Source organism: Passer domesticus, chromosome 4, assembly GCF_036417665.1.
Source record: "Passer domesticus isolate bPasDom1 chromosome 4, bPasDom1.hap1, whole genome shotgun sequence".
NCBI lineage: Eukaryota > Metazoa > Chordata > Aves > Passeriformes > Passeridae > Passer > Passer domesticus.
Genome location: NC_087477.1, coordinates 52,310,633 through 52,451,554, shown reverse-complemented (window position 1 = coordinate 52,451,554; position 140,922 = coordinate 52,310,633). Strand labels below are relative to the sequence as shown.

General features: G+C 41.2%; 6 protein-coding genes and 2 long non-coding RNA genes across 22 annotated transcripts; 4 read left to right on the top strand and 4 right to left on the bottom strand.

Moving 5' to 3' along the window:
* Nucleotides 1-3,781: 3,781 nt before the first annotated feature.
* HELT (helt bHLH transcription factor) lies at nucleotides 3,782-5,663 on the bottom strand. Of its 2 annotated transcripts, none has more exons than XM_064417890.1 (4): nucleotides 5,345-5,663; nucleotides 4,878-4,982; nucleotides 4,645-4,741; nucleotides 3,782-4,521 (listed from the first exon to the last, which is right to left on the bottom strand). In XM_064417890.1, the coding sequence occupies exons 1-4, from the start codon at nucleotides 5,369-5,371 to the stop codon at nucleotides 4,025-4,027; spliced, it is 726 nt and encodes a 241-aa protein (XP_064273960.1). In that variant the 5' UTR covers nucleotides 5,372-5,663; the 3' UTR covers nucleotides 3,782-4,024. The 2 variants fall into 2 exon arrangements, with proteins under 2 accessions (XP_064273960.1, XP_064273961.1); XM_064417891.1 differs by having other exon boundaries at nucleotides 3,782-4,518.
* A 2,139-nt stretch (nucleotides 5,664-7,802) lies between these two features.
* On the top strand, nucleotides 7,803-38,915 carry LOC135299219 (uncharacterized). The gene is made up of 4 exons (XR_010361251.1): nucleotides 7,803-7,994; nucleotides 9,530-9,634; nucleotides 35,942-37,497; nucleotides 37,746-38,915. It is a non-coding gene; the product is annotated as an uncharacterized LOC135299219 (long non-coding RNA).
* Nucleotides 38,916-38,991: 76 nt separating this feature from the next.
* On the bottom strand, nucleotides 38,992-40,890 carry LOC135299217 (uncharacterized). Its single transcript, XR_010361250.1, has 4 exons — nucleotides 40,841-40,890; nucleotides 39,983-40,080; nucleotides 39,489-39,830; nucleotides 38,992-39,359 (listed from the first exon to the last, which is right to left on the bottom strand). It is a non-coding gene; the product is annotated as an uncharacterized LOC135299217 (long non-coding RNA).
* Nucleotides 40,891-46,809: 5,919 nt separating this feature from the next.
* On the bottom strand, nucleotides 46,810-66,551 carry LOC135299840 (uncharacterized). Its single transcript, XM_064419268.1, has 6 exons — nucleotides 66,364-66,551; nucleotides 62,251-62,351; nucleotides 58,303-58,649; nucleotides 55,088-55,114; nucleotides 48,085-48,181; nucleotides 46,810-47,305 (listed from the first exon to the last, which is right to left on the bottom strand). The coding sequence occupies exons 1-5, from the start codon at nucleotides 66,549-66,551 to the stop codon at nucleotides 48,176-48,178; spliced, it is 669 nt and encodes a 222-aa protein (XP_064275338.1). The 3' UTR covers nucleotides 46,810-47,305; nucleotides 48,085-48,175.
* Nucleotides 58,011-96,454, top strand: ACSL1 (acyl-CoA synthetase long chain family member 1). 4 transcript variants are annotated; one of them, XM_064417887.1, is made up of 21 exons: nucleotides 58,011-58,035; nucleotides 67,448-67,675; nucleotides 73,598-73,712; nucleotides 74,072-74,136; nucleotides 75,356-75,457; nucleotides 79,022-79,121; nucleotides 79,285-79,463; nucleotides 82,141-82,173; nucleotides 82,350-82,401; nucleotides 83,171-83,244; nucleotides 84,001-84,078; nucleotides 86,378-86,512; nucleotides 88,098-88,232; nucleotides 88,964-89,059; nucleotides 90,081-90,153; nucleotides 90,806-90,894; nucleotides 93,225-93,341; nucleotides 93,700-93,843; nucleotides 94,362-94,463; nucleotides 94,565-94,636; nucleotides 94,838-96,454. In XM_064417887.1, exons 2-21 carry the CDS (start codon nucleotides 67,481-67,483, stop codon nucleotides 94,976-94,978), a joined length of 2,097 nt encoding a protein of 698 aa, XP_064273957.1. In that variant the 5' UTR covers nucleotides 58,011-58,035; nucleotides 67,448-67,480; the 3' UTR covers nucleotides 94,979-96,454. The 4 variants fall into 4 exon arrangements, with proteins under 4 accessions (XP_064273957.1, XP_064273958.1, XP_064273955.1 ...); XM_064417888.1 differs by lacking the exon at nucleotides 58,011-58,035 and adding an exon at nucleotides 58,382-58,406; XM_064417885.1 differs by lacking the exon at nucleotides 58,011-58,035 and adding an exon at nucleotides 58,492-58,629.
* A 1,306-nt stretch (nucleotides 96,455-97,760) lies between these two features.
* On the top strand, nucleotides 97,761-109,161 carry CENPU (centromere protein U). 3 transcript variants are annotated; one of them, XM_064417879.1, is made up of 12 exons: nucleotides 97,765-97,847; nucleotides 97,989-98,060; nucleotides 99,435-99,552; nucleotides 100,923-101,052; nucleotides 101,357-101,447; nucleotides 102,530-102,575; nucleotides 103,569-103,686; nucleotides 104,069-104,147; nucleotides 105,194-105,241; nucleotides 106,595-106,656; nucleotides 107,865-108,021; nucleotides 108,670-109,161. In XM_064417879.1, the coding sequence occupies exons 2-12, from the start codon at nucleotides 98,010-98,012 to the stop codon at nucleotides 108,805-108,807; spliced, it is 1,038 nt and encodes a 345-aa protein (XP_064273949.1). In that variant the 5' UTR covers nucleotides 97,765-97,847; nucleotides 97,989-98,009; the 3' UTR covers nucleotides 108,808-109,161. The 3 variants fall into 3 exon arrangements, with proteins under 3 accessions (XP_064273948.1, XP_064273949.1, XP_064273950.1); XM_064417880.1 differs by having other exon boundaries at nucleotides 97,769-97,887; XM_064417878.1 differs by having other exon boundaries at nucleotides 97,761-98,060.
* PRIMPOL (primase and DNA directed polymerase) lies at nucleotides 109,096-125,140 on the bottom strand. Of its 7 annotated transcripts, XM_064417871.1 has the most exons (15): nucleotides 125,090-125,132; nucleotides 123,019-123,110; nucleotides 122,660-122,730; nucleotides 121,275-121,459; nucleotides 120,158-120,249; nucleotides 119,079-119,220; nucleotides 117,482-117,629; nucleotides 115,898-116,182; nucleotides 114,079-114,241; nucleotides 112,799-112,896; nucleotides 112,310-112,396; nucleotides 112,117-112,225; nucleotides 110,868-110,950; nucleotides 110,743-110,789; nucleotides 109,096-109,775 (listed from the first exon to the last, which is right to left on the bottom strand). In XM_064417871.1, exons 3-15 carry the CDS (start codon nucleotides 122,676-122,678, stop codon nucleotides 109,470-109,472), a joined length of 1,764 nt encoding a protein of 587 aa, XP_064273941.1. In that variant the 5' UTR covers nucleotides 122,679-122,730; nucleotides 123,019-123,110; nucleotides 125,090-125,132; the 3' UTR covers nucleotides 109,096-109,469. The 7 variants fall into 7 exon arrangements, with proteins under 7 accessions (XP_064273941.1, XP_064273940.1, XP_064273944.1 ...); XM_064417870.1 differs by lacking the exon at nucleotides 123,019-123,110 and having other exon boundaries at nucleotides 125,090-125,140; XM_064417874.1 differs by lacking the exons at nucleotides 123,019-123,110; nucleotides 125,090-125,132 and adding an exon at nucleotides 124,841-124,920.
* Nucleotides 125,135-136,819, top strand: CASP3 (caspase 3). Of its 3 annotated transcripts, none has more exons than XM_064417881.1 (8): nucleotides 125,135-125,240; nucleotides 129,190-129,326; nucleotides 130,067-130,159; nucleotides 131,000-131,124; nucleotides 131,629-131,757; nucleotides 133,596-133,771; nucleotides 134,255-134,372; nucleotides 135,442-136,819. In XM_064417881.1, the coding sequence occupies exons 3-8, from the start codon at nucleotides 130,086-130,088 to the stop codon at nucleotides 135,666-135,668; spliced, it is 849 nt and encodes a 282-aa protein (XP_064273951.1). In that variant the 5' UTR covers nucleotides 125,135-125,240; nucleotides 129,190-129,326; nucleotides 130,067-130,085; the 3' UTR covers nucleotides 135,669-136,819. The 3 variants fall into 3 exon arrangements, with proteins under 3 accessions (XP_064273951.1, XP_064273952.1, XP_064273954.1); XM_064417882.1 differs by having other exon boundaries at nucleotides 125,140-125,231; XM_064417884.1 differs by lacking the exon at nucleotides 125,135-125,240 and adding an exon at nucleotides 126,078-126,263.
* The last annotated feature ends 4,103 nt before the right edge of the window (nucleotides 136,820-140,922 follow it).

Genomic DNA, 140,922 nt, shown 5'->3' with positions numbered 1-140,922 from the left:
TCAGTGTTGCTTTTTCTCATCTTTTAAAATTAGTTTTTTTTTGTTTTAATATGCCACTCTATATGCAGTGTGTTACATGGGTAGGCATCCAAGTTTTAACATTACATACATATTAAAATTACTTTTCTTGTACTTCTTTCTATAATCACTTTTCAAGAAAATTCAGTGTTCTTTTCCTAAAACAGCCTTTATACACTACACAGGAAAGTTTGCTAGAAATAGATATGATGATGTGAGACTCACCCAAGGCAGGAGGCAAATCTGTGGGAGATGCTACATCTCAGCAATTATGAACTTGTTGGCTGGAGGGTTTCCTTCCAAAAGTCTGCCTTTGCAAAAGGGTTGCTGGACAAGCCTGCAGCTGCTTCAGTAGCATGTGTCTAATACACAGGCTGTTCCACAGACAAACAGAAAGTTTCCTCCTCCTTATAATAGATTCAATTTATAATGGAAAAATAATCCCCCTGGACTTCTAGGCACTATTTAATTCTCTCTGAGAATTAAATGGCAGAAGGGCAAGAAGCTGATCTGATTGGGGTGATCATTGTACCCTGGCACCTAAGATCCTCTACTCTAATAGCATTTCTGGCATGATCCTGGTCAAATCATGCAGGCAACCCTGGGGTACCTTTGAGCCTGAGGAATAGCAGCAGCATTCCATGGAACAGTGGGACCACTGGCAGGATCTTCACCACAGGAAAGGGATCATATCCATACCACTAGGAAGCCAATTATTGTGTGCATCTCTATTGGAACAGACCTGTAATTAAAAGCCTTCATTGGTGCAGTTCCTCCTCTTTCCCTCAGCTGCTTCTTTCAAACTCATGGCTCAGTCCCTATAGGTGTGCTGATGCAGCTCTTTGTGGTCCAGTGCTGCAAGCAGGGTTACAGACCCAAAGTGCAATAGAAATACTCTTTTCTAGTTAGCTACTGACCTGGTTGATGAGGTGCCCCAAGAATGACTGTGTTGTCCTGAATTTGGGGACTTTTTTTCAGTGGCATTGGCTCTGTTTCCAAGGCTGGAAACTGCACAGTGTGGCACCACCAGCAAAGCCCCTAGGTCTTTGAATAATGCATTCAGACTGATGTAAAACCATGGGAAGAAAGAAGAGTTCTGATCTGTGTTATATATGCTCACAGTCCATAAACATTTTTTTACTTATTTAAATAGTAAAAGTGAGACAGTAGAATTTCCTCCAGGCTTTGCCTGTTACCAATTGAAAATATAAAGCTTTTAGATGGAGAGTTTACGCACAGGCTATTTATGTCCCTTTGATCTAACTGGTGATGTTTTATTTAAATAATAATGCAAATAAATCCTTGGGATAAATTAGGGAGATGGAGATGTTTTCAGTAATGCAATATTACAAAGATCAACAGAAACTCTTCTACTGTCTGAGTAAATAGCAAGAGAGAGCCAGTATCAGATACAGAACTGTAAACTCATATTTTGCTGTCCTTTGATCCCAACATGATTTATTTTCCCTCAACATAAAGAAATTACTGAGGTGTGACCATGCTGTACAACTATTTTCTGGGGTGAGAAGAATTGCAGTACATGTAGGACATGAAATGTGTGAGGAAAAGAGAGGAATTCCGATAGCAGGGAGAAGAGGTGGAAAAGAGGGCATTAAAGGCATGGGAAAGGAAGGCAAAAGAGATGTGAAAGCCTAGGAATGAGAAATATGCTAGCCGAAGGAAAGGAATAGGACATGATAGAGCAAATCATTCACCATTAAGATTTTTAGCCAAGTAGGTACATAACACAGAATCTAATATTTTGGGAGTTTGGGAATTAAAGTAGTTTATTTTCAGGAACAGCCCTTCTCTATTCATTCCCTGTGCTAGCTGCTCCTGGACCCCAGTAAATGGCACTCCTGTCCAGATGATGAGCATTGCCAGCCCAGACAGGCACCCCACCTGGGACCAGGTACAGCCTTTAGCAGGCCCAGCACAGGTGTCATCCAGCTCCCACCTGCTCCCAGCAAGGTGGGAAGATGATGCTCATGGCAGAGCTAAAATAAATCCAAGGGGGGGAAAAGGCTAAAAGTCTCTGTCCTATTGGCACAGAAATGTAAAATGAAATCAAGAAAAATGAGCTAAACCTCTGTCAAAAGACAGGGGATGCCTGGGAGCTCTGTACCCCACTGCCTATGCTGACCCACCTGTGTGCACAGAGCATGGTGCACTGGGAAGGCAGCTCAGTTCCCATGCCTGGTACAGATGACTTTAGCAAATTCCGAAATAGTTTCAGGGCCAAAAGCAGGAGCGTGAGCTCAGAGCCCTGAAAGAGTGGAGGGAGGGGAGACTTTTATCCTAAAGTCATTGTAAAGCCAAAGAGGGGTTTATCCTCCACAGCTAAATGAAAATGAAAAGGGAAAAAAAAAAAAAAGAGAGAGAAGAAGAAGAAATGCAGGACAGCAACATTGGAGAGACAAAGACTGTCATGGACCAGTGCGAGTTTGCAAAATTATATGCAAATGACCCCAGTTTTGACCATGGTGGCCCTCTGCTAATCCCACAGAGAAAATCTACTTAGCAAAGGAAAGTTTTGTTTAATTTGGTTAACAGGGATCAAAATGCTGAATATATTTATATTTTCAGGAAAATGCCATATCTTTAATGCTTCAGTGACAAAGAGGGATCACAAGAGCTTAAAGCACACAGAATAAAAGTCATGTAGCATTTTGACCATATTCTGCAGTGCTGATAAAAATGAGTATTGGACATGTGTCTTCATAATAGGCACCAGCCATCCTGCTGATGAATGTTTGGCTGAGTCCATATTGTTCTGTGTACACTGACCAAAAGAGAAGTTCCCTCTGGATTTACCACCCTAAAGGTGTCCCGAGGAAATGGGGGTGGTTTCTCCCCTCCCTAGCTGACTCCTTACCATCATCCCGCCGTGTGACCTTTTCCCCACTAATCTGGGATAGGAACTTTTCTTGTATTTACAGGTTAAATGGAAGATACACATTCCACTTTTTACTCATTGTAATGAAGATCTTTTTGTCTGTCTCCGAATAAAGGGTCGGGTTGGTTTACAAATTGCGGGTCAGCCCATTCCGCGACCTGGGCAAACAGCCCAGGTCAAATCTCCTCAAAGCCTCCCCACCCAACTGGAATAAGTTAATTTACCCCTCGACGGCTCCGGCCCCGCCGGGCATGGCCGGGCTTCCCTGCTTCCAGGGGCTATGGAGACACCCGGGACGCTTGGTTCAGGCGGGGCTGGAGTTCCCCGTCGGGAGGAGCCGTGCCGGCGGCGAGGCTGGAAGGACTCGTTCCCGGAGCTTCCACTGGTTTTATTCTCAGCGCCCCGCACCTCCGCGGCGGCCGCCTGCCCTCCCCGCCCCGTCCTGCGCCTTCACCATTACTCTTCCTCCTCTGAACAAGCTGCGCCGCAGAGAAATTCGCTGGCAAAGCACACGGGAGATGCCGTTCGGACACGTGCCTCTGGAGCACCCTCCACGGGCGCGTGGGAGGGCAGCACCCGCAGGGTTTGCGGGGGAATGGGACATCCGCCACCTCCGGAGTACCCCGGCACTCCCTCCCAGCCTCCGGTGACAGCCTGGGAGCAGAAGCCGGCGGCACCGACCCCCGGCCCGTCGCGTCCTGCCCCGCCTGCCCGAAGCGCCGGCCACGGCCGGTGCGTGCAGCAAGCTCCCCGGCCCTCGCTGACCACGGCTCGCTCGTGGGTTTTTTTTGCCCTGGGTGGCTGCGTGGGGAGACTCCCACCGCCACCCGAGGAAGCTCCCTCACGGAAACAAAAAGCAGCGGCGGGTATAAACTTTTATTCCAAGGCATAACTTGTACAGGCACTGAACCCGGAGGTGGGAAGACGAGCGGGTGGGGACAGCTTCAGGCCCTTGGAGAGGGCGGGCGGGGGCAGAGCTGGGTCCCCGGGGGCTCCTCGCCAGCCGGGACCCCTGCGCATCTCCCTGCCCCCAGCAGCCTCCCCGTGCGCCCGGGTGTAACCCGCAGTGTCCGCGGTCATAAATAGATGTTTTTTAGGCGGGACGAGTCTCTATAGCATGGAGGGGTGCTGGCCCGGGGGCAGCCCGAACGCGTTGGGGTGGGAATGGCCGAGGAGGTTGAGGTAGTGGCGGTCCAGCCCCTGCACGGATGAGAGGAAAGTGCTGCGCTGCTGGCCGGGGCTGGCGAGGGGTACGGCGGCGCTGGGCAAGTGGTAGGGCAGGGAGGGGTTGCGGGCGGCGCCGTGCCAGGGGAATGGCCCCCCCGAGGGCGGCTGGAGCACGCCCTCGGCGGGACTGTGGACGTGCCCGGGGCACTCGGGCCCAGGATGCAGCGGGTAGGAAAAGTCCGGCTCCGGGAGGGAGCCCAGGGACGTGAAGAGAGGCTCAGTAACGAAGCGTGCTTTGGACTGGAGAAAGGCCAGGATGCGGGCGTACTTGGTGTCTTTGGTCTCCATCCTCTCTACCGTCGTCAGGTAGTGGACCAGGTTCTTCATGCACTCGTGGTAGCCGTAGTGGAAGTAATTGGCGAACTCGGAGAGCAGCTCTGCTGGAAAGGAAAGGGAAGGGAATCGAGCTCCTCAGGGTGTGGTCGGGAGAGGAGCGGGGAAGGCCGCCTCCACGCCGCGAGTGACCTGGCGGGGGCCGCGGGAGGTCGCTCCCGCCCACCTACCCTTCTCCCGGCCGCGGGGAAAGTCCGCCGAGTGCAGGGCTCGCAGGTACTGCACCGTCATCTCCAGGATCTCCGCTTTCTCCAGCTTCCCCGAGCTCTGCAACAGGCAGGGCAGGTGGGCATCACATCTCCCCTGAGACTGCTCTGCGTTCCACTGGGCCGCCCCCTAGCCCCGCCGTATCGGGGGGTATGTCGGGGAGAAAAGGGCGTAGGGGCTGCTCCCCCCCGCCTACCTGCTTGGCCAGAGCCATGGGCACCGTCTTCCCCAGCTCGGTGAGGCAGCGGTTGATGCGGTCCCTCCTCCGCTTCTCAATCACTTTGTGGGAAACCGGCGTCCTCTGCAAAACATATGGGGCGCGTTAGTGGGGAAGAGAAAACAGACGGATCCAGTCTCGCTGTGACAGCCGGCCCCGGTCTCGACCCCTCCAGGGAAGCCAGTCCCCAGCCCCGCTCCGAGCAGTGGTGCCGGGCGCGACGCGGCTTCGGGAAGGATGGTGCTCCGGTGGCCGGTCCTCGCCGCGCGGCCCTGGAGGCTCCCCGGCTGCGCGAACGGCCCCGGCAGGGCAGCCTTGTTTTTGTGAGGGACGTGTGGTTGTTTTTTGTGGGGAGGCTTTTCAAAGGGAAAGGCGGCGAAGGGCTCGGGGCCAGGCCGGCTTGGCGGCCCCGCAGACCCGTGCGCGCAAGGCGGGCGACGACTCACCCTCCGCTCCTTGAGCTTGGAGGCCATGGTGGGCTCTGCATCCCCTCTCTCTTCGGCCCCCTTATAAAGCCATCACTTCTTGGGGGGGACCCCGGGGGGCCTCCACGGGCCCGCTGATCCCATAGGATTACGGGAGAGCGGCGCCGAGGGAGTGTATGCATTAAAGATCAGGGTGGAAGGGGGCGAGGGGATGAGGGGTTTTTTTTCTTCTCTCTTCTTCCTTTCTCCCCCTCCTCGCCCCCGTCCACGCAGCCGGGGGCGGCCCAGCTGTGTCGCCCCACGTGGACCTCGGGGACACACGTGACTGTCCCACAATAGCGGCGGGGACGGGGCCGGGGATGCGGCGAGCGGGGCGCAGGACGCGGTATCGCGCCCTGCGCCCCGCTCGCCGCATCCCCGGCCCCGTCTCCGCCGCCAGCCTTCAAATCCCCGGCACCCCCTACCCCTCCCCTTAGCCCCGGAGCTGACTGCATTTTAAAGCCTGTCCAGAGTCATTAAAGTAATTAAGTAAGCCCTTAATAGGCTGTTCCGCCCAGTTCAAGGGAGAACCCTTGGAGACGGAGTGGCCCCGTTTGTTCTCAGGCTTTTCTCACACGACTTGGTGACACGTCCATCTTTATAAGAGATGGCAGCGAGGATTTTTTTGTTTACACCGCTTTATGCGCCGGGGACACCCCGGCAGGTGTGGGACCGGGGGGCTGGCACACGATATCCCCCCCATCACCCCCCCTTTTTTTTTTTCCGTCGGCCCAGGGAGGCTCTCGCCAGCCTTTGGCACACGACGCTCCTTTTTTGTGTGGTGTGCGCGTCTGTGCGTTGTTGTTTTACCCCCCCTGCTCTCCCCCTCTCCTTTGGAGAGGCTCAATTTGTAGCCTATTATCCTATAGGAAAATGTCCCATTGAAAACTATGAATAGTTTCATTGGGCCTAAATTTTAATAATGCGGGTCAAAGAAAAGAGGGGCAAATAAAGAGGGGATCGCAGCTGGTCCGAGAGTGCATTATTCGGTGTCACCTGCGAGCGGGATCGCCGACAGACCCCCTATTCATTTGCCTAATTTTGGTCAATTTAACAAACTTCAGGAGAAATTATTGTGGCATTGTTAAGGAGGGTAAAGCTTTCTGATCGAATTAACAGCATGTTTTGATCCGGTAAATGTCATTAAAAAGAAAGAAACAATCGCGTTTAAAGGGGGGCTCCGAGTTAAACGCGCCAAGTGGAGACGCCGGAGCGCAAAGCTCACAAAGGGAGCAAGTAACTGCCACAGGGGAACTTTTGTACGCTCACATTGCTGAGGTTTTTTACACAAAAAGGCATTATTTCATACTTGAATACGTTTAATCCAACAATTGTCTATTTTCTGCAAACATATTTTCACAGCATTGTTAGCTTTCCTCTCCGCGGCCCTCCGCCCGGGCAGCCGCGCTCCTCGCCTGGCGAGCGCACCGAGCCCCCGACCCGCCCCGCACAGCCCCGCACCGCCCCGCACCGCCCCCGCCGGGGCCGCCCCGCCGCGCCGGGGGGGCCGCCCGCCCCCGCCGCCCGCCGCCCCCCCGACAGCGCGGCGGCGGGCGCGGGCCCCCCCGGGCCTCTCCACGGCCGGCGGTGCGCCTCCGGCCCCGGCACGGACCGCGGGGCCGCCCTCCCGTCCTCCCCCCGCGGCTCCGCCACCGCCCCCGGCCCCGGCTCTGCCGCGGGGCTCCACCACCCCCGAGGGGGAGGGAAAAGCCGGGAGCGACCGGGCCGGCGGCGGGGCAGCCCGGCGCCTGGCTCTGCCCTCCCGGGCGACGCCACCGATTTTACCACCACTGCGGTAAACGGCGATATCCCCGCCATGTGAGCTCGGGCAGTTGTTCTCTCGGAAACTCCCACGTCCTCTCCCGTATTCCACGTTTTCCCACCCTTTTCCCTTTGCGGTTTAAAAAGGGTGAAACCATCCCCACCATATGTCCCCGGGTGAGCACGGCGGGTGGCACCGCCGCTCTCGCCCGTTCGTTTCCCCAGAGGCGGCCGGAGGATAGGCGAGGTGCCGGCCCTCACCCCACTGCCCCGGGCTGGTTCCCACCTCTCCGGGCCGGTCGGGAGCGCCGAACGACTCCGCGGGAGGAGGCCGTGGTGGCCCCGGGGCGCGTCTGCCCCGGTCGGCGGGACGGAGTGGGCAAGGCTGGCTGCCCGCCTGGGCACCCCTGCGTGCCGTGCCGCCGGCCGTATTATTCTTCCAGGAGCCTTGTAGGTTTCGGTATATTCATTCTCGTACAATGGGATTAAACACTAACCGTTATCATCCAAATTAACTAAATTCTGAATAGCAAATGAGGGGGCTTTTATTTTTTTCCTCTTCTTTTTGCTGCACTGGCGGAGATGGAGTTGATCCTCTTACTGTCTGTGTTAACCGCCAGCTGCAGGCACCTGCGAGGCAACTTCTTACGCCAGGGAAGTTGTTTATTTGCTCTCTGGCTGTTCCCTCGTTGGTTCCCCCGCGGGCCGGGCTGCCCGGGTCAGCGGCGGGGGGCGCGGCGTGGCCGTGGCATCCCCGCGTGTACCGCAGCCTCGTCCTCGGAGGGCTTTGGCTGGGCTGATGCCAGAGGGAGATCACCCGACACTGCCGCGGTCGGACTGTCACCCTTGTAGGGAAGCCAGGAGAAGGCAGGTTTGAGTATTTTTTAGTTTCCCTCGAGCGATTGTTGGCTCTCCTTGCGGGACACCCGTGTACGGCTCTTTGGCAACCCACGGTGCACACGCGCGTCCCCATCACCCTCCACCGCTTTTCGCCTCTCGCCCAGGAGCCCCGCGGGCCGCAGCGTTCTCCCCAGGCAAGGGGCGAGTCGGCGGCCGGGGCGCAAAGCCCTGTCCGGTACGCGCGGAGCGGGATGAGCCCGCCCTCGCCCCGGAGGCTGCAGGGCGAGGGCTGCAGGGCGAGGGCAGGCGGTACCGCCACGGGCGCCCGTCGCCCTCTCCCCGCGGCCGGCCCGGGCTCCCCGCCTGGTGGGGCTCGGCCTCCGCGTTGCGCTGCCGGGATGCGCACGGGTGCCGCGCCTCAGTGGCGTGTGGCTGCCGTCCCGTGGGAACTGGCGCTGCCGATATCTGCCAGACATGGGCTGTGACAGGGAGGTGGAGATCCTCTGGGAGTCGTCAAGCTGAATTGACATCTAGGTTTGCCTTTTTGAGAAAACAGATCATCTTCCCTCTGTTTCTTCACCCCCTCTTTTCTTTTATGATTCATATATAACATTGAGGTTACATGCAATTACTTCACCAAGTAATTGAAACTGTGGATATTAGGCTTGAAAATAATTGTCACTGTGTGACATCAGATAACCAGTCTCCCATGGAAAGAGTTGTCCATGCAACTGGTGAATCAAGTGCAAAGTTGTGCCCTAGTGTGGCTAGGGCTGGGGATGACCCTGCCATCATGGTAGCCCCATACTGGAGGTCCTGCTGGGTAAGGTGGACAGGAATTCACGCTTCTGGATGATCTCATGACTGTTAGGGAGTGGGAGAACTCACAAGGTGCAAAAGGTCCTACTTGTAGAGGTGATAGCTTTATTACTTGGCAATCCTGGATCTGGAAAGAAGACGTGAACCCCACTCAAGAGAAAGCATTTAGTTTAGGAGCTTAACCCTCAGCTGTATATAGATCATCACGTGTTGCCAGCTTTTGCTGTGAGTTAGTTTACTCTTGCACTCTCAGTGAAGGAAGCTAGGTTAGGTTAGTGAGTTTCCAGTCTTTTCATAGCTCCTAATGCACTCTGCCTCTGTGTATGCTTGGTCCACATCTCACATCTCCACCTTGTTCCTCAGGTGCAGAGGTATTCCTTACCTCAATGATACTGTTTGTTCCAGTTGAAGTCCACTTCCATGTCTTCCTTCCTAATGGAAGGACCATGCTCCTCTGTTTGCTCACCTGCCAAGAATAGTAGCATCAGCAGGGGGGAGGTGATAACATGATAGGTCTTGGGACACCATGCCAATATGGTCCTTTGCAGAAGAAGCCATGCTCGTAGCTATGAGTCTCTTGTATTGTTGGGTAGATTCAGAGTGCTCTCCTCAAAATCCTAGAGTGCTCAAAGAAGTGCTATTTGTGCTTCAGAACATTATGTTCTCATTCTGTGAGATATGGTAGTAAGCCCATAAGCCAAACTTTGATCCTAAAAACTCTAAAACTTTGATCTTTATCATAGGCAGTTGTCAAGTATCTCTGTGGTGGAAGACAGGACTTCCAGGTCAGTAGTGCTCCTGAGTGCTGCTATGTGCTTCTCAAATTCCATGTTTGAGGAGGCACAGTTTACTGTAAGTATGTTTTGTGGTGTAATTTCTATATAACATACTCTGTTCTTCATGATTAAAAGCTTTTCAGGAATGTGAACTCCGATATGGATTACTTTTATATTATTCTTTATATGAACTTTTTTGATTGTGGATTGCTTGAAAGTCATTCTCATATGTTCCTGTAATTTGTAATAACTCCTTTGTTGACTTTTTCCCCAGATACAAGATCTTAAGTTTATGTTTAGATTTATATGTAGTATAGCTAATGTATTCAGAATTACATTGGGTAAAATGTTTCACTGATTAAAATCAAGCATAGTTATATGTGTTATAGCCATTTATAGGGGCTGATTTATATCGACAGAAGACCTGATACAGCTTTTGTCCATCAAATGTGTATACATCGCAAAACTTAAGACTGCCCACTTCATGTTTGTACAAGGTGAGTCCTCCCAAGACAGTGGATAGATGTTTGCAGTTTTCCCAATGACAGCTATCTTCTCAGCCATGTCATTATTGCAACAGAATATGTTGTTCTTTAAATGACAGCCTGGCAGAATGAGAACAGAGTGCTAAAATTTATTTCAGTGGGATTTAGGTAATCATGAATCAGTGGGGAGGTGTACATTAAATTGCATGTGACAGAGGTGTTCTAAATAGCTAGATTAGAGACTGTCACAAATAAAGGCAGAAAATACAAGGACTTTTTCTGCAATGACATGTCTAATGCTGAAAAAGTCTAGCCTCTCCTCTCCAGTCTTAGTAAAAACTAAAAACAAACAAAAGTAAAAACTTTTGCTCAGCATGGCTTTACAGAGGTGAAGTTATACTTAATCCACCCAATAATATTCTATGATGATGTGAGTGGCTTGGTGGATAAAGAAAGAGCAGTGGATGCTCTGAAGAAGAGAAGGCTTCTCTTAGTGAAGACCTTGTTACAGCTTATTAGTGGTGACCTTATGACAGCTTTTCAGTACCTGAAAAGAACCTACCAGGAAAATGGAGAGGGACTTTTCACAAGGGCACATAGTGACAGTACGAGGGGTAGTGGCTTTAAACTGAAATAAAGTAGATTTTGATTAGTTATTTGAAAGAAATTCTTAACTGTGATGGTGGCAGTAGAACAGTTTGCTTAGAGAATTTGTGGATGCCTCATCCTTGGAAGTGTTGAAGGCTGGGTTGGATGAGGATCTGAGGTCTAGTGGAAGGTGTCTCTGCCCACAGCAGGAGGGTTGGAATGAGATTATCTTTAAAATCCCCTCCAACCCAAGCTATTTTATGATTCTGTGATCTTGTTGGCTTTTGATATTGTCTCCTGTAACATCCTTGTAGAGAAGCCGATGACGTGCAGGCTGGATGAGCGGAACTCAAAACTGGCTGAATTGCCCAGTTCACAGAGGGATGATCTGTGGCACAAAATCTAGTAACTCCTGGTGTACCTTGGGGTTTAGAATTTGGTCTAGTCATGTTTAACATCCTCATTATTGAGCTGGAACATACCCTGAGCAAGTTCTCGCCAGAGAATCATTCTGCCATCCAGAAGGCTCTCGACAGGCTAAAGGGTGGTCAGGAATGACATGAAATTCAGCAAAGGGAAACGCAAAGTCCTGCACCTGGGAAGACAGCCCCCTGCACCAGTACATGCTGGAGGGCTGACTGACTGGAAAGCTGCTTTTGGAGAGAGGCCTGAGGATCCTAGTGGACATCAAGATGAACATGAGCCAGCAGTGTGCCCCAAGAATATCAATGGTATCCTGGGGTGCATTAGGAAGATTATTGCCAGCAAGTTGTGGGAGGTGACCCTGCCCCTCTACTCAGCACTGGGGGAGTCCACATCTGGAATTCTGGATCCAGTTCTGGGCTCTTTAGTACAAGAGAGAGATGGCCACACTGAAGGGACTCCAGCAAAGGGCCACGAGGGTGGTTAGGGGATTGGAGCGCCTCATGTAGGAGGAGAGGCTGAAGGAGCTGACACTGCTCAGCAAAAAGAAGAAAAGGCTCAGGAAAAGCTTACCACTGTGTTCAAATACATGAAGGAAGGATGTAAAGAAGTTGAAGCAAGACTGTTTTCAGTGGTTCTCAGTCATGGGAGCAGAGGCAATGTGCACAAACAGAAACACCTGTCTGTAATAGGAAACAGCTCTTCTGCTGTGAGGATGGTTAATCACTGACACAAGTTGCCCACAGAATTTGTGGGGTCTGGAGGTGGTCCTGGGCAATGGCCTCGAGGTGGCCATGCTTGAGCAGGGAGGTTGGACTAGATGACCTCCAGAGATGTCTGCCAACCTCAACCAAGTTCTGTGCGCTTCCTGTGTGAACATTTAATTTTGGTGTAATTCAGCCACACTTTGGTTTGGCATAGAAGAAATGTATTTTTTCTTACTCTACACAGCAGATTGAGCTCTTTTACTCTGTTCTCAACAGGACAGTTCATTTAGATTCAGGGTTTCTACACCTGTGTCAAGCAGAATAAATGGGAGGTAAGCACAGTCTTTCTGTTAATTGTACTTCACCACGTGTTGTACTGCAACTCGGCCCATTAAAGACTCATTAACATCCATTATACTTATGACTGCTTTGTAAACAATGCTAATTCAATAGGACTTCAGAGTTTAATTCCCTCTAGAGTCCTTTGTAACTCCTAGCCATGACTTTCTTTCTAGCTGAAGTGGAAAAGGGGACCCCTGTGAGAGATCTATGGACCCTGCAAAGCCTATTAATTTAGTAATACCGTAGTTCAAACATCTTATTATTATGAACCCTCAGTGTTGAGCGTATTGAGTGGACTGAGGACTTATAGGACTTTTCAGCAAAGCAATATTCTTTGGCTCAGTCCAGCTTTGCTCTGATTTCAGAGAGACTGAGTGGACCAAACACTAGTCCCTGCTACACTGGCTTCTAAAGAATTATTTCTGAAATGTGCCCTCGTTGCTAACTTACAGGGTTAGGATGCTGCATTATGCATAGGCTGTGCCAAGGTTCCCCTGTATAACAGGGAGGTGATATCAATGGTCCTGCATGCTACACTGGTGGCTGGCTTTTGTGAGGTTAATCCAGCGTTAGCATATGGAAAGCAGCACAAGTCTAAAATCTCAAAGACCCTGTGAAGGCAGATAGTATAAAGTTTATACTGTTAAATTAAAAAGAGAGAAGGACTGATGCTTCAGGGCACCTGCAGAGTCTGCCTGTCTTCGAGGCAAGGACTGCAGCCCCAACCAGTTGCCTTTTGCAGCTTCATTATTGCTGTGCAGGTGGGGTGGCCAGCCCTCCTGCTGACTCTCTGTTGTGGATACCGAGTGGTCTCTGCTGCTGAAGGTTGAGTCAGCACTTGTTTCTCTGTATCCCATAGCAGCTTTGAGTTATCTAGCAGTTTGTTTGTCTCCCTTATTCAAAGAGAGAGGAGATGGATATAGCCAGGAAGGGAGGAACATGCAGCTTGAAGGCACTGTTCTGTCTGCTACTGGGAAAAGGTATGTCTCAAGAGTTAAAGGCTTTCCATTGCTATCTGACTATTTGTTTTGTGAAAGTCTTGTCCTTCTGACTGAGCACTGAAAAGAGTTCTGTTTCTGGAAAGTTTAGGTAGCTCTTCTTCAAGTCAAGTTCTTTGTCTTGCACATGCCAATAGCACTTGCCTGTTTCTGAACTCATAGCACAAAGGCAATCCAAAAGATTATGATAACATGTGAAGATCCCACAAATTCCTCAAAAATAAGTATGAAATTTGCTTGCATGTCCTGGCTCTAAAATGATCATTTTTTGCATAAGTATACCTTTGATGATAGCAGGGTGAGATCTCTTCTGCTAGACAAACAAAACATGACTGTTAAATGCAAACACTTTCTTTAAAAGCTGTCAAAGTATTCTTGGTAAGCATCATCTCCTGCTCACCCTGTTCTTTGACTCTTTCTTAGTGCATGCCTATCTAATGTCAGAGAGAGAATAACAGAGCCCTGATCATACCTTGTGGGGACATTCTTCTGCCAAAACTGTGTCTATCTGACACAGGGATAGCAGATGGTGACCAGATATTTCTGCTACAACTCTCCCTTTCTGGGTAAAATTAAGAGCATATTAAAATCTCAGTATTCATAAGTCATGAGCCCCCAAACTCTTAAGATAAGTGAAAAGTCAGGAACTTAAAATTGTCAGCAATAATAACAAGCCATCAGAACCTTGGTTATTTCAGTGGTTTTCCATTTATTTTTCCTTCCTCAACATTTATGACTCAGGTCCTCAAGCATTCTGCATAACCATTGGAATAGAAAAGTAATTTTTATTAAATCCTTAGATCCTGAAGCAGAAGTGTAAAGCACCAAATACAATTAGATTTTCTAAATGAAAACACAACTGTTTTAGGAACACTAGAAAATGTATCAGTGCTAGATATTGTGCCACCCATTTTTCATTTAATCTGACTAATTTTTTTAATTAATTGTAGCAGGCAGGGAAGAAGTACCCATGTCCCCTCTGGCTGAAATGCCATGTCCATTTTGATGGAAAGCTACTTTACATGTCATGAGCATGTATAACCATCTTGTGCGTGGTCTGAGGTCTCATTGTTTCTTCACATTCATATGCCACCCTCTTGATGGCACAGATAGGAGTGTGTCTGGGCACCCAGCCTGTTGTGGTGCTTTGAACATTAGTTACTGCTTTTTCTAATACATTTGGTTTGGTTATGGGATAGGGGAAAATAGAACATGAAAGTGTTAGTGCTAGAAAGGAGAGCTGGGAAGTTTCTCAGTGACAAGCACTGGAATCACTTACTCCATTCTATTGATCTGGCATTGTTTCGCCCAATATATGTACGTACATGAAAATAATATGTAAATGGCAGAGGTATGAAAAGCACAAACTTCTGCACTGTTATCCTATATGAATATGTGAAGATCCATATAAAATGCTGATTGGAATGTCACTGTGCCCCATGGCACTTGCGGCTGACAAGCTAGGATGGAGTGAAAAATAAGTCCCACTGTTTGGTCCTGGCATTTGCAAGGTGGGAACATCCTAATTCTTCTTCCACAGCCCATCTGTGGTGCTGAAGACAGGCACCATTAGATAAAGGAAAGAAACGACATTGCCTGTATTACTTGTCACCACGAACTTTTTAAAAATAGCTTAATGTCGAACAGTGTTAACACTCGTGGCAAACAGGCAGGCTTTTCTTCCATCACATGAGCATCGTCACCGGGGAGGCTGCTCAGCTCTCTCCGCGAGTGGAAGCCTACAAAGCTTTGTGTAAAACTGCGGGAACATTAGGGGTTGGCTACTGCCCTCTGGTGATCGTCACCAGCGCCTGAGGTTTTAACTCGCCTTTTATTTTCTAATCAAATTGCTAAAAATAAACTTTGTGTGTGATCAGATGCATGAAATTCAGTATTATGAAACAGTGCCTGATTCATCAGATCTCAGAATTTACACCAGATGATGAAATGTTCCTAGCATGGACACCAGCTGATACAGCTCTAAAAATACAGCTAATGCAATCCAAGCATTCTGTTAGGCATTTATATTGTCACCTAAGTTAATATTTCCCAGTTCTTAAGAAACTGATATACCTTGGTTTGACTAAGCTTATTAAGAGAATTTTTGCCTAAATAAAAACATTGCTGCATTTTAAATACAGCCTTTCAATAATAATCAAGTCACCCTTATTAAAAAAAAAAAACAACCCTCAACATAACAAAACAATTACTATGGGAAACTTTATAGAATATAAATTATTGAGAAACAGAGTTTATGGTTCAAGTCATGGTTTAGCTGAATTTGTGAGTAACATTAGACACCTCTCTCCCCTTTTCTTTTTTTTTCCCCCTTCTGTGCTAAAATGATCAAATATCTGCTAGTTAAGAAGTAGGATATGTGGTTTTTTGCTCTAGTTATTGATGCAAAATGCTCAGCTCCCCGATTAAGTTCTCATCAAATGTTACCTGATGGAAGGGCTGCTTGACCAGAATTCTGATGCTGGCATTAGAGGGCAGCCTTGAGAGTTTCTTTGATTTTTTTTTTAAATATATCACTCTGCCTAGGATCTAATTTAAAGCAGCTTGGGGCTATTTTTGCTCTAAATGCAGTACAGTCATTTAAAACCCCCTGTCTCATTCAGTCCAGCCCCCAGCTGTGCCGCTCACCGCTGAACATCAACACGCGCGGGTTAGGAGCAGCCCGATTGCTCTGCAGGTGGAGCAGCTATAATTATGAGATCCTCAGAGCGACAAGTGTGCTGATCTAATTGGCCTGAGTATGAAACACACCAGGCAAGGGAGTCAGTCACCTTTACTTTTATCCTGCAAGACTAATTGAGTGGTTCGCAGCTCTGCTTTGCTTTCAGCAACGCAACTTAGTGCAATGAATGTGCTGAAGTTCTCTCCAGCATCACACAGACTGCTCCAGACATATGTGCAGTGCAGCTTATTTGTTCTGCCATGCCTTTTGGCCTCTTGCTTCTAGGCCCATGAACACCACTTACCATCATCTGAGAATGTCTTCTTATTTCATCGTTTATCCTTCAGACTTATGTAGGGCAAAGGTTGCAAAAGTTCTTGGCATCTGCCATATCATGTAGGAGGAAAGCTGCATCAGCAGAAAGTCTCTTGTGTAATCTACTGATATTTTTGGAGATATGTTTGGGTAATAAAATGTCCGCTTTGTCTGCTGATCAGACTGCCTCATATACAGTAAAAATTGAGTGTTGTAGAAAAATGTCCTTAAGGAAGCTTTATAAAATGAAACCTTATAAAGGCATGAGAATAATTTACAAATCCCAGATTTATATTACTTATAAGGAAAGGTTCTGGAGCAAATAGAAAGCAAATTATCTTTAATTAACATCGGATTGTCAGAGGATAATGATTCATCCATCAGCTGAGGGCAGGGGAAGGTTAAAAGAAATGTGTGGAAAAAATTATGAGCTAGAGGAGAACGTATTTCAGATCCTGAATCACCTCTGCATAAACCATGTTGATAGCTGCTCTGTTTCCTGATGATTGTTCCAAATTCTGCAATCACTTGTCTTGAAATGATCTTGAATGGTCCTAAAAATAGCTTGATACTGGAGATGCCCATTTTTCCAGTAATTTCCCTAAAATGTGAGCAGAATTATTGGCTATGCAAAACAATGCTCTATCTTCATCTCTATGGGAAGATGATGTTTGTCTGCTGCAATACAGTACTTTCCAAAACAGCATCCTCTCAATTCCTATGGTTTTCAATGTGCCCTAGATACCTTTGAAGATAACCCCGTTTATGGCTGACAACTGCAGAGGTAGGAAAGTCTTGTGTCCCCTGAGCTGGTAGTTGGCCATTCAAAAAGGTGAACAGGGAGCTCGCCAAGTGCTTTGTTAATAGACCAGATTATTCCAGGTAGTGAGGTAAACCAGAAACTTTTTAGGGTAGCTTCAGGTCCTCTAAAAACTGGCTGAGCCTGAGTCAGGCTGGCTTTTGCCCCTTGGTTGCCTGAAAACCTCTTTCCCCTGCTGCTGCATACATCTGTGCAGAAGAAACCCTCTAGGAGGTTTGCCCACTCTTATCAGAGTCATGCTCATTCCAGCAAAAGCCAGGAATCTGGAAAGACTTGATTTCCACTAAAATCAGCCCACAGCAATGCCTTTTGATACTAGATACAAAGGAATCTCTTAAGTATCATTAGGAGTTCAGCATCTGAAATGTGAAAATCCTGACCATCTCGTATTGTTTATTGCTCCAGGTACATCAGTCAGCCTGCAGTAGGCATGCTCTGAAAACAGCCAGAAAGTCCATAGGAGGATGGTTCCAAATCTTTGAAAACATAATAAACAGCAGCTCAGTGAAGCAACAGACTCTGCTGCTGCTTGAGCACACCCCACACTGCTGTTTCTGTGGAGGCACTTGCAGATGTTTGGCATACAAGCCAAACTTACATGACTAACATATTACAGCATAGAAGCACAGAATATCCTGAGATGGAAGGAATCCACAAATATCATCAAGTCCAGCTCCTGATATTGCACAGGACACTGCAAGAGTCAAATCAGGTGGCTCTTGAGAGGCACTGAGAGTGCTGGTCCAAACACTTCTTGAACTCTGACAGGTTTGGTGCTGTGACCACATCAATGGGAAGCCTGTTCCAGTGCCAAACTACCCTTTGGGTGATGACTGTTCCTCATATCCAACATAAACCTCCCCTGACACAGCTTCAGGCCATTCCCTCAGGTCCTGTCACTGTCACCACAGAGAAGGGATCAGTGCCTGCCCCTCCTCTTCCCCTCATGACGAAGCTGAGAACACAATGAGGTCTCCCCTCAGTCTCCTCTTCTCCAGGATGAACAGACCAAGTGACCTCAGCCACTTCTTATCTGGCTTCCCCTCAAGGTCCTTCACCATCTTCCTTGCCCTCCCTTGGATGCTCTCTAATAGCTTTATATCATTCTTACATTGTGGTGCCCAAAACTGCCCCCAGCCCATGAGGTGAGGCTGCCCCAGAGCAGAGGGGCAATCCCCTCCCTTGCCCGGCTGGCCGTGCTGGGCCTGATGCACTCCAGGACACAGGGGCCCAGGCTGGCCCTCCTGGCTGCCAGGGCACTGCTGGTCCATGTTCAACTTGCCATGAACCAGCACCCCCAGGTCCCTTTCCATGGCACTGTTTTCCCGCATTCTTATTCCCCAGTCTGTATTTTCAGGGTTTCACTGTCCCAGGTGCAGAATCCAACACTTTTCCTTGTTGAACTTCATGCACTTGGTGATTTCCCAGCTCTCTAATTGGTTGAGGTCTCTCTGCAGGGCCTCTCTGCTTTTGAGGGAGTCAACAGCTCCCCAGCTTAGTATTATCAGCAAATTTATACTACTTGTCAATCTTGTATTCAAGTTGTTTATGAGATAGTGAGGAGAACTCGCCCTAAAATGGAGCCCTGTGGAAGCCCACTAGTTACTGGTCACCAGCCAGAATATGTGCTGTCACCTAAAACCACACAGTGGAAGCAGAAAAATAATTCATCCCAGGAAACGGCATCTCAGTAGCTTTCTCCAGTGTTATAACTGGACTCCTTCCTTTGGAGATGGTGGTCTGCAGAGCCCTATCTTTCTTCAGACTGTCCTCAGATGGTCTTCCCTCTGACCTGCTCCTGGTTGCCAACATGCAGCTCCTGGGAAGAGAGAACCCTATTAGCAAGTGATAATAATTGACTTTAATCCCTGCACCTGAATTGTCACAAGTTATTCTATCTGTCTAGTTTGATAATTGGCAATCCCATGTGAAAAAAATTGTGTGGGGACAGAGTCCTGTCACAGCAGATCTGACTTACGGGGCTGGGCTGGGTTGCACAAGGGAGGCCCAGGAAGCTGCCAGCCTACCCCACTGCTCTGCTCAGCTAACCGAATAACAAGGGAGGAGGATGATGAAAGATAAAAATTAAAGCTGGGGGAGTAACTGGTGTTTAAACATTGGAAGTTTTCCTCTGGTGTCTGTTGCTCAGGCCTGCACAAAGCTGTTTGTATGCAAATGGTGGACTTGCCCATGCTAACTGCTGCTCACGTTCTCTTAGCACAAAGCCCCAGTCTGAGGAAACTGCCAAAACACTGCAGACAGCAGGAAGGAAATACAGCCTGTTACTAATGAGGCATCCAGAAGAATTTTGACAACCATTTTGTTGGAATGAATAATGCTTAACACTACTGGCATATACATAGGATAATCAGTGGCAGTTGGATAAGGATAAGAGGTAGACTGGGAAGAGAGATAATCAAGTTTCTCATAAAGATTATTTTCCCTTTTTTTTTGGTCATCTTTCATTACTTTTTTCCCCCTATCTTTTGTGCTGTGGAATCCCTTCTTCCACTATCCATATGTTTACGTGTGGCCAGGATATACAGAGTCAGTCTTCTGCATATTGCTATTTCCTCTTACTAGTGTTTTTGTGGAGGTGAAAGCCACAGCCTCCCCCATTTGTGTTGGACCTGTGATCAAAAACCTATAGGAAACATGTATTTGCTGGACAATTTGAGATGAAGATTGTCTAAAGATAATCTCATAGAAACAAGTTATTAATTGAGCACCTGTGCATGTTGTTTTTAGGTAGAGTATGTTATGCTGTATCTATCGGAGAGAATTTGGTTTGAAATAATTACAGGGAAAAAAGTGGCTGTCTTGCTATGATGGTACCCAAGAGCAAATGTGCAGTGAAGAACACTGGCAAGCAGCACACACAGCATTGCAAGAAATGCATTTCAGTGCATTTGTTGTATAAATGTTGTATAAACCACAAGCACCACTTGTGGCTTTAATCCTGTTCTTCATACTGCTAAACTAAACAGATTTACCTAAAATCAGAAGGGGCATGTTAAGTGATGTTGATCTACCTTTTTGAGATATATCTGTGGCATGCATCAGTGAATTGCTTTCATAAGCCTTCAAAGTGGCTTGAAACCTAAAAACACTAATGAATCTGGAAGTGGAGTTAGGAGAGTATGGCGGGGGGGAGGGGGGGTTGTAACTCCATATTTTTTAAAAGTATCTTTATTTGAAATGCCATGTTAGCCAGATGAGATTGCTCTGCAGGATGGGAAGGAGACTGTCAAGAAATATGTTGATGAACTAATAGACTGATGCACACTGAGGGGCTATTTGAACACTAAGGGACTGGTTTATATTAATTTTAGATTCCCACCAAGGTAAGAAGTCTGAGCTGTCCTCTTGACCATCATGACAGGAGAAATTGGTCAAGAATGTATATGAGAGGCTGGATCACAACTGTGCTTGATGGCATCTGGAACAGGATTGTTTTGTTCTACTGTACAAGTATGCTATTTTTACTAAGCAATGATTTTTATCCACAGTTTTGTAAGTCCCTGCATTGCAAGATCTTTCACTTGGATCCTCACCTAACCTTGGCCTATAGATATTTTCCTTTTTATATGGTAAACACAAAGGATACCATATGTGTAGATTACTTACACTGACCAAGTCAATCTTCTACTGATGTCAGCAGTGGAGCCTTTGGGCACAGTTTCTGGTCTTTATTTACTTATTTCTTCCTCTTTCCATGTGAGCTGTCCTTGCTACTGCTTGTATCTGAAGCCATTCCTATTCTGTTGCAGAGGAGGTCTTGGAAATCACCCTAGTCATGGCAGTGTAAGTGTTTGGGGTATTGTTATATTATTATTTTAGACCTTCTCCATTTGGCAGTGTTGCCTGGGTGCCTCTCAGCTCTCTGCAGAGGAGTGCTGAGGCTCAGCAGCTGGTACTGCAGGCACTGACTGCACAGTGCAGGGCAGTGAGCAGGAGGAGGAAAGGGGCTATGGCTACTGCCACTCTTGATCTTGGGTGTTCTCTTTCAGACCAAAAATAATTTTATTTCACTGCTACTGGGCCTTTAAACTCCAAAACAGTCCATGTGAAAGTATTGGAGTAATTCCATTAATACCAGAGGGCATTAAATTATGTCTCTGATGGTATTGGAAACTTCTATTTTCACTTGTTAACAGTTTCAGCCTACTTAATATTTTTCTTTAAACTTGGTAATTTTCTAAACATGGAGTTAAAACATTGAAGTGTCACTGCATACTTTCTGTGGTAATAATACTACGGATTTTTGCACTGGATATTTATTTTTTATGAAAAATACAACTTTATTTTTTAAGGTAGGTAGTGTCTGAAGAAGTATGTGGTTTTTCAGATACGTGTGGGTCAAAAGATTTAATTCACCTCTGCTGTATTGCTTCTGAACTCAGTGAATTTACATTAGTGTTAAATTTGAGCAAACCTTCCCTAGCAGCTGTCAATCTGCTCTAGTCTTTAACCTCGCTGTTAAAAACAACCTCTTAAATAGGTTTTGGAGTTGTGTTTGGTTAAGAGAGGGAGATATTTCTTCTTTATTCCAAAACACAGAATACATAAAGGAGCACTTGAGCTGCAAAAATGTCTTGTAATGCTGATGTTCAAGCACAAGAATTACCAGATGGGTGTCAGAAGAAAGATCTGTAAGGAAATGAAAAGCCCTAGAATTGTATCCCATGCATCAGGACATGGTGCAGGGAGCCCATAGCTAGCCCTAGCAAAACCTATGGGAGTCCAGAAAAAAAAGAAAAAGAAAAAAGAAAAAAACCCCAGCTTTCATTTATAGTTTTTGTACAGACTCTCCTTACTGGAAGTTGGGGCACACCTTCTTTTTCATTCAAAGCACTTTTTTATGTGCCACTGTTGTGTTATCAAAGTGATAAATTGTGGTCTCAGGCAAAACAGTTAAAGCAAGAAGGAGGATGACATTAAAAGAAAATTTAGGAGGAAAACCAGACTAATTTTCTTGATTTGATCTATTATACTAAGGCATAATCTTTCAAAGTTGCATTAGCAGTAATCTTTAAACGTCCTGTGCAGAAAGCTCAGGGGAGCACTGTAGGGAATTTTCCAACCCTGGTAAAAGGGAGAAATAAATTGCTTAATAAGCTATTCTCCATTTGTAATCCTTATTACATTTCACCCTAATCACTGAGCATTAACAACAGCAGCTGTGATAGCAGAAGTCGTACATTTCAGATCAGACAGTTTTCCCTCTTTTTCTGCGAACTTCATTTTCCAGTACTATTTTAGGCTTTTGGGGACTTTATTTAGCCGTGTAAATTTTAGTTTCCAGAAGCACAGAAGCAGATTTTCTAATCAACTTGCTGAAGGCAAATTGCTGTATTCAATATCAATGAGATACATTGTCAAGAAGTTTCAGATTTTTAGAAATTTAAAGGGCCAGATAAGCTCAGGTACTGCAAGTGTTTTGCTAAATAAGATTGTATTTAAGACTTCTTCTTTTCCAGTGGAATTTGTACTCTTCAATCAGTGTGAAAGGTCTGTCAATGGAGGGCTTAACCCGATAAGCAAACAGTCAAATACCTAAATAAGCTCTTGCCAAGTGGGTGTTGTTTTCCTGTGGTTCTCGGAAAACAACATACGTGAAAGGTGATACAATTTGACCTCTAAACATGCTGTGAAGATTGGTAAACAATCCAGGGCATCTCCTACAGACTGAGGAAAGCTCTTCCAACAGATAAAGATTTGTTGCAGCAATACTAGGTTTACATTAAACAGTGGATTTGATATTTTCTACTATTTGACCTAATTTTTGTCGTTTTGGTAGAAAGTAGTGTTTTCTCTATCTGATCTTTCTGTCATTTGTGAGCTACATTTGGAAATGAGCCTTGAGCCTCAGCCCAGGTATCCCACTGGAGAAATGGAGACCTGACCCTTCAGTTAATCACTGGGATGTCCTGTGCAATGCTTGAGATATCATACATCCCTCAAACCAGCACCCAGAGTTAAGGTACTTCTGCACCATAGCCTGGTGGTTACTCTTGCAAGGCACATGGCAGACAGTGGGTACCTTCCTTCAGCCACCAATGCACCCGTGCCTGCTTTCTCTTGGGAAGTTTTTCCCATATTTTTCTTTAGTTTTCTCTGTTGGGTATGTTTGCTTCCACAGCACCATTAATGTCATTTTCCAGATGAGACATTTAGTTGAGGTTTTGTAAATTCTTCACGGTTGACATTCATCTTTTTCTAATGCATGGAATTATCTTCCTGATTCCTTCAAATGGAACCTGGGTTAAATCTGAGGGTTCTTCTTCAGATCTGTAATAAGGTCACAAAAATACTGGTCTGGCTAGCCCATGCTAGGACATTTGACAGTTTTCTTCAGGATTTGGTCCATGACACAGCTGCAGTTCACAGTCCATGAGAGACCAAACAGCATGTATTTGACTTGGACTGACATGTCAGCTCAGCTTGGGATTTTGCCCTTCACCAGTCTTTCATTCTGCATGCTTTACAATTTTGCAGTCTAAATAACAAATCATCCATTTGGGGATTTAAAAACTCAACGTTTTTCAAAGGAGCAGGGGAAGAGGGAGACCCTTTCAGCAACAGCTTGGCATGATAAGAGCAGAGCAATGCTGACATATATCTCCTCTAGACATATTTAAAGTCCACATGGAAGTGATCCTGTGCAGCCTACTCTGAGTGAACCTGCTTTGGCAAAGGGGTTGAGAGAGCCAGAGAGCCCTCCTAACCGCAAGCATTGTGCGATTCTATGATGAAGTATAGAAAAAACTTCAGCACTGAACGTCTTCCCAGAGTATTCTCTGATTTCATGTAGACTTTGGCACTGCTGTCCTTCATGGCTCTGATTCACATGTGCTTTCATCTGCTGCTTTAGATTCTCATCTGTGCTCACAGTATCAGAGCACTGCCATAGGTCAGTGTGACGGCTGTGCCTTCCTTTGGCCAGCAAATTCTCTTTGCTTTGTCCCAAGTTAATTCTGAATTTCCCTGTACTATTTTGCTAAACACTTCTTGTCCCAAGTATGAATTATGTCTTTTGTTAGAAGTTCACCAAACTTAGTCACAGATCTGCTTGCTGTTTCCCCTTTCTTTTTGTACTTTAAACTATACTACTTTCATGTCTGAACTTTATAAGGCACCTTACTCTTCATTCTTTTTACAATGTTTCACAGTTGACACAATTTTCTTTGGTCAGCTGGAAGCTCCTACAAAGTAGTTTTGAGCTGCCTGTTCCTAGAAATTAGACTTATTTCTGATTGTTTTCCTTTCTGCTGAGACTCAGGGCTTATGGGTAAACCATAGGTTGTCTTCTCCAAGGTGATTCTCCTGGTTCCTTTTCCAGGGTTCATTATACCCTAAAAGTTGTGACTCTGGTGGGGATCTGTCTTTTGGTGTCTGAGCTCTACCTGTGCAGCACTAGGACTAATTTCACAGCAGTTTTGTAAAGCTCTGTTTCCCTGCAAGCACGGCTTGCTGTTACCCTCCCACTCTGTACATGGATATGATGGACAGCTCAGTGAGGACTGGAGAAAAGACAAGAGGTGTGATGGCTTAAGATGAATTGAGCTATGGAGGAAGTATGGCTGGACTGATGTATTTTGTTTGGTGAACAGGTGAGCTGACCAGCCCCTGGAAGAAGTTGATGGAACTGGTAGTTTTTATTGGGACAGCATATTTTCTTTAGGAGGACCCCAAGGAGTAAAGCTGGATTGTTTTGACAAGTCAGCATTGAAAAATAATATTGATCCACCTAGTAATCATACCTCCTTATTCTGTTTCTCTTATGCTTCAGATAGTTTTTTTTTTCCTTTTGTGAGTGCGATAAGAAAGAGTACTAACCTAAAATATATTGTAAATGTAACATCTTAGGAACTACTTGAGGTGGGATGCCTAGAAATATTGCCACTGAATTTTCTCACAGGTGTTTCTTTTGCATTAAGTCTTTCAGCTAGAGACTCCTTGGTAAGAAAGGTGTGGTGAACCTCAGATCAGTGTGTTTACTTGAGTTGAAAGTAGCTTTTAAGCTAGGTACTTAATCCTCTTCTGTTACTCAAGAAACTGTCACTGAGACCAGGAGTTTCAGCTGAATCATTGCCATGATTGAGTCTGTCTGCACTTTGTATTATAGATAAAATAGAAGCATCTTAAGATGAAATTTTTACTAATAAGTCTTTAAATGTAATAAAGTATTTTTAAAACAAATGGCTATTTGTAAGCTTTAAATGTGTATAAGGAAAAAGTTGTTTTAAAACGCCATTATGATATGGTGCTAAAACAGCTTTGGGACACCTCTGCCTGCATACTCTCCTGCAAAAGTGTGAATCTCTATTTTATATGGAATGGCAAGAGTTTTTACAAATAATAGAAGACAAATAATCTTTACAAGCAGTAGACATGTGTGATGTATTTCAAAAGGATAATTGATTTAAAATTGTATGAAGTGACACAATATGCACAACTTCCATCAGCAATACCTTGAGAACATTTTGTGACTTGGGAAAAAGGCTCTTAGAAGTATTTGAGTGGGACCAAAAAGTCTCTTTGGCTGCCAAACAGTTGTGCAGGGGCTCTTTCAGTCTTTGGCCACACTGTGCAAATCCAGTCTAATCTGGTTAGTCTTAAAATATATGGGCCCACCTATAAAGCACAGCATATATAATCATGTTTATGTGGCCTCTGGGCCAACATCAAGAAGCATGGGTGAAAATTAGCATGTTGAAATATACAGATGTGAATATCAATATGCAAGATCATTAATATTTTTGTTTAAATTTATCTCATTAAAAACTGTGCTCGCTGTATTTTGGGAGACTGAAGGGTTTTTGTTTGTTGTTTGTTTTTTTTTTATGTAGAATCACTTGATGGGCATACTGCACAGGTTGTACAATCATTGTGAAAATGAGAGTCGGCCTTTTGTAACCTCCTCCCTTCTTTATTAGGTTATCTCTTGCCTCAGTGATCCTCTGCCTAATGAATTCTAATTCTCTGTACCAATGGGAGCAGTTTGATCCTATTTTGCCCCCTCAGGGCACCTCAGCATATGTGAATGGTTAACTCTGATCTCAGATAACTGGTTGCATTCTTTTGGGAAGCCCAAGCCAGTGACATTATTTTAACCTTTTACCTACTTAACTTCTCCCTAACAACTGTAGTTGCCTCTGCTCTACCTACCTTGCAGCCCAGCAAAAGGCTCAGGTATTCACAGCAAATACATAACACATAATACATGATACATGCAAACACATATGCTTGTAACTTGCAAAATACTAACATTCTCCTCCATGTTATTGTCCAGTCTTTGCTGCTGAAGGAACTGCAGGGATGACCATTTTAAATAGCTTTGCAGTTGGAATTGTGCATGTTTCTCCAGCATGCAGTGTCACAACAGGGTTGGCAAAGGCAGCTTGAAAGCGAGCACGGGCCCAAATTACTACAACAGGCTGATGAAATGCTGTGGAAAAAGCAGTGTTGCAAGTCAGGCAGAGGTAAGCAACAGGCATGGGGGCTGGGAGTGTGGAGAGTCCAGACTCCAGGAAACCCAGTCTGCTGAAGTCTCAGAAGGTGCAGAGGTCATGCAGTCAGCCTCTGGTGTAGGAAGCTGCCTCTTGCCCAAGGGTCACCATGGTGCTGATGGCCCTGGGGAAGGAACCCAGCTCAGCCTAGCTGTGCAGATGGAATGTGATCTACAAGGCAGGATGCACCTTAGACGTCTTTTGCTCTTTGGTGTGTTTAAAATACAGCTTGCATCCATGCCAAGGTTCATGGACCTGACCTTGTTGGCTCACAGAAGCTCTGCAGAGGTTGATGGATGGTCATGGGAAGGGCACCTGGAATATCTTGGCTGCAGCACACACAGATCACAGGGATGTGGCCATAGGGTTTGCAGGGACGTTCCCCAAGAAATCTGCCTGCACAGCTCTGTGCAGAAACAGTTCTTGGCCAAAAAGCCCAAGGCTGTGCTTTGATGGAGCACTTTGGCACCAAGGTGTGCTGAAGAGGTAGAGGATCATTCAGTTATTTGCAGTGGCATTCTTGTGGCAATGATATTAGGAATGTTCGTGGAAAATAACATTAAAATCTGAACTTTTTTTTCAACACTGGAAACCAGGAGAAGATAATGTACTGTCCAGACTAAGGCAGTTGCTTGCAAATTACAGTTTTACTAATAACAATATTTGGTTGGTAAAAATGGGGGAAAAAAAAGCGGAGACACAGAAGTAATTTTTTTCCTCCCTCTTCTTTCCTTTTTTTTTTCCCCTGAAACATCCCACAAATCTCCACTGGTTCAGAAAAAAAACCAAACAAATGTTCCTTTTTGTTTTCTATTTATTTTAAAATTAAATTTGGGTTGAAAGAGTAATTTGAAATGACAGGCTGAACTTTTGTACTGAAAATGTCAAAAGGAGGAAAAAATAAAATATAGTGGTGACTAAATGGCGAGGTGGAAGCCTGAAACTATTGATATTGGTATGAATCTATGATTAGTTTTGAGCTGCAGAGAAAAACACAATGACTTACAGATCATGGGTTTGAAATCTCTGTGTACTGTGCCAGGGGTTAAAACAATAATTGTTCAGACAGAATTATTTTCAGCATGAAGGCAGTTGTCTTCAAGGAACACTGCCATTCTGTTTATTCATCTTGAGATTTCTGTGCAGTGTCCTCCTTTTCCCCCACTTTGCCTGTGGACCAGTAAGACAGTTGAATAAAACAGATACTTGAAAACAAAATAAGAGGGAAATATTCCTTAAATAAAGTTGTCAAGCATGGAAATATTCTGCCATAGGTGTCTGAATTGTTGTTATTAATTGCCAGAGCATAGAAGATTGCTTTTGGACTGGGTGCTAATATATTCTGAGCAAACAAATATTCCCACCCTGAGGAGCTCAGTCTGTGTTAAAGTCCACCCTGAGGAGCTTTGTTTGGGTCAAAGGCTAAAGGCATTTTGGCAGGATAGGATGAAACTGAGAAGCTGCAGTACAGCCTGGTAGACAATAATGCCAGCAGATCTCTTCTAATGGTTTTCCTGAAGGCCTTCTTAGTGAAGCAGTGTTTAAAAAAGCATTAAGATGGAAGGAAAACATGGAAGCACCCCAGGAAGGCAGTGACTAAGGGTGGATGTCAATAGGTGGGAGAGGCTTTTAGCTTTGCACTGGAGGGAAGAATGGCAGGTTAGGTCCTGGGACAGGGGAGGGGATGGGCACAGGTGTGAGCTACATCCATCTCTCAGATGGGATCACCAGTGCACTGAGAAGTTAAAGAGCAGTGTATTAGGGGGGAAATGTAGGGGAGCAGCTGGCCCTGTGCCAAACAGATGTTGGAAGTAAGCCCAGGAATATGATCCCCAGTTGATATACTGGGCCCCAGTACAAGAGGAGCAGGTAGGGTTTGAGGCTGTTCTTAGACTGCTTGCTTGTCCAAGGAAGAACTCTGGAGAAGAATTGCATTTGTAGCTAATGTTTCACCTCACCACTGATGCTTGGTTGGAAAAGATGCTGAGGTATTTTGTTCAGATACTGAATGCTCTTTATGCTCTCTTAATTATGAAATAAGCTCTGGCTGACAGATTTTGTCTGCTTGGTTCTTTGATTTTAGTTTTGGGGGTTTTTTTGGTGGGGTGTTGGTGGCTGTGGTTGGAGTTGTTTTTGTTTGTTCTGTTGTAGTAGCAGTAGCATTTGTTGTCCCAGGCTGGAAGCAAGATCAGCCCCTGTGAACTTGAAAAATTCTAATCTGGTGATATAGGATAAAAGATGAATATGGTCCATTTTTCCATAGATTAAATCAGCAACAACTTGTGCCAAGAGAACTGGTGGAAGGGTGTAATGTTAGAGGCAGAAGTCAAACTGTAACGAGGGGATGGTGTTTCTGGAAGAGGACAGAACACTGTTGTGATAAGAAGACCATCCTTCCTACATGATTTCTCTCAGAGATGAGCTAGAGTATCAATCCAGGTGACAGGTGTTGATAAACTCGTAGAAGTGTTAATGGATGAAAATGGGAATAAAACATAGAAGAGGATATGGAATGGTGAGAAATAATACTGTGCTAATAGATAAGAGAAGGTGAAACCAAGAAGGAAGGGCCAAAGTATAACAATTCCTTGCAAACCACATCTCACAGGATGGAGTGTCTTGGGGGAAAGCTTAGGGAGCTGGTGACCAAAGAACAGCTATACATTAAATGAGGAAATGGAGGTGAGCTGTTTGCAAAAAACATCTTAATTCAAGACCCTTGTTTTAAATGGAAGTAAAAAGGGCCGTGAATTGCATGAAGTTGTGATGATGATAAAACATACAACTGAGGGATGGAATGGTTCCTTGAGAAGAAAATGGAATTACTGTGGATGAATGTGACAAATTGAGAAAACAGAGGACGAAAAGTCTTGAATCAGAAAGATGATGGAAAATAGATGAAATTCAGACATGACAGAGAAGATACTGTACAGTGCTGCATGAGAATGTTAGAGATAGTGGAAATTGCAAGCAGCAGCAATACACCAGGGACTACACATCTCCTTAAGTCTGTTCTCCTCCCTTTCTTGGGTTTGATCAAAGATGAGAAGAATTAGATACTGAACTGGATTGTCAGGTCAGGGTATATTTGCCTTTGTAAGTCTGTCTGTGGTGCTTGAAAGCAGAAGCCTTGAATTTGATTAAGCATCCTTTTCTTGACTTATTTTCAAATACAGTGATTGTCTTTCAGCCAGAATGGGTGGGGTTTTGGCATAATTTGGGATCACTTTGAACTTTAACTGCAAACAAAACAATGGCTGGCTTCCACTGACCTCACAATTCATATTATAGTTTTACTTACTCTTAAGTTTTTTCCTGTGCACTTTTGAATCATAAACAGAATAGATATTTTATCTTTGTCTCTCTGAAACCATTCTCTTGTGATTGTTTGGGGAATAAAATAAGAATCTAGATGCTAGCTGTGAGATAAAGCATTTCTATGGTGACATGTAAGAGAGCCCTAGTGTTGAGAACACTTACACTGGTATGTTACACTCAGCTTCCTTTGGAACCAAACTAAACAAATGAGATCATGCAGTGAATTAGAATTAGTTTTGCAGAATACCCATATAACCATTCTATAAAGCAACTTAACAATGCAAGAAAGATGCAGAGACTGATAATAGCCAGTGCTCCCTTGCCCTTCTCTTACTCAATTTCTCTTGAGATGAAATCTGATTTAATAAAATAGTATCTGCAAATACATAAGAGCTCAACAAAAGCTCTTCCTCTGAGCAAATACTCTGCTGTTAGTGCATGTGATGCCAGCATAAGTGTTCTTAAACTTTTAGTAATATCGTCACAGGAGGGTCGTACAGATTTGTCAAATGAAACCAATTTGAAAACTATTGTAGTGTAATTAATTTGAATTCTCAGTGCAGACAAGCTCTCAGTTTTCATGCAGCGACGTGTCTGCACCATACTCTGTCAAAATGCTCTGAGAGTGGTGAGTACAAATACATATAAGCATAACGGTAATGTCACATCCAATCAACTACAAAGCCAATCAATGAATGTGACCCCTTTTTGAAGGTCAGACAAAATACAGGGTACTTCTGTGGACTATGACACCAGTTTAAGGGTGTCATCACTGTTTCCTCATCACTGTTAGGTAGTATGAGGACAGTAGCCTGCAAAGGAGAACATGCTTGTTACTTGAATTTAGAGTAGGGGAAACCTGACTGTCTCAGTTAGGAGTTCTGAGATAACCCTGGATCTCAAGGTCATATCTGAATTTCTCTGTCTTCATATGTTAAACTACTTGGTAGCATCTAAATTTGGCTTTAGATGCAGGCAAAGTTGACAGTTGCCCAACAGTAGACAGATATGAGTGGAAAAATGATGTCCTGACAAAGGAGTTGGGGTAGAAGTAATGCACCAAGTAGTTTTCCACTTCCCTCTTCTCCCTAGGTCAGCACTACCATATATACACATTTTGAAGGTGATGGGGACCGGAACAAAAAAAAGCTGAATACTGCAGGCATTAATGTCTGCAAAGAGCTGAACTAGACTGTGGCCTCCTGCTCTGTGATCAGGGAGCTCACTTAGCCCTAGTACCATGAACTTCTCTGAGGCAGTCATGTCTGTCAGAGCCCTTTTGCCACCACTGCTCAGTTGAATTTTGACATCTCCAAAGGCAAGAGCAAAGTGTGCCATTCTGTTAATCCTCAGAGCAAGCATGGTTCAACTTTGCCTAGACTGCTGAGAAGTGCTGAGCATGCAGATCTGACCCTGTGAAACTGGGACAACGGGGCTGCCAGAGCAAAGTCAAACCTCTGGCTACAAAGAAGAAGGAAACAGAAACCTTTGGACTTGCAGCAGTGGACTTCAGCACCATTACTTTGGTGTAATAGACACAGACCTAAGCTGGCAGAAAATCCATTACAAGCTTAGTTAGCAGAGGTTGGAGGAAATAAACCACGCTTTGAGAGGCATTGCATTTGAGAATGTTTGCAATGCCTTAATCCTGCATGTTTCAAAGGACAGTCAAAGCATTTAAATGAAATATTTGTTTTCTGAAGATATTCAGGATCAAAAAGAAATAGTGGAGCAGTAAAGTATCTTCATAAAGAATGTATTCCTAGGAGGTATGCAACATAATATAAAAACATACCACCGTGTGTAACATACCACCCTGTGTAAGATACAGGTTTTCAATGACTGATCATCTTCAGGTGTTTAGCATTCTTTTTGCCACAAAAATTATCCCTCTCAACGCAAACAGATTGCAGGACAATGTAAACAAATTTCATGACAGCAATAGATCAGGAATAGAGGCAATTTCATCTACTCCTCTGAGAATCTTATAACAGTGTGCCCAGGATGAGAAAGTTAATCTCTTTGGAAGTGGCCCATGCTTCATTTTATCTACCATTAGTTGATCCCTGCCATCCATTGATAAACCTGTGCCACCCTAATGCAGAGTGGATCAGGACAGTCTGGTGTCCCATGGTAGCTGAGCTCTGCTAGACTGCAGAGTCGTGTGGCCACCCACCCATTTCACTCCTTACCTGGAGCTGAAGGCAGAAGAATTTGAAAAATCTACACAATGGATTTCATTACCTTGATGGAGTGTAGGACATCTATGCATAAGATCCATGGATTCTGATCATTCTGTAACAAAAGAAAATGGCTTATAGATAAAACATATAGCCAAATAAGAAGTGTGCTGGAGGGGTTCCATCAAGAAGGCTCCTCAAAGCCTGTAAGATGATTCTCTGAGACCAGGGCTAACTGTAGGTAAGAGTACTCTGCCTGGGTAGCAGGAGAAGGATCACTGAGGGGCTTCAGGTCTTGGAGACATAACTGGTTCTCATCCAGCTCTTTTAGAGCTGTCTTTTCCTTCCTGCAGTCTCCTCTACCTGATGGCTGAGGAAAAAGTTGAGATCCAAGAGCTGACAGCTGTAAACAGCTTCTGAGAGCCGAGGTTGTCAGAATTTGACTGCCATGGTTTGACAAGCAGATGCTCAGTTGCTGTGAAGTAGCTACATTTGGGGTTGTAATGGACTGTCTTCAGTATTCAAAAGCCATGAGGGCCTGTGTGATCACTTCAGTATTTCTGTAGTAGCTGCAAGAGCCTCCAAGCTTGGAACAAGAGGAACTTGAAGGCAAACGGTCTCTTCATGTTAATTTGAAATTATTTGCTTTACATCTGTCGGTCTGAAAGCTGTATTTTGGTCATAAGAAATCTTTCAATTAAGTAAATTTTCTAGAACAAATGGGTAGTAAAATACTTGTGAGGAGTTGAGGAAAGAGTGGCTTACTTGAAATCTGGACTTTAGATTCAGCTCACATTGTTGGTGGTTCTGTGAGAGGGATAAAGGGAAAGGGTGTGTGTGAGACAGGCGTGATCAGATTTGTATTCAAATCAGATAACAGCCCTGGTGGCAGCGCCCTGTGGCAGCCACCATGGCTTTCCACGGGCTATGGGGAAGGCATGCACACCAGTTCAGTGTGGTTCAGGCAGACTAAAGCTGCTGTTCCAGGACCAGCAGAGCACAGATCAGCTGAGGATAGACAGCTGCATTTTCATCCAGTGCTCTGGAACAGATGACATGGAGTCCATGACATCCATGCTCTGATGCCAGTGTGACAGAGGTGATCTGAGCTAGCCCTAAACCTGCCAGCTCAGTGTTAACTTCTCACAATTTCTCAGAGAAATTTGAGTTAGCAAACTTGAGGCTTCTGCCATCTGATAGGAGATAATTTTTAATTGAATAGTACGAGTTGTGAAACTCAGTTTATTGTTGTGAAACCACTACAATATCTATACAGTCTAATATCTAGGGTGGTGACAAGCTGGTCTTACGAAAACCTTTTGAATACTCTGTATGGAAACAAATATGGGATCAGTACAGGGCAAGTGTTCTTGCAACTGCTGGGGCTGCTTCTCCAGTCTTGCTGGGCACAAAGGGCAGGTGCCCAGCTATGTGCAGGCCTGGGTAGGAGTTGAGTGGTCTCCCTGTGTGTCCCAGGAACCAAAATGGCTAAATATTTTTCAGGGAATGTTTTACAGCTGTACAGGCTCTGCTTTTTAATTGTCTGTGATTTCCAGGATCAGACCCTGGACTGTGTTCTTGCTGACTTCAGTGAGAGCATGACCACAATAATTCACCAAGAGCAGGAGCCCTGGAGAGCTCCCTGTGCTACAGCCACAAGAGTAGTAGATTCAACATGTCATCTGGATTTTAAATAAGTATCTGTTCTGCACTGACTGTATAGAAACCTATGTTCCAGGTAAGAATATGTGATGATTGAAAGGCTGCAGTGCAGGCAGGCAGAGGAAAAAGCAGGTAGAGCCTCTTTGTTACACCCGAACTTATTCTGTCTTTAGGAGCCAGGAGGTTTAAATTACATCTAATACTGGCAAATAACTTATTTTAAATGGTAGTCATCTCTGTGACCTGTAGTATGTGAAAGAAGCATAGCTCACTCAAATGGCAAAGTATAATTTTGAATTCAATATTGAGCAATTTTATAAAAAACAAAGTCCAAGAGCATGTAAGAGGTGTGGAGTGTATGTGGTGTGTGGAGTGCACTTGTATGCATGGACATTCCTGTGCTGCGGATGGAGAGGACAGCAAGGAGCAGGGAGGGGTAGGCTTGATTGGATGTGAATAATGGGCTTGATTTCCAGGCTTTTCATCATGAAGCCTCTTCCAGACTGAAAACTTTCCTGTTCTTCCTGCCTTAAAGCAGATTTCATGGCAAAACAATTCCAAGACTTTGGCGGTCATCCAAACATACTTGGAGCTGTAGTATTTTAACTGATCAGCAGGCTCCTTTAATTTTTTCTGTCATGCTGCCAAGATCTTGCTGTATAAAGATAATCCCCAGTTCAGCTTCACCATCTGAAGTTACTTACTACTTAGGAAGCAGTGTTGTAGGAAAAGTAGTGTTTGGCCTAAGTTAGTCTGGGATATTACAGAAACACAATTCTGATTTTTTTTAAAATACATTTCAAGTATATCATGTATAACTCTTAGTAGGAGTTTAACAAATTTATAGTAAGTTCTGCCTAAAAATAGTGGATGACTGATATTTACATAAATTTCTGTAGGCAGTGGGTAGGGAGACTCTTCGTTGTATTTTTTAAAAGTCTTGTTTATTAAATCATAGATTATTATACACCTTCATTGTAGTCAATGCTAATGTGGATTTGTGGAAAGAAAAGTCATCTGATGACAAATTATGTGAAATGAAGTTGCAAATTGCACTGCCACAACTTTTTATTTCAGACTGCAGGAGTCTTGAATTCATTCTGTTTAAGGGCAAGATCCTGAAGCCTTTATTCATAAAAAGTACCTGACTGCAGGCAACAGGATTGCTCCTCACAAGCTGTATTACCTGCAAGGGCATGATGCACATATACTGAAATTACAGCAGATTAGTTGGATGGTAATATATTGGAGAGCAAATTTTGTAGTTATGCAGGTCTTCTTAATTTGTTTTTCAATTCATTAAAGCTTAGTTCCCTTGTTCTTCATAATTAAAAGCCAGGGGGAAGACAGGATGGTGAGCACAGCCTGGCAGGGCAGGGTGCTGGGGGCTGTACCTATGGACTGTATGAGCTTGGACCACCCTAACGGTGCTGGACAAATGTTAGATGCTTTCAGAGAAAAGAGAAAATTTCCAATATTTTTCTTTTCTTTTCTTTTCTTTTCTTTTCTTTTCTTTTCTTTTCTTTTCTTTTCTTTTCTTTTCTTTTCTTTTCTTTTCTTTTCTTTTCTTTTCTTTTCTTTTCTTTTCTTTTCTTTTCTTTTCTTTTCTTTTCTTTTCTTTTCTTTTTCTTTCTTTCTTTTTTTTTTTTTTGGGTGGGTGATTGCGAGAGGGGAGCTCATGTCACTAAAACAAACAATAGCATAAAAGGATTTGAAATCACTTGATGCATGCCTTATTGCAGGTGTGGATTTTTACCCCTACTCTAACCACACTGTTCAGTCCTAGGATAATTGTGTACTTGCACTAATGTTTCCTGATGGATTGTACCAAAATGGCCTTATAAATGGCATTTGGACATTTGGAAGGTATAGTTTTTGGGGTTTGTTTTCCCTTTTATTTTTTTCCTCATCTGGCTATAACTGAGTCACATTCAAAAGAGGGCTGCTGACTTTCCAAGAACAGCAAGGTTCCCACTATGCACACTTAACAGGGTGACATTTCAGTGCTTACTTTTTAGCAGTGTTGTTACTTTGCAGATTTTTGTAAACAGTGAATATCAAGTATGCGAGGAAATTATGACCGTGGCATTGTAGTAACTTGGGAGAATTTTTACCACTTCTGAAGAATAGAGACTTTCCATTCATAATCTTTTTATTATTTAGAAGGTTACTATGTTCTTAGAAAAGTAATACTTCTGTTCAAAGTGAACATGACTCCTATTCTGCTAGTGAGAAAACTGGCTCAGTAATCCTCACTGTGTGTATAAACTAAGTTTATTTTTATTTCACATCCTATGGGCTGTGTTTGGCTTTCTTCCCATTTTTTTGCCCATTGTCCCCTTGTGTTTTTCAGGTAAATCTCAAACATGACACATTTTTCCGAGGATCTTGTTGTTCTACTGATCATCTCTGCTGTTCCTACAATGTGCAGCCCAGTAAAGTCTGTTCCTGCTGTTAAGGAATCCTCAACAAAGTAGTTGAACAAATGTTCAGAGAATGCCATGTAAAATCTGGAGAACATCTTGTCATTCCAGTTATATCTGAGTTTTTACCCAAATCTTGCATCTGTGAGTCATTTTACTACTGTTTTCATCTTGGCTTTATATGGTATCCACTACATCTTCTTGCAGCGCTCTGTTGCCATTAGTGGATCACTAAAGGAAAATCACGCTCTTATTTAAGTCTGACTCCTATAATTTACTCTCTCCCAAACTGTAGAAAGGAGTTTGTCCATTGTGGATTGGGGTAGGATGGAGGCTTTACCCTGAAAAGACGCTAATTTGAACAAGTTTCCAATATATCTCAAGGTATTCAAATGACCTTAAATTCCTTAAAAAACAAATCAGCACAAGTGACATCCCTGCATTTACCATAAAAGTAGTTTATGAAAGGACAAAAGTACATGCTAATTCTGAAAGTCCAGATTTCTGTTCATCAGTTTGAAAAAAATAGTATTTATTGGAGTTTAGTGCTATTACACAGGATGTTTATAGTCACAAAGTGTAATCTGAGAATGAACTTCAAAATGTGCATCTCATCACTCAATTTTCATTACTTCTGGAGAGTTTTTCTGTATATATGCCAGTGCATCTGACAGATCCTAACACTAGCTCTTATTATTACCACATCCCCAGCAGTGTGCATTCAGAAAGCAGAAAAGAGAGTTTCTCCCCTCCTCAGATAAACTCTGACCCAATTTGGGCTAATCTTGGGAAGGGCAAGTATTGCTGAAAGCTACTGGGGAGCTTCAAGAGGAAGAGGACACAGAAGAGCTTTGCATGACAGTCCAATATAAGTCAAAGCTTAGTCACTTATTAGCTCAGCATTGATGACATTAGCCACTCTACATTCAGCCTCAGCCTCATTTCTTCAGATGTTTTATTGTTATGGAAAGTTTTTTAATAGAAAAAGATATGATAAAACATCAGCTTCTACACATAATTATCCTTAAAGCAATGAAAAATACGCAGAGCATAAATTTCTGTCCTACCATAGCTTCTGTCTGAGCAGGGATATTGTAGAACATTTTCTTGAAAGTTCAAAGAATAAATCTCATTTTGTTTCCTTTTGTTATGATCATCAGACAGAGGTGAATGAGCATGATTTGTTTTCTGACTCCAGATATCCTGTGGGAATCCTGGAAGGTTACAGAGGGCACAAAGCACTTTGAAAAACAAGATAGAAATAATTTGGTCTCAATGCTGATTTATTTTCCTACTTACTAAAGTAGGGAAAACCTAAGGGTTAAATTTATGACATTGTTGTGCTCTTGAATGTGAGATCTGCTAGCTTTGATGCTGTCAACAGTGTGATTCAAGTTGTGGTGTTCCTGCATAATTTCTGAGGATGTCTGCAAGAGGAGAAATTCAGGAATTTGCCAAGGTGTGAGCAAGAAGAGCCTAAAAAAAAGTGAGTGCTATGGTTGGAACAGGAAGAACTAGTTTTTATTGACTCCTTGCAATCATCTTAGATACCAAATACATCCTGTACAATTTAAAAGCTCAAAACCGACAATTACAAAGTAAACTAGAGTACTGACATTCTGCTTTGAAAAATGTTTTATCACTTTTTATGTTCTTTAAGAAAATACTTGATATTGAGAAATGTGTAAAGAGAACATACATAGAATGGGTGGGGTTTTCTCTGCTTTTTTTCAGCTACCACTCAAGAAGTGACTTTAGCACTAAAAGGAGTTATGAAAACTTCAGCTACAGCAGGTATATCCTGAGTGGAGCAGCACAGCCAAATCTGTGAAGGAGTGTGTTGTCAGGGCACTGAATAACCAGAGCAGACATTGCAAGATTCCCTATTTTTCTGGATGAAATAAACCATGCCAGTAAATTCAAGTCATTCTGTTGTCACCAGGGGCCCTTACCAAACTGTTGATATGGGATTTTATCTTTTGCCACTTTTCCCTGAATTACATCAGAGATGTTTTGCAATTTATATATGACCTGTCTAATGCAAAATAGAAGTAAAGATCTTTGTTTTTTCAGTTTTATTCTCCAATGAGTACCAGTAGAGTAATAGTGAACAAATACATACTTTTATCTTGCCACTTTTCATTAAGTCTTAGTAGTAGGCATAGAGGGAGAAACATTAGGAGGTTAAGAATATCTTATTCTTGATATTCATTTTGCTGTGTGGGCAAATCAGTGCGCTTCTCTTTGCCCTTCTTTCTCAATCTGTGAAACAGAGATACTTCTGCTCTGAGATTTGAGATGGCTGGGCAGTGCTATTGTGGTCTAAATCCCAGGGCTGTTTCAGAAACCTGAAGGAATCAGCATCACTGTGACTTAGTTGGGAACAGTCCTGGTTTGGTCTAGGTATGTGTCAGCAGAAAAATTGACCTCAGGAGGGTAAGACTGAAACTGTGACTTATCTACTAGTGATGATAGTGCTGTAAAATGCAAGGAAAGATCTGCACTGTTGAAGGAGATGTGCTTTTGGTACATTCAAAGATGTGTCTTGTGGTTGCTTCTGTGGTAGCTGTAGGTCTGGAAGGAAATTAGGAAATATGGTTGTGAAAGAAAAAGATATGTTGACCAGAGCACTAGGAGACAATTACCCTCTCTCCTATAGCATAACAGGAATTGACTGTTTTCTTTTATGATTGAAAATAAGATATATTCTATTCCAAAAAGACTTCTTGAAAGGCTGGCTCCGTTAGTTATAGCAACCTCTCCTCAGTCACACTCCAGCTTGCCCTCTGGGCAGCCCTGTAAAGGGTCCATGGTTTGTTTATAGTCTCATCACCTCCTATTTAAGGCTTGGAGGGTATGCTCAGAGGAAAAATGTCAGGCAGTACCTGTGCTGTAGGAAATTGTCTTTCTGCCACAGTGGAGGCTCTTAAGTCCTTGTACTATTGCTCTTGTTCCTTCCTCTCTGCTTTGAAGGGAACAAACTGACTCCATTTCAGGTTATAATGCCAATTGTATTTTGGTTTTTGGTTGGTTTTTTTTCAAAACTACACTAGCAGCAAAAAGAGATCACCCAAAATCTCTGCAGAGGAGGTTTAATGTACTGTAGGGCTCTTGTCTAATTTGACATGTTACCTGAAAAGTAAAATCCCAGAGAACACTGATTGGAGTGACAGGAGACTGGTGTCTTCATAAGTCCTTGTTTCTGGCTCTCCATTCCCCATGCAGGCCCTCTCCATTTCCATTCCCCTCTGTGCCAGAGCTTTTGCTGCATTGCTGCTAGCTGATGTAGCTGCTATGCTCTTGTTTCTCTCTGAGAGGAGTTTGGGGTAGGTAGGAGTCATCGGAGAACTGACGCATACAAAGAGTAAAATCATAGTGGAAAAAGATCACCTTCCAACTTTACGCCATTAGGAATTGCAGGATCCCATTAATCACAGTTGTCTGGCTGCTCAGCCCCCAGGAAGTTTCTTAACATACCAGAAACTCGTGCTGACACCAAATGGGTCAGGACTTCCTCTTCTCTCTGACTGCATCACACGCGTACGAGCCTGATGAGCCATTGCAGCATGCAGTGGAAGCAGGTGGCTTTCCTGGAAGCGACTGTTGCAGACGTGTCTCTGGAAGTTAGTCCCACAGATACTCCTGTGTCACACCTCTGTGCTGATCTGGAGTGGGAAGGGAACTAGGGGTCTTTTTTTTGGGTGTTACTACTCGCCTCTCTATGTTTGGACTTCTGCTTAGAGCAGCAGAAAAATTGTGATGCCAATTTTGTGGATTGTCTTGTTGAAGCTGGGGGTGTTGACCATGCTGATGCTGTGCCTGTAAGAAGAGTTGGGTGTGGGAAGGAAGGCTGGGTATACATGCTGGTGTGAGCTGACTGCCATTTCTGAGGGACAGCAAGCAAAAATACTACTGCCAGGAGAGAGGAAGTGTATGCCTTAGGATAAATGACAGGAAGAGGGACTACTTACCAAGAGGGGAGACTGGAGCAGGGAGCCCTTGGTGTAGAAACAATATTTGTGATCACTGGTCAATCATAGCACCTTGGAGTAAGGGAGCAAAAAGCTCTCTGTTGACAAAGAACCAGATTGGAAAAACGTGTGCAGGCTCCACAGTCAGGTGGTTTGTGCTCACAGGCATGGTGGGGCCTAGGGGAAGGCCAGACTATTTCTCTACTGCTGTCTGACCATTGGCCAAACTACATATTTGGAACAAATAATATTTAAGTAATAAATAAATAATATTTAAATAATATTTATAGCCTAGATTTATGCAAGTGTCAAGTACTACCCTATCTCCCAGATTCCTGATTTCTGCATCAGGTGTTATTTCTGTTCCCATTTCAAAACTATGATCAATACTTTAAGAAAGAGAGTGTCTGCAATTGTTTTTCAGACACATCTGAACTTTTCTGACCTTACTGTAGCACATAGGTGCCTTTTGCTTCTTACTCTGTTTGTCCTTCTCTGATGATATTGGAAGCTTTCTCCCTTCCTCCCCCACTCATGTAAATTAGCCGTGCTTATCAGAGTGCTTGAAGCACAGGCAGGGTGGTTTGGGCTCAGGATTGCAGTAGCACTGCTTAATCCAGTCAGGCCTCTGATTCTCCCCACCTTGCACCACAAGAGCTCTCTGAAGCAAAAGGAATTTGTCCTTAAAGGCAGCTGCAGTATTAGGATATCTTTGTGTCACAGAAGACAGCTCAGGACTTTTTGTTTCTTTAACACATCCTTGAACAAATATGCCAGTGCATGTATAAACCTGAATAAATACTATTTTTCTTGGACTTTCATAGGGAGCATGGATAAATGTGTGGCTCAAGCACTCACTGTATCAGACTGTTCTGGCTTAAAGTGCTTCCCAGCACCGTAGCCTAAAGCAGCAAAGCCATAAAACATCACTGCAGAGAGAGGTGGTGAGGTCATAACTCAGCTGCTCCATCCTTTCTGAAAAGGTGTCAGCTCTATAAGTGAACCTTCAAGTGCTAAATTCCTCTCTCCAGACAGGAGAAGCAGGGAATAGCCCACCTGGAAACAAATTAACCCTAGGAACATTTCCCTTCCCAATTTATTAACATATATAATCCTTGAACTGACCCTAGGGTAGATTTTAACCTAGAAGTGAGGGTAGCTACTAAGGGATTAGTGGACTTTTACCACTATTGTTGGATTAATGTGGAAAACGATCTGGTTTTGATGGCAGTGATCTGTAGTACAGAAATGGGAGAGAGCTGTTTTTGCATATAATGGTGTGGAGTCGTGGGTTGGTGGAATTCCAGCTACTACATGCACCTGTGTTAAGGAGAAAGGAAGCAAGAAGTATGTACTTATCAGAGAGTTTGCAGTTAGAAAATATTTTCCTGCCCATTCATCATCTTTAAATTACTTTGTAAGCTTTGCAAGTTCCCAACTCTGCTGTCTGTAGACACCACACCTGTGCAGTGTGGATGTGAGTGGGTAACCGCACTAATGAAGAATTAGCAATCCACATTGAATAAGAGGATGAAGTTAATCCAGGGGAGCAGCAGCTATTTGAATACCTCCTTTCAAGATATTACTGTAGCTAACCTTTTGTTTGGGTAGTCAGGGAGTTTTTGCTCCTAGCTGAGCTAGTCAGAAGGAAAGAGACAGTCGACTGTGTAATATGTGAGAAGGTAAGTCAGAGTTGTGTTTACTACCTATGGAGACCAATGGCTTGCTTAGAGATTTAGTTACGACTGTCTTCACTGTTTTGCTCCTCTCCTGTTGTGACCAGTTGTGTGTAGTGGGCTATGTCACAGATCTTAAAACAGTTATTTCTATCTCTTTGTGGGTATTCTCTCTGTTTTATGTGTTTGCAGTGCTGTGTGCCTCAAGGGGTAATGATCAAGCACTCTGCCACTGTTGTGCCACAACTGGCTGAAAAATCAGTCTTGCTTTTAATTTTATCCATCTCAGCCAAGCCTCAAGTGCCCTTCTTCCTGTGCACGGGAGATTTGAGGCTTGTTTTATTTAAAGTGACAATGCCTTCATAACAAAATCCAAGCTTGCATTTTTACCTACCATGGAAACAAGGTCCTAAATAACTGTTAAGATTGTTAATGGTTTGCTTAAATATAACACTTATAGATCAGCCCTTCTTATCAGTCAGAAGTTTCTGGGACCATCTGTGTTCAGGTCCAGCCTAGCACTGTATTACCCACTCCTATCTCGTTGTGGGTTTATTACTGATGCTTGTAAATAGCTCTGATGGTAAAAGACTGCAGGTGGTTGAGATATGGATATCAATATTGTACACAGAATTTATCAATCAGCCTATCTGTAGATGCTTTGTACTAGTTATCTCCTAAAGAAAATGGTAGTGCATCTCCTGGAAAATGGTAGGGGACTTGAAAAGAAATAAAGAAGCTTGCCAGCAATCCTTGTGAACCTAGGGTTGTTGAGTCTTACAGTGTGTAATAGAAATTGATGCTGGTTTTGGATGTGCAAGTGAACATGACATTTCACTGGAAACGTGAGGTACACGAGATAGCAAAATAAAAATATTCAGGTAAGCTACTATTACAGCACTTCCACCAAAATAACACCCAGATGCTTGGTCTTTCAACAGGTGATGGCTGCAAACAACACAGTGCACTTGTGCATGTCTGAGGTTTCAAAATTAAGTTGCTGTGTAAGCAAAGCTGGGTAGGGGGCTGGAGAAGAGCAGCCTGCTACAGCAAAGGTTCAGTGTGATTTCAGATGTCTTTGGAAGCCTGGAGGTGATTAAGCTTTGCTTTGGGCTCAGGTCATTACACAGAAGCCAGGATTGCTAGAAAGAATAATCATTGATCTTAATTTCTTCTAAAACTTAAAGGCTAAAGCAGAAGTTTAGTCTGTCTTCACATAAATGAAGCTTGTAAGCTTTTTAAGGGGAAAATGGTATGCATTCCTGAAGGAACTGTAGAGGAATCAAATGCATTGACACACAGTATTTGGCATTTGCCTACTCCAGAAGTCACTGCAAGGTGTGGGATGCTGCAGAGGGCAGACAGAGTTGGAAGAATTCCCTTGAATTAGAAACACTTCTGCTTATCCCTTCCTGCAGGACAGTAGGGTAACCTACTGTCGTGGTTTGGCCCGGAAATGTGTTTTTGGAAAGGTCTAAGTCGGGCCAATCAGGGGCCAAATTCAAAATTGGCATTTAAGGTAGCCACTAAGGGTTTGGATACGCCTCTGAGAACACACGGGGGTTAAAAGCAGGAGATTCCCAGAGAACTTCCTCTTTGGGAATCCGGCGTTGGTGAGTAGAGTCTGGCCTCTCCCCTGCCCAGCTGCGTCTGGGTGGGGGAGGCCATGACAGGGAGGAGGCCGGGAGCCCCAAAAGGTGCAGAGGTGGAGGAGAACATGCAGGGATTGATGAGACTTGAGATGTCTGGGCAGCCCCCCCCGGAGAGAGGGACAGAGATTGTGCTGGCAACTCAGCCGGCCAGAAGCGGGGGATGCGTCGAGAGAAGGTGCCCGGCAGATGTGGGAGTCCTTGGGCAGGCAGAGTTGAAGATTTTAACCCCTTTGTAGACTAATAGAAACCTTACAAATACTGAATCCTCCTGAATCAGGATGAGGTGAGAGAGAGATGAGAGATGGGCAAGCGTGAGGAAAGCTGGAAGAGAGAAGAATCCTGAGTGGAAGAGATGATGGAGTGGCCTTGGGCTGGACTCTTTCTTGTATAGCCATGGACAGACCCGTGTTTTTTTTTTTTTCCCTGTGACCCAGAGACTGTATTTAGGGGGAGGCAACACCCGGGAGTCAAGAGTGAAGCAGCGGCGTGAACAGAGACGGCTGAAGGGGGTGTGGGATGCCCTCTGTCTCCACGGAGAGGAAGATCTCTGTTCATGAGGCCCCTCGGCCCCAGGGGGTGAAATTTGGGGGGGACTGGTGTCCCAAGAGTTGAGAGACTGCTGTTTCTGGAAGTGGGTGGAGCATCTTTAAACGGGGAGCCCTAAAGGCAGTCCTGGCCCGTGTCCAGTGGTGAGAGCACTGGACATGGGGGGGAGAAGTCACGAGGGCCGATGTTCTTTGGGTGGGGCCATGGATGACGCGGAAGCACAGGAGGTTTCAATTGTGCTTCCGGGGGAGGCCCATGAGGCAAGGGGGGACTCCTCTCTCCCTGATGGATTTGAGGGTTGATAATTTGAGGGGTGGTGAATCTGTGGAGAAAAGGGAGGGGGAGGAGGAAGGTATTTGGAAGGTTTTCATTCTTAGTTTAGTATGTGTTCCTTTCTAGATTTGTAATAAATAAAGTGTTATGTTTTTTTTTCCCTCCATCCCCGAATGAGAGCCTGCTTTGTTCTGTTCCCGGGTCACATCTCACAGCCACCATTTTGAAAATATACCCTTCATGGGGGCCCTGGCATTGTGCCAGGGTCAAACCATGACACCTACTTCTCATCTTCTAATGGCCACAAAAGATAATGAACAGCCCTTTATGGCTGTGCAGTGGTACTGGCTTGGAACTCAAAGTGTTCTTTTTGTTGCTGTTGTTGTTCCCTTGAAAATGATCCATGCTGAGTTTTGTGAAGCCTGCTATGAGGAGTTTTGGATCTTCTGTAATGGAGGGGAGTAAAGCTAAAGCACAGACTGGGGCACAGTATGAAAGCTGCACTGTGCTGTTTTCTGCTGTAACGATGAGATGAATGTCCAGTGATGGCTGAGCCTCTCTAAATCCTAGTGACTGCAGAGAGGGAGCTGCATTTGTTGCTCTTCTCAGGTTCTGCTTGCTCTATGCAACCATGATGGATAATGAGCTATTCAAAGCAATTTGGACTCATTTGTCTAAGCAGAGTGTCAGCTCCAGGCTAATCTTGTGAATTATTTAATAATCTTCTACCCCTGAGAGCACAAGTATGGAGATATCTCTGGAGCACTTAATCATTTGCGTGGTGTTTACTCAGTTTATACCTACGCTTCCATTTTTTTGCCGTACTGTGTGAAGACACATATGAGCTGCCTGCAGGGCCTGGGTGAACTGGAGGGAAAGGTTCTGGAAGCCTCCACTGCACTGGGGTTTTGCACCCAAGGTGTGGGGTGGAGGCTTCATCCTGAGAATGATGATTTTCCCCTAGCTTGAGAAAAGCTTCTGGATTTTCTTTCCTTGTAACCATGCTTAACCCATCAGCTGCTTGTGAATGTTTTAATTCCTGATTTATCTGTCTCACAGTCAGATAAAGCCAAAATGAGGCTGAAAGCCAAATTAAGGCTGATTCCCAACCTAGATGTGAGAATAGCTTTCTGCAGAGAGAGAAGCAGAGTGTATAGATGCTTCTAAGTAACCCAGTGATGCTGGTTTCAGAAGTCCTTGCTGGCTTGTTCTGTTTATGCAACCTGGGATTTGGATTACCTAACAGTGTATGTGTCAGCTCAACCCTGTGACTGGTTACATACCAGGGTCCCCAAGAGGAACCCCAGACAAATGTTGTTTTAAACACTGCATCTTACAACTTGGTCCACAATCTGCCAATATGATACACAGCCTGTGTAAAACTGTTCATTTCTAATCATTTAATTTTTGATGCCTAGAGTGACCTGTTGTCCTGGTGTGGGACTTGCGGAATAACTGTTCTGGGGTAGCAGTGTAGTGGAGGAAAGGAAAAATGAGATCACGGTGTGACAACAGCATGCAGACTGTCAATCCAGAGATTCGCAACTGAACAAAAAAGTTTGAAAGTAATGATTAGGGTATGGAAACAAATTTTCATCAAGTAACATGCTTACCCTGACAATTTCTTCTTCCTAACCACAATTGAAAGATTTTGCTGTTGCTATTGATTTTATCTGGAAAGCACTGTCAGTATTATGAGAACAATTAGCCTGCTGAAATTTAAGATGGATATACCATTCTATGCCTGGTGCTTTAGTTAGTGAATACTTACTACATACTGTATTTATTTGGAAGCCCATTCACTCAAGGCAAGATGCCATGCTTCTTTGTTGGGCAGAGATTTTTGATTAGTTATCTCTCCATAATCTTTTTGAATTTCACTCACATTAGGTATTTTCAGATGCTGTACATATAAATGGGAATATTTTCCACTTTGTTGGTCCCTTGACAAATGTAGATACTGGCTGAACAATTCTTTTGCTTTCCACTTATCCCAAGTATTATTGTGAAATTTGTAGCAAGTCTAATATCACTATATACATGTAGTTTTCTAAGTCTACTTCAACTGTATGCACACCATATGTGTATGAATAAAGCAAATAAGGAACCTGAAATTCTACAAGATCACATCATGTTGAAAATTAATGTTTCATAACCATCCTGAAACAAAGTGTGTGAGTTCTGGACATTGCAAACAGGAAAGAGAAGAATAAATCCTGAATAATGTCCCCAGGCAAGTGATTTTCTATGACCTGAAGGACTGAAATAATTTTTTTTTTTTTGCTTGCTTTGGAAAAGAATCAGTTTTTCTACATGGACAGAAATGTGGCTCCTGGGGAAAAAAGGGGAATTTATCAGAGGTGAAATCCCTTTGGTTCTTCCAACTGATCATATATCCTCACTCTTGATCCTCTTCCTGCTTAGCAAGCAAAAAAGCCCCAGGTCCTAATACAAGTTTTTTAAAAGAACCCTCACACTTTCCCTAACTGAGAAGCTGAAACACTTTTATGCTAGAAGGTTACTGAATAAGCAAGTGTACACTGAGCTGAGCAAGAATGTCTGAGGAAGAACAAACTCTTTTTACATTTCTTTTATTAGGGATTTAGGTCTGAATTTGGAGTTGCTGATTTAAAGAGGAAACATTAGGCACATTGGTGATGACCTGCTTTTTACCAGACCATACCATGTGAAAAGCCAGGGGAATCTTATTCTAGATTTCAGTGGAAGTAGGGCTGAGAGAGTCCCTCAGCATCAATGGTGACTTGTTTCTGTTGGACTGGGAGTTATTTGCAAGAGTTTTGATGCACAAAAATGATCACATAAATCTTTAAACTGGAGTATTATCTGAAAGACACTAGTAGTTTCTTATTAATGAAAACAGCCCTTTTGACCTTCCACTTTGAATTTGTTTCTTGCTTTTATTTCCTTAAGGGTAATGAACAAATTACTTTTACAGTTGTTTTCTCAAAAGACTAAAAAGAAAAGATTGCCTCCAGAAAAAGATACTTTGAGTTCTGCTTCTGCAAATTTAGACTGCTCTTTTTCAAACCAGGATCTGTGGTTGTACATCTGCACAACTGTGGTTTGGTGAGAAGACCCATCCATATTTTCATGTCCTGCAGAAAAGATCCTGCTTGGTGGGAGGGTGCTGCTGCTCTGTCAACATGCCACATGCCCTATCAGTGGAAAAGTTCAGTAAAGGTTCTTTTTTCAGAAATACTTTTGATGCCATGGAGAATTTAGATACTTAAAGTTCTAAAATTTTCGGAGACACTTTGGTCAAAGACATTTGCATTGGGACTGTAATACTCTTTGGGAATCCTTTGTGTATGCTCAAGTGAATTTTCTACTTGCTGGAGAGCTTGCACTGTAAGACATGCAAATTCTCTAAATTATATGTGCATTTAAAATTTTAATGTATCAAGGGTAAATACAACTGGAAAACCAGTGCCATTTTACTGTACATAAAAGCTCGCTAAGCAGCAATAGATCTTCTAGGCAGTACTCTGTGCATAATTAATATCCTAATCTAGATTCTGCTGAAGCTAGGGGAAAGATTTTCATCAGCTCCAGAAAAAGTTAAATAAGGTTATTAGCTGACCACAGTGTTCATGTGCACATGTAATCATGCTAAAGGACTTCAAAAATTCAGTGCTGCCTTATTAGTTACTATAATGATAAGGACGAGACCATTACTGAACATGGACTGTTTGGAGTAGTTGAAAAATGGTAAAATGGTTGAAGATGATCTCTGCATTCCTCCTGCTCCCTTTGTATTTCCATTTCACAATTCTTATTGAATTAACCTGTCAGAAATGTCCCTGTGGTTCGCCACCCTATGCTGCATGAGGTGATAACGTATGTCAGGAACCATCTGTTGATGTGGCTTTTCCTGAAGTTTAGACTTCACTCTGTGTTCTGAAGGATTGCATCACCCAGGTGGACACCAACATACCATCATGGCATTCCAGGCAAGCTCAAACCGCCTTCTGCATGGGGCAAAGCCATGCCCTCCACTACTTTCTGGGAATATGGTGCAGGTCCTTTCATCCCTGTGAAAGGAAGATCTCTGATAACTCACCATAGTTTGGGACTGTAGCTACTCTAGAGTTTATAGTGTGAGCTTTGAAAGTTCTTTTTCTGTGCTTAGTGGGGTAGATAACAGTTGAGTGGAAGTTGCATTTGACAAGTGTTTGAAGGTAAAAAGAGAATATTGAGTGTATTGAGGGAAACTGAATGAACCTGTATTTTTACAGAGCTAAAAGCTACTTTCAGCTTCATCACTGATCATCAATGACCCAAGATTAGTCTGTGCTTACTAAGAAGGACATGCTACTGGACACACCTGCTGTTGTTGTTTTCTTTGCTTTCTATCTGAAAGGGGTACAGGATACGGGGATCATGCAGCCAACAGTCTTACCTGAGGAGGCCACAGGCCAGCTGCAGGCAGAGCAGTGCCATTATGGACAATAAAACACTTGTCATGGAGGTGAAAATATTATTCCACTTTCTGGAAAGTTTATTAGCTGTTGGAAATATTTTTTTGGTTTGGTTTGGTTTTGTTAACAGTTAATTTTAGATTTCTAATTTCTCTAATTTGTTACCAGCTAATCTCTAAATTGTTATTGAAAAGTTACCTCTGCTTTATGTTGCCAGTTAGGTGTGTTAGCCAAAGAGTGAAGAGGGAAGTTTGCATTTGCCCTCTTGGAATGGGAAAGAGCCTATGCAAGCTGCACATTTGCAATTCATTTAATGTCAAAACCCGAAGGGGAATAATAGGGTAAGGAATTCTGGAGTTTGTGGTAGCACTCTAGGACACCCTGGGCTGTATTTAACCTTGTTAAAGGCATCCAGTTAACAACCTAAGAACAAAAACAAGAAGCAAAAGCTTCCTTCTATGGGCTTATGAAATAATTTTCAGCTTGTCATTAACTCTGTCAAGCCGAACTGATATCTGTTCCAGTCTTCAATAATTTGTGCCAAATCATATGTTTCAACCCTTAGTAATTTTATCTAGGAATGTGTTTCAATCTTACTTTGGGTTTTGTTGGGTTTTTTTTTAATATACTCGGTGCTCAAAGCTAATATCCCTGGGTCATTATTCTCCACAGTCACATCAGGAAATTGAAATATTTTAAAAATGCCCTAAATGTGTGTGGGTTTTAAAGTTTTGTCAGCAAAAGCTTATGTAATGGAAACTTTATGTGTAACTACAGCAGTACCTGCTGCCATGCAGGTGAACTGGGAATGTGAAGGCAGTTTTCCTTCCTGGGCAGCTGGAAGGCACAGGCTTCTCCATGACCTTGGGCTGAGCCTTGCCACCTGTTGCCCTTTTTATACAAAAGTAGCCTGTGCCAGCCAGCAAGAGCAAGCGCTGACCTCCCTGGGGAGAAGCAAGAAGGGCTCAGGAGGGCAGTGAAGCAGCTTGGCAGAACAGTCTGGTTTGGAGCACGTGAAATGCTTGTGAGTGGGACAAGAGCCCCAGGCCTCACACGCTGCCAGCAGTGCTCCTGCCTGCTGGCACTGCCAGCACCTGCACCTGGTACTGCCACTACCATGGCCAGACACACCAGGCACTGCTGGCTGCTGCTGCAGGGAACCCGCGTTAAAACTGCTCTTTCAAAATGATTGAGTGTATGATTTCTCTTTAAGCATCTTTGTAATATTAATAACTTCAGAAAACAAATAATTAATGGAGGATCAAACAGGAAAAGAAACAATAAAATGTTTATATAACTTGAGGTAAAATAATTGCCTTTAGTTTAGCTAATCTAAAGTTTGTCTAGATCAACTTAAATAATTTTTATTTAAAATTAAACTTTAAGTCTGAACTTAAAATCTTTGCTCTCTTCATCCATCATATTCACCTATCAATTTCTCAGCTTCTAACTGTTTACAGCTGTCCTGCATAAATATATATATATATTTGCTGCCTTTGCCTTCTAGAGAAAAAGAGTCATTATCTAAATAGTGACCCAGCTGCTGGGTTTTCTGCCTATATATCAGCATTCAGGCTGGTAGTGATCCAAGGCTCAGAAATACATGCAGACCTGGTCAGACAAAATTTGTTTTATCGCACAGAGGTTAAACAACCTTGCAGTAGGATGTGTCACTGCTTCATAGAAGAAAATATAAGGAAGAAACTTGATGTATTAATTTTTGAGACAGATAAAGTTTGGGGATTTTCTGTCTAGTAAGTGTTTGTTGCTGCTAGATATTTCTAGACAGAGATTTTGAAAAATCAGTTTTCTAAAATACCGATATGTAGGTGTCCATGAATGTTTACATAAAAATAAAGCAAAGCACTTCAAATAATAGTTTTTAGTACCATTAGGTGGTTTGTTACAAGAAGTAGTAATCAAATATTCCTACAGACGCATCTCTGTGTAAAGAAATGGGAATTTCATTACCAAGATGCATAATAAATGATATATTTCCAAAGATAAAGAAATGCCTTCTCATCAATCTAGGAGTTCTGCATCTTAAAATATAAGAAAACAAAATAGAGAACAAACTCTGCTCCAGCTGGGCTGTGGTGTTATCTGGGGCAATGGAGGGCAGCATGGATGGCAGGCCATGGCTGGAACAAGGAAAGATCAGGCATATGATAAAGTGAGATCTCTCCAACAGGTAATTGGAGTGGTAGGTGTTGTAAGTGGGATGTGCTGGGGAAGCAGAAGTGATGGCCTGAACAGCTCATGCTGTTCAAGAATGGAATGGAGAACCTTCATTTCCAAGAACTACTTGGTGTCCCAGCTCTAAAAGTTTCTTGGGGCTATGCATGATGGCAGAGTTGATGCTAGCCAGCACTCACCTGCAGGGAAACAGTGCCAGTACCCCGTACCTGTTTTGTGTAGACAACTGGATACATGCGCTACAGATAACTTGATTTATGGTGGTTCCTTATACCATAGACATGGCCAAAAAATGCTTGTTTTCCTCTTACAATCTATGTTTAACCAAGGCTAGACATATTTAACCTGGTTTTTGTGTTTATTTCCCACAAACGCAAGTTTGTGTGGGCAAGTTTTCTATTCACAAGCCAGACCTATTTTTTTTCCCTGCAGCAACTCTGTGAATCACCCCATTGCAGTGGAGGAAGGAGGGTGGAATTGTTTCCACACATTTTCAGAGACAATGCAGGTGACTGATGATGAAGGGCCTTGACAGGTTGTTCAGTTAATCCCTGGATTGGCTTTTATCCCAAATGAAGATGTAGTTTACTGACATATCTTGCTGTGGAATATTTTCATGGGCTGTATGATGATCTTATCTTTACCCTTCAAGCCTTTTATTGAAAGTATTCCCAGGACTTTTCTTCACCACAACATTAATTTGTGAGTTGGCTCTATCTCTCTCCATGTCTAAACATTGCTTTGCACTGAGGCAGGAAGGAGTGTGCAACCTAAGCTTTGTAGGTACGAAGGAACATTAACTAATACCTGAGCTACTCCAGCTGCCAGCCTGAGCTCCCTACACTCAGTCCTTTGTTCCCACAGAAGCTGAGCACTGGAATGGGGCTTGCCACACACGGGCACTGTAAGCTTTTTCCAGAAGCCTCTGCTTTGGCATCTGTTTGTGTTTACAGGGGTGGCTCCTGTGCATCCTCTCCGTTCATTTAAGGCAGGCAGCTGATAACTTCCAGTGCCTGCTTGTCCATTGTTTTGGTCTGGCATCTACAAGCTTGATTTGTTTGGCATTTGATGGCCTGGGGCATATGAGATGTGGGGCCAACCTTTCAAAAGCAGAGCTCTGTTTACACACGATTCAAGTATTGTGACATAAGTGTTACATGAAAATGCAAGTGACAGGATTAATGTACATGTTTCAGTCTGCAGATGTGTTTTGTAAGAAATAAGAGGCTTTTTTGAATGCCAGGCATTAATTTAACATCAGAGCCTCAAAATCACTATGTACAGCTCTTTGGCTTTAGGAGAAAGCTTGGTGCTCATTAATTCTTTCTGTTTTCCCTTTCTGACTCCTGTAGGCACTAGCATTGAATTGGAGGAGCCTAAATGAATCCTTGCAAAGGTGGAGCATGCTTTTTAGGTGACAGCTTTGGGGAGGTGAGCACACTCAGACTGAGACATGTCTTTGAAAAGGAGATGTTCCTTACCATGACATCTGGCCTGCTCCTGGGGCTGAACTTGGCTTGTGCATCAATTCTCATTAGAGATATTTGCAAGGAGGTGTGGGTATGTGAAGAATGTGAGAACATGTTGTGCATTTAGAGGTCATTGCTGGTGAGGGATATTCAATATACTGTAGTCTGGCACAATCTGGGGTTCTCCTGTTTGGTTTTGTGTTAAACATGTGCCAGTGAACTGCAAATTCTACTGAATAGAACAACTTACTCCTTTTGTCAGCTAGAAAAGACTGTGATCAGGATATGTTTCTGCATAGATAGTGGGGTTTTTTTTCATACACTTTGTTTCTTAGTTGGAGTCTAAACATAATAAATATTTAACTTCTGAGCTTTCTTGCTCTGATTATTTCTGTGTAATATTTTACTTGATATTCAGTTAAGCAGATGAAGCATTATTGTTGGTTCATCTATTTTAGCAATATAGCTTTATACATTTCAGTATCTGTTCTCAAGTAGTTGTTAGAAGTAAAGAACATAAACTTTATGTCTTTTGTGTGATGCATTTAACCCTCAAAAAGATTGGTATAGAGAGGAATAGTGATTGGGGAAAATTTTTACAACAGAAAAAGTGAGCAAATTGGCTCATTCATATTGCATTGGCATAAACAACCAGCAGAACGTTCTTGTTATGTTTGTTGTTTCACTTAAATAACTTTCAAATTTGAAAAGCTTTCTGTTGATCATTTTGATGAAGTAAGTAGCAAACTTGCTAGTAAACTTGCACCCATGTACAACTTAGAGGAGGAAGGAGTGTAAATGTAGCCTGTGGACCAAAGTTCAGAGATAGAAGAAGCACTGTCGGTAAATGAACTGGCACAATTTAGTCGGTTGCTGTTTTAGGCTGACTTTTCCAGTCCTGTGTCATTACATAGACACCTTGTCATTTGAGGAAATAACATTTTTGTTAGACTGACATAAGCAAGCTGAATCAGTTATGACCAGATTGTCTTGTTTTTACTGGACAGAATACTGTTTCCATAGGACTCCTCTGTCTCCTTCATATCTTCTGGGATTCAAACTGGCACCTTAGTGCTGTGTGAAGGGCAGTTCCTGTGTGCTGAGTGTGAACTAAACAGAGAAGATGTATCCCAGTTCATTCAGAAGTTCCTCAATCCCAAACCATAAGATACACTTATATCTTATAGAGGGTAGGGAGCAATAGATGGAGAAATATTTGATAAACAGAGACAGTAATAGAAAGTGGAAGGAGTAGTAAACACAGCTGAAAAATCCTTCCTGTATTTTAAAAAACCTGCAAAATCCTCAAAACCCAACAAAGTCATTACATGCTTAAAAACATGGAATTGCTATTTGATTTGCTTTCTAATGTCTTTATTTTTTTCTTTTTTTTTATGAACAATCTCTCTAGATATCTTTTTGTATGTATGTATCTGTGTGTATATATATATATCGGGTCTCCTTTCTGATGTGCCATAGAAATGTCACAATTTTTTAATCTGTGCCTTTATACAAAGGTTTTTTAAACATTTTTTTTTATTTTCTTGGTTAGATATCTCATTGTTCAGAAGACAAAATACTCAATACACTCATGACTTCCTTACTTCTGTCTTTCTAAGTTGAAGATGTATTTAAGGGAACATACTGAGGGTAACTGAAGCACGCTTTAGGCTGGCTCTGCACAGACCTTTAATAGGGCCCTGCCAGTACAGCTCATTCATTAACTCAGTTTGTCTGAGTTTGTTTTCATCCATGTGAAAAGAAGGCAGATGACTGTAGTCTGCGGGAATTCCCTTACATATATTTTTCATCTCTGACCTAGAACAGAGTTTCTTACTTCTTACCTTGGCATGTTTGCTGCAGTGCCCAAAATGATATGTTGTTTCTTAGATGAAAATGTGCTTGTATGATGATGACATAGATCGGGGTGAAAGAGGGCATAGAGTTAACCAAATTTAGTTGTCCTCAACAAACCAGTTCATCTGCTGCAAGCCTACAGTATCTTTTTGTAGTATCTTCTTCACACACTACCTTTTTATTCCAGCTCTAGTTGTCATAGAATCATGGAATCATTTAGTTTGGAAAAGACCTCTAAGGTTAAATCCAACCTCTATGTAATGGTATATGTCATATAACCTCAAACTTAGGTCCCCATGTCACCATTGTATTTTGAAATGTGGCAGGAATACGTGCACTTGCAGCCCAGAAAGCTGACCACATCCTGGGCTGCATCAAAAGAAGAGTGCCCAGCAGGTCAAGGGAGGTGACATATGTCCTAGCCTTGTCCTCGGTCCTAGTGCTGGCTCCTGCTGTTCCCCACTGGGCCTCCACATAGACCCCAGTCATGACTTGTCACCTCAAATTGCCCAAGACTGTTGGTTAAACTGTGTGGTATCACCTCTCTGTGTGCCCTGGGGGACAGCAGAACTCTCTGGGAAGAGCATTGCTTCTTCTGGAGTTGTGCTCAGGTCCTGCTGGTTCCTGACTCTGGAGGGACCCCACCCCCCTTTCCTGCACCCTGGCGTTTCCTGTCAGTACTGACATTCCATTTCTCAAGTGTATGAAATTTACAAATGCAAAATGAGCATTATTCCATTTCTCACTAGGAAGAGGGCTGTCACAACATAAGTAACTATTCCTGCTCCATGGACCCAGTAGCTCATGGGTTTTAATTACTATATATATGTTAGACATTTTGAAGTACTTATTTACATAACATTTCTTTGGTTTTCTTCTCTTGAGATGGCACACAGTGTTAGCAGATGCAGATACAGTATGGTAGAAGGCTAAACAGTCTGTTTTGTATAAAACTGATACACTTGGGGTGGTTCTGAGATGATACACTTAGGATTACCTGATTTAGTAGAGTGATGTGAATACCCTGTAAAGAAAAATAAAAAGAAAACAGCAATGACAACCAGTACATATATATAAGAATAGTAGTACTCTGATATCAATATTACAGGGAAAAGAAAATACCAAGCTGAAGATTCTATAATGTTCACATACTGAAATGGAAATCCTTTGTTTTGGGTACTCTCTTTATGGGATAATTATTAACATCTGTTAACATTGTGTTAACATCAAGGTCCTGGAGAGAGAAGAGGTCCAAGAAAATGGATTGATTTTCTAAGGATTACTTTCTCCAAGCTCAAGAGTGGTCCACCCTCACATGCAGTGAAGCAGAGATGATCACTCCTCTCTACTCAGCACTGGGGAGGCTACAGATGGAGCACTGTGTCCACTCTGGTTTCCTCCATACAAAAGAAACATGGACATACTGGAAAGAGTCCAGTGAAGGGCCATGAATATGGTAAAGGGACTGGAGGTTTTGTCATACAAGGTGAGGCTAAACCTCAAGAAGGAAAAACTTGGGGCTAGGGGAGGATCTTGCTGGTGTGTAAATACCTATTTTGCAGAGAAAGATGGAGGCAGACCCTTCTTAATGAAAGAACAAAAGGACAAGAAAGGGCAGACTGGAATACAGGGAACTCCCTTTAAACAAGAAAGCCAGAATCTCCTTTTGGATGTCATTATTTACTTATTTGGTATATCTGATGTACTTAAAGAGCTGATTTCCTTAATGAAATGGGTTTAGAGCCTTTTATACACCAATAAAAAGAGTTGGTGAAACCTCAAATATAGTTAAAATGCGTATGTAGTTGGTAAAGGGTCCTAGACCTGTCCTGATCCAAAGGAATACCAGGTTCCTTTGTTCCTCTGTGTAAGACACTCCAATATTTTCACTGTAACTTTTGTTTATGCTCCTACTTCCATGTTACCTGTGTATTTTTCCCTACACAGTTTGGTTGAGACTGGGTCCCTATCTTTTCTGATCAGCTGGCAATAAGATGATTTCAGACACTAATGTAGTCCCTGAATGTATAATGTGAGCATCAAGGGGCATCAGAGGAGTGATACCTGGCACTACTGAGATACCTATTTAAATATTGTGTTGCTGAGACTTCTGCAATTTCATGTTGCTGACAGAATTCTTGAAGAGGTATGAGACATAGAGAGAGAGAGATTTTTAGAGACTCTCCAGTGAAAGACAAGAGAAAACCAGTTCACTAAAGTTTCTTGGAGAAAGCACTAAAATGTGGTTTATGGCCTTTAGAAACCCAGATGTGGAGAAACGTGCTAATAAAGGATTAACTAGCATAGTAGATAAAATAATAGTAAACTTTGGTGTTTGGCAGATGGAACATAAACACATTCAGGACACAGCATGAAATCACCGGTGCCTGAGATGGTGTATGCAATTCTACCTCACTTGTTTCTTTCATCCAAAATCCTGGACAAAATGCAAAAATCATTTGGCAGAGTCTGGCTGTGTCTACATGAGCACAAGGTGTGGTGCACTAAGAGGGAAGCAGGACAGCCTACCCATGGCACAGCAGCTGATGTCCATGCTGCTTGTGCTCTGGGGCTTTACTCAGGCAGCTTTAGTGTGGTGCTAGAGACTCCGTGCCCGTTAGCAGCAGCAGTCAGTGAGATGCACTCCTAGATTAAATGCTTTCACTTCCTTTCCTAAGAAAGGAATTTATTTTGAATTTCTGAGTCACTCCATAGTGTGAACCAAGTGCAGTTACGTGGGGACTATCAGCAGCTTCACAATTGCCCTCCTCCTTTGTGCTAAAAATGAATATAGGCTCCTTCCTTTCTTAAAACACTGTCCTGTAGGAAGTCCTTTGCCTGGTTTATACTGAAATATAAACTGAAGCATTAGGACACAGTAGTTGCCTTTATGTAAAATAAAAGTACCCCCAGTAATTCATAGAATACTATAGATATATATATATATATATGTGTGTGTGTGTGTGTGTATATATGAAAGTGTACAGTCTTAACACCCCTACACACACTTAAAATAAAAAATACCTAGGAAACATAGGGAAATTGTGGCAATGCAGAATGTGCAACATAGTGGGACTTTGACATGTGAGTTGATGATTTACACGTCCAATGGACTAATGCAGCACATAGCCAAACCAAAACCAGTTGAGGCAACTTAACTGCCATCCAGAGGAGCCTGGACATACTTGGGAGGTGGAGCCATGAACTTCATAGAGCTCAACAAGGCGAAGTGCAAGGTCCTACATCTGGGTTGGAGCGATCCCAAGCATTAATACAGGCTGAGCAGAGAACAGATTGAGGTGTAGCACTGGGGAGAAGGACATGGGGGTGTTGGTGGATGAGAGGCTGGATGTGAGCCAGCAAATGTGCACTTGCAGCCTAGAAAGCCAAGTGTGTCCTGGGCTGCATCAAAAGGAGAGTGGCCAGCAGGGCATGGGACAGGATTCTGCTCCTGCACTGTTCTCATGAGACACCATCAGAATACTACATCCAGCTTTGGGTCCCAAGCACACGATGGACATGGATGTCCTCAAGCAGGTCCAGAGGAGGGCCATGAAGATGATCAGGAGCACTTCTCCTGTGAAGACAGGCTGAAGGAGCTGGGGTTATTTAGCCTAGAGAAGGCTCTGGAGAAAAAATACAGCAGCCTTCCAGTATCTGAAGGGAGGGTGTGGAGTCTGCAGGACAGCTGGAGAGGGACTTTTTACATGGACATTTAGTGATAGGAAAAGAGATTATGACTTTTAAAACGAAAGAGGGTGGGTTTAGATTAGATCTGAACAAGAAGTTCTTTGCTATGACACCAGAACAGGTTGCCTGGCGAAGCTGTGGATTCCATGTCCCCGGAAATGTTCAAGGCCACGTTGGATGAGGCTTTGATCAGCCTGGTGTAGTGAAAGGTGTCCCTGCCCATGGCAGAAGCATTGGAACTAGATCATCGCTAAGGTTCCTTCCAACCCAAACCATTCTATGATTCTGTGATAACTCTCAGGGTCCTGATAAAGCCCCAGCCACCTCAATATGCCCCTCAAATTCACAGCACCTCACAGAAAAAAAGTTTGGCAGAGGCAAGCAACAAATTGCAACAAGGTCGTTGTCCTCTTACAACACCTTCATACTTGAACATATGTCCTTTTAGCATATTTATACCGGATGCAATGTCCTTTCGGAAGCCGTAAGAAAGCCCTTGCTTTGCAAGCTGTCACTTCAGACCTGTAAGGTGTTAAGCGGCAGTAGCGCCAGCGCTCCGCTCAGCTCCCTGTGCATCTCTGTCATTTGTGCCCGCCCGGTACAACGTTTCCTCCCCGCGGGTTTGTGTGAGTTACTGTGGGCAGGGGCGAGGGAGGGGGAGGGACGAGCCCCAGCCACGGAGAAGGCCGAGTCGCAGCGCCCGCCGGGGGCGCGGACGGGCGGAGGAGGCGGAGGAGGAGGAGGCGGAGGCGGGCTCGGCACACGCACACGCCGCTCCCGCCGTGCTCGCCTTAAATAGGGCGGCGCCGAGGAGGCGCGCACAGCCGTGGTCGCTGCTGCTGCCGGGAGGTGAGCGGGGCTCGGGGGCTCTGCCGCCGTCGGGGCCGGGGGCCGTCAGGGACGCGCCGCCGAGGAGGCGCTGGGCCTGCCGGAGCGGCCGCCGCGGCTGGGGCGGTGTGCGCGGCCGCTGTCACCGCGGGGCCGCGCGGTCCCGTCCTGTCCCCCCGCCGGTCCCTGTGGGCTGGCTGTGCGGGGCCGAGGGGCTTTCCTTCCCGGCCCGCAGTGGGACCAGCGTCCCCGGAGCCGGCTTGGCTTCCCCTCGCGCAAAAGCCTTCAGGAAAGAGTAGCTGCCTGCCTCCGGCCTCCCCCCGGCGCTGCGGCAGCTCGGGCTGGCCGGGCATTGTTCGGGGCCGGCGCTGCCCTCCAGCCCGGCTCGGCTCGGCCTGGCGCGGGGTGAGCGGCTCGGCCGGGCCGAGCAGCAGGTAGCGGGCTGGGCAGCGCCGTGCTGCCTGCCGACCCCGGGGCTTCGCGTTCGTTTAGCCGCCGGACTTTGCCTTCAAGTAGGTCGTTCTTTCGGGCATGAAGGCAGCATGTTTTGATACAGCTTTTTTTCCTTCTTTCTTTAAAGCAGTTTAGAGTGCGTATGGAAATGCAGCGTGAGCTAAACTGGCCTAAAATGGAAGGTTGAGTGGCTTTGACTTTGCAGGCCTCCTCTGCTGCTAGGTAGGACTTGCAGTGCTACAGCACAGAGATTTAGCCTGGTTACCCGACGCTTTTGTTCTAGGATGCATATATTTCTTGTTCCTGTTGAACAGGAATTGCAACACTTGAAGCCTTCTAAATTTCTAAACGGCATGTCTGTGAGTTGTCTGGAGTATTACGGACACCCTCTTGGACTGTGTAATCTAAACATGCCTGACTTGGGCTAGCCTCTGAGATATGATGGTCAGGTTCTGTGATAGGAAAGAACAGACCTCATCCATGTGGTGTTAATAGATTTCCTTTTTCATCTGCATTGCTTTACAGGGAATCCTGCGCTCTCCTGAGCCTGGTCAGGAAAGTTTATTATTGCCTTGTTGCTTTGGAACGTGCTTTCAAACTCACAAGCTGAGGTTTCTCAGCCCCAGGATTTGGATCCGGTTTCTTGGATCAAGAAATTGAATATGAGAGGGTATTGAGTTTACTGAAAAATACCTGTCTCTTCCTCTTGCAACAATAGCAGTATTAATAATGCAAAAACTGATACATGGAGTTCCTCATGGACTCTTGCTGTTACTGCCTTTTTAAAGCTTAAGGATGTGTATTGGGATGGGGAAATGTTTGAAAGATGGCTGATGGGAAAAATCTAAAGCTTGTCATTACAAATAGCTGTTGTGTGTAATGTTATCAATTCAAGGTCTTAAGAAACAGCCTTTGCCTAGTCTGTGGACTGCATGATTATGATGAATTTACAAAGGTAGCTTCTAAATTTGGTAGGTGGTGTTTTACAACTACAACTTGGGCAACATGAGGTTGGAAGTAAGTCTTCAGTTTTTGAGAAGGAAACCCCCAAATAGCCTTCTGCTTCAAGGGCAACTACAAGGTTGATATTGGTAGAAAAAACAAACCCAGCAATTTGTAGTGGATGGTAAGACAGCTTTGACATATTTTTGTGGGTAAGTGACTTGCCTCTTTTTTGAGCAAGTCTCTGTAGCTGGCTCTCCTATCTCCTTGCTTCACTAGAAAGGAATACTTTGTGGGATTTTTGGGAGGAGGCAAAGGTGGGTTGTACCTTCCCTGTTTTGTGTGTGTTGCTCTCCAGTGGAGCAGAATAGTTTCTTTTCTCTTTCTCATCCTTCCAAGAAAACAACACTTTTACTAAAGTGAACAACAGAAGGTAATAATAGAATTTTGTGGTTTGTTTTTCTTGATAATATGGTTGATGGAATTGGGTAAACTGCAGAAAACTAATGGTGTTATATTTTTTGAATGTGCAGCGGAGACAAGAGAGATGTTGTGGCCCAAGGGATACATTGCTTGATAAATTGGGCTTCTGGTGGTCTTATGAACAGATTGCCTGCCATATCCTGCTTCTCTGCTATGCTGAATTAAAAGTTCAGATACGTTAAATATTTCACTATGGTAAATATAACCAGTAGTAACTCCCTAGCAATCCTCACTAGTAAGAGGGATGGTGGTTTATTCATTGGTGAATGGTTGTTTGTGGGGGAGTTGACAATGCTGTGTGGCTCAGGGAAGCTCTGCTGTACAGCGTTGACCTTTACAGGCTGTAGGCTGAACCCTGTCTGCGGATGTGGGGCTTGCGTTTCCGCAGATCCCACCTGACTCCTGAAACAAGGACACTTGATAGCATAAGGCTTCTGCTGCCTTGCTGCCTTTCATATTGAGAGTTACTCATCTACACACGGTAAAATATGATTCCCTACCCCTGGCAGGGAGTTTGGAGCTAGATAATGTTTTAGGTCTTTTTCAAACCAAACCATTGTATGATAGTAATTTTTTTGTTGTTGTTGTTAGTATTTGAATCTTAGTAGTACTGGTAGTTTGCTCAAAACTGATTGAAAACAGCTTGCATAATTTTATAGAGATGTAGAGGAAAAATGGATTTGGTTTTGTAGTTGAACTGTTTAAGTGTTATAGCAGAAGTGCATGATGTCCTATTTCCAGAGGAGAATTTCTCCCTTTTTTTATGAATTACTGTTTTTGAACCCAGAACTCTTAAGCTTTTTAGTTTGATACCACATGTGCTGTGTTTTGGAAATTTGGCTTCTGCAGTCAGACTGCAAGAATAGTCTGGTAAGGTTGAATTAGTTTCCTAGGAAAGCAAGAAGAAAATGCTTACTATTGCTGACTTGGTGTAGATGCAGGCGTACTTTAATACCTGAGGTCAAAAGATTGTTCTGTTTGTCATACTATTTTTTGGGCTGCTGGTGATGGGAGGTCACTTAGTGAACCAATTGCTTCTCATAAGTACTTAAGATCTTCCAGTCTCAGAGTGTTAAGGGTTATGTTTTTTGTAACAACCTGGATGTAAACCCTATCCAATGCAGTGCAGTGGGACTTAGTGTGCTTCACCCTGGTTGCCTTTGGTGAGAGTCCAGGTATCAGAAGTATGAGTGACACACTCCTCCTCACAGAGTCTCAAGTGAGCACTTAAACCATGTGTTAGCTTGTTATTGCATACTGGGCTTTGTGAATAGTAGCCTTTTCCTGGGAGGAGTAGAATGAATAAGTTGGTATGATCTACTCAGCTTTAGTAGATCATAACAGAAAAAAGCTGTTTGGTTCTGTATGGTGGTTTTCATCTAAATGGTGTTTGGAATGACACTAGATTGACAGAGTAGTGCCATGATGTACTTGCAAATCAGAGTTGCAGGGATGCAATTCTAATGAATAGCAGTGTAGGCTGAAAAATAAATATTTGCAGGCATCTTACCTGGTTTTTGGTGATGAAAAACTAGTAAGACTGCTTAGTGCCATGTTGTGTATGTGTAGGCATGGATTAAAGGTAACTTAAAGTGATCATTCCCTGAAAGGTTTTAGTAATAAGTGTTGGTTTTCCTTTATACCAAATGTTGTTGGAGGACTGTAATTGCACAAAAGGCATTGAGCAGATTCTTGTCACGTGTTTCAACTCCTGAACTGAAATAAACTCCAGTGACCTCACCAGTGTGCACTCAAATTACTTACTGGACATCACTGAGAGGCAAGAATCCAGGTGGAGTTCCACTTGATTGCAAGGGGACTGAGGCCAAATGTCTGAGGACAGGCCTGTGACTTTCCTGTCTGTTCTGTGAACAGAACCTTGACACACCAGTTTCAGATTCAGTGCTCCTTAAAGGTTGCAGCAGAAGCCTTAACTTTGATTGCACTTTATGAAGTAAGTCACTGTGTCCTAACTTATGGGTCTGAATCCAGTTTGTAGGTTGTTTCCCTCCAGTTCTGCCTTGTCCCAAATGGAGGAACAGAATCTGAACCAGTAGAGGCAACCTACACCCCAGTGCATGATGTCCCATGGTTGCTGAAAGCCTGACTTAGGGAGCTGAAGAGGAGTTGGATGTGAGGTGTGAGTATTAAGGACCTGGTGGTTCCTCCTACCTGGGATGTGTTCCTTGTTAACAGTTCTCTAGGTCTTTCCTCTTCACTCTTGCAGGAAGGTAGATAAGTCAGTTACTGCTTTAAAAGAAGGGTTTATAGCTGTCATGCTTGGCTGGGTGAACTAGGTGATTTCTGGGTAAGATTTTTTTTTAAGTTGGGGGTGGGTTATGGAGGTGAGGCAGAGGTGGTGGAGGAGGAGCTCATAGTAGTAGATTAGACAGTTTAATGTATTTGGTTTGTTCAGACAAATTTTCTGTCTGAGGAGTCCTATGTGACTCCTTATATATGACATGACAGGCTGCACCACAGTAGGTGTCTTGTTGTCCTGTTTGTTATACAGGGCTTAAACTGGGGTTTTTCCTTCAGGTCTCAAATACCAAAGCTCCTTTGCTGTATCTTGAAGGTGGTTGTGGTTTGCTTGCTGGTCAATTTGGCTATGTTACAGGTGTTTGCAAGACCTCAGTCAGATTCCTCTCTGACTGCAGGACAGGCAGAAAATCCTAGAAGGATTTGTAAGCAGTGTTTACAGTTTTGTTTTTGTGTTGTATTACAGTAGTCCACCCTCTTCCCCAGCTGTGCTGTTGTGTTTCCTTCTGGGAGCTAATGGCTGTCTGGTGATTGAAATGAGAGTTGATCTAGCTGAGAACTAGCATCACAAATAATACAGAAAGATTGTTTGCCAGATCACCTCCCTTGTGACTGCCTGCCTAGTGTGGAAAGGGTTGTGGCAGCATGTTACCTAGGACAAGTTGGACTGACTCAAATTTAAGGTGATTGTAAATGCACTCTGAGATTAGGATTATGTATTCTACTCAGACAAAAGGATTTCTCAGGTTAATAGCCAAAGCTATTTGTTCTACCTGTTTTTTAACATCATAAAGGGGCTAGAACATGATTCTTTGACTTGTTCTTTTAAAGGCTGAGTGGAGAAAGGCTTAAGAAAAAGAGATCCATGGGAGCTGTGCAGTGTAACCTGTAAGAGTAAGTAAAACAAAAAAACAGACTGAAGTGGCAGGTAGCTGTCAGGACAACTTAAAGGTATGTGGGTGGCTGGTTCCCTGTTTCAGCATACAATGAAAACATCTTAGTGCTATATTGCTCATAATAAGAGATAGGTGACTTGTCTTGTAGATTTCTCCTCCCTGCAAGAGGCTGTAGAAATAACACAGCCTGTTCTTTTACAACATGTGATGGACTTGCCTTTATGGCAGTGCTAGTGTGTTGTTTATCTAAATATTAGAATAGAGAGAAAGAAAGGCCATTGGTTCTTGGGGTTGTTTTCTTTGCAATACAGAAGCTGATGGCTGGTCTCCTGTTCTCTTCCGTTGCACTCGAACGATGTCTGGCTATGGATAGACAATGGGCAGGCTGCTGCCCACTGTAAATAGACCATTGTACGCCGAGAGTAGGAGCAGCAAAGAGCGGCAGAGCCCTGCCAACTTGGGTCGTTGCCTTGAGATACTGGCTGTGCTGTAAAGAATGAGCCTTGGGTGCTGCAGGGTGGGTGGGTGTGAGCAGAGAGGGCTGGTTTTGTCTGAAACTTGCAGAACTCCTTAGCCAGATTGATATGGTGAGGTCAGAGGGGTGCCTTTTTGGGCTCTACTGGGGGAATTGTTTCCCTGGAGTTGGTCAAGACAGATGTCTTGTTACCCAAACTGCTTTCCTTCTGGTCTTTTAGAAAAAAAAAAAAAAAGACCAAGGTCCACTGATTGCATTAAGAGAGAAGTGCTTTTGACCTCAAATGTCAATTCTGCTCTTTCCCCCCAATACGTGTAGCAATCTGAGCATTACAGACTGGTACTTTTCTTTGGCATCTCCTTCCTTTTGGTCTTCAGCTGTCTCTCACACTGGGGCTTAGTTTGAGTCTCCAGATCCTGCTTAGTAAGAAGGAATTGCAGGACTAGAACTTGTGAAGAGAGCATGGCTTTTTTTACTTGTCTTGAGTGGGCAAACTTAGCTGGGACATTCCTTGAGGAAAATAACTGAAAGCTAGATGCAAGCTCCTCTGTGAAGATCTTTGTGTCTCAGTGTGAAGGCTCTAAACCATTCTTGGTCATGATAAAAACCCAGGATGTCTGATGCTGGAGCATGAGCCAAGTAAATGCTGAGATGACTTGAAGGCTGGAAGGCATTGAAGCTTCTTTTCTTCATGGGGTATATTTGGATGCATATGTTAAGAATACGAATTTATTGTCTTGGTTACACCTGGCTTTGCCTTAAATGCAGAAGACAAGCTCATCTGACTTAACAGATAGTGTTAAAGTTTGGAATGGCTTAGTCTTGCAGAAAACTGTGTCCTCACCTTGTCTTTTGTGTGGATGAGGCAGAAGGTATAATAAGATATTATCTCACATTTTGCTGCTTATGTTTATATTATCATTGTATACCTGATAACTTGTGGTATAACTGCTCAAGAAAAGTTTTATATTGTAGGTTTCCCTAGAAACAACTGGTCAAGGAAATGAAAAGTAGAGGTGTGTATCTTTTGACCCAGGCTGAAATCATAGCCAATCTGTGACTATAATGGGACTGTTGTGTGACTTAAATTATGTTTACTTCAGTTCTTGTTACCTGTAAAGGCATCACAGCCTTTTGAGTAATTGAAATTACATTGCATTCCTGAATCATAGTGTGTGTGCAGGACACTTCATGACTAATGCAGACAGGAAAGTAGTTTTAAAAGTCAAAGGTGCTCATTGTGGAGCTTGAGGAAAGAGTTAAGCTTGCTCTTAGCCATTACCCACATCATAGACCCCCTTGTCTAGTTTCATAACGTGGTGTTTATAACTGTGAAATTAACTTTTAAAGTCCAGACTTCCTTGTTTCTGTGTGAGGGTTTTTATTCTTACTGTTCAACTGTGTATAGTAAAACTTAAGAAGTAATTTTCACACCTGCAATCCTAATGAACGCAATTAAGTGCATAAAAAGCAGCTGCATGGTGATCATAACTGTTAAGTTAATAACTGATCCTTTTTTAAAAAAGGAAGATGAAGAGCTTGTTTATATATTCAGTTCACCTCTACCTTCTATTGCCACATCCCGATGTGTTGTGGATTTTGGTTATAGTCTGCTGTATATCACTGTGCAAATAACAAAAAGGCATTTCTGTAGTGGCCCTGCACTGCCTGTCAGGGTGATGCAGCCCTGTGCCCTAAGGCTGTGCCAGAAGAGAAAACTGGGGGGGAGAAAGCAGTGCCTGCTGGCTGGGGATTACTCTGTGGGTCTAGGACTGTTCCAGAGATGGAACTTGATTCCATCCTGACTGCCTCCCTCCATGACCTTCAGCCTGTCCTGTTAACATTGTGAAAGCATGGGCCCTTTGAGCTAATTGTATTACTATTTTGCTGTCTCTAGCAAATCTTGTCCAAATACTGGTTAGACTTTTTGTGAACTAGACCACATTTCTGTTGTCTGGCTGAATAACTGATTGCACCAGTAAGGATTTCAAGGTCAGGCTGTAAACTAGAGATTTTCCTGTAGAAATATGAAATGTTAACCGGGGATAGTTGATCTTAAAACTTATAAATGTAATTCTGCACGTTTGGGTTTCAGAGTCTCGTATGTCACCATTCTGTGGCGGTGGCTCCTTACACCTTACAGTATGATTGTAGCTGTTAGCTACCTCTTTTGACATCCTCTAGGACCTTTGTTTAATTCTCTTGTCCGTAGGAAATGGCTAGGACCTACATTACCCAAGTGAATACCTCTCTTTGTTCTCCGGCGAGCGGGGCAGCGTTGCCGGCCGTGGCTGGGTGTCGGGGCCGAGCCGGTGCCCGGGCCCGCGGTGCCCTTGAGCGCGGTGGGGTGAGCGCTGCCCGCTGCCATTGGCCCCGCGCGGGCCGGCTGCTCCGCTCACCTCTCCCCTAGTGGGCATCGGCCGGGGCTGCGGCATGTGACACGCGTCCCGGGAGACCTTGGCTGTAGAGGAGAGCACCGGCTGAGCGGACTGCAATCCCTTTTTTTTTTTTTTTTTTTCTGCAGCTGGTTCTTGCTGTGGAATATCCGTGTCAGGGAGTGCTGGCAGGGAGCAGCCTCTTCCAGCTCTTCTTCTGTGCGAACGTGACAAATCAAATGTGCTTCCTGTGCATGATTATATTGCTGCGTGCTGCTGCCGTGGGCCTCATTTGCCACGGCTGTAGTCTGCCTCATGACCAGAGATAAATTGCTGGCATGGTGCTGGGAGAAATAGGAAACTTGCTAAGTACTATAGAGGAGCTATAGGAGGATATTGGCTTTGAAAGCAGCTTGCTGTTCTGACCTTTCTGTGCATGTCTGAAGGGAGAGTAGAAAGGAGTTTGATTTTTCCTTTCCTAAGTCCAGTAAAATAAACTCCTATAGGATTGGGATACTCTGTTACATGCAGGCAAGATAGCATAACTCCCTGCCCTTCATTGCCCAGACTTCCCCGCTTGATGACTAATTGTTTAAACAATCTTACAGTACATCTACTCTACAAAAAACTATTTTACATTTGTAAAATTCTTTCCTTTAACAAAAGGTCTTAATTTTTTTTTAAATTTGAGTGCAGTCTCTGCTGAAAGCAATACTAAAACCCTGAAGAAACTCCCTCTTCTCCGCCCCACCTGTTTTTCTAGAGTATGAGCTAATAATTGCTTGCTTACTTATTGCAGCACAAGTATCTAAAGATTTGGCCTGCCTAGTGGCAGATCAAGTTATTTTGACAGTGGGAAGCTAGTAGGACAAAGCATACATTGCTGCCCTACAGCAACAGTGAATCAAAAGTGGATTTCAGATTTTTTTTGTGCAACTTTTTTTTCATACCAACAGATTCCAGCATTGGAACAACTGCACTGAACTGCAATGCAAGCACATGAGTTGTTCAGATACCTGCGAATGCCAGAACTTGGGGATGTCAGACAGTATGTGCGCACCCTTCCGACAAACACCCTGATGGGCTTCGGTGCTTTTGCAGCTCTCACGACCTACTGGTATGCAACAAGACCAAAAGCAATAAAACCACCATGTGATCTAGCAATGCAGTCTGTGGAAGTGGAGGTAAGTGCCACTTGATGGATGCTGTAGTTCACTGAAGTTTGAGCCCTAAATGCAGCATTGAGAGAGACCAAACACTTGATTTACATTAGGGTGTTTCTAAACCTGTAGTGTGGGGAGAGCACATTTCTGAAATGTGGCTTGAACTCATTTTGGCTTTCTGAATTTGAAAATCAGCTTGAGGCCTGACAAAATAACTTTTCACAGGAGAAGACTCTGCTGAGACAACCGAGCTTTTGATCTCACTAGTGACAGAACTTGTTCATATTAGAATTGGCACAGTGTAGTTTTCAATTCCTGGCCACATGCTGACCTATAAAATTAGGTCTTGGGGTCAGAGTATGTACACTGGTATATACTGATTAGGCTAATAACTCTTCTGTTGTTTTTAGTGTATAATAGCTGACACATGAGACTTTATATTGTGTTACAAGCATCAGGAGGGCACTAATTGTCCTCAGCTGATCTGTGGAAAGAAATGCTAGTCTGCCAAGAGATCCCAGCCATAGAGTAGATTGAAATTAAACTGGCCACCTGCTAAACTCTGGATGTTAGCTTAGCTTTTGTCTTATACTTTTTGGAAGCAGAGTTACTTTTAGGTGGTGGCTTTTAAAAAGTGAAGTCAAATAGAAGAAGAGTCTGAGTGGGAGAAACTGTTGCTTTGTGAGCAAATATAGACAACAGGTTGCAAGGCTGGTGTTTTTGGGTGTTGTTTTATTGATTCTCTTGCTCACTACAGAGTCAAATACTAACTCTTTCAAGAGTGTTCTCTTTCTTCAGGATAGACAAGGTGTTTTCTCCTTTTGAAGGAAGGGGAGTTTTGGATGGTTGTGATCTTTAAGGGAGATAATTAGAAAATGTAGAATTTACAAGGTGACAGCTTCTTACCTTACTGCTGATAGAGACTACTACTGTAGGTTTTTATATATATGTATACTTGGAACTGAAGTCTCCCTTTATGCTATATTCTTCTGCATGGGTAGACTGCATCTAGTTCTGTATCAAAGGAATTAACATAACTCTTGTGCTTAAGACCAGATGTGACTACACACTGATGTAAACAAACCTGGCAGAGTCTGAAATTTACGGTAGATCAGCTTCATGAACTCTAGCAAACTCCTGTCATTACTTCAAATTGGGTACTTTTTTCAATGTTTTATACTGTTGAGATTGAAGAATGACACATTAGTTGGCCCTTCCATTCACAGTTTACTTCCTAATCTCAGTGGAGCATACAGCAAGTGTAGGGACACATCACGTTACTGTAGCAAGTAGTGTGCTGCTATGAGAAGTACACAAAAGGGAAATAAAAAGAATGCAGTTGCAATGTGATAATTGCGAAAAAACCCCCCTATGTTCAAGCAACATGTAGAGTAAGGATCTAGAAGTTAGATTTCATTTCTTGGTGAGCTTTTCCAAGTCCATCAGCAGATGTGTAGACAGCAGGTAGAATAGTCTTGTAAGCCAGCACATCTTGGTTGCTGGAATGAGTGAGCAGTGCAAGTTTTCTACCTGTGGAGTGCCTCATTAAGCAGTGTGGACTTCAGTAGATTTTGGGGGGGCATTGCATTTTAAGATGGTAAGACAGTAGCTTTTAGCTGTCCATAAATCCCATGACAAATGCTTATTTGCTTGAGACTCTTGACAGCAGTCTCAGTTCACTGCCTTTACTTCTTCAAGTTAAATTACCTGTCACTGTTGGATTCTGAGATTGAAACCATTGTTTGGCGATATGAGACTTCTCTAAGCTACTTAATGCATCATTGATCCAATTACACTAATTGGCTCTCTGATCAGAGCAAGATAGGTGTAATAGTGTTATTTTTCACTGCTTCTTTAGAAAATGTTTTAATGGGCTAAATACTAGTAAGACTTGAATGAAAAACACTTGAATGTGTTAGCATGTTGCAGTGATAAAAGCTGAAACTTGGAGAATATCTTAACATGAGTAAAATCTGTCCAATTTTGTTTTCATTAAGGGTTGTATCTGAGCTATTAATAATGTTTAAAATGGTGATCAAATGAGAATGTATGCTTTGAATCAAGTTTCAAGTGTATGTTGGAATTGCTACCCTTATAACAGTGACAAGACTTTATTACAGTGCTCAGGATTCAGCTTCTCACTACATTTAACTTCATATACTGCATTTTCTTATGTATGTATTAAGGTGGGTGGTCACTTCTACAGGGGAAAAAAATCAAATACTGCTCTGAAATTCTCTTAAGTATTTTTTTCTGCCTGAACAACACAATTTTAATAGTCCTGAGCAGTTGCTCCAAAAAAAGACATGTCAGAAGGCAATGCCTCTTTGCTACTGTTTTACTATTTAGTCTACCTGTTCATTTACAGAAAGACATTTGAACTAGAAATAAGCTTTTACATAATTCTTACTTGTGACTTACTTCCTTGGCATCTAACAAAGTTAGGAGAGGTCATTGACTGGAGTAGGGTTTCTAGATGTTCTGATATTATATCTTCATAACTTCATATGGGAGAAATTTATTTATTGTTGTTTCAGCTCACTTCCCATCTCTCCAAAGTTTTTATTCAGTAGGTCAGCACCCCATGATCCATTTTAACAATCTCTGGATGAGCAAAAAGGTTGTACATGTAGTTGAAAATGAGTGCAAAGAGTTACTGAAGTGGCAGGGGTACATTGCACTGGACCAGATTGCCCAGAGCCACTGTAAGCCTGGCCTTGAACACTTCCAGGGATGTCATCCACATCTGGATCTGCCTGTAGATTGCTTTCTTTCCACTGGTGACTAGCAGCTGAATAACTTTGGCTGTTAATTTTGTGCAGGTGTATGGCTGTCAAATATATTAAATCTTGCTTTAAGAAATTTTGTTTGTCTCAGCTTATGCTATGTAGAAGAATAGGATAGAAATAAATGTTAGGATGTCAGTATTTTCTAGAAGTAAGACTGGATTTGACTGGCTTTTTTGTTCCCTTAAGAAAAGATATTCAAATGTAGAGAGAAGTATTCAACTCATGAACGCTTTAAGTCTTCTTATGTTCTTCTGATCTATTACTAGAATTCTAGCATGCCTTGTCTTTCAAGACTCACTTGTTTACACATGTGCTTATCTCCCTATGAATGATCAATTTTACATGCTGTATGCTTTCTTAGGGAGTAGCATGCTTAAAATTAACATGGCTGGTTTGAAAACTCTGGTTTATACTGCTTGCTGCTCAGAATAAGTATGTTGGTGACCTAAGCACTGCTTGCACTTTCCCTCTCAGATAAAGGGAAATTTCTCTCTGAGACATGGTGGAGTCTACAGTGTGTTTTGACATTGCTGCTAATCCTAAGAAGCCTGTGTCAACAAGAAACAAACCCATGGCTTGAACAAAAGCAGTTACTTTATATGACCCAAATAGGCCTTGATAGAGTAATATACACTCTGTTGTAGAATAAATCTGTTTCCTTCAGATGCTGCTATTTTTAGCCAGTGCCAAGTTTTTACTTAATGACTAGCACTTGATGTGCAGTAGGTTAATTTCCTGCAAGTCCCTGAGCTGCTGCAAGGACTGCTTTACACAACTAGAATCTGTTCTCAAATTAGTCAGATTTTATTGCCTGGCTACTTTAAGAACACTTATTAAAACTGACAACCCTTTTGAGTGCTTATCTTTTTACTGGACAGATCTATTAGATACCATTCAAACTAACCTGTGTGAAGTCAGCCAAACATTCCAGTCCTGGGATTCAGATACTTGGTGGTAATGACCAGTGATTTTTAAAAAAGTTTGCTGCAAACAGAACTTTCCCTCATATTGCACAAACATTCTGGATAAAGGCCTGTTTGGACTAGGTCTTAAAACAGTAGTTCTTGCTGCTTTCAAGCAGACTGTAGATGAGTTCTGTTGCTTAGTAGATGAGTAAGTTTAGACCTTGCATTATGCACCTTCAGCATATCTAGTAGGAGTATTTCACTGCATCAATAATGTTCGACTCCTTATGGCCATCACACAAAGAGCTGGGTGTTTTTCTGAAAAACTTTTTATTCTAAGACTGTTGAAAATCCAGTTAATTCTACTTTACTATAGGAAAAAGAACAAAGTAAGCAAAGCTGAAAGTTGTTTGTTTCCCCTTACCGAAAACTTATAAGAACCAATGGGAACTTTACAACAGCAGACTGTTAGAGTTTCTCTTTTCTCAGGAGGACGGTGCCATCAGTCTTGTATCTAAGCAGTGTACTGTCTGATAAGTTATCTTTAAATTTGGTTAGTGCCTCAGGCCCTGAAAAAATTGCTTTTGTGGTGCTGTAGAATAGGGCATGTAAACAAAACAGTAGTAGCCCACATGAGGAGAAACAAATACTTCTTGACTCTTGCTGAGGAATGGCTTAAGCTATTGTATTTCACCTGATGTAGGAAATATAGCACGTCAGATGTGGTACATGTGATACACTGCACTTGTTGATGTTACCCGTGGCCATGGTAACAAACTGCATTGTGTGATCTTTCTTAGATTGGCTCCAGAGTGGCAACACTGGGAAAAGCTATACGATGACCTTGATTATCCAAGATCTGAGAACCCAGTGAAATAAAGCAAGCAGTCTTGCTTTTCTTTCCAGGCAGAGACATGTACTAGTGATCTGTTAATTTCCTGTAGAGTAGATGTTGGTCTGAGAGCAAGTATACTCTTGAATTTCTAATGTTACGAATTTTTAGAGGTAAGCCACTCATTAATTTGTTCTGGGTCATGTTCACAGTGTACGTTTCTGCTTACTGTCAAAGGAGTGGCAAGCACTGCATTACTCATACTGTTTTGCTAAAACAAGTTAGGCTTGTTTTAGTGTGAAAATATTTTTTTCCTCTCTGTGCCTTTTATGTGCTAGCTGATTTCTATAGACATGGGTAATATGTCATCTTCTGTACACAAACCTGTATTTATGTAGCTTATACATGAACAGGGGATGTCTGGTCTTCCAGGATACTTTGAAAACAGGGGAAGAACCCGTGACTACATATGAACAGATTTTAGTTGTTGAGGATAGACTAAATATGTTCCTGAATTGTCTAGGATTTGACTTTCTGAAAGAGCCAGAAATTGATTATGCTGATAGAGAATCTTATGCAGTGTTTACTCAAGACCCTCTGTTTAACCAGCTGGGTTGTTCCTGATGAAAACTTGCTTGTAGGTGTCTGTCATCATAACAGGACTAATTAACGACTGTGGCCTAATAGTAATTGCATAATTGTAGTTTATGAAACTTGACTGCTCTCTATAAAATGAGATTATTTAATCAGTCACTCTAAAAAAGGCAGTGTTATAGCTGAATTATTAGATTCTTGTATTCATTTCCAATTTTAACTTCTAAGTGCTCAACAGCTAAAAAAATGGTGATTTCAATTCTCAAGTTAATATTGTCTTGACTGCATTTAAATAAATCAGGAGGAAAACCTTTTTTTAAGATGCAACTTTTAACTGGATTAAAGGGCTCTATCTGGAATAGAATATTTTGCTTATGAGAACACTTGTTCAGGGTATTGGTGACCGTGCTTAAAATCATTTAGGGTTTGAAATGATACATTGAAGGGTGATGATGTTCTGTCATCTTAATTAGAAAAATATATTGGGATTGCACCATTAATATTCTGTTTAGACTGCTCTGAGGCTGGATTTAGGAAGCTAGATGAAATTAATTATGGTCTATACTGCACTAATAGAGTAAAATATTTCTTAAGAAAGTGTTTTTGACAAAATGCCCCTTGTTAGACTTTACTATTCTCATTTGTTCTGTGATATCATAGGTAGCTGAGGAATAAGACTTTGCCTGGCAGGTTTTTGGTAATGTAGGGAGCAGTTTGGCTCTTGAAACAATGTCCTGGAAAACCTTGTGTAGTTCTCAAGTTTTCTCAAGAATATTCCTTCAAGCCAACAAGGGTGTCTGACCTTTCAAATTGCTTTTCTTAGGGCGGTGAGCATGCTCGAAGGTCCTCGCTTCTCAGCAGCGACGAACTGTTGTCATACTACTATGATGATGTGAGAACAGTTTATGATATTTTCCAAAGGGGTTTACAAGTATCAAGTAAGTCTAAAATTAAAGATAATATTTTAAATATGTCAGGGACTATGTATTTGAACTCTTTTGAAATGCAGCTGGGCATAGGGGTCTCTGTATAGCAATATGATGAGTTTACTGGATGTGAGTTTTCTTGAGGACAAATTAAACTGCTGTTTTGTGAATAGAGTCAGTGCTGTATTCCTTCGTCTAAACCAACTTTGTGGCCTCTGTCCTTTCTCAGCTTCCTTTCCCGAACCCTTAAATAAACCCCCATTTGTCATCTGAAAGTGTCTGCTGAGAATCTAGGGGCTTTAACACCAAGAGTGATGTCAGGACAGAGGAGTTTGGGTTGAATTTTGAGTAAATTTTTTTTTTTTTTGTAGATAATGGTCCATGTCTTGGTTTTAGAAAACCAAACCAGCCATATGAATGGATCTCCTATAAAGAAGTAAGTGGTCTCTTACTGCTAGACTTGCTTTTTGCTTGCTGAGGCCATTGATATAGCATCCAATAATGTGATATAACAAATTGGAATTATTTATATATTTAAAGTAGTAGCAGAATATTGCAGAAAGGTTCTAGTTCCTATTACAGTGTCTTAAAGGAACAGCCTTAAATATGTGCAAAGGAGAGAAAGAAGAGCACCTCCTGCACTTGTTTTGTGAACTCCAAAAAATTCTGAAATAAAACTGTTATCTTGGCATCTCAATGCTGAATTGTTTAGAACTTGGATGAAGCAGCAGCTTTGAAGTAATATTCAGGGGCTCAGACTGTGCTTGCTTCCAAGAGGCTCACTGCACTAGGGGAAGTTCTGTCTACAGGTGTTGTTTGGGCTTCCTGGCACCTATGGACACACCAAAGTCTGAATGAGGTTGTATAGGATGCTAGCAGATATGCTTTGAACTAGCAGCATGCTGCTTCTTCATCCCTGAAAATATCTGTATGCAAATTTCTGTTAATAACTGTGTGCACTTAGGTTGTTCCTGATTTAATCAGTTGGTCTTCAAATTTGCATAAACCTTGCCTATTGCATACTGTTAAGGTCATTAAACACCTTGTGTGTAACAGAGCTCACTTTTTTCCCAAGGTGACTCTGCTGTGAATTTGTTAGGTGCAACCTGTTTTATTAAAGCTTTGCTTTTGGAGTCATGCCACTAACATGGTTTCAAGTCAAGTGCTATAGAAAAAGAATTTAGAAAATTGCCTTCTCAAACTTTGTTAATAGAACTAAGTGGGTTTTGCCTCCTTGTTCTATTGTTTTTTTGAGGGAGAAATGCTATTCCCATAGACACTGAATGAAGTAAAAGGAGGATGTATGTTATGCTTGTGATTAAACAGAAATATTATGTTGAATTGTTCCAGGGTCACTTCTTGGGTTTAACACAGATGCAGCAAAACAGTCTTTTCTGTGCTTGTGTGCTTGAACTTCTAAACTTATACTTAAAAATTTCAAGTCTGACTGGATCAAGTGTTTCTTCTGCTGCATATTGTGTAATAATTACAATCAGTGTCATGTAATGGCACTGCCATGTTATCAGTCACAGAGGACATCCAAAATACCCTAAAAAACTTCTCTCTCATTCATACCAATTAATAATTGTTGAATAGAGTTAGCAGTTATGAGCTTGCCCTTATTTTTTTTATTCTTCCTCTTTTTTTGCCTCCAGGTTTCAGACAGGGCTGAGTATGTGGGCTCTGCATTACTCCACCGAGGCTTCAAACCATCTCATGTTCAGTACATAGGAATCTTTTCACAAAACAGACCTGAGGTAATTAAACTAACATTTTGTGTCTCTGTGGTCTGGCTGTTACTAAAATGGCCTCCTCCTTTGTCTCTTGGCAGTGTTTCCTTACTGAGAGCCCATTTGGTGTCAGGAAAAGCCTAAAGACTGGTATTGCAGACCCATGAGACATAGACATGGCACCTTTTAGCTGAGAACCAAAACTGGTAGTTGATACAAAGGTTAATTCATATATTGTTGGTTTGGTTGGGTTTTTTTGTTTTTTGCCTGTAGAATGCAGAAGGCTGCAGAGCAGAAAAAAAATCAGGGAATTCAGAACTTAACTAATTATATTGTTTCCATGTTATAGAGGTGGCTTGTTTAATAGGAAGTGGATGTACTTCTTAGTAAATTTAAACACTACTTGGTTTCTCTTAAAAAGTAACATTGGAGAACCTAGATAGTTGAAAGTGATAGGAAGTCACAAGGAGGTGTTTAAACTTTTAAAACATCAAGGAGCACTTAGTGATTAAATATTTGGACAAAAATGTGTTAAGGTGGTAATTCTTTTTCTTCCAGAGGCCCTGGGCACAAAGATTCTGGGTGGGGAAAGCTACTGCTGAAGGCAAAAATGGGAAATTTATTTAATAAAAATGGGTAGAAAGACTGAAAGTAGCACAATTAAAAATCACCTGAGACAGCCATAGGAATATTTAGGTTGATAGTGCCTATCCATTTTAACCCAGAAGTGGTTCCAGATTGCTCTTTCTAAAAACATTAACTATTCATTAAGTATATATTCTCTAGATTTGTTTATTAAATCTGTTTTATAGGACTGAATTTCTCTAACCTAGGTTTGTGTTTAGTAGTTTGAGCTAGTACTTGCTGCACGGAGCTAGTTCAGTGTAAACCTATATTAAGACAGGGGGACTGGTTCTTACCCTTTATCAAAAGGATGCTGTCCCTCTTAAGTAAACACTCCTGTTTGTGTTTGCCATTATCAAAGGACATCCACAATTCTGACAGGGTTGGAAGTTCTATCAGTCTTGGTCTCTTGTTGTCACTAAAAGACAAGCTGTATGACAAGGGACTGTGGATTGATTGCTTCTTTTTCTCTCAGGCTACAACCTAAGAAACCCCTGAGCTCTTGGGTTTTCCTGATGGAATTCTATTTCTAACAGCTGTAGATATTTCTGTAATAAAGAAGGCTGGAATATATTCAGTTAACAAGCTGTTAAATGGCATGGAGCTACAGACTCTACCATTCAGCTTCCTGTGCATACAACATGGCGAACTGGAAGTAAAAAAGGGAGACATGTTTTTGTTGTGCCAATTTGAATTGTTTCTCTATAGATCTAAGTGTGCATGGTCTCTGCTGGGTTAGAGAATTTCTGAAGGAGAGCATGGATTTTTGCTCTTGAATCACAGAAATAAAATGCTTAAGTTGTATTGCTTTGAGTTGGTTCAGGAATGAGATGAAAAGATTTTTTTAACCAGCAATTTTAAATCTGGGATTTTCCCTGCTCAAAACTACTGGATGGGTGTTGTGACATCCCAGTCATAATCACTAATTCAGACAGGACAATATGTGAAGATATTTTTTGTGTGAGATTATTCACATTTGTTATTTCAGGGAACAGCTGCTGGGGAAATCCCCTAATGGGGAAAATCCTAGCAAAACCAAAACTTGGATTTGTAAATAAAAGTATTACTTTCTTTGAGTTCCGGGAAGAGTCATCTCTTCTGGAAATGGGAGGTTTGTTTTGGATTGAGAGAAAACAAAACAATGAAGTATGGTTTTCCCTAACAGAAGATCAGAACCATGTGAGAAAAGAAACTAAAAGTCTGTCTGTATTTAGTAGTAGTTGCTTGCTTGGGCTTTGAGAGAACTCAAGTGTCATGTTTTGATATTTACGTTTACTCATAAGTTTAGATCCAAAATGCAAAAAAGTGGCTTGGTAGCCCAGAAAATAAAGATGCTGGCTGTACTGTTGAGAACAATGTGCAAGAGTTGTTGGAGGCTGCAACAGGAAGCTTTTATGGCTGTGTGCAGCTTCTGAAGTCTTTTTGTAGTAGACCCCCACCCTATTAAAGTAACTTCTAAACTTCTGGCTGCTGAACAGTAGCACAACTGCTCCCTTGTTGCATATCCTGGAGGATGTTGTTTAGCAAGAGCTATTCAGTGGAATCTTTCATGGCTATTATAAATGTGCCTGCTTAGACTTACCAGTATGTGTAATGTCTTCATGAAAGTCTAGTTACCTGTTAGCTGGCCATGCACTAGTTTTATAAGAGGTCTTTTTGGACAAGAGGTGTTCAACTTGCCCATTGCATGAATGCTGTCAGAAAAATTTCCTGTGTTTAAGGCTATCTGAATCAATAATAGAGTACTTTGGGAAACTGGCCCCTAATAAAGTTTGTAAAACTGAGACTTGGCAACTTTAACATAGTCTCTATTAGATATTTTATGGAATAATCAGTTGAATCATGTTTAAACTTATCATGTGGGGGTGAGGTAGCTGCTTGTCCTGAAAAGTTCTGCAAAGTGTAATAGTTTGAGAGAGGGGAAAGGAAACACCCTTGTTAGTGCAAGTCTTGTTGAATTGTAAGTTCTGCTAAGTCTTTAAAGATGCATGCTGTTTTGTTCCTGTCATTTGGACTGACTAAAGATACTGAGAATTTTTGTCAGTCTTTGGTGGGAAGATCAGAAATGTTCCAGTTCCATTTGTCTCTTCATATGTCTGGAGGTTCCTATTTGAGAAGTTGCATGCTATTCTGTATTTTGGTGTAGCTAGTTGGTTACAAGCTACACCTAAGAGTTACTCTCAGAAAAAAAGAATTGCATTACTGTCTTGATGATACTTTGGTTTAAAATAGGCTGGCTGTAAAGCATAACTCACATAACACATTATAAGGCTGCAATATTCATTATGTTTATTGAGTACTATACTTGTTAGCATGTAAATCCTTCTTACTGCAGCTTGCAGGGATGTAATTGCATTTTTTTAATAGAAGTCTTCCTGTAAAGAAGAATGGTTGGTCTTGAGAAATGCTGAGAAACTTTCTGGGGCTGACTCTCCAAAGGACTTTAATTGTGTGTGTCATATGTGTGACCATCAAATGAGATGTATATAATGTAGGGATAGCAATACTGTGTGTATATAAATTTAACGTGTGGTCAAGACATAAATGAGTCCTTCAGTGATTCATGGTAATAAGAAAAATGGAAAGCCTTGCCTACCTCAATAACAAACCAATAAAAAGTACTGTACTCTTGCTCAAAGCCTTTGTTAGTAGGTAAACTAATGAGACAGTTAACATTAACTGCTTTTTTCAAAAGTACTTAATATTACTTTCAGGGATAGGGTTGAATTTTATTGGATTCTTCCCTATAGCTCTTTATTATTTGTGGATTTTTTTTTTCCTTCCATAGATAAAAATTGAGTAGGTCTTCAAATTGAAAAAACAATACAAACTGCTACTTTCTAAAAAGACTTGTCCATGTGAGCTGTGTCCTATTAGCTTCCTTGTTAGATTTTAAAAATGAATCTTTCTTGGAGGTCTGTTACAATAAGCAAAACGTAGTGACTTTCATCTCTTCTCTTTGTGCAGTGGGTCATCATTGAACAGGCGTGCTATGCATTCTCCATGGTGGTGGTGCCACTCTATGATACACTGGGAGCTGAAGCTATTACATACATTGTGAACAAAGGTAGGATACTTGCAGTAGCTCAGCAACTGAATATATGGTGGCAGAGCTGAGAGAGGGCAGAACTGCAGCCTTCTTCAGAAAAGCCTTCCATTGCAACATACTGAAGTATGGATCTAGTCTAAACTGAACTTGTCACATTGATAATATAGTTCTTTTTCTTCAGCTGACTTGTCATTGGTTTTCTGTGACAAACCTGACAAGGCCAGACTTCTGCTAGCCAGTGTGGAAAAGGGAGAAACTCCAATACTCAACACCATTGTTATCATGGATTCTTTTGGTGTGGATCTTGTGGAACGTGGTAAAAAATGTGGTGTGGAAGTCTTCAGCATGAGAGAAATAGAGGTAAGAATGCTTAACCTGCTTAACTGCTTTAATCCTGATTACTTGCCATGGATTAGTTTCAAAATCCTTAACTATCTCTTGGATTGAAGTTTACACAAAAATATAAAAAGTAATAGGAGGAAAACAACTTGCTAATGGTATTCCACAATGCTCAAAGTAAAGAAGTGGATATACCAAGATGACAGCATGAAAGCTTATTAATATAGTCCAAGACTGAACACTAGATTTGAGTGTTAAGGCTTGCCCATGTGAAGCATAATGTGATAATTATATACTGTGACTAATATTTCAGAAATTCTTACTTCAAGAAGAACCTGTGTAGGTTTTGTCTTGTGAAAAATGACATTTTTCCCTGTACACTGAATCTACAAGATGTTTTCTGGGGGAGAAGGAACATGTCAGTCAACCTCTTTCAGGATAAGGTTATGGTGATATAGGGGAATGAGCTTTCATGCTTTGGAAGTAACAATCATTTTAATTAACCACCTGATGTCAAGTCTTGGTTTTGCTTGTAGTTTTTGTCGGTGTAGATCTCTTATGCAAGTTTGTTTCATAACTTCACTCACTTGGAGAACCTTCTTCCAGGATCAAATTGCATGAAGTACATCTTTGCTCTGAGATTATGAAATTGGGTTTAGCCTGCTTTTAGCTGTAATACTGATGAAGGCTTGGCTTGCTAGACTTTGGCTATCTCCAGATAAATGTACTTGTCTTGTGCAGGTGTCAGTAACCTGTATGAAATGCCTCATTTCACTGAACCAGTTTTTGTAGCAGTTAAGACAGCTATGTTAGTAGGGCCACCTTCTGGTAAAGATACAAAAATGTCAGCACACCTTCTGTCAAAACATTGACTGGCAAACTGGCCTCAGTAAGAGTGCCAGGTTAAAATGGGGCTAAAAACATGAAGTAGGGCTAGAGTTAAATGGCTTGCAGTTCACTGGCCAAAGGGTTGGGTTAAATGTAGAAAAAGTGGCCCAACTGTAAGCTGTTAGACTAAAATGAGTCCTTGAGTTGGACTACATTTTTGGACAGAGGAAGATGCTTTCCACTGGATCTTTTAGCTATGAAAAAACAAAACTGAGGGTAAATGTTGTCTTTACAAAAGATGTTTGTATGCTTTAGTGATGTTCAGTAGTACTATATAGCTCTTATTTCATTAATGCAAACATCAAGTGCTAAGTAATAGGTGTTCCAAGAGCCTTTTGTTTAAATCTCTGATAAGAAGTTTGCCTCTAAGTTAAATAATTGTAATAGTCCTTCAGTGAACAAGAAAGTTTTGTCACTTGAAGGGGCTAGAGACTTATGGTGTCTCCTGAAAGGTATCTATGAGCTGTTTAGAATCTATTTCTAGCTTTGAATAGTTTTCTGGATTTCTGGCTTGAGCTTATTGCTCAGCTGTGCATGGGTTTTGTGAACCATTCCTCTGTGTATGCCCTAGAAGCCTTCAGCTTAGTTTCTGATGCCCAATATCTATATATATCATGTGGCTGTAGCTGAGTAAATAAATGGCTCTTTAACAGGAAGAGATCAAAACACGTGTCTGGGGACCTTAGCTGTGTATTCAGTAAATCCCAGATCTTACTCAGAGAAGGTTGTAGAGGTACTGAGCTTGCCAGTGGTATGTGAAGTGGAGGTGCTGTTTTGAGCAGACAGCTATGTTGCCATAGTGGTAAATCTTTGTATAACGCACCCTTTCAAAAAGGCAAGCCTACAGGTATGGGAATGTTAACTGTGTTTCCAGACATTCCATTTGTCTTAAACCTCCTTGGGTAAATCTAAGAAGTACAAGATAATAAGAAGTCTAGGGCTCAAAGAAATAGATAGGCTATTGTTGTGTACTTGGAAGGTAAAGGCAGTGGTGAAGTTGATGTCTGTCCTCAAGGGGTGCTTCCAAAGATACACTTAACAGGAAGTCCTTTTTAACTAGTATTGTTTCTAGTTTTAAATGGGCATGACAGTAGTAAGCCTTGGGTTGAAGCTTTAAAGCTCATAGGTACTGAACATTGGCTTGCAAATATTTCCTTTTACTCACAATATCCTTGGTGGTAAAAGGATCATTTTGGTATCCTTTCCCTTCTGCCTAAAGAACCCTAACATTAGTGGTCAGGTCTGAGTAACTAAGGAGGAAGAAGGGTTATGGATGAGAGCTTCTCCTGTATAGGAGTTCAAACCAGCAAATTCAGTCTTCCTTGGAGGTGCTTGCTGAGATGAATCTTCCTTCATTTAACCAATAATTGTTGGTGGCACAGCTTCTGCATGAGGTATAGGATTGTCTGTTGTCTTATCTTAACCTAGGGAGTGACGTCTAGTTTATTAGCTGGAGAAAAGCCCTGTAAGTTTAAGATAAATTTTCACTTTTGTGTTTGTAGAGCGTGGTAGTTATTGTATGTATTTTTGAAGTGTGCTTTAAAGCTTTTGTTACTCTTACATTAACTAGAAAATCACAGAATGGTTTGGGTTGGAAGCAGCCTTAAAGATCATTAAACCCTTAAAGAAAGGGTGGTTTCCATCCACCCTCCAGCCATGGGCAGGGATTGCTGCACTCAGTTGCTAAACAAGTTAAAATGCATTAACAGTGTCTAGATAATGAAGTATTATGGTGTTTGGGAATGTTTGATAAATTTAAAGCAAGAAAGCTACATGTTTATGCCTACACTTTCTCTTCTCCTTTCTGTAGGAGCTAGGAAGAGCACACAGGCAAAAACCTATGGTAAGTATGAAATTGGTTCAAGTGACAATGTGAAGCTGGTTAGCATTCTTTAGATCTAACTAGCAAATCTCCCTATCTCCCATAGCTAGAAATAACACTAGTACCCTGATGTTTTGTCCAAGAAAATATTTTTCCTTGCTGTCTTAACCATACTAATACTTTCTTAACTCTCATAGCCTCCAAAGCCAGAAGATCTAGCAGTCATCTGTTTCACCAGTGGAACAACAGGTACATCTCATTACATTATGTAGAATTTATTATTCTGTATGTGCAAAATTAATTCAGGAGCCCTCCTACTTTTCTTCCCCCCTAATATTTCCTCCTGCTGCTGCACCTTTCTGGCAAGTAGTAGCTGGGTTAGTGTTACAGTAAAGTTCCCTTGGGTTTTTAAATTTTTTCCTGTTTATTAATAAAGTTGCAGTATTGGGGGGTGGAGGTGTTATGTTTTTGGGCTTGGAAACAAATAATGAATTTGTATTTACATAAGGGCTCTGCATCAAACTTCAGATTATCAATTCTTCCATGGTCTTTTTTTGTACTTTATTGGCAAAATTGTTCCATAGGTCTAAGAACCTTGCTGTAAGGCCAAAACAGACTGTCTAGATGTCACTCACTTGACATTTGTGAAATTCATACCCACTGGCATGGAGTATGGGGGAAACAATACAGCAGCAAGTTATATTTTTTAAAACAGATGTGAGAATAGAAGTTAATCTCAATTTGGTAACTGCATCTTCACAGAAGAGTTGAATTTTGAATTAGAAACATATCCAAAAATATGGTGATTTTTTTTTAAGCTTTGGGCTCCTTGAAAAGTTTTAAGACTTCATCATAAACTGATTACTTAACTGTTGCCAGCTGTTCTTGGCAGGGTTTTGTTTGATACACAAAGAAATGTATTAATGTCAAACAATGCTATCACATTAGTTTTGCCACTGCTACCTTAACTTCAAGGATCTGAATTTCACTGTTAAATCCTGATATCCTTCTTCCTTAGGAAACCCTAAAGGAGCTATGATCACTCATCAAAACATAGTCAGCAATGCTTCAGCTTTTATGAAAACTACAGAGGTAAACTGAAAAGATAAACATTGTGGACTTGCTTGGAGGGAAATCTCATGAGTAAAACAAACATTGAAATCTCTAACTTTGGTCTTAAGCTTTAGTAAGATCCAAGTGAAAATATAACTTGACAGCATTCTGTGCCCTCTAGTCAGAAGTCAGTGTTTACTGGTTATTCTGTCAGGGTCAAGAACCCAACAGATCTCCAATCTGTGCTGATGTAACCAAAATGATAAAATGATCCTTATGTGAATATAGATTACATTCTGTCATGGGCTTATAGTGTTTCTTATTAGTGCAAGGAGTACTGTTTCTAAATTAAGCAACTGGACTCACAATTAGCTCATGTAAGGTACTTTTGATATTAACCTTAGGGTAAATCAGGTAAACAAACTTCCTAATCTTAGATGAAAGTATATTTTTTCAACCCAATGCTATTCTAACCTCTATTGTCCCCCTACCCTCCCAGTATATGGAACTCTGTGGTTTATATCAGAATGTATTTATTTTCAGAATTCTATGAATGATAAGTTGTAATAATCTGGTCACTGTACTCAACTCTAAAAGATTGTTTCTGCTGTGTGCCTTTACTCATGTTAGAAAGTCATTGCTGTAGTCTTTAGTGAAAGAAAGACCATGCAGCTTCATTACAAGCAGAACTAAAGCAGGGGCTGTGCTCTAGAGTTTAGATGCTAGATTTTACTGTTGTGTTTAAGTTAGACAAAATAGACTCGATGAGAATTAAACTTTTGCTAATACTTCCAGAAATCATTTATTCCTTCTTCTGATGATGTTCTGATATCATTCCTGCCCCTGGCTCATATGTTTGAGAGAATAGTTGAGGTAAGCATCTGTTTGTTGTACTAAATTACTGAGAAGCTTACTTTTCTTACAGAATGCATCCAGGTGAAATATGCTCTTCCTTCCTGACTCTTGTGAATGTGTGTGAAAGCTTGAAATAATGTTCAGGAAAGCAGTTTCCATAAACAGTATGTAGTGAGCTCTAGACAATTGGTTCTCATGCCAAAATATAAACATTAACCTTAGAACTAGGGTTAATTAGAAACTGGTTTACTAGAACATGAGGCAATCCCTTAGTGCATGTACACTGCCTAGAGATTCCCTCCAGCGTAATTAGTGCATTATTAAAAATCCAATGCCATTCTTTAGTTTACAAACTTAAAAAAATTATTTTATAAGGAGGCGTCCTGTTTGCTTACCCAAAACTAATTTTACGTTAAACTCACCATTGCATCCAAGAAATTTTGGGAAAGAGGAAGGGATTTTGTTTCAGGGGAACTTTCTTCCCAGAAATGGAAGTGGCTTTTAAAGCCATTTCAGTGACAAACTTTGAAGTTCTCTTGGATCGCTTGTTTTACCAATATAGCAAAATCTCAGGCTTAATTTTGGAGAATGGCTGTGGTTGTCTTAACGCTGGCAGTCTTGAAGACCTCTGGGTTTATTTTGGGTGCTATGCATTATTGAATGGATGCAATTCCTCTACTATTGTGCTTCTACAGTATGTAAGAAGTTCATGTATTAATTACTGCACTTATTTAAGTTGAATTAAAACCTCTTCCTCAGAGGTGAGATTGCAGGTACGTATGTTGAAGGTTTATAGAGGGAGCATCCATGCAAGCATGAAAAATGCATATGAAGCCAGAAATTTTTGTATGACTTCCATTAGGAATCCTAAGTTTTCAACTGAAAGTCTGTGTGTGTATATATATATATATGCAAAAATGTTTCTATTTGTGTGTGTATATATGTGTCTGTGTGTACAGAGATTTGGAATAGTACACAGCTGAGGTCTACATGTGCCTTTGGGCATTCAGCCCTTTTTCTTCCTGGTCTCCTTGATATCACTTATATGTCAGTGTTCGTTTTGCTCACCTGCCTTGCACTAGAACATACAAACAGCTCTGCTCTTGATTATGCAGTAGAAAGAGGATAGGAACTTTCATTTTCAAAGAGAAAATGAAAAGAGTGTTTGGATTGCAGTATTCCTCTGCTGGTTGAGGCCTGTACAAAATAGGTGGCAGAGCTACATAAGGAAATTAACCAAGACATTATTGGTAGAAAGTAGAAAAGATTTCTTGCTGTTTGGGGTAGATATGAACACAGGCTCTGTGACCAGTCTTTACAGTCCTGTTTTAAAATTGATGTTTGCTTGGTTTTGGTATCATATGGAAGTTAGAGGGTCAACGAACTTGGCTTGACAAGTATGTTCCTTACTTAGTAAAGGCAGTTGCTGCTGAGTCCATATGGACTGATATATTTGCTGCTTTTAGCAGATGGTGGCAAAATATAGGTAGAGATGGAAAGCGACACTTTAGCATGTCTCATGCAGTAAATAAGAGGATGGATAGTAGGGAATGAAGGAGCAGGTGTTACAGAGGAAGCAGAAGAAATAAAAGCAGATAGGTATAAACACAAGGGAGAGAAGAGATGTTAAAACACTAAAAATAGGAAAATAAAATGAGGTGTGTAAGGTAGGTGGTGAAGCTTCTAGACAGAAAATATTGAACACAACAAGGTTAAGTCTGCCTACCTTTATGTAGGTCAGTAAGTGATACAGAAATAAGCTCTGGTTCTGCTAGAATCTTCTGAAGAGCATCTTGATCACCTAAGAACAAGTCCTTTGCTCGCATTAGTCCTGTGGAAATGAGAAGGCAAAGCAGAGTGCAAGGATTGGAAATTGAGTAGCAAGCAGGCAGAAATCCTCACTGGACTAGTAAATAGTATGTGTGGACTATAAATGCAGAATTTCTAGGTATAAACAAACTTGTTTGTCAGGAGCAAACAAATCTAATAATTTTAAATAAGCTTGCTAAGTGTTTCAGATGGAGAAGTTCTCCTTTTCAGTCTTTTGCTAGCTCTTGTCACTGGCATTACCTTATTTGACCAACTGCTGTTTTTGGGTAGAGGATTTTGTGCTAAGCTTGAAAGTGTGGTTTGTGTACACCAGATGTGTCTTGCTACTTGATCTTTCTAGTACCATCTTAGTGTGAGAATGCTGCAAAACTAGTCCAGAAGTTGAGAGGATTTAAGGCCAATCTACACTGCATAGGACTGTCATACATACAGAGCTGGAACATGTTGTACCTCCTGCATTTTCAGTGTGTTTACTTTTTTCTAACAGTGTGTGGTTCTATGCCATGGAGCCCGGATAGGATTCTTTCAAGGGGATATCAGACTACTCATGGATGACCTAAAAACACTGCAGCCAACTGTATTTCCTGTAGTACCAAGACTGTTGAACAGGATGTTTGACAAGGTAAGTCTACAGGCATGAGTGCAGGCTTTTAAGAGACTCCATGAAGTTTGTGCTGCCAGAGTAGGAGTAACTGCTGTGTCTGGGATATTAAATTGGCATGCTAACAAATGTGTGCATCTCTAAAAAGAGCTGAAAGTGCAGGGAATAGTACTAGTTGCATTAAAACACTTTCAGGCAACAGATACTAGTGTTAAAAAGTGACTAGGGGCCTTGATTCTCTCTATCTTGATTAATGACTCAGTGTTTTGCTCTGAGCAAGTTAAAGTCTAGTCTACAACACGAAAATGAGGCTTGGCATCTGCATGCCACACTTTTAGCATCTGACTCATGGAGTGGAATTTGCAAAGCAAGGTCAGGTGTTTGCCTATGTTTGCATGGACACATAAAAATTTCCTACATGGCAGCCAGAGTGTGTTCTAGCTGGAAGAACTGTAAACTAGCCAGTTGGTAGTGCTGGGGAGAGCATGTCTGTAGCCTCACTCTCCTGTGTGTGCTGCTTGCCTGCTCAGTGAACTGAGATGGGAATTTGAAAGTGGATTCATTCCTGAGCTTCAGGTTTTAATTGGCCTTTTGCATATGGGTGGCTGACTCCTTTTAGGCTACAGGCAGGGGAGCTAAAGGATATAAAAAATCCTATGACTGCTAAAGAAATGGCAGAGCTGTCTATGCTCTTAGCCAGGAAATTTCTCTGATCGTGAGGCTAGAGAAACACCAAGTAACACAAGGTTCTGCTTGGCTCAGGAACAAATGGTGCAACTGGAATCCATCTGGAGGGGAGGAAAACCTGAGATTAGCTTTTAGTACTTAAAATGTTGCTCTTTATTCTGCTCACATACTCTCTACTGAAATTTTGGAAGCACAATCAAAGCTTGAGACTGTCCTCATGATTTCCTCTTGCTGCTTTAGTCTGGTGCCCTGAGGCTTCCACCATTTGAACCTCACCCACCCTTGCAGTAACCTAGCATGTGAAGCCAGCAAGTTGGGCAATTGGCATAGCAGGGGGACATAATGCTGCAGTCTGCATGCTTTCAGTCATAATGCTGAGTCTTCCTTTTTCCAAATCAATGTACTAATGTTTTTTGGGAATTGCTGTTGAGCCTGCTCTCTGGCTTCCTAAGAACAACTAGAAAGAGCCTTTGAAAAGTGAATTAAAGTGCAAATTTGTATATGCAAGAGATCTCCATTTGGTGTTTCTGAAGTGACCTGCATCTCCTCACAACGCCATGTTTTATATTATGTATTATGATAGGGTTCTTTTCAGAAAATGCTGAGGCTAATGCTCAATTTGAATTTTGATACTAGAATAGAGAAGTAAACCATTTTCATTAATATATTTTAATGAAGAAAGAATGCATTGAAACAACACACAGTTTGATGGCTATCGAGAATTAGATAAGTGCTGATTTCAACTCTTGAACTGAGGTCAAAATAAAAATTCACAAGTATTTCTTACTAGAATTAAGATGCCTATCAATAAAAGTTGTTTTCATTCATTTGGTTTTCATTGTTAAGAGTCTCTATGCATGCATATGTAAGGAAATGGTAGTTTATGAGAATTCTAACTGTAGTTCATCTTTCTTAATAGATTTTTGGGCAGGCAGATTCTTCATTAAAGAGGTGGCTGCTGGACTTTGCATCCAAGAGGAAAGAAGCGGAACTCAGAAGTGGTATAGTTCGAAATAACAGTTTCTGGGATAAAGTCATCTTCCGTAAAATACAGGTATGCTTGCAAGCCTCTTAAGTTCAACTTCGCAATTGTTGGATTTCATACAAATAGTTATAATGTGGTATGGCTTTTTCATTGAGTTAAGACTACCTGGCTAGTCAGAGTAAAAATCAGAGCTGTCTTTTTATTTTCAGCCTCATTTTTTCAGTTCCTTTAGTTGTCATAGTATCAGCTAACTGTATTAAGGAAGTCACTCTGAAACAGTCTGGTGCTTCTCTCTTACCACTTTGAAAGCAAACATTGTTCTTCTGAAGGAAGAATGCTAAGTATGACACAGTGCTAGCTGTAGCCCCCACTGTCTTCTCCCTGTTGGTCACTAGTAAGTCATGTCTGCTATTAGATCTGACACTCATTTGCTATGGCCTTAGCCTTGGCTGTACAACATGCCTATGTTGCTGCTTTTTGTAGCATTCAGGATGTATGGGAAGCTGATACAAGGCAGTTAACTATAAAGCCATCACTGTAAGGCCATGGCTTAAGCACTTTTTTTGCAGAGTCTGCATTGCAGTGGCACCATGTACAGATACTGTATGAGATTCTGCATCTTCTAGCCATTAATGAGACTAGAAACACTGCAAGAAAAACACCTTGCAATAGGAGATGAAACTTCCTAACGTTTGTGGGTGGCACTGTAGGTGAACAGTGCCTAAGGGTGTCATAGAAGATGACTCTGGAAATACTTCTAAAATGCTTTTGGTGTCCACAGTATCTTGTGTCTGTTGTAGGCAAGTTTGGGAGGAAGAGTAAAGCTGATGGTCACAGGAGCAGCACCTGTGTCTGCAAGTGTACTGACCTTCCTGAGGACAGCTCTTGGCTGTCAGGTGAGTTGCCTGGCCTTAGTCCTAAGCCCTGAATATTTTAATACCTGGCTCTAGCTTTGTTAGAGCTTTTCTAGCAGTCTGATTATGTGGATAACTCTTTCTGGTATTCTTGGAGATGATACAAGTGCATGCTCTTTTTCTGAATTTCTCTCAATCCCCTGAAATTTCTGTATTCATACCAAAGTCTTTTAACTGAAGTAACCAGCTTACCTGTCTTAGAGGAAAAATTGCTTACTGCAGCCCATGAAAAAAAACTACCTACTTTATTTAATTTTCTGGAGTTTGCCTTGCTTAGTTACAGTATTTGTAACTACTGTAGAAAATCTAATAATCAATGTGGCAATATTGTAGTGTTGCTGTTTTGAAAATGAGGCTGAGGTGAATCACATTGCACATATTGCATTTATCATCAGAGCCTCTTAAAAGTATATGCTTTTGGAGGTAAAATTTGAATAGCAATGGCATAAAATGGAACAAATGTGTTGAAATTAAATAAATTTCAAGGATAGGGAGCAAAAATAATCTAAAATATCAGGCTTTCATAATTTCCTGAAGTTTTTCAGTGGTGTGCTGTGTAACAGTGCATTTTGCTTAGAAAAGGGAAGCCTGTCTTGTGAATAGCAATCACAGAGCTGTCATGGGGCATAGGGATTCCATTTCTGGCTGTCTCAGACAAACCTATTTTTAAACTATGTGAATGAAGTCATTGCTAGTGCTATGGTTCTACACTTTTCCTTCTTCTGCTCTTTTCTGTTTTAATCTAAACAGGTGTCACATGCTATGTGAAACTGAGTGAAACTTTTGAGTAAATATTGGAACTGAAGGTGGAATATTAGCACTCAAAACTTTGTATTGTGATAAAACTAATATTTCAGGGTTTTTTAGAAGGTGCTGAGGGTTTTGGTACACTCAAATTCAAACAATTAGAAGAAAATAAACAAAATGTTAATTGCATTTTAATGAATAAACTTTGTATTAAAAAGTCATGGTCTTTAGATTATATTTTGATTTCACTTTCTAGTTCTATGAAGGTTATGGACAGACTGAATGCACAGCTGGATGCTCGCTGTCATTGCCTGGTGACTGGACTGCAGGTATGATATTCAGCTGTCTGTTAAATTTTAGGATTACTGAAATTTTAGAGGTCCCTGATCACTTTATTTAATCTTCGGTAAGTCCTATCATGAAGGATAAGATTGGTTTTCAAATGAAATAAAAAACTTTGAAGAGATCCCTTGACATTTCTACCCCTAAATAGCTATGAATGTTCAGGAATTTAAACTTCTCATAGGATTTGTTCTTGTAAGTTGAAGTAGCTTTTGGAGAAGGGAGGTCATAGTATTAACCTTTGTAGTTTCTCTCAAACACAAATCTTCTGTGTATAAAGGCAGTACTGGAATACAAATGGCATTTTTTTGGTGTTTGGAATCAAGAGTTTGCACTTCTCTCAGCTGTTGCATCTCTAGCTCCCTAACTTAAATAATACTGCTAATGAAAACTATATGGGACTTCTGCTACTTAAATATGTCTGTAGAGTGAGGATCCTGATTATAAGAAAAAGGAAGCTTGAATACATGGTTCAGCTTGTAACATTCTTAGGGATATCTGAGAATTTAATGTTTCAGTTCTGGCAAATTTAAGCTACCAGAAATCAGTTTTCATCTTTCTTCAGTGTGTAAGCTGCTTATTTTTTTCAGAGTCTGACTAAAAAGCATCAGGATATTGCAGTGTTACTCTATTTAATAGGTCATGTTGGAGCACCAATGCCATGCAATATCATCAAGCTTGTTGATGTACAAGAAATGAATTACTTGGCTGCCAAAGGAGAGGGTGAGGTAAGTAATTTCAGAAAGTCAATATGAGCCTCTTGAGAAATTTTGGAAAATGTTGTGGGTTTTTTTGTTCCTGAAATAACTGAGTATAGTAAAAGTCCTAAACATGACCTGCTACCTAAAATCTAAGATGCCTGCATGCCATACCAGTTAATGATTCACAGAAGCAAATCGGGAAATAGCATATGGGAGGGGAGAAAGAGATTACATAGCAATGTTATCCCACAGGTTAACAGATGGTTTTGTGACCATACATAAGGTGTATGACCAAGGCAACATCTTCCAGCTGTGGAATAGCTGGGAAGTGTGGCCACCTCATCCTCCAGCCAGCCTTCAACAGAATGCTGGCAGAGGGCTTCCCTCCCACCCTGCTGCCAAAGGCCAGAGAACAGCTGTTGCATACAGCCAGTTACCCAGCTTGTCATGTGTGAAGTGAGATAATTTAAAGTGGCTGGGAACTTCTGAGAAATGGAGATCAAGTGTCATGAAGGTTGCTGATGATTTGTGATGCCTGCCTGCACATTTTTCTGAACTTTTTATGCAACCTGCACAAACTGAACACATACTTTACAAACTTCATTTTGAGGAGTCAGCTTTATATGTGATGCTATATGCTGTCTTTAAAAGTATTTTTTCCAAAGTGCATACAGATTTAACTTTGTATATACTTTGAACAGATGTTCATGTAGTAATTTATTTTCCCAAAGCCTCAAAAGCAGATTAACTGTGGTGTCTTTCATGTGCTTTCAAGAGGCTGTGGGGGCAGCTGGGGGAGTGAGAAATTAAAAGTAGCTTAAGCAAGTAACTAATTTGTGGCTATAAAGGATTTATAATATTTATTTGTTTTGGTTGTGATTTGTGTGAGACCAGAAACAAATCATTGAGCTTTAACTCCCAGAAATACTCAAGGATTTAGTGTGTCTTCATGGTGGGAAACTGTCTGCAAGTGAAGAACAATGTCAAAATACTTTTGTCTTGCATATGACTCCATATTTAGTCTTCATCAGCAAGTTTTGCTTCACTTTCAGTATGATCTTAGAGCTTGGTTTGCTAGAGGAACAGAGTATAAATTCTTATAATGAGAAATAGTTAAATAGTTTTTAAGTCTCCTAAAAAGTGTTTTGCTTTCACTTTATATGAAAATTTGCTGCATTAGGAATTATTTTGGACATGAATAAAAATAGTAGCCCCTTAATGTATCAGGTATCATCTTAGTCTTTCAGGCCCAACTTCCTCAGTATAAACTATTCTAAATATAACAAAAAATATTGTAACTTGCTTCACAGAACTCAAAGCCCTTGGCTATTGAATTTGCTCTCCTTATCCATTTGCTACAAATAAATATTCTTCCTTATTTTCTGCTTTTCATCTGGGTTACATATTTCTATTCTCCTTCTCTGGAAGTAAACTTGCAATATTCTCTGCTCTGTCAGCCTTGATTTTCACTTCTGACAGTCAAGAAGAAATTTGTGAATAGAATTATATATGAGCATATGCAGATGAGGTCTCAGTGCCAGCTAGCAGATACAGATAAATGGTTGGCTGTCTCTACTGGGAAAAGCCATCACCTACTGCCTTCCTGTGATCTTAGGGGCTGTGAAAAATCAGTGTTTGATTGGTCAGTCTTTGACTTGACTAGGACATGTAGAGTTTTTATTTGTATCCTTCCAGATAAAGTCTGTTTTAGAACAGAAATTACTTCCTTTGCAAAATATTACTTTAGTTTGGTACTGTCTCCATAAGGTCATGAGAACCCTCACTAATGCTCTCATCTCCCTCCTACTGACAACATCTCATGTTCATTGTCTTGTATTTCAGCAGCATGCTGGGTAGGCACTGAAAGTTTTTCAAGAATTGACTGCTGAACTACATTAGTAATTCCTTGTAGCCTAATTTTTGGACAACAAATGTGCCATTTGCTTGATATACAACTGTTCTTTTCTCCATTAGTTTTAGCACAATGCCTCTGCTGTTTACCAAAGCTGAAATGAACATGTTGCCAGACTGAGAGATAGTACTTATGGATCCAGCAGAATTTTTTCACAGGAATAAAACCAAATTTCTTCTGATAGGTTCTAGTTATTCACGTAGTGGATAGGAGCACTACTGCTGGACTGAAAGAGATTAGATCCTTCCAATTGCTTTTTATTCTATTTCATACCAATGGAAAACATTAGGTTTCCAAAAACCATGAGCAGAGGTTCCTGTACAAACACAAACTTCCTCTTGCCTTTTTAATGGGCATTAAGAACCATTGGAGAAAGCATTTGTTGATAGTGGTGGTTGCTAACTTCCCTTCATTTTACCATATATTAACAAATGGCTCTTTTCAGGTGTGTATTAAAGGGGTAAATGTGTTTCGTGGCTATTTGAAAGATCCAGAAAAAACAGCGGAGGCTCTGGACAAAGATGGCTGGCTTCACACAGGAGATATTGGGAAATGGCTACCAGTAAGTTAACTTACACAGCTGGAATGATACTTTTATAGTTACTGGCAGAAATTTAATAAATAGATTAGAAAGCATTTGGTATTGAACAGAAATAGTTAGGTAAAAGACAAGAATTTGTGGATGTGACTGTTGTAACTGAATCTGTTTGCCTAGGCCTAAAAAAGTATTGACAGTGCCAGTGCTGAGGCTTTCCTCAGTTTAGATTAGATGGATACATAACCTATTTTCTTCTAACACTAGTTTGACAGTTCTCTGGCTCTAACACAGTTTCACTGTGCCAGTGTGGCATGCATAAGTGTATAGATTGGTTTTTCACTTTAAGTGCCTCCTCTTGAGTTAAACTTATTTCTGCCAACAGAATGGTACATTGAAGATCATTGACCGGAAAAAACACATATTTAAACTAGCCCAGGGAGAGTACATAGCACCAGAGAAAATAGAGAATGTGTATCTGAGATGTGAAGCTGTTGCACAGGTGTTTGTCCATGGAGAGAGCTTGCAGGTAAGCATTTTCAGGTAATTAAAAAAAATTATGCAAAAGGAGACTGCAGGAAAATCTTCCTTTCTTCTTTCCCTTCACCCCAGACTTTGGGACTGAAATTTAAAATTTTATTGTAAACTTTTATCATTATGCATTTTGGTTCTGATTGGATTCCAGAAGTTGCATAGCATGTTTCTGGATTTAGTTTGACACTGGGGAGTGGAGCTGAACTAATTTGCATATTAATGACTGTATATAAATTGCTAACAGTGTGCAGTGGGAAAAGCCCAAAAAACAAAAACCAAAACAGAAAAACCCACGCACAAGAAAAAACCTGGATATCTTGGGGGTTTTCAAGTATGAGGGAAAATGTGGGTCTTAATGCTTTTAGTTCAACTGAACTGAACTGCACTTTGTGTTCAGGCAGGCATCAGAGAAAGCTGCTGACATTACAGCAGGATCAGAAATGCTCCCCAAAGAAATGTGTAGGAACTAAATTGTTGACTTAGGAATTTTTGTCAAACTTTGGGTTTTTTTAGGCCTTTTTAGTAGGTGTTGTGGTACCTGATCCTGACACTCTGCACAACTGGGCCAAGAAAAAGGGATTTGAAGGCTCCTATCAAGACCTATGCAGAAACAAGGTAAGGCATATCTAACTGAACAGTTAGATGTTCTGCATCAGCTTTTTCAAGTTGCTGCTTATGAAAGCATGAAGCTATACAATGTATTTCTGTATCCACAGGATGTAAAAAAATATATTCTGGAGGACATGGTGAGAATTGGGAAAGAATCTGGTTTGAAGTCATTTGAGCAGGTATGATGCTTATGAGAACCAAATACCTAATTCTTTAAACTTCTCAACACCCATATGATCTGATTCTCCAGAAACATCTTTTTTAATTTGTGTCTGGAAAACTTTTCAAGTGATGGGCTTTGTTAAGATGTCTGGACAAGTTTTTAATAGTCTTGTCTATTTCAAGAAATACATCTTAGCTAGTAACTTTTTATTTTCCAGGTGAAAGACATTGTCCTGCATGCTGAAATGTTTTCTATTGAAAATGGCCTGTTGACACCAACACTGAAGGCAAAGAGACCAGAACTGCGAAAATACTTCCAGTCACAAATAGATGAACTCTATGCTAATGCCAAAATGTAACTGCAAATGGAACGAGGAAAGTGGCATGTCTGTCTACTGTTGGCCTTCGTATCTATATTTTGACTACAGCAAAAATAGGGAAGGAAACTGTGCAATCATTAACTTGTACAAAAATGGGTACTTGCCATAGGAACACTGAAGAAATGGAACACTGCCTTACTGTCAAGTCGTGTTGCATACTGTTTTTATGGTGACCTACAATTTCCAAAAAGAGCCTTAACTATAAATGGTAACTATATGTAAGTTATTTAATATTTCCTTGGTCAAAAATGGGACTCACCTTCACCAAGGAGCTAAGGTTTTATTGCCAGCATGTTTGCTGTCTGCAGTGTGTTTTGCAGTTGTCAATTCCACAAAGGATTTGGCATCTTTGAAAATGCCTCTAAGTATCTTGCATCCTCAGAAAAATTACTTCAGCTGTTAAAAAAAAACCCCACCACCCAACCAATAAAAAACCCAAACCCTTACAGTTTGCATGGCTGGTATCATATCTTTTGTTAGTCCCAATATTAACTGGGGCAAGGCATCTGAGCTGTATCTCCCTTCTACATCTACAGCCAGTTATGGGATGTACTTCTGTAAGGTAGAAGTCAGCACTCCACACAGAGAAGACTGATGAATAGAAGTTCCTCAAGAGTCTGCATATGGTGGTTCTGCACTGTGTGGATGCAGTTCATTCAGCAAGTGTACCTCTGCTGTATTAACATAATTCTGGAGTGGTGCCAGCCCTGCAAATGAGCAGATCCCAACTCTGGCAAGAACACTAGAGACCTAAAAACCAAGTCAGAAGGCTGGGCTATGCTAACAGTCAGGGTAAACATTGCACCTGTACCAGACACTTGTTTCCCTGTAATGAACTTGTATTTTAAATGTTTTATAAAAATGTGCCAGGCCCTCTGTAAGTGGAAGAGCTTCTGACATAACCTGTTTTCTGTACTTTATGTATGAGCCACTGAATAGAAAAATAGGTCAGGTAGAATGTTTTTGCCTGATGGTTTGCAGCAATTGGAATGACTTGTACATGCCAACAGAACTGTGTGTTGGCCCAAGATAGGTATTTGTTCAGGGATAAAAACCTAATTCCCAGATAAAATGCAAAATAATAACTAGTTATTATCTTTTGTTTGAAAAATCAGCAGAAATAAGCCTTATTACAGCATAAGTCTTTTGCTATCCTTAACAGAGTTGGTTTTGCATTAACATTCGTTGCTGTTTTTTGAAAACATGGATATATGTAAAATACAAGCACAACAAGGTTTGCACTAAGATTTGTGTGTGATTGTAATGCACTACTCTGTAGCATAATTTCATATGTGTATACAATTCAGGTACACAAATCCAAGTCAACAGTTAGAGCAGTAGTTTTACATTGAAATTCAAATGTTTGCTTAGTGTTGGCTATTTCTATGTTTTATAAAACCAAAACAATTTTCAAAACCAATGAAGGAAACCAAAATAAATATTTCTGCATTTCAATGCTGTGATGTGTTTGTTTATCCAAGAAAAATGCTGCTGACTAACAAGCCCAGGTGTAATATTCTAACTGCCAAGCTGTACAACTCCACTGCTACAGACATGCTAAACACAGTATAAAGGCTGGTTCTTCACACTTTTGCTTTTGGAAAACACTTATGTTTAAGGTGTTGGCCAATATTTGTTAGAAAAGGATGTTGTTGGATGTAACTTGCTTTTTCAGTACATTACTAAACAAGCAAATATTTACTTTTATTTTTGTCTTTTTCCTGGCAGTTGTGTTCTTACCTCAAATGACTTAAGTGAAAGGTGGAGTTTTCTGAAACTGCCTGGGTGGTAGTGGGCTTCCTTATTCCTGCCCTTGCACCATGTGTTTGGCTTAAATCAGGGGTGTGGTTTGAGACATTTCAGGGATGGAGTTACCAGACCAGGGTAGAGGAAGCACCAACACCTGCACACTATTTAAAGCTCCATGTGAATGTAGATGTCAGTGCAAGATGCTAAGCAAACTTTGGCTCCTACTCACTGTAGAGTTTCTCCTCCTAAGTAATTTTGTATGTTCCTTTATACATTTCTTCCATACTGAAGGAAACTTAAACCCAATTTGTCACTTTATTTAAGAGCATACTGAAATCTGTGTGCATGCTGCTTGGAAAAGCAGGGAAGTGTCACCACGTGCCTCCTACTGGAGCCATCTGAGAGCTGGATGAGAACTGGATCCAAGGTTTATGTTCTTAACATTCCATTGAAGCAGCCTTTCTGGAAAAGCCATCTATCACTACAGAAACAAATTTATGCTCTATTATTTTTGGCTCATGGAGCTAGGTGCTACAGCTAGCAAAATACAAGTCTAAAGAGAGCTTACCACCTCTTAAGCCTAAAGTGTCTATTTCGCTGTTTTAGCTTATTTTGTGGCTAAAGCCAACGAGTGTGTGGGTGCCAGTGTCACCACGGCCAGTGGATAAAGAGGTGTGGCAGTCCGTCCAACCGCCGGGACTTGACAAATTGCTAAATCTCTTAACAATTTAATTGCCAGAAATGCAATTAGAGTAGGCTTTAGCTTGAGAACTTTTTTTTTTTTTTTTTTTTTGCAGAAGGGATCTCTTTCGCTTGCTTTCCCAGATGCACAGCATCAGTTTAGGGAGAAGGGAGGGGAGAAAAAACCCGGGAATTTCTTGTGGTTTATTTTTTGTGTTTAATCAGAGTCATTAACAGAAAGCTAAGGCACTGGCGCTTAGGAGGACTCCGGAACGCCGGACGCCTCCAGCGGAGCGGAGTCCGGCGGCGCGGGCCCGCTTCCCTTTCCGGCCGGCGCCTCCTCCCCTTCCTTCCCAAGGGCGGCGGGAGGCTGCCCTGAGGGGCGGGCCGGCGGGAACGGGGTTTTGCCGCTGTTGAAGTGAGCTGAGCGTAATAGCTTGAAGTTAGAATAGTTTGAAGTAACAAAGATTTCCCGTTCTCTCCCAAGCACCGACACAGAGAAAGCTGAGTTGTATCGGGGACAGTTTTTCACTAACTTCGTCCTCGGTTTTGTATTCAGCAGCGTATACTGAACAGCGAAATGTCCTCAAAGAAGAAAATAAAGAAGACACATAGCAGCTATAAGGTAGAGGTAAGTTCCGCCAGGTAGGGCAGAAATCAAGCAGCCGGTTGTTGCGGTTTTGTGGCGTGTCGGAAGGCGGGCGAGCTGAAGGGAGCCGTGTGGGGGCTGGCGGGGCTCGCTTGCTCTCTTCGGCTGCACTCTGAGGGGACACCTCGTCGTGGGCTCCGCTTCCTCGCCGAGGGCATTGCAGGGGCAGACACTGAGCTCTTCTCTCTGGTGACCACTGAGAGCTCCAAGGGGAGTGGCCTTAAAGGCTGAGGTTGGATATTAGGAGTTCCTCGCCCAGAGGGTGCTTGGACACTGGGCCAGGCTCCCCAGGGAAGTGGTCACAGCACCAAGGCTGACAGAATCCAGGGACTGTTTGGGCAGTGCTCTTAGGCACATGGTGTGACTCTTGGGGTCTGGGCAAGGCCTGGTGGGTCCCTTCCAGGGCAGGATATTCCGTGATTCCGTGTTGTGTTACTGTGCAGTCGGGGCCTTGTCTCCGGAGGTGGATGCTCAGGGGTTAATGCACCGCTTGCTTTGCCCTGGGAGCTGCTGGGGCCGGCTTGAGGTGCTGATGTGGAGTTTTCCTTTTTCCTTTTAGGAGTAGCACAAAATGGACCATTGGCTTTCAAACAGGCAAAGTTTAAAAACAATCTCATACAAGAAGATTTATAGAGAAAGTAGTTGATGTGTATATTTGGTACTATAATAGAAATGCTGGGGCACTGCTAAGCACTGGTAAAATTAAAAAGCTTCAGAGGTCAGTCTTTTCTGGTTATAATGCACCCTACAGGCATACACAGAAATTAGAGAGGAAAGTCACTTATGCACTTTGTGAATGGCTCACAACTCTTTCCACAACTCTTTCATAAACTAGAGTCATTCTTCCTTACCCTTCTGCTTTACAGAAGTGTCTCTGTAATTCTTGATTTATAAATTCCACCTTTTTTTAAAATAAGAAGTTACTCTATAGCTTTTCAGTTTCTTAAGATGCAAGTAATTAAATTGGACAAGGGTGGAAATTTATGTGATATAGAGATGAAAGAAGAAATATTTTAATGCCTGAAAGAAAAAAACTACAGGTCATAGAAACCAGGTTGGGTGTTATAAGATTTCTGTTAGAGTGTTATAAGATTTCTAAGCTTGTATACTTCTATGAGATAAGACAAAGCTTGCAGTAGAATACAGTGTCAAATAGCAGAACATAAACATTTTATACCATCACTTATTATAGGGGGAAAACCCCACAGCCGAGACAAAAACATGCTTTAAATCCTTATGCCAAAGCTTAGGAGTCAATATTCTGGTTAAGTGTATTTCTAGCCAAATATTCTTGACATTTATTGTCACATTTAATCTGTGGTACATTAACTGGCTGTTAATTTTGTACCCATCCAGGAGCACAAAGCCGACTCCAATCTTCGCTGGAAGTCGCTTCCGCTTGAGGAACCGGATGTCTCGAGGATATTGAAGGTAGCAGAAACAAATCAGCTTGAGGAGCTTGATGATTCCTTTGGTTAGTACTGTCTTGAATGTCATTTAATGTATGATTTTCACAACCAACCACATGGACAAAGTACTTCAGGTGCTTACCTAGGAAAAGGTTTTGGTTCTTTGCAAGAGGAGGTAATGGAGAGGAGAGACAGATGGGATTTTGTGTTATTTTCTGTAATTTAGGAAGTAACAGGAATAACGCTGTAGTATGTGCAGACAAAAGTCAATGGAAAAATACTGGCTATTCCACCTGTATAGTCTGAATGGGAGCATTTCACACATCATAATATTGCAGTTGTGTAAGAACTCACAGTTAAAAACCAAAGTTCAATACCTGAACTTATTCTTTATTAAATTACATAAATGATGAAGTGACATTTTTACCATTGTAAGAGTATTCATGGTAGCAGACCTGCACGTTTGCAGGGATGTTTTTCTGCTGCTTTCAGGTGTTACTTAAAGAAATAACATAAAGCCATAGAATTTTTGGTGAAGGATTAAAACCACTTCCCTGCTTTATACTGGACTTGTGTAATGAGGCCTCAGTACACAGGAACAGAATCAATTTAGAGGGCGTAGATGCTCCTCTGTGTGGAGTCCTCTGTTATATCTGTGTATTTTTTTTTAAACAATGTATAATTAGAAGCTGTAGAGAAAATGTTAAGAGCTGTTTCTCAACTGTAATAGTTATTACTCTGGGCAAACTACAGAAATATAAACGTGACTTAGGAGCAGCATTGACAATGAGCTATAAAAAACAATTTAGCAAAAGGGTTGTTTGTAAGGCAAGGCTGCAAAATGAAAAGCTCTTTTCCTTATTTCTGTGGTATGTATTTAGAACACAAAAAGGATGCCAACTGACATGAATGTAAACTAACACAGAAGTTTTGTAGCAGTGTGCTTGAAAAAGAAATTTATACTGTGGAAGGCATGCTAAAACCTAAATTTTTTATTTTGGTAACTGCCTTCAAGAATTCTACATTTAGGAATATTCTGTAGCAGCAGTGATTGCCTTCTCATAACATCCACTAAAGTAGTTTAAAATCTATATTAAAAAAAGAAAGAAAGTAGCAGTTTGAATATGTAGAAAGGTTATGTATGTCATAGCAAAAGAGCCTTGAAATAAACTGTACCAAGTATTTTGCTTGCTCTGTTCCATGTGTACATGCTGGTTTGGGTAAGTAAAGAAATAGCAGGTGGATGGGTACAGAAACTATTAAACCTTTCACTATATATTTTTTCATAATCCTCAGATAATACTTGTAAGAAGAACTTCCTTTTTATTAGTTAGTAAACCACAGCTATTCTAACTAAATGCTTATTGGCTGGCAGTGCCTTTTGCCTTAAAAGATGGGAGCAGTGCTCATACAGTTTCTTCTTTGTTCTTTATAGATCACCCTTTGCACAGTACTGCTGTGGATGCTTATGGAGAGGGACATTCCCAAAACGAGGCGCTCGGTCGTGTTTCAGCATCACAAAGGCAAAATACGGACAGACAGCCTGCTGGGAAGAAAAAAAAATTGTCAGCATTTCATTTCATCTTTAGATTTTTAGATTTAAAGGGAAAAGTGTTCTACTTAAATTATATGTAACAAAGAAAATTATTTTAAAAATATTTGAATTAACATTTTAGTATATTTTTCATATGTTTATTCAAATCTGGTTGAAATCTGAAATTGTCTTGCTATTTAATTCAAGCAAAAACTTTGATAGTACTTGTATGAGACATAGCTGTACAAAATGTTCCCCAAAACACAAGGTTTTGTGTATATGGTTGAACATCATCCTTCCTCAGAGGGTAGTAGTGTATGTTTTTCTTTTCCCAGTAAAAAACCACGTCACTCAAAGCCTTCCAATGGTGATGTTGAGGAATTCAACGCAGCTGATGCTGGAGAGGAACCCCTTAAGGAGAATGTGGTACTGAAAAAGTTTCATGATTATTATCAGTCAATTTAATTTTAGTTTACTTCATGCCATGCCTGCATTAGAGGGTGGGGGGAGAGAAGGACCTTCCATTTCTTTCTTAGTACTTTATTGTATCCAATAAAGTACTGGAGGACTTTAAATAAAGGACTGATTATTTTATCAGTCCTCAGAGTATTCCAGTGAGGTGGCCAAGTGAAATGCTTAAAGCTACAAGTCATCACGTCACCAAGCAATGTAATAGCCAGGTGTTCCTGGATCCTGTAGCCTATTCTCTTGCTGGTTTTTTTATATTCTTTCATTTTTTCAATCATCTTCTTTGCATCTGCAGTGTTCTCAAAGAATGGCATACTAGCTGGAATCCTTTGTATTTGTTTAGTATTGAAGCAGAATGGGTTTATCAGAAACAGAATATGTATAAAATTAATTCTGAATATGTGTTAGAATTAAAAGCCATTCAGTTTTGAATGAGTGTAGTGTAAAATGCTTGTGGCCTGCTTAGCTGCCAGACATACAGCAGGAATCAACTGTCTGCAGGCTCAAGAAAGTAACCTATGATGAAAGAAGCTCTGCAGTAGCTGGAACAAGAGTTTTTTATGTATTGAAACATTGGAATTGTACACTCAATACAGAGTGTTAGTCTTTCATCAGCAGGCTGGATGCATGCAGCACTCTTACACAAGTGCTGTTGTGGTGTCACAAAGCAGTCAAAGTAGAGAAAGGATTGGGACAGAATGTGGCTGAAAAGGAAGGTGAGCAGGCACTGCTGGTCAGAGAAATGTTAATCCTGGTCAGTGACTGTCCTGAACCAAGGGTCCTTAAGCTCCTTAGGATGTCTCCAGCCCTGCTGCATGGCCAGTGCCATTGGCAGCCACTGTCCTGCAGCAGGGTGACTACTGGCTGGGACTGGTGGAACAGGCCAAAAGAAATGTTACTGATGCTTCAGTCAGGAAATGCTTTCTGCATTCTGCCTAATGGTCATCTCTTAGGAGTTCAGATGAGTAAATCTAGGGTTTATTCTGGAAGTTAATCTGCTTTTCGCGTCACAGAAAACTCTAAATATTATTCAATTCCAGGCAAGAGAGGAGCAGCCTTCAGAGGAGAGCCCATCAGATCCTTCTGGTAAAGTACACTTTTCAGAACTCCCATATTGCTTTTCTTCATTCAAGATCAAAGTTTTTCAATGGTTTTCATTTCTGGAATGTAGCAACACAGTGCTTCTAGAAATGGGAAGTTTTAGTTTCAGTTTTGGTATAGACCCCAGTTTGATCCCCATGGTTTGCATCCCTGGACTTGCCTGTTTCACCCCTGAAGGGGTGAAGCCATAGGTGTGCATTCTGTCTCTAAGTCAGCCTGGTTTCCTTTGGAGGGAAGCCTGGAGCTATGTCTGTGAAGCTGCAGGAGGTGTCAGTACATCCCTTGGTCTGGGAGCCTGGAGCAGCAGCTTGGGGCAGAACTTGGAGTGCCCTGACTGCAGTGCAAAGACCTTGAGACAGGGAGCTCCAAGACAGTGGCATTTTTCATTGGGAAGAAACTGTCCCTTGTGTCACCTTGCTTCCTTTGAACAGGACCCCATCATGTTTTACTACTGGATATACACTGGGGAGTGTGTGAAGAAACATAGTTTAACTTTTTGTGGAATTGGTTTATAATGCTATTACAAAGTTTAAAGAAATGTATTTGTGTGTAGTGGGTTTTTGAAGCATGTATGGTATTAATAAAAGAATAACATATATAAGAATGTATATAAATATAAAAGCTTATGATTCTTTGAGTAATGCAAGGTGCAAATTCAGGCTGATAGTTTTTTAACACAAAAAATCACATCTACAGTACACTATGTAGTTTATTACTTACTTTACTGATGTGTTCCTGGGCTTGCTTGAATCAGTAAAGAATAAGAATTAATCCCAGTACTAAGGTGTTCCCAGGTAAATCTATCACAGTTGCACAGGGAAAGACATGAAATAATTAGAATATTCCTCTTCTCAAATTTCTTGTTAAAATACTCATAACTTTTAGATGGTTATTTTGATGGTGGGCACAAGAGTTTTTCTGTTGTTTTACAATGTGTACCAGAATTGTGCAATGCTTATGTTCATTCTGTTGTTCCAGTGGATAGCCCACTTTCTGTACAGGTTTGGTGTCCCAAAGAGCTGAAGAGATCTCCTAGAGATATTACAGAACTGGATGTTGTTCTGGCCGAAGTTGAGAAGATAGCAGCAAATTACAGGTAAATATTCTGCTTTTCCATGACTGGATATTCAAAGTTTTAAAAAGAAATACCTGGGCTTTTGCTAATGGGCTGCCCTTTAAGGGAATCAGTATTGTAAGGTTACATTCTGATGTTAAGGATTATTAAGAATCTATGATACAAATGTTTCTTCACATGTGACCTTGACAGGGTCTCCAGGGATTTGATATTTGTCCAAACATAAACAGCATATCTCAGCTGATATTTTTCAAGGTAGAAATGAAGCTATTGCTAGTATATGAAAGATCTGCAGTTGTCTAGCTGCTTAACTTTGGGTTTTACTTGTTACTCAGATGAAGGGTTTTGGATGAGATTTCACCTTTACTAAACCAAATATGTTTTGTCCCTCTGACTTCTCTAGACAAAGCATAGAATCAAATACTTGCAGAAAGGCTATCAGTGACTTTTCTTCTGCTTTCAAGGATCAGATCACTGATCTTGTAAGTACACCAGAGATAAAATCAGTTTTGTGGTCAAAATACCTATGCTTTTATATTGCCCTTAAGACATTGATTTTACAAGCTGTAAAAGTTTCCAGTCTCTTGTCAGTATAAGCATCATGAAAACACAATTTGTTGTGTGCAGGTTAGGATTGGCTGCCTTGGTGCAGGCTTTCACAAGAATTGCCTCTAGGCACAGCTCTGGGGTCATGCAAGTACTTTGCCAAATTGTCACCTTTTGAGAATAGGGAAACATGCAATAATTCTGAAGTGTTGGTCATATTTAAATCATTATGTAGTAAAACTGGTGAGCTGCATAATTTAAATGAGCATACAGCTATGTCAAACACTGTTTTCAAAGCTCATTGACTAGAGTTTTAAAAGGTGGATTTAATTTTTGTGCTGTCTCAGTGACTTCTTAGTAAGGTCTCTAACATATTCCAGGGAAAATCATCATTTTTGAATTAACATTTTGAACATAACTGTAAGTGTAAGATATTCAAGAACCATCTGGACAATCCTGTGCCATGTGCTCTAGGATGGCCCTGCTTGAGCAGGGAGGTTGGACCAGAAGCCCCACGGTGATCCCTTCCAGCCTGAGCCATCCTGTGATTTATTGGCTGGAAAGATTAAGGTGATTCTCATGGGTAAAATAAACTCAGAGCTGTGCAGGAGTTGTGCCAAGTACAATGGCTAAGTACTAAAGCTATAGTTCTGAGTAGTTCCTTAGAAGTAACAAGTGTTGGAATTACCAGATTTATAATCTATGTAAAGATATAGAAAAATTAAGGTAGGTATTATTATAGGAATTGGTACCAGAAGTATTATTTGCACTAACTCCTTTTGTGCTACAGTTTTCCTCTGGCATGAGGAGAGAGGGAAGAATCAATACACAAAAGGGTGATGTCCCTTTGAACCAGGGTTGCTGGTTTTTTTTTAATAAATAACCAACTTTTTATGTTATTCCTAAGTAATTCTTGCAACAATGTTTTTAGGAGGATAGTGATGAACTCAACTTGTCAACCTGTAATTCTTCTTCTCTGTAGATAGCAGAAGTCCAGGAATTAAAGAATATGAAGAGAAAAAATGCTAAGGTAAATACATATATCTCACTAGATTGTAGAGCATACAGTTGTGGGCATTGAAACATTGATAACTTGACTGAAAGAGACAAAACAATTTACAGAAAGGTGTACTGTACTCAGAATCAACTGCACAAACAGAGGTTAGGGAACTACATGAATTTTTTTGGAAAATATCTGGGTAAATGTGGTGGATTGCAAACTCCAGGTGTATACTGCTATATGGGGTAAAAAGAATGAATGCACATTAGGATGGGTAAGATCTATGCATGTCAATTACTCTTTTGGCTTTTTGTGGTTTGGGGTTTTTTTTGGGTTTTTTTTTTAATGAGTGAGGCCTCTGGAGAGCCAGTTAAATAATGAGAGCTAACCTTAAATGAAACATAAATGAATATAAAATCTAGGAGAGCAGCAAAGATGGCAACCTGTGAGGATAGAATGGGATTGCTTAATTTAAAGAAGGGAAGACTCAGGCAGCTGCATTCCCTAAATAGATGCAGAATTTTTGTTCAGAGGAAGACAGTTCCTCTCTTCATTTATAGCAAGTAGGAATTTGCTGAAAATGCAGTAGGGATGTTGACAGAAGGAGGCACTAGTGTAAGGGCAGAAAAACATTGCACTGGTTTCATCAGGGAGAGGTGAATGCCCTCTAGAAGAGAGATTTAAGAGCAGCTTAGGCACTGTCTGGATTTCTGCCCAAATTAACATCTTCTGCAAAATTTTCAATGGCAAAATAGCTTTAACAAATAGTCAACATAAAGCTTATCCTGGGAGGTAGCAATTAATGTGGCAGTCTTATTGACTTGGGGTGATATGGTAAACTGCTCTGCATGTAAAATGAAAATTGTAATACACAACTAGCATTTACAGCCACTCAGATTTATCCTTAGTTTGCTTCTTAGACATTTGTTTAAAATTAAATTTTTAGTTGCTAAATTTAAATTTATTAAGAGTTTTGGGTGTTACTTTTTTTTTTTAATTGCATGTTATATTAAAGAAAGCTTACTTAGTTATGGCAATCATCCTGAACACACATTCACATTAATTTTCATTTTTAAACCTAAAACCTCCTAGAGTTCATAATGTTTGAAATCAAAATGTCACCAACTCCTTTTGTATGCTTGTAAATCCAGCGTTTCTTAAGAAAAATTTTGGAAGGAGATTAGAGTTTGACATTTTAAACAGCTTTAAATTGTTTCAAATACAGATGTAACATATGGCAGTTCATCAGGTCTGGTATCTTAGGATCTTCCACAATGACAACCAGTGTAAAACCTCAGAGAAATAAAAGGCAATGAAATTTGAGTTGTTTGCCTTTGAAGTTTTAGAAACTGTTTCACAGACTTTGCTCACTGTCTGTTTCAGGCAATAACCAACATCAAAAAGAAAAGGCAGCAACTGGTGCAAGCCAGAGAAGAGCTAATTGGGTATGTTTCTAATGATGCACAATAATAGCCTGAAGAACTTAAAGAGTCTGGTAGTTTGTAACTCGGAAGGGAAAGTAACTTTTTTGTTCTCTCATTTTCTTTTCATGAAGTTACCACTGTCTTGCTTTTTATTTTTACAAAAGCTCATGATAACCTCTCCTTTACATATTTCAGTTGCCTAGGCAGTCATTCTTGCAACTAGTTATTGGGAGGATGTTTTACACCATATGTTCATAGGAAGAACACCAGTGATAGTATTTGAATTGCAAAGGTGCTGGCTCATAAATTACAGAGGTCATACAGAGGATTCTTTGGTTTTGAGGTGGGAGAGTGTATTTCACCCCTGCAGGTGGGCAGGGGTTGCTCTTAGTACAGGATTTATTTCCTTCTCATGTGGCCACATAATTCCCCTTCTCTAACTTGGCATTAATCTTAAGTGTCTTTTAGATACACAGCACAGGAATTGTGTGCTTGGAAGAACCATTAGACTTCCCCAAATCCCTTGGGTTGCTAGTGACAAGCTTTATACTGAAGCTGTATTTAACATACACCCTGTGAGGTAACTCTGTAGGGAACCATGGGCTTGGATCCACAAAAACAGGGTAAAAACCTTTTCTCCACGGCCATGAGAGGTTATTTTCTTTGTAGTACTATGGACAGACTTCTCAGAGAACTATTTGAAGCCCCTGAAAGCTGTCTTCACATTTTGTATGTTGTGTTTAAATCCTTTGATCATTTTAGAAAGTTTTTTTTCCTGCAGCCCTGTTGTATGAAAATCACTGTTGGTGCTCAGTTTTTGGAGTGCTACTTTAATGGATCAAGCACTCCAGGTTATTTAGCAGAGGTGTTGGTAGTTTGTAGATCCTGAATATGCTTCAGCATAAGCACTGAACAACTGAGCTTTGCAGGCAGGGGTGTGCAGAAGCAGAACACCTTGTATTTAAGAAACTACACTTCAAAAATGTAAATGCCTAAGAAAGAGTGGTGACATTGTCAGACTCAAAAGAGAGGTTTGGGTCTTTTTGGTGTATTTGGACTCGTGCCCCTGTTTAAGTACTATGCTTGTCCTGCCTAAGCACTATTCCACAGTAACCTGTGTTATGTATTTCTGACCAGCCTTTTAAGAATTCCTTCAGAGGAAATAGGGTCATAGTTACTCATGCAATAAATATGCAGATGTAAGCATCAAAGTCTGGATCTTTTTTCAGGGCTGAACCACAACTGACACAACTACAAAAAGAATATGCTGAGTTACAGGAAAGGAAATCTTCCTTGAGGCAAACAATTGAATTAATTACTGATTTAAAGGAGATACAGCAAGACTGTTTGGATTATAGAGAAGAAAACCCAAAAGAAAAAGTGGTAGTAAGTACATATTCTGCATGTGTTTCAGTTTTTTAAGTGTTTTTATTTTATGACATTTATTAACATCTCTTAAGTAGCAGTATTATGTTGTCTTTGTGGAAGCAGCTTTAGAATCATTGCTGAACTTTACTGTAGTATCTCACTTGTTTTTTTGGTCTCATATTAGAACTTGAAGTATTTCAGAGAAGTTTCTGCTGCCTTGCTCTCAGTATCCAGGAATTTAAATGACATAGAAATTAAACAGTTACCTTAGTTGTAACTTTTTAATAGAAATTGAAGATTACCAGTAGGCCAGAAGTAATTAATTTTTTGTGTTGTTACTGTTCAAAAGTAGAGAAAGCTCTGGCACTTCCATGTAAGATATTTGATGCTGAGAACAGTGCTGGTATGTCATGTCCAGAGTAACTTCTCATGCAGCTTCAGGACTTGTTCCTGTTGTAGCCAGGACCTGGTGTGGGATTTTCTGTGGACAAGGCTTACACACCTGGCATGTGTAAGGGAAATCCTCAGTTTCAGAAGACACTCTAATTTTGGCTGTTGTTCACTTTTAAATATCATCTTGTGCCACTTTAGAGGAAAAATAAATACTGATACATAAGTGATCTTTCCAAGAGTTAAAAATGTTGCCTTTTATTTCCTTATGAACAGTATGGAACTTCCAGCCTCCCTGCTCTTCTGGTGGAGTCTCAGAGAATTCTAGGAGCAGAAAGGCACTTTGAGAGTATCAATATGAAATTGGAAGAGGCTCTGGCTGCACAAAAAGAGCAGAAATCAAAGAAAAATTAAGTGTCTTTTTAAGACTTTCAGACATGCAGTAGGAACAGTTATTAAGAGTTGTCAGTGCTTAAAGCTTGTTTGATCATTGTTACTCTGTTTTGTTTCAGTGTTTAAAAGAAGTCAACAACTTAGAGATTGTATCTTTTTATTGTCAAATAGTCTCAGAATATCAATGAAAGGAAATAGTGATCCCAGTTAATAAAACTTTTCTGTACTCTGAACAATGCTGGGTGTTAATCTTGTCCTGTTAAAGTAATGTTGAGAGAAATACATTCATAAAGAGAACACAGACTCTGGTTCAACAAAGATGAATAAACAAATCTTTTTATTAAATTTGAATTTGAAATAAATTATTTAATCTCATTTATGGAAATAAAAAGTCTGTTTTGTTGGCTTCTCAATAAAACTTGGACGTACAACTAACAAAACAAAGCGTACAGCAAAGAGCATTAAAAGTGCTAAGCTTGGAGCAGCATCCACAATGATATTTTAGTCCAGCTCTCTTCAGCCCCCACGTGATCTTCCATGATCTCCTCATGCCTGCTGAAGTTCACCCAGGCTCTCCATTCTTCATCTTGCAGCTCTGGAGTGGTGCTTGTGAACCACCCCGCAGGACCCTTCACACCAGCATGTGACACACGAGTGTCATTCACTGCTGGCCAGGCCTGTGCTTAGCTGCCTTCTTTAGTGTAGAGGTCTTCTTTCCTTAAAGCTTCCAAAAGAACTTCATCTGGGATTTCTTCCATGGCATAATTCAGACTGTCACCTGCAGCTTCAGCTAGTTCCACATCTTCAGCAGCTTCTAGGAAACAGGCATCGTCACTTGTGTTTTCCCACTCACTGTCTGACAACAGGAAGTCTTGAGACCAGCTGTTCTCTGGAGATGCTGAGCTTTTTGACAAGTCTGACACATTAGAATGTGGATTTACTTTTCCTTCTTTGTGCCCCCTGTCATCCATTAGCATGGACTCTTCTTCCTTTGAGAAAAAGAACATCACTTATTTCATATGCAAATATTCTTGATACCTTCAATTGCTCTGCAAGTTTGAAGTTTGTGCTGTCACACAGAATGGACACAGCAGAAAGCTGGCCAACACAACAACATTTTCAGCATATTCATATATAGCCACATGAACCTGTGGAAGCCTATTTTAATAGCAGAAATCTGCTGTTTTACTAGCACCCTACAAGTAGCCTGTTGAATCCAGCTTCATAAAATAATACAAGGTTAAGTGTCTGTTCAAAGATACTGTCAAGACCTGAAAATACAGTTAAATGACACTTTCTGAAAACTAATAGCTATTGATGAGCTGCTTGAGTAGAGCACAACATGCCATTCTGCTGTATGATATTTAGAGCTGTATAGTTAAATTTAAAAGTTGAAAAAATACCAATTCTTATTGCCTAAGCAGTGGAAAAACTTGTCTGTTCAGGGCGTAGAGTCTAGGTGCAGGATCAGGTCAGTTTAAATATTCTGCCTGTTTGGGAAACGTGCTGCTTTAGTACACTAAAATGGAGATAAATAAATTTCAGAAATGAGGGTCACTGGCTTACATTTGACTCTGACTGACTCAAGTGCTCCAGAACCAGTTGTGTTTTACCTTGCATGAAGTCAGACATGCACAGCAGAGCTAAACTTGGGCAGTTTTTCTGTTCTGCACCTGGAGTGGCCTTGAGCTTAGACACTGGGAACTGCTGTTCACATCAGAACAGCAAGTCTTTAGTCCCAGGTGAAGTTACACAATCCCAGTAACTCAGCATTGCTGGAGAACTTAAAAATGAATATATGGAGCTACCACACCAGCACAGCTGCTCTGAGAACCTTTTCTATACCACTGCAACAGTGTGTGGAGCTCTCCCAGCAGACTGGGATGTTACTGGGAGTATCCAGGGTCTTCCAGGGCCTCATAAGAACTTAAATATCTCAACAGGACAAAAACATACCTCTTTGAAAAGAGCTGGGAGGCATATCCCAGGTGGCAGTGGAAAACCTAAATCAAATATAAGACATTAATTAAAATTAATTTTCCAAAATGTATTAAGTATAATTGAGATCACAGACTACATACTTTGTGATTTGAAGTTTTGTTCTCTGCAGACAGGATCGTGACACTTTTGATACCAGACTTCATTCTTTAGATCTACCAGAATCCTAAGAATGAAATTATTTAGATTTTTAGTAACAGTACATAAACAAAGTGAATTCATGTGGTAGGAAACTAACACTAAATGAACAGGTTTTGTTTGTCCTCAGCTATGGACATTGCTTTCATACTCTTGGCATACTTACTGCACACTTGTTTTGTACAATTTTTAGTAAACTGCAGGTTTCTTAAGTTTAAAGAAATAAATTTTTAAGACTAACATCTGAAAGTGAAATTTAGTCAATGTCATTACATTAAGCTTGGAAGAGAAAGTCATCAAATTAAGATTACCATACGGGACTTAACTCTAAGATAAGATTTTGTTGCTGCTGCTGTTACAGATAATTTCATTATAAAAACCACATAAAATCACTATTTTCTGTCAACTGATTCGGCCACCCGGCTTTTTCAACTGAGCTTTAGAAACACTAAACTTCAAGCAACTCACTTGAGAAACAGCAAGTTCATCCAGCTGTGGGGTTTTTTGAATATCCCTGTTTCTCAGAAACACATTTCCTTATGTTTCAGTGATTTTAAATGTTACATAAATTATTTCCAAGTTAAAATATTTACACTAATGATATATTGTAATTCTCATATCTAAAAAACAGACTTTCCATCATTTATTTTGCTAAAACTATAGAAAGTCTGAGTCCTTGCAGAGTCACTAGCAAAACTCATCTTGATTCATGTGGCAGGAATTACCATTCTAAAATGGCAGTTCTTAATTATTAAAAGGACAGAGTCATTTTAGTAACGTAAGAATGTAATTTAAGATGCACTGTAAATTAATTCAAAAGCAGTCTGCTTGCTTTCTTATTTTTCAGCTTCCTAGCTGGGAAGTATCAAAACACAGTACTGTGGAATAGCTTTAACATACTCTATGTTAGCATCGCTGGGCCCATATTTTAAATACCATGAAGATTACTTCACAGAATTATTAGAAATAAAAGCCCAGTTATCACAAAGTAAACGTGGAGAGGGGATAAATAGTTTCTTTGCTTTTGTGGGGTTTTTTTTGTAATTAAAAGATTGTATCCCCACAGAGCAAGACAGCAGAAGTTGTAACAGTTGCTGATTCTATCCTTAAGAGTTTTTTTGGCATTTCTAGAGAATAACAGTTGAACAGGAAAATAAATAAAGCTGTTTTAAACTGAATAGTTAAAGAACATACATGATATTGTTACTTTTGTGAGCTCTTCCGATATTTTCACACCAACGGTAACCAGAAATATCATAAATAAGTAGTTCTTTGAGAGAGAAGTAACTCCATTGTCGTATTCCTGAGGAAAATAAATAATTATTTAAATTCTTTCTAACTAGTGCTGCAGAAGACTCATTTGTAAACAGTAAGGTGGTCTCTTTACCTCCTCGTAGCCCATCTTTATTAACCAAAGAACGAACAAAATTATCAATTTCTGGATATGGCGAACCCTGGTAACCTTCCATGGGATCTGTTAAACCAAAGGCCACAAACACACACTGTCAGAGGGTTTGCCACTGTAATGTGCCATTGTAACACACACTTTAGATGGACCACGGGCAGAAAATGTACATGAATCGCATCACACCCTTAAATCAAACCAGAGATAAAGCCACTGTTGCTTTGTTGTAGGTCTTTAAAGTGCCACCCCCAAGGTGCAGAGGGAGCTGGGACAAAGCAAGACAGCTGTGGGTACAGGAGGGAGGGTCAGTGGCATTCAGGTGCTGCAGAGCATCCTTCAGTGCAGATGCACTCTGCCTCCTGCAGAAAGGCAGCTGAAGAAGGGCCCTCCCAGAAATTACCAGGTGTACAAGTCACAAAACATCTACATTAAGAGTATTTTTTTATATGCAGTAGAAAAGGCTTGAGGTACCTCTGCTGCTTCTGGTAGTTTTACTGTTTAAAAAAGCAGACATTTTTCTCTCCTCCTCTGAAAAGCCAGATGACAGAACTTTTAAGTCATCCCTCACTCTAAAGAAAGGGGAGAATACAAAGAAAAGAGTAAGATTCTTACAGCACAACACAGTACAATAAACTCCCTGTACCATCCCACAGGGTGGCACAACATGACACAGCCCTGGGCCCAGGGGTGGGCCAGGAGACTCCAGGGGTCCCTGCCAACCCTGACCAGCCCGTGTGGGGCTGTCACTGTGCACCTTTCCCTGTTCCTGCAGCACTTTCCCTTCTGGCCTTGGCAGTTTCCCTGACCCCCACCCCAGGACAGGGGTTCCTCCCCAACAGCAACATTTGGCTCCTGGCCAGAGTCCCAGGACCCACCCATTTAAGGGCTGCTGGTCCACACTCCTACAGCAGGAGTATATATCCTACACATGTAGTATTTATGCAAATATACCCTTTGTAAGGTTTCTTTTTTTTTCTCTCTCTACAATGAACTGTTTTTCCTTGCCATATTGCTAACTGGAAGCCAGATGATAACAGAAGTCTAAATTCAACACAGCAGAATTTCTCATCTGTATTTATGGTGGATTCAGCTGATGCCTATGATCTGAATACACTGTGTGGTTTACATGTCAGGATTTAAAACCTGAAGTCAGAACAAATACATGTGTTCAGTAAAAATATTAATACTATTTTAACCTTTCTGCTACAGCAATGATTAGAATCTTCTTAAGATAAGGTATGACATATTAGAAGTTCAGATTAGATATAGAACACTTGATTATTGTCTGTACAAGTACCCAGCCTACAGAGGGGTCTGCATCAAATGGGAAATCTGGTATGCAAAAAACCATGGAGAGAAACCCTTTGTAGTTCTTATCCTACTCTGAAAAATATTCCACCTTCTTATATTTAACTGACTAGAAATCTGTTCAGTTTTGCTTCCAGAACTACACAGAATCTGACCAAACTTAATAATAGTTATGTTTTGGTATTTTGAGTATGTATATAGAAATGAGGCACAATTCAGAGGCTGTAACAGATTTGAAGGCAGGTTTAACAAAAGAACAAGACTCCCAAGAAATTTTTTTCTTCAAAACCAAGAAATTCTACCAGGAACTCCTAAATTACACTGTAACAATATTAATTAAAAAATTGCTTATTCATAACAGTTATTTGTAAATGCTACAGGAGAATTGTCATTAAAATAGATATTTAAAAATACCGTACATTTGACTGGAATTAAGTAATTACCCAGTGTTGCAGATTAGAGAGGAAAGAAAATATGCTTCTTCCAAGGAAACATCCTTTTCACAGTTGGGGATAAACTTATTATCCTCTGCTATCTTCAGAATCACATTTTTTCCTGCTTTTGATGACTTATACATCCGGAAATTTCTATTCTTTGTATAAACTCCTACAGGAAAACAGATATTTCTTAACACAGCAGTGCTGGCTAGGAATTAACATACTGAGCACTTGTAAATGAAACAATTTTCCTTAGGCCCAGCTAAGAGTCTAATGAATGGACAAACACTGTTACTGACTGGCTCACATCCCACAGAAGAAATGCAACAAAGCATGATCATGCACACATGTACTTGTATGTTACACAGTGAGTAAGACAAATGCTCAACACCTCTACATAGGCTTCTTAATCATTCATGATTAAGAATTATTATTGTTAAAAGTTCCCCTTCAGTACAAGAAACTGGTTCTTTCACAATAACTTTGTGAAATACAACTAAGCCCAAAAAGCTGCACAATTATTTTAACCAGAAATAACTTAATCAAACTTTCTGTTTTCTGTGGACTGCTTCACAGCTTTTCTGAGGCATGTATCAGGAAAGCTTAATTCCAATCTCAAAAACAAACAACAAAACAACCATCAGGCATCTTAACATTGCATAATCTGTCTAATAATTGATTGAGAAGGTGAGTTTTATTAGCAGGTTGCATTTGACTTTCATTAAGAGAAAAGCACTTACAGAGCTCATACAACAAGAACATCACAAAACTTTCTGTCACTGCAGCCCCATGATATAATTCAGCAGTTCAGCAATTTTGATTTTAGCTTTCCAATTCTGAGGTAATGTGTATAACATAAATACTGAAGATGGTTAGTTATGGGAAACTAACATCTAATTCTTTAAAAGTGAGACAGGAAACAATTTTTTTTGATTTAAATTCCATTTACAAACATGCTTGAAAGAATTTTGAACAGTAGGTGAAAATAACCCTTCTGACTCAGTAACAGAGAAGCCTACTGTAGCCAACTTTGGGATTACATTTCAATAGATCAGACATACTGAAGAGGCTCACAATAAAAGTGATCCTGAATTCCATGAGAAGAATTTGAAGGAATGGAGGTTCTTCAGAAGAGTCTGAAGAAAAAACCCAAGGTAAAGTTCTGTAATGTGTAACACACTGCTGTGCAAAAGCGTACTAAGCTATTTTCATTTCCCTGAGATAAGGCCAAAAGCAAAAAATACACTCCAAATATGGAGTTAAAGAAGGGTGGAACTTTCAAACTCTAGTTTGACTATGGGAGTTGTGCTCCTGGAGATTTGTAACATTTTTACACCATGAACAGCCTATGCCCACCTGGGCCATGAAGTGCCCAATCCAAAATGTCTGTTATTTCATCACTGAAAGCTAACAGCTGCCATTCCAAACAGGGAAAGAAGGCTCAATTCATACATGTAGAATAATATAGAAAGCCATGCCTGTAAGACTTGTTCCTTTATTAAGCAGCTTCTAATTCAACTGAAATAACAAAAATGCAATATATGCTACACACACAAATGGGAACACTAAGCCCTTAAGGGGAAAAAAAAAGAATCTTATGAGGAAAGAACTCCTTTAAACTTCAGAACAAAATAATTAAATGTAGTAATATAAGAAGTTCCCTAGACCTTGAATCTAAGGCTCTTTTAAAGTACAGCACATACAATGACAGTTCCAGCAGGTATTTAAAGTCTGACCATAGGAACAACAGTAATCAAAGATTAAGGAACATTTCATTCTTAACCTTTGCTGCATCCCAAGGGGGTTTAAAAACACTTATACTTACCTAGATCCACAAAAAGCTGCTTGTTGCCTTCTTTATCCTTTACTATTAGGAAGGAAAAATCCAAGTTTTCTCCCTGGTGTGGCATTTCCATGTCCTTTGTTTCGTGAGCAATGGCTGACCTGTCTTTAGAATCATCTTCAACAGCTGTGAGGTTTGTAAGAGAACCATCTAATCCAGTTCCTGCAGAACACTGCAAAACACTCCCTGCTTCTTCAGTTGGAATCACAGCAGCCCTATTCTCCATTAATCTTATGGCAGGCTGCAAAATGGTTCTCACAAAGTTACCTTAAAAACAACCAAAAAAGGCCAAAAGCAGGAGATGTCATTTATGAGTCAAGAAAGAACTTAGAGCATTTCTGTGCAAACATTTTTCAAAACAGCCAAGATGGAAGTGGCTGAAGTTCAGGGGTTTTTAAGTCCTTCTGGATTTTTAAAAAGAATTTTTCTGACCAGCCCACTGTATAAAATGGCTCTGGCCAGTGACTGAAAAACCAATGCCTCACAAGTATTTGTACTAAACATTAAAAAAAAAAAACCCTAGATACTAACAAGCTCAGATTTAGGATTCTAAAAATATTGTGATTGTTCCCTCACTACTGCTTTCCCTAATTTCACTTTCAGAGTGATTGAAATGTTTACTTGCAGCTTCATGGTGTATTTATTGATGTAAGAGCTTGACCAAAGCTTACTCAAACAAGAAATTACTTTTACAGAAGTATTTTGTAATGACTTTTCAAACTCCAATATTGTAATTCAACTCCCATTGCACCTCCAGGCTCTGCTAGATGGTAACCAAAGACAAAGAAAACCATGGCCAGATTAGTTCTAATGAGAAAGCATGTAAGATAATAAATACAGATGTGGGGGAAAACCTATGAAGTGGAAGGAATACTGGCAAGGATGATTCTGCACCTGTTGGATGAAGCTTCCCTGGGGAACATGAATGAGTATGAAATACTGTTCCTCCGTGCTACACATCAGCAGAATGACTCAGCTTATCAAGCATCAAAATCATCATCCTCATCATTCATTACAGGACTACTGAGGCACACAAATGAGTCAAGACAACCCCAAATTGGCAATTCTCTGTGTTGGAGTTGCCATAGCTGAGAAATCCCGACTTATATAAACAATTAAAATTGCTTTCAGCTTTCTCTTAAGCATGTTTATGCACAGGTGGCTTGAAATCATATTTGCCCTGCCTCTTTGACAATGTGCTGAGCAGAAATTAATTGTATTTAGAGCAAAAACCAGCAGCTTGAATTCTTAAGACTGACATTAATCTGAACATTAAGGAGCCATAGACTTGTCAGTTTAATAGAAATCAGTATTTTTGTAAATAAAACATACAGGCACAAAAAAAAGTTATAGTTTTGTAAACACATGCTAATTACAGGAAGAGAAAACAAAAGATGAGAAAAAATGAGGCTTAATTAAATAAAGAGTAATTATGTGTATGCTGGGAATACATATTTGTTTCCACATATAATTCCATTAAAATAAATGCTCATATGGGAGATGGCACTGTATAAACTCAAAAGCTCACCTTTTATTTCTAGGTGTAAGAGAAAAGAACACACTTACCAATATGAGTGTTATCCTTAAATACAGTCTTTGGGGGTAGAAATATTAAGTGCCGACTAAATTTTTCATCAGTGCTGGAATCCAAGTTCAAGACATCTTCTGATGAACAATTTACGTCATAAAATTCTTTTAATTTTTGGCTGACAAGCTGAAATTATAAACATTACTTATGTTGTTTTACTGTACTAGTTGTATCTACAAAACCTAACACAAGTTCAGATTCTACATTTTTCTCAAGTTCTTTTTTCCCCCTCATTTTGAGCATACAAATAATTTAATTCAAACTAACCCATATCAAGTTTTAACCAAGTTTGACATAGATTTTATTTCCTTAAACAAGCAAGTCACTTGACACTTAACTAACAGTGATAAGCTGAGAAGATTTCCAGTTTCTCAGGTCAAAGTCTGGTTAGGAGGCTTTACCCTGCAGGCTGTTTTGCACCACAAAGCAGTTCACGCCCGCAGTGACAATGTTTGCAGTGCACACTCAGCAGGAGTGGAAGATGGAGGCTCTCATCGTACTGGTGAGCTAATTCACTGCGGTGATTGAGCTAATTCATGGGTACCACCCAATGAAGAGTAACTAAGCAGAAAACAGATTTCACTCTAAATTAGCTCTAAAAAAACCCTTTTCTAAACCAAGCTAGTGATTACTCATGTTTAGCACTGGGACTCAGAACCTGAAGATCTGGAAGCTTTGGATTTTAGCAGCTCAGATCCCCCACCCAGCAAATCCTAAATCCTCTTCTTAACCTGAGGAATCTCTACATTTCAGAGCTGATCAACAATGGATAAACCCCTCCAGATTCCGTATCAGTGAAGGATTCTTTGTGAAGGAATTACCTCAAAATCTTTTACTTTTGTTCACTTCTAGCTAGAGACATGTAGGTGACGAAGTCTCACAGACACCCACTCACAATGAGATCTTATCAAAACAGAAGATATTCTTCTAAAAACATATGAATGGCATACTGAACTTGCAGAGAGTTCATTTACAAAAAAAATTGCAATAAAATGGAAACTGCACTATTTAATAAAATTGATAATTAGTAAAGGTATTTAATTTTAGGTACCAAATTGGTAAGTGCAGGCACAAGATGCTCTCTACATCATCATTTAACTAAAGTATAATGAACTGTCATCTAAAGAAACTTTCAGGAGAGATTCATCTAAGCCTTAATATACTCCTGCAGCATTAGGCAAAGGAAATGAACTGAGGAATATATGAATGGAACTTTTATTGATGCTGTTTTAAAGAGTACCTAAACATTCCTTCAGTTTTACAGCTTTGAAGTGGCAGAGCACATAAGACAACCTTCAAAAGTAAACCTGCCATGTCAGTAAACCTACCATGAATGCAAACAGTCCAACAGCCATCATTCTTTATTTTTGTCTCTCAATTAAATTTTTTGTCTCTCACTTAAATTAAACCCTTGCTTTAATTAAAACAGTATTTTTACTTACTTAAAAGTAATCACTGGGTCTGCAATTCTTTTAATTCTACTATAGCATAATCAATATAAAGTGGTAAATTGGTTTCATATTAAATTAACAATAAATTCATATTCATCTACAGCATGACTTTGCTCCAGTTTACCTCAATTAACTTCATGACCATACTCTTGCCATCTGCATCAGGATTTGCTGGTTTGTAAAATTCCAAATCAAAATAAAGTTTGCAAGCATCTTTTTCAGGAATTACTTCATAGCAATGCATAAGACTTGTTTTGCAACCTTGGCTAAGGAAAAACAAAAACAAATCACAACCTCTCATGATAAACATTATGAGCATCATAAACATGCTTATCAGTTGCAAACAAGGATCAACCATCCATATTTTAAAAATGTAGTAGCCCTATAATGCTTTGAAAAAATTGGAACTATCATCAGCATCAAGTATCAGCAAAGACTGTCTGGCCTAGAATTTAATTTTGTAGAGTACTCTCCTCTCCATGTCCCCCCTCAGTCTTACAAGACATACAGAAATGTTCAGAATTCAAGGAACTATGGAAAAAAACTTAAGTTATCATTCATATGTCTTTAGCACAAACAGAGAGATTATATGGAGTTTTTCTAACGAAATTAAAAAATAATCTGTCAGTTTCAAAAAAAAAAAAATCAGGCTTTACGTATAAAAATTGACTCAGACTTCTTTCGCTTCATAGCCAAATGTCTTACTGTAAAAGAAACAAATGGGGGAAAAGTTCAGTTCATGACTGAATTGTCAATACTTGGAACTACATCATGCAAATGCAAACCCATAAATCAGTTTCCAGACATCTGCATTAACGCCCACTGAAACTGGTGTATGACTAGTCAGAGAAGTATGTGCTTGCCATGTGTTGGTATGATCCCCTGAGGAAAGCTGACAGCAAAAGCCAAAATCTACTGTTAATAAATTTCAGTTCAACAGAGTACTTAATCCTTTCCTTACAGGAAATAATGGCACCCTGCTACTCACAAGAAAGTTGAAACCCACTACAGAATATATTGTTCTGTCCTTGTGAAGATTTTCCCCATTGCCAAGGTGAAAGCTCAGGTAACCCATGACAGCTCTGTGCACTCAGAGCAGCAGATGGCTTCTGGGATGACCCATCCACTGACAGCTCTTACTAGGTAGGATATCCAGTATAGCCTAACTTTTACTAACACACAGGGCACCTTTCAAATACTCACGTGTAATAAAACCAAAGCTCTTCATATGTTGTCACAAGGTAAAACCTCTGTCCACTCTGTGTGTTCTTTTCCAAAGCAAACACATGAACATCCTTTCAAATAAAAATGTTTTTTGTTAGTTTTATTCAAAAAACCAGTTTAAGTCTTCCTAAGTTCCTACATGGCAACAATTAAAGGTTAATAAATACTAGACAACTATAAACAGATTACTTATCCTTTTCCACACTCAGCAGCATCTAGTTTTAATTTAGAACATCATTCTGATTTCAGTTACAGGGGTAAAACTTTGAAGCTATTCTTTGCTGTGTAGTAATGAGAACTGTTTCCTCTGTAAACTCTTGTTTTTTTCTGATCAATATCAAGTGCATCTGAAACGAGGAGGAACCATGTCCTGAAAGGAGCAGCCTCATGGATATGACACCAGTATAAGCTTTATGGGCAAATATTCTTCAGACATTATGTTATTTAGATCCAAAAATGGAAATCTGAGAAGAAAATAGAAAAAAACTACTGCCAAGCCAATGAGAACTCATTTTGGAAAAGAGGCTGTCAGGATTACTTAAATACCTGAAACAGGTATGGAGAAAAACTCAATACTTTCTTTAAAAATAGCAACCAATATAAAAAGTGTTAAACTGAAAAGAGAGGATACCTTTCACACAATATTTATTTGGCTAATCATTTCCAATCATCTGAACTTGCTACTCAGATGCCACTGGAGAGTTCTATTGTTTTTATTTAGTCTCTGCCTCTTCTTTGTCTCTTTTTCTTCCTCATTTTTTCCTCCTCAATTCTCACTACCTTCCCATTCTCCTGCCCACCCTGACAGCTTGGTCATCTTGAGAAGGAGCAAATTTATCACTACAATGTTCCCAAAAGGCACTTTTACTGTTCAAAGTTAACACCACATATCAACTTGTATGTTAGAACAGAATTAGTACTTTTTAGGGATACCTCCAGTGCAACATGACCTACAAAGACAAAAAAAAAAAAAAAAAAAACAAATTTGCTCTTTCAGGATTGGGAAGAAAAAGATCTTGCAAACTGATAAAGACTTCACTTCCCAAGAGCAATTTTAAATGATTCAATCTTGAAAGTATAAAAACACATAATATACCTCTTCGCAGGATTTTACATAATTAAAAGCTTCAGCCTGTCGAGAAAATATTTTCCAAACAGAGGGTGGCATAGAGGGTTTGGACAGTCTTGGTCTATAAACTGCAGGAAGAGGGTTTCTTTCATAGTGAGATGCTAGTTCTTCCACCTTCTTCAGTCTTTCTAGCCATTTTCTCTTCATTTCTCCTAAAGCAATTACAGATATTCAAATCAGTATTAATCCGTTTGCAAGGCAATTTTAATTTGGATACATCCTGTACTCCTCACTGCTTTTGATTCTGGTTTTGTTGAATGTAATTTATTAATTAACTGGGAGTAGCCAATATTCCAAATTAACACCCAACCTTGCTATGATACTCATTTTAATATTAAATGTCTTTACACTGTTTTGGAAGTACAAGAGCTTCATATTAACACTATCAAAGGTAAACACAACAGAATAAAGACAGTGAAAGAAGGCCCAGGAATTTTCATTTTTGTCTACAGAATGGTATTACACTCTCAGAAAATATACAAACTGTTGACTAGACACACAACATCAGTAAGGAGTAAAAAAATACTAAAAGTAAAAAATACTAAGAGTAAAAAAGTTTTTTTCCTTTATGGTTGGGGAGACAAATGAGATAATTAATTTGTATGGGTAGGACAATATTTGAGTTCATAGGAGGAGTTAAGACTTCAGTGACTTCAGCTCTGAGCTCTGTATCTTGAAGCAAAAGAACTAAAACCCAAAATGAGAGCTCTGTTCTCCACTGCTGACCTTTGCTATTGATCACTCATACTTTCACCTGCTTTAAAAGCTCATGTATTTTTCACAACCTTAAAACAGCAATCTTATCTCTTTTCAAGAAATAGAACCATGCAGTACCTCTTGCTATCTTGCAACCTTTAAGCTTCTAGTTGCATAAAGTAATCCAAATGCTACAGAGTAATGTAGTAAAGCATAAACACACATATGTACAATTAACTGTAAGTGGAACACCTGCAAATCAGGAAAAAGCACTGCCAGGAAACTGTGAAACAGAGGAATAGAGGCAAGAAGTAACAAACATGAAGGGGAATCTTCTTGTTCTGCCCAGCATAACCACTTGGTTCTCCTAACAGCTCCTGGGTTGCAGTGAAAGATAAAATGAAACTGAACATACTCAAAAGTATTCAAACAAGCTGGGTTCACAGGGTGAATTTAAGTATTTAAATATTCTTGTGGAGCCCCAAAGCCCAAATTTTAGATCCTCTCATTTCCCCCTCCAAGTTTTCCACAACAGAAGTTCTGGACACTTACATTTCTGCCCACTGTTCTAAGCCTGCCAACGTCTTGATAATTCAGTGCCTGCATCAAGTCTAAAACCAGAATGTTTTTTCTCTAACAGGGGTCAAACATATTACCTCTATCCCCCTCGTCCATCTTCTGACCTGTGCATTTTCTTCACTCCTTTTTTGTCCTCCTAGTTTCTTCTCTGGGAATGAAAAGTTAGATTTTAGATAGCAATCAGCATTTCTCAGAAGTGCTAACAAAACTTTCAGTTTCATTTTGATGTTGCTGGCTGTAAATTAACTGGGTTAAGTTAGCAAAAGACATCCCTACATCAGCATTTTCCCACAAGGTGACCATTAAAAAAAGAAAGTGAAGGAGAAAACCCATAATTCTTTATTATTTTTAAACTTTCTAGTTATATCAGGCTGTATTTTTGCAGAAACACAGCTGGGAGGATACCTGAACCTGGGAGAAGGGTGATGACACTTACTTTAAACTGAAACCTATCATAGTTCTTGCAGTCCAAACACTTGGTCTCTCAAGAGTCCAGCATGTCAAGTCCTTTCAAGGCAATTTCAATTCCTGTGTGAACACAGGAATTTAGAACACATACAATCAACACTTACAGACCAGCCTTCTGAGTTCACTGGGAAATTCTCATTTCAGCTTCCCCTCTTATGTCCCACCAGAAATTATTTTTGTTTGACTTGACTGAGAGAAATTTTCCACCAACATGTTTGGACTTCAGTGTTAGTGACTCAGCAGGATGACTGCATGGAGAGCCTGGAAAAATGTCTCCAGAGCAATGACTTAACGAGCTTGCCATTTCATTTTCTCTATTTTATGAAAAACTTCTTCTCCCTTTAACTCTTATGATAACGACAAAAACACATTACCCACACCTGCTGACAAGTGAAGCTGAGACATGCAAATCAACTGCTACTCAAAATAACACTATACTTGTTTCCTGGCTGGTGTGTATCATGCAGCACAGTTCTACAGCAGAATTCATGGTCCTTGATGCAAATAAATCCATGAGATTTTCTCCCAGCTACTGATTCAGCCTTAGAAGAACACATTAAATTCCTTAACATTAGTGAAAATTAGCTTAGCTATCCCTACGCTGAGCTGACAAGTGGCATATTAACAAACACTACTCATCTTCCCAACAACAAATGTTCATCTTGCCCTCCAAACAGAGGAAGTGGCCTCTACAATTACAGGATCACAGAATGGCTCAGGCTGGAAGGGACCACAGTACATCATCTGGTCCAAGCTCCCTGCTCAAGCAGGGTCATCCTAGAGCACATGGCACAGGATTGTGTCCAGTCATTTCCTGAGTATCTCCAGTGGAAGAGACTCCACAACCCGTCTGAACAACCCATTCCTCAAATTAAGATTGCAAGTGCAGAACTCACTACATCACATCTGGGGCTAAGACCTGAAAAAGTAGGTTAGTACCTCTTATGAGAAGCTGGAATACACAGCTTCCAGTGTTATCTGACTTCTCCTACTGAAGGTCAATGTACAAATATGAAACTAACTGACCTGAAAGTTGATGATGAAGCCAAAACCAGCCCTCAGCGTCAGAGCGCTGTTGCGCAAGGCAGGTCTGTGGGCAGTGGGGACAGTCACCACAGGTGGGTGAAAACCCTGTCCAGGGGAAGGTCCTGCCATGGTACAGGCAGCTCACCCACGGGGATCTCACCCACTGAGGTCAAGAGGGAGCTGCTCATTTAGCAATTGTCCCCACAGAATTACTCTAAATGGCCACTTCCTTTACAAACCACCATTCTTTCAGAATCACAGATAGTCTCCAATCCAACTCCCAGCCCTGCACACAACCACCTCCAAGAGTCACCATGTACACCATGTACCTAAGAATGTTGTCCAAATGCTTCTTGAACTCTGTCAGGTTGGTGCTGTGACCACTTCCCTGGGGAGCCTGTTCCAGTTCCCAGCACCCTCTGGGTGAAGAACCTTTCCCTAATACCCAGTTTAAACCACTCCTGACACAGCTTCAGGCCATTCCTTGGTCTCCTGTCACTGTCACCACAGAGAAGGGATCAGCACCTGTCCCTCCTCTTCCCCTCACAACGATGTTGAAGACCACAATGAGGTCTCCCCTCAGTCTCCTCCAGGCTGAACGGACCAAGTGACCTCAGCTGCTCCTCATACGGCTTCCCCCCAAAGCCCTTCTCCATCCTCGTGGTGCCCAAAACTGCACACAGCATTTTATATGAGGCTGTATAAATATACCAGAACGGCACATTTGTTTCAGCAGGCACAGGAACTCAAGCAACAGCGCAAACCTCACAAGGTTTGGGTTACACCATTCACACCGAAGAGCAGCAAGGCCAGCGGGACCCGGCTCAGAGCCCGCAGGGCGCGGTAGCTCAGTGTTCCGCCACAGGGCCCGGCCCGGCGAGCTCCGCCAGCAGAACAGAGCAGCCACCCCGCGCCTCCTCAGCCTGGCCTCGCACGGCTCCCTCAGCGCCGGGAGGGCCCGCACGGCCGGGCCCGCCTCGCTCGGGCCGGGCCCGCCACACCGACTCACTCACCGCCGCCGCTCCCCGCCGCCATTGGAGCGGCCGCCCCCTGCGCGGGGCGGGGCGCCAGGCGGGCCGGGGCTTTCTGCGCGCCGAGCGGCGCTGCGCTGAGCTGGGCTCGGGGAGACGCAGGTCGGAGCACAGCGAGCAGGCGGTGAGGCCAGTGGGTGATGGCGGTGCCGAACAAAGCGGGGCGGTGGGGTGGACCAGGCTCTGGCTCTCCAGGTCCGCGTGGCCGCCCGCATCTCTCCCGGGGGAGGTCGGCTGCGGGGAGCCGCGTTTCGCCTGGGGCGGGCCCGGCTGAGAGCGCGGCTCCCCCGGCTGCCCGCGGGGCTCCCGGCCCGCAGGCCCGGCGGTCGGGCGGTCGGTGGCGGGCGCGGATGAGCCCCGGCGTTGCCCGCGGGCCCGGGGGAGAGCGGCCGCGGAGCCAGCCCAGCGCCGCCCTTCCCTGGCCGGGGCAGAGCGCGGGCCCCGGGGGCTAGCTGTCCAGAAGCTTCAGGTGGCTGGTTTGTTCCCTTTCCGCCTGTCTCTGTGGAGAAGCTGTTGGAACAGAGGGCAAAAAGAAGGAAAAGAAAAGAAAGGCGCTGTAATCCTGAGCTGCTCTGTGGTGACCCTCGGGACACCATTAACCGGAAACGCGGGGTCAGGAGCTGCGTTTGGATCTTCCAACGCAAAGCGCGTTGAGCCTTGTCTGTACCGGGGAGAAGCGTGCCTGGGGGCCAGCAGGCGCTGTGGCTGGCCTCTGGCAGCGTGCTAAAGGCCCTGCCCCGGTGTGTGGTGCCCTGCCCGCTCCTTGCTGGGCTGGAGGATGGGGCTGGCGTCTGTAGCCTTTTACCCTGTAACTCACAGATCTTCCTTCAGGTATCTGCTTGTTTCAAACTAACGCGCCGTGCCCTTCATGTTAAGGAACCTGACACGGCTGTTGCTTGTAGCGGTGGTGATGTGATTAATAGCTACAGGTGAATTAATAGCTCAAGGGTCCCAGCTACATTCGGAGTAATTTTAGCTGATTTTACAGCTTCATGCTGAGTATCTAAAAGTCCATTTGTTTTGGAAGATCACAATGCCGGCCCAGTGTCAGGGCTTTCCAGCAACTGCATCCAGACCAGAAGCCATGGGAAGAGCTGTCTCAGCCTTCCATCTGTGGTAGCAGTATTTAGTAGGGGGATAGTGCCTCATAGAAAATGTAATTCTATATTTCAAATTTTTTTTGTTTTTTCATGTAGTCTGCTTCTATATTTTCCTTCTGTTATTGGTCAGATAATTATTGTTTAGTGTTATACATTGTAGAGGGGAAAATTTTTAATTTGCATGTCTGCAATAGTATCATGGTATGTCATGTATATGTTCATTTACAAAAAATACCTTCTTTGAATGTTTGACATTTTCTCTTGCAGTCATGTGATGTGGAAAACTTCCCTTTTCCTATCTTTAAGGAGATGTTTAACATTGCTGATGTCTGTTTGAACATGTGTTTTAGTAGTGCTATACTCACTGCTTTGTAGTGACAGATATATATACTGAACATGTGTTGTCTCCTGTGGTTTGCATATTTCAGGATCCAGTTGGTCAGTGAAGATCGTTTAGATATTTGCTTTCTTCCATCTCAGAAGCTTTGGTATTATTTTTGTCACTATACCATTAATTTCTGTTGTTTCTTTAAAAAGAAACCTGGTGGTTCTTATGGCAGTGGTGACACATGATGATGTGAATTTATTTTCACTAGGTCCTGGTAGAATAAGTAAATCCAGGCTGGAATGGAGTAAAAAGTAGTTTTATTTATTGTTTTCTCTTATCAAAAGAAAAGCATTGGAACAACTGCGTTTATGTAGGGGAAAAAATATTTTCACTCTTATTGCTGTAAAGAGAGACATTGGTCATTTTTTGGTACCTTGCACAGCATAGCTTTGGACCTTTTTGAACCACTTTATTTCTTACATTTCTAAGTAGTATTTATATTACTTAGAAATGTAAAGATCATTGTAACATCACGTTTATATTTGCTGTCTCTGTCTCATTTTTTATTGTATTTTTTTCAGATACAATAGTATCATATAAGCTTCTTAAAATCTACAGAATATATTTTGCTAGATTATAAAATGCTGTTGTTCTTTTCAAGAACTTGTTTTTTATATTTCCTTATAGTTAAAAGCTCATTTTATCTTAAGCTTTCAGAGAAAATAACATCAAAGAGCAGAATAAAAATCTGTAATAAATTTTTAAAGCACTGCCGTGATTTCTTCCCCCCACCAGGATGAGATCATCCTCCACAGGGAAATGCATGGCATCACTGCATTACCTAAAGCAAGATGAGGCAATTCTTAGTGGCCTGTTAGAATCAGCGCCATCCTCCAGAGAGCTTTGCTGTTACCCTGACGGTGCTTTAGAGCACAAAGTACCCTGCTGGCTCAAGCACGCATTTGAGTGCCTAGCAACAGAAGAGAAATCTCTTTGTGTGTCTTTTGTTCTTTAAAGAAGTGCAGGTGACCTGGTGCCTGAGGGTGCTCAGGAATTGATTGATATTAAAAGTGAGGTACAGATTCTGTTCTGAAGATAAACCATGCACATTTCAAATACTTAACGTGTTACAACCAGTTTTTCTAGGCAATCCCTATAGCTTCTGTAGAGTGTCTCAGACAAGCTCCAGTTTGATGGAGTGCAGGAATCTCTAACACTTCATTGAACAATTGTTAACTGTAGGCTGTGAACTAGGCTTGCAGAGGCCTGAGTAAGAAATGGTTTTATGATACAGTATTGCAATTTGTGTTTTACATTTTTCAGAAAGAAGCTAATACAGTTTGTTGTAATTGTAGGTTTTGCTAGCTACTTCTTCCAATTTCATTGTTTCTTTGGTGCTGGATCAAGGACAGCAGTTTTACAGCCTTAAAATGTAAGGTTGCTAAAGGGTCAAGGAGAGGAGTCTTATTTTAAGGTCACCTAAATGTTGAAGATCTCTCTTAGTGTTTGCATCCTGCCTTAACATTTATGTTGTAAGAGGCATTCAGTGTTCACAGGGTTTGCAGTTTGCTTAGTTAAGGTTCTGCTGTTCAGCAGTTTGGTTGATGTGAACCCAGGAGAGCCTAATAAGCCACTTACCCTCCCTCAGGATTCCAAGGGCTCATCTGTTGGCCAGAGGGTGTTAGCTTTCCCTGTGCTTTGGCTGAGTCTTTCTTCAAGTAGCTCTTGGTAGGCGGTTCATCTGATAAACAGGAGTTAGCCACATGTTATGGAGGCACATATTTACTAGTTTACACCCTCTCCTTCATGGACTTGCAGCACTGGCACTGCAGAACTTCACAGTGCCAAACAGCTGGGATCAACACCTGGGGTTTAGCAGAAGTTGTTTTCTGGGCTAACATGGTCACACTGCTGTCAGTGCCCCTGCTAGGTGCTTTTGATAATAGAGTTGGCACATGATGCTGTGCTTTTTTATATGGTGTGGCTGTTTATTACTGTTGGTAAACAAAGAACAGATGAAGGGAGTTAATCATTTCCCTATCTCTTACTAATCCCAGCCACATCAAAGGGTTTGGGTTGTGCTCGTGCACCTAGTTCTTCTCCAGAAGGAAGAGTATGACGGGTATCAGAATGGTAGGTCAGTCTGCTTGGATGTTTTCCTACAAATTTTGCTCAGGCTGAGAGCTCAGGCAACCTGAGCAGCAAAGCCAAGGATATTGTAGTAGGGATGGTTGAAAAAGTAATAGAAAATCCTGAAGCTGGGCTGTGCTGGAGCAGAACTTAGAGCATCCTTGTCAATGAAAGGCATTCTTTCCAATTGCTGGGGATCAAAAGCTCTTTGATGGCAGTGCTAATGTTCCCTGCTCTCTAGGGCTGGATCACTGTCATGCCACAGGTCATAGGTACTTGAATTGCCCTTTGGAGCTGCTTGCCTTTTTCTGCCCACAGGGTACTTTTAATTAATTAGACTTTGAAGTTAGGATGGCTGAATCCAGATCAAGAGGCTAGGCAGTCAAGTTCAGCTTTGTAGATTTAGTTCCTACCCCATGATACTGTCTTTAAAGTAAGTTTCTAAAATGTAATGATAAAATGTATTATACATTTAATTTCTAAAATACTAAGCTTATTTAATATTTTGGTAATTTGATTTTCAGGAAATTTCTTGTTTGCTGCATTACATAATACAGTTGTCAAATCTGGAATAATTTGGTGAAGAAGAAGATTTAATTGCATCAGTGCTCTGAAATAATATTCAGAGTAACATTGAAGATCTTTTGAAGGCACTAAAAATGTAAGTAAATGTCTTCCTAGAAACAAGTGAAGAAAGCAGGTTATACATAACCAAATCAGTGCTTCTGATGTATCAGTAATTGTTTCCACAAAAATGGGTGTTTGTGTTGTACTAACAAAAGTACAGATGCAAAGTTGAGACTTAATATAATAATAATATCATGATGTGAAATGGCAAATATAGTTTGCCCCAAAGAACTTCAGCCTTGAGTAAGAATCTTCATATCTCACCAGCAAATCTTGCTACTTGGTCTGGTTATTTATACCTTCTTATTTACCATAAATATATCTGCTAAAGTAAGTTTTTTTTTAATTCTTGCCTTGTTTGCCTTGTAATGCCTTGTTTGACTTCTTGAGGTCTTAGCACTTCTAAGCATTTATTATTTTGTCCTATCTGGTGGTTTAAATTCATGATGCATATTTGTTTTCTGACACTTGAGTTTAAGGTACCTTTTGGTAGTATGTTCCATGAGTGTGTACAAAGTAACTGTGGAGGAGGAGGTTTTGGTTTGTTTCTCTCTTACCTTGCTTTTTGTAAGTCTTTTCAATGATTTGGTCATCGAGATCTGCAGACTTGTTCCAGAGCACTTTTAGAAGGCAATAATTAATGTTCTTCTTTCAAATATAAAATGTGTAAAGATTACTCAGAAAGATTTTGGGGGTTTTTTTGCCTACTAATATCCTAGACTAAAGTTAATTCTGTGAACTGTCATAACACCTCTATTTTCTTGCGTTTTCAAGCTGATAACTGAAAGCAATAATGACAGACATAGGAGATGGACCACATCTGGGGAAAGATCTGGCAGATGCAAAATCTATTCCAGGTTTTAAAGGGTGAGTAAGGTACTTTTGGTTTAAGTCTTCAATTTAAGTCTGGTCAGCAGTTTATGTCTAAGGGATTATATGTGCACAATTAATCCTTAATATCACTGAGCTAAGATTTTAAAGTTGAGCATGCTATCAATTACTTATCAAGAAGCTGTGGTGGCAAGGGATGTCTCAGCCTCAAGGAGTATCCGAGAAGGCATCTCTGCTCGAGGGGAGATCCTGGGTGCAGCCTGCTGTATGTGGAGTAGGACAAGTGCCTTACAGCCATGCTGCATATGAGCCATATTTTGGGATAGTGTGTGCTCAGCTAGCCCTTAGATGCTGAACGAGACTTATGGCTCTTAGCTATTGTGTTAGCTGTCTCCCCAGAGTCCAGCTTCATCCAGATGTATCTGTCATGCTAGTGGCTATTGCTTAAGCAGAAAAGGAGCACACATCTGCCACATCTTTTTAGGTTTTAAATGTTTTCTTGTGAAAATTCAATGATAGTAACTTCTCTTTAGAATTCCGAACAGATTTGCTTTCTCAGTTAACCTTTCCTCCAGGTACATAGATTTCAAAAGATGATAGTTTAAGGATGGCAATTACTGTATCAACAAGAAATCAGTTGGGCTTTTTTACTAAGTTTTCATAGTTTTCATATTCTCCTGTGCAGAGGCATTACAATTTTAAACACAGTTCTTCCTTGATTCTTTTGATTTCAAGCTTGTTGCAAGTTCCACAGAAGGTTACTATGAATGTAACCTCAGCAGTTTCATTGGGCTTGCTAAAATAGCCTATTGTTGTCATTATTTTGAAAAGAGAGATCAGAAATTAACACCTAAATTTTGTCTGGTTTCTATACAGAAAGAACCTACCTGCTAGCAAATCTATGGACTCTGGAATTCTGCCAGACTATAGTTACAGAATGGATTATCCAGAGATGGGGGAATGTGTAATAATAAACAATAAGAACTTCTACCGACATACTGGTACCACTCACAAGTTTTTCACTTTTTTCCTTAATTTAGATAAATTCATGCTGTGTGTTATTCTTCAAAATTGAATATGCAGACCAGTTTTGTTTGCACTCTAAAATTAGGTAATGGGTGTGATTCATTTCAGTCCATTCTTCCAGATATGCATAGAGGGAACACATTAGGGTGTAGCAGTAATTAATGAGGAGGAAAATTTATCAGCAGTACAAGCCTGTCTTACCTTTTTGTCATGATTTCTGTTTTGCAAATTAAATTCTTCTTGTGTCCTTCAATAGATAAGTAGCTATAAAAATAAGATGCAGATAAATCTACAGTACAGGTACAGAGAGTGGGAGATGGTGTGCCCATGTAACAGTGCAATGTTGTCTCTGCTAGAGTGGATCTGGAATAATGGAATATTTCAGACTGATACAGCTATAAACAAGAAAAATAATTTGGCTCAATCAGACCATGCCATCTATATAATATAAACAAATAACACATTTTTCTTGTGTATAGGGATGTCGTCCCGTTCAGGTACAGATGCAGATGCTGCAAGTGTCAGAGAAGTTTTTATGAAGTTGGGATATAAAGTAAAGATCAACAATGATCTTTCATGTGAGGGCATTTTTAAACTACTGAAAAATGGTAAGTTATTATATGTTGTATGTGTGCATTAAGTCAACCAGTGTTTCCAAATACATCTCTAGCCCTCACATCTCTTCTTTCTGGGTTCTTCTAGATGCTATTTCACACCTTCTGGTGATTTATTGCTAAGGATGACATGTACATCATAGTTTCTATGTTTATCCAGCTTAGCTGTCTCTCCATCTTTTGTGCCATGACTGTTGTCTCCGTATCCTTTCTCATCTTCTAAAGAAGGATGGAAAAAAGGCTGAAACTTAAATGCAGACTGATTTATATTCTGACCCTGGGATCACTGAAGCTCTGTGAGTTGGAAAGAAAACTGCTAGATTGGGTAGAGGGGTTCTGTGCTTAATGCTTAGTGGTGTGGCCCAAAGAGGAGTTCTGATTGAGAAACCAGAACTGCAGGTGTGTGGACTGAATTTTCTTTTGGATAAACAACTCAAATTTTGTTTAACTTGTGAAACAAAACACCCGTCTTTAAAGTGAGGGCTTTATACTACTGTGTCAGTTGTGCTTTGTTTGGACTGGGCTACATCCAGACCCGTACGTTAAATGGTGCCTGGAGGTGTCAGTATCCCTGGAACACAGGCCATTCTAGTTAACTGTTGGAAGGTTCTCTGCCATGACTGGGCCTCATGCCCACTGGTGCTCTCCCAGACTGTCCCAGGCCATACTTATCAGTGAAAGTGTTCCAGTGATTATTCCCAACAGCAGTTAGCCTGCAGCAACCCTTTCTTGGTTTTTGTGTTTGGTTTTGTTGTTTGGGTTTTTTTTGTTTGTTTTTTGATGAAAGTGTTTGCTAACATAGATGTAGGTTCTTTAGTGCCAGTTAATATTTATGCCAGAAAATGTTCCCAGACATGGTTAATTCATTAGTATTGTTGTAGCTGGTCTGTTGACAGTAGCTGTAAATGTGACTCTTCTAAATGCAGTGCTTGTCCATAAATTGTAGAAATGCCTGCCTGTACATCACTTGAGTAAAGTTGAAACAGTTCATTTCTTCTAGAACAGAAATTTAGTGTTTTGTTAAGCACAAAACAGTAAGACTTCAGATTTATTTTTCATTTACAAACTCTTGCATCTTTTTGAGTTACTACTCATAAATTCTTTTGGATCCTTTCTTTTAACCTTGTTTGTATCTTTTCATAAATTTGAAAAAGTTGTCTTGGTCCTCAAGTACATTTCCCACAATGTCAGGCAACAAAAGACATTGGAGAATATAGATTCTATGATATTTGTATACCACAAGATGAAAAAGAAATATAAAACTACAAACAATTTATATCAAGCTTAAATAACTGTAAGTACAAAATTAAGAGGATTCAGAAATCTTTCTAGACCTCACCACAGGTAAAAAGTGAGAGAGAAGTGTACTACTAGTACCTGCAGGAACAGCAACAGCCATCATGCTACATTTAATTCCCATGTAATCCAAGTAGTTGAAGCATCCCCAATTGGAAAGAGAGGAAGGATTTCTCCTTTCTTTCCCAAAACCCAGGGTATTCCATCAGTCCAATCCCAGATCACAAGACTGACCATTATTGCATGAATGAGGTATATCATTCCAACTTTGAGACACTTTTTGTCTCCTGACAGTATTCCTGGCCTCGCTCTGTGGCCGTGTCTTGCAATGGGTAGGGTTGGCTCTTAATTTGGGGTTTCCTGTGCCCAACCTCCTGAGGTACAGTAAGCAGCTTCTTGTGTTCGAAAGTGAAAACTCTTTGGAGGTTTCTAGACGTGCAAATTAGTTCTTAAAGACTTCTCTGACCTAGGAAGGATCAAATGTTCCAAATTTTTAGAGTGCAGGAAGTTAAGAAAATTCTCTTTTTTCTTTCAAGTTTCTGAAGAGGATCACAGCAAGCGGAGCAGTTTTGTTTGCATCTTGCTAAGCCATGGCGACGAAGGATTGATCTATGGTACAGATGGGCCTCTGGAGCTGAAAGCACTAACAAGCCTTTTCAGAGGTGACAGGTGCAGAAGTTTAGCAGGAAAACCCAAGCTCTTTTTCATTCAGGTGATGTACAGCTGAACAATGATGATCAAATCAGATTGTTAAAATAAAATACCTTTTCCCACTAATTATTAGTGCAAAAAGTTAATCCTTTCTAAACTAGATTTGAATGTAATTACTTTCAGAGTAAGATTCTCTTCAGATCTAAAGTGGCACAATTTTCCCTGTTAGGTAGTGTGTATTTATAACACCTGGCATTGCATTAATTCTATCTATTAAATAAAGTATTAGATGTTTTAATGAGTTTCTGAGTGCACTTTTGGATGAATGTCTACCTTACCCAAACTGAGTTGCTTTAAACAAATATTACTGCTTTACTTCTGAGTCTGTCTAATGGAAATGTGACACATAAATTCTTGTTATTTTTGCAGATTTTAATAATGATATTACAAATTTTAAAACACAAAATATCAATGTTTTTATAATGATCACTGCCTTTACTTTTCTATTTTAATATTATTTTCTATTCTTCTTTCTACCAAATAGGCTTGTAGAGGGACAGAATTAGATTCCGGTATTGAGACAGACAGTGGCTCAGAAGAAACAATATGTCAGAAAATACCTGTAGAGGCAGACTTCCTGTATGCCTATTCCACAGCTCCAGGTGAGGGACTGTATCCATGTCAGCCTGTGCTCATGCTATAAATTACAGCTGGGAGTGGGACCCAGCCCGAGGGTGAATTCACTTGTCTGGAATGTCCTTTGGTCAGTTGGGGTCAGCTGTCCCAGCTGTGTCCCCTCACGGGATCTTGCCCAGCCCCTTGGTGGGGAGGCAGCACAGCTCAGCAGCAGCCAAAGCACTGGGTGTTATCAGCACATTTCCAGCTACCAGGGCAGGGCACAGCACTGTGAGAGCTGCTGTGGGAAAATGAACTCCTGCTCAGCCAGACCCAGTACACTCTTTCTGCTCAGACAGACCCATACGTTCTTTCATGGAAATAAATATTTACTTCCCCCAATGACTTCTTTGAATCTGACTTGATTTCTTGTTGAAGTAGTTGCTATTCTCAGTCCCTACAAAACCCTTACCAAACCCTGAATATATCCATCTCACTTGCAAACCCTCAAATGTTCATCTGCTGGAAATTCAGTTAATTGGAATTGTGCAAATAATTTACAGCAAGAGGAAAAGATATTATTCTCAGAGAACAAACCAATCAGATATGCAGAAGTGGATTATAAGTACCAGCATATTATTTGTGTATTGACTGTATTTGTATTGCATCCTTAAGCAAAACTGGTAGTGGCATAGCCCTTCTTATGTCTTATTTCCACTCAGCAGAAGTAGGTTCAGTCTTTAATTCTGCACATATTCATGAAACTAATGACACTGAAACCCATTTTCCATCTGTACTGTTACCTCTTTGTATTTGTGTACCCCATGAAAAGTAGTAAGTGATTAACGACTAAGATTGCTGCAGCAGAAGATAACCTTCCTGACTTTTGATTTTCCTCCTACTTAAGGTTTTCTTAGATTATAAAAGATGACAGGATTAGAAAAAAAATTGAGTTGGAATTTGCAGAGATTATAAAATTTAAATGTTGTTGGTTGGTGGTTTTGAGTTATTTTAAAACATTGGTTGCCATTGGAAGCAATGCATTGTTGTAATTGCTAACCTGTCCTGTATCAAAGGCTGCTCGTCTCATCACTTTGACATTGCTCTCTTCCACAGGCTATTACTCCTGGAGGAATTCAGTTCAAGGCTCGTGGTTTATTCAGTCACTGTGTGAAATGCTGAAGGAACACGCAAGGAAACTTGAACTCATGCAGATTTTAACTCGTGTCAATCGCAGAGTGGCAGAGTATGAGTCCTGCTCAACTCAACAGGATTTTAATGCAAAGAAACAGATTCCATGTATTGTCTCTATGCTCACCAAAGAATTTTATTTCCCTTCCTAAAATAATTTTTCAGTTCATGCTATTTATCTGCATTTATATGCAATATTAGTACAAAACATCACTTTTAAACTGTTCACTACTGTGTATGGCACAATGAAGTGTTTCAAAGTTAGATATATGTCTGTTGTTAGAGATAAAATGTAGTATGGCTGTGTTGAAATGCAAAGCTGAGTAGCTGAAGCAGATTTGAAAGTAGCACTCTGAGTATTGCAAAAAATTAGGAAGGGAAGATCAGATTGTTTATTGGAGATCTTTGGTGCTACATTTCACTTTGCTGAAGTGGCAGAGAAAATAAACACCTCTTGTAAATAGTTTGGTTTCAAATCCTACAGAGAAGATTCAGAATGTCACTGGTGGTAATATGATAGTAGTGTCATCATACATTTCTTCTTAACTCAAGTTCTTAAAGTTTAGGTTATAAAGTAACCTAAACTATTTTTACACTTTTGGGCATAAACTGTGGAAAACAGCCATTTCATATTTTTGCATACAATTACAAAGCATGTTTAGAGTACAGTCGGTTTTTCCTGATAATTTGTGATAATTTACTAACTTTCTGTATGGAATATTAGGTAAAACAATTATATCAGCATGGTAGCTGTTTCAAAATAAATTGTGTATTCTGACCTTGAAGCTGAGTGCCCAAGGGACCAGTCTTCCAAACTGTCTTTTTCTGCAGCTCCCTAAGGGTGGAGCTGTTGGGGCATATTTGGGGCTATAAGAACCAATGCAAAAGGAAGTCTGCATTCTGAGCAGTCTGCTTTCCTCTCTTTAGCCTTAAATAATAATGGGTTGGCTCTGTGTGTGCCACATATAATCTGTGTGAAAACCTACATTTGTGGTACTGGAGAAATTTCACTTCATAATGCTAATTCCATGTGTTAACAAATAGGAAATTTATATCTCTTGACTCTGAATTTTGTGAGACAGACTTTTACAAAATTGCAAAACATTTTTGCTGACATTTCAACTTGCAGCATTCTTTTTAAGATAAGTGCAAGACAGAATATGAAATTATTATAGGTGCTTGCAAAACAATACTTGAAACCCTTTTAAAATCGTGTAGCAAAAACAATGTTGGCAACTTGATGTCCACTTGCAGAGGCATTTTCTACTTGTTTTTTTTAATTAAATACTGTTTTTGGATTGTATCATGCTTTTGTATGTGTGTTATTTGTTTAGGATCTGATAGCTGTTGCAGATTAATTTTAACTTTAATTCTATCCTTCTTTCCTCAAATTACTATTGTCCTTTTTCTCCGCCATCAGCCTTACCACCTGAAATTGAAAAGAACCCACTTTAAAGTACTGTATGCCATTGTATAGCCAGGTAGTAGAGTAGTGACTGAGACGTGGGAAATGCAGGTTCAAAAGGGATGCAGAGCAGGCAATTTTAAACATTGTAGATGAGTTCCCTGATGAGTGCCTGCTGGATGGGAGCAGTCCTGTCTGTCTCTTATAGAAATGTTCTGTGGGAGAGGGTAGGTCTATTTTAACTCCTTGGAATTTCACTTCTAGGCAGATTCTTGCCCATGCTCCTGTTGAAAAATTAAATAGGCCTCTTCTTCTTGTAGGTTGTGAATTACAACAAGCATTTGCAAGGTTATGTGTTGGAAATGACTGACAGGACTTCTCTTAATCTGCTTCAGATGTTCCTTGAGTTCTTAGTTATTTTGCTATGAAAAGCTCCTGTCACAGAGTTTGCTCTTCCCTTAGATTTAACAAGTTCTGGTCTTAATTCATATTGGTCCTTTAAAGGAAAATTGCTGTACGGCTTTTCCAATGGTCCTTAAAATAGAGCAAAACAAAACCAAAGCTAGGCTACAATGACTAGTTGGAGGAATGAGGCCTGCAGCCATGGGATAGACTGTAGCATGTGGGTAAAGGGATTTCCTGAGGTATGCCATGAGATGGGTGCTGGGGGGATTACAGTGAGCATGATGGCCTGGTGATGGGCAGGGCTTCTCATTAATCTTACCTTAGCTCTGCAGCTGGCCAGAATTTGAGGAAGAAGTTGTTTTATGATGAGGGTGGTGAAACACAGGAACAGGTTGCCCAGTAAATGCCCCATCCCTGGAAATGCTGAAGGTCAGGTTGGACAGGATATGAGCAACCTGGTCTAGTGGAAGGTATTCCTCAGGAGGGTGGACTAGATGGCCTTTAAAGGTCCCTTCCAACACAAATCATTCTTTGCTTCTATGATGATATGTTTGTTAACATGTACTGGGTCTCCTTTTATCCATGATGCATTTCTCTTGGAAGTTTCTATGGTTTCTCCTTAAATTTTAAATTGCATTACTATACATTAACTGGATTACAATACAATCACATGCAATTCATATTTTAACTATAATATTAGTTAGTTTTTGTTAAAGCCAGACAGTGTGCATATGAAATCAAATCTTGTGATTAGAAATATTAGCAGTATGAATAATAACAACTAAGTTAAGATTTGTCACCTCATGTTCTATAAGGAATGGTACTTATTATCAGGAAAAACAACCTTTCAGCTGTGTATTTCCTCCTGCTCTTGATTGCAGACAGCAGAACAGTCACGGCAGAACTCTGGCTTTCTGAGGGACCAGGATCAGAGATAAACTGCTGCTTCGTCACCACCGGGTGTCACTGCAGATAGCACAATAATCCCCAAAGCCCACGTTAATGAGTCATGCAAAATGAAATGCAAGGCCTGCTGGATGAAGCAGCGCTTTCTCAGCTGTCACTGGTTGGTTGCTGTCAGCTGGTGTGTTTGTTACATCCTGGGACTTGCATCCCGAAGGGTGGGAGAACATCCTATTGCTGCTTCCCAAGAAAGCCACACTTTTTGCATATCAGAGTAAACAAGTATTGGCTGATTTTGAGGCAAAAAGGGTTGTCTCTACTGCCCTAGACCAACACAGAGAATACTTCCAACTGTGGAGCATGTCCCCCTGCAGACACCTGTCATACCACTGATAGTCCTGTTACTTTTAATTCAAAAATCCACAGCACCCACCCAAAACAGGTTTCTGCTGTGTCTGTGGTGATGGTCTTCAAACAAGACTGGTGCAATAGCTTGCTTTGCCTGCATCATGACAGTCAATAAGTGGAAGAAGAGAGAACAAAACCTTGTAAGCTCTTAATTTTAATTTTATGTCTTCAAATCAAATTCTGATTTTCCTGCGTAATCACGATCCAAAACAATGAGGACCAGTGTTCTCCTAACAAATGAAGCAATGTTCTTTTCTTCCTAGAGACCAAGATGTTCTGTCATGAAGACAGTTGCATAATTAAAGTGTCTCAAGAGAAAACAAGATGCACAGCAGTCATTTTCCAAAAGTGATTTTGCTTAGTGTTTGCAGGCAAGATTTGACATCAGGTTAAATAGCTCACCAGTGCTGCCCCCACTGTCAAAGGACTGGCAATGATGCTCTGCCTGTGCTGCTGAGCACAAGACCAGAATATTTCTGTCTAGTTGAACATGGTGAGCTTTACAGGGACTTACCTGATGAAATTCCATAGGATGGGATGTTAGAAGACCAACCTAGAGGATCTAATAGGTCCTCCTGGTTTCAAATTGTGTACAGAAAGGTACCATGCAAATCTGTTTCATGACCTCTGAAGGATGGCCAGTAACAGATTTTCCAGAATATGCATAAAGCAGTAGTGATATTGTCTGAGTGGTTTGAGAGTATCTGATGCAAAGATGTACCAACCACAGTACTCCATGACCATTAAAAATGTTGGTTCTATTTATTTAACCACAAGACCTTTACAAAGAGTAGTGGAAAGAGCCATCACTGTGCAATTTACCAACATCTGCATAAAAACATGATTAATAGTAAACACTAATAGGGTGGTTTAAATTTGCAAGATCCCTCTTAACAGACACAAGCATTTCCTCTTTCTAATTCTGATACTGAACACAGAACATTTTGTGTTCTCTTTTATTCCATTCAGCTAAAAGCCACTTCCTCAAATGCACAGCCCCTACCTCTCCTGCATGATGCAATGCAGAAAGGCTGGTTGAAGGCAGGAGTAACCTTCTCTGCAGAGAGTGCTTTTCCTGCTGAGCCCCTTCACTCTTCTTTGCCTCCTCATCCTCAGCTGGTTCCTTGAGCCCAGCACACTCCCACCTTGCCTCAGCTGAGGCTATGAGCGCTCTGGATGAGGGATGACCTTTGGGTGATGGGGATGCTGTGGCTGCAGGAGGTCCTGAGCCTGGACATGCTCTCAGGAGACTGTGGCTTCCCCACCTGCCATGTGGTCCCATTGCCCAGGCTGCTGGTAAGACTGGTGACCCCACAGGTGTTGTTGCTTTCTTCATTCAACCTGCCTGTTATTAAGACCTCAGGAAGCAAAAAAAACCCAAGTGGGCTTTTATCTCACTGCTATTCAGGCTTGACATTTAAAGCCAAGAATCCATAATTCTTGGTTAACCTTTTCTTTCCCAGGACGGGTTCTATCTAATAATGCATGCACTATTGTGATAAAATTGTCTCCTGAGATCTGTGGAAGATGGGAGAAACATCAGAAGAAGGATCAAGCTTTACTGAGTCTCCATCAGCACAACAGGAGCTCGGCCTTATGTTTGGTACCTTCTGCTTGCTGAAAGTTTGCTGGGTGAAAGCACAGACTGACAGACTGTTTTGGGTTGGAAGGCACCTTAGACACTGGCTAGTTTCAACACCCCTGCCACAGGCCTGGACAGCTTCCACCAGACTGCATTGCTCAAAGCCCCATCCAACCTGGCCTTGAACACATCCAGGGATGGCACATTCCCAACTTCTCTGGGCAGTAGGGAATTTCTTCCTATCATCTAAATTTATCTCTTTCCATTTGAAGACATTTTCCCGTGTCCTGGCACTACATGCCCATGTAAAAAGTCCCTCTTCAGTTTTTTTTAGAACCCCTCAGGTATTAAATGGCTGCAGTAAGATCATTCCAGAGCCTTCCCTCCCCCAGGGTGACCAACCCTGATCCAAAGGCAAAATGAAAACCAGATTCTTCCACCCCTTTCACTAGTCCCTGTATTTTATGCCTGCATCAGGCATAAAATCTATCAGCCTCCCTGGCCAGACCCTGCTCTAGTGGGGCTCCCTTGTAGACCACCTCTAAGGGCCAATGGGGCACAGGGCTTGGTGGCCCACAGGATCCAGGTTTCTGCAGGGAAGCCCAAAGGCTGGCACTGACCAGTGAGTCACAAAAGAAGACTGGGGGTTTGGGTCATACTGAAATCAGTTCAAAAACAACAGGTGCCTTAGCTGCTCACAGTG

Coding starts and splice junctions, on each gene's coding strand:
- CENPU (XM_064417878.1), top strand. CDS start 98,010: ATGTCCTCAAAGAAGAAAATAAAGAAGACACATAGCAGCTATAAGGTA. Junction 102,576..103,568: donor GAGCCCATCAGATCCTTCTG/GTAAAGTACACT, acceptor CTGTTGTTCCAG/TGGATAGCCCACTTTCTGTA. Junction 104,148..105,193: donor AGGATCAGATCACTGATCTT/GTAAGTACACCA, acceptor TCTTCTCTGTAG/ATAGCAGAAGTCCAGGAATT.
- CASP3 (XM_064417881.1), top strand. CDS start 130,086: ATGACAGACATAGGAGATGGACCACATCTGGGGAAAGATCTGGCAGAT. Junction 130,160..130,999: donor TCTATTCCAGGTTTTAAAGG/GTGAGTAAGGTA, acceptor GTTTCTATACAG/AAAGAACCTACCTGCTAGCA. Junction 131,125..131,628: donor GAACTTCTACCGACATACTG/GTACCACTCACA, acceptor TCTTGTGTATAG/GGATGTCGTCCCGTTCAGGT.
- PRIMPOL (XM_064417870.1), bottom strand. Junction 114,242..115,897: donor GCAGCTTTTTGTGGATCTAG/GTAAGTATAAGT, acceptor GTTTTCCTGTAG/GAGTTTATACAAAGAATAGA. Junction 109,776..110,742: donor TCCCAGCTCTTTTCAAAGAG/GTATGTTTTTGT, acceptor TTTTTCTCAAAG/GAAGAAGAGTCCATGCTAAT.
- ACSL1 (XM_064417887.1), top strand. CDS start 67,481: ATGCAAGCACATGAGTTGTTCAGATACCTGCGAATGCCAGAACTTGGG. Junction 89,060..90,080: donor GGACAGCTCTTGGCTGTCAG/GTGAGTTGCCTG, acceptor TTCACTTTCTAG/TTCTATGAAGGTTATGGACA. Junction 94,464..94,564: donor AAGACCTATGCAGAAACAAG/GTAAGGCATATC, acceptor CTGTATCCACAG/GATGTAAAAAAATATATTCT.
- HELT (XM_064417890.1), bottom strand. CDS start 5,371: ATGGCCTCCAAGCTCAAGGAGCGGAGG. Junction 4,983..5,344: donor CCAAGCTCAAGGAGCGGAGG/GTGAGTCGTCGC, acceptor TATGTTTTGCAG/AGGACGCCGGTTTCCCACAA. Junction 4,522..4,644: donor TCCCCGCGGCCGGGAGAAGG/GTAGGTGGGCGG, acceptor TTTCCTTTCCAG/CAGAGCTGCTCTCCGAGTTC.
- LOC135299840 (XM_064419268.1), bottom strand. CDS start 66,551: ATGCCGCAGCCCCGGCCGATGCCCACTAGGGGAGAGGTGAGCGGAGCA. Junction 62,352..66,363: donor TCGCCGGAGAACAAAGAGAG/GTATTCACTTGG, acceptor TTCTGTTCACAG/AACAGACAGGAAAGTCACAG. Junction 58,650..62,250: donor TTGCCTCTCAGTGATGTCCA/GTAAGTAATTTG, acceptor CGACGGCGGCAG/AGCCCCCGAGCCCCGCTCAC.